At 42.2% G+C, this 131,426-nt stretch overlaps 23 protein-coding genes and 1 long non-coding RNA gene across 43 annotated transcripts in view; 3 read left to right on the top strand and 21 right to left on the bottom strand.

Annotated features, from left to right (window-relative positions):
* The first annotated feature begins 14,576 nt into the window (after positions 1 to 14,576).
* LOC121721531 lies at positions 14,577 to 15,875 on the top strand. The gene is made up of 2 exons (XR_006034861.1): positions 14,577 to 15,148; positions 15,433 to 15,875. It is a non-coding gene; the product is annotated as an uncharacterized LOC121721531 (long non-coding RNA).
* A 5,921-nt stretch (positions 15,876 to 21,796) lies between these two features.
* On the top strand, positions 21,797 to 24,684 carry LOC121720804. The gene is made up of 2 exons (XM_042107245.1): positions 21,797 to 21,800; positions 23,797 to 24,684. Exon 2 carries the CDS (start codon positions 23,831 to 23,833, stop codon positions 24,656 to 24,658), a length of 828 nt encoding a protein of 275 aa, XP_041963179.1. The 5' UTR covers positions 21,797 to 21,800; positions 23,797 to 23,830; the 3' UTR covers positions 24,659 to 24,684.
* A 1,744-nt stretch (positions 24,685 to 26,428) lies between these two features.
* On the bottom strand, positions 26,429 to 28,659 carry LOC121721527 (type-4 ice-structuring protein LS-12-like). 2 transcript variants are annotated; one of them, XM_042108535.1, is made up of 3 exons: positions 28,520 to 28,659; positions 26,970 to 27,120; positions 26,429 to 26,678 (listed from the first exon to the last, which is right to left on the bottom strand). In XM_042108535.1, exons 2-3 carry the CDS (start codon positions 27,101 to 27,103, stop codon positions 26,459 to 26,461), a joined length of 354 nt encoding a protein of 117 aa, XP_041964469.1. In that variant the 5' UTR covers positions 27,104 to 27,120; positions 28,520 to 28,659; the 3' UTR covers positions 26,429 to 26,458. The 2 variants fall into 2 exon arrangements, with proteins under 2 accessions (XP_041964469.1, XP_041964470.1); XM_042108536.1 differs by lacking the exon at positions 28,520 to 28,659 and adding an exon at positions 28,196 to 28,447.
* Positions 28,660 to 31,210: 2,551 nt separating this feature from the next.
* Positions 31,211 to 33,581, bottom strand: LOC121721519 (type-4 ice-structuring protein LS-12-like). Of its 2 annotated transcripts, none has more exons than XM_042108522.1 (3): positions 33,442 to 33,581; positions 31,896 to 32,046; positions 31,211 to 31,604 (listed from the first exon to the last, which is right to left on the bottom strand). In XM_042108522.1, the coding sequence occupies exons 2-3, from the start codon at positions 32,027 to 32,029 to the stop codon at positions 31,385 to 31,387; spliced, it is 354 nt and encodes a 117-aa protein (XP_041964456.1). In that variant the 5' UTR covers positions 32,030 to 32,046; positions 33,442 to 33,581; the 3' UTR covers positions 31,211 to 31,384. The 2 variants fall into 2 exon arrangements, with proteins under 2 accessions (XP_041964456.1, XP_041964457.1); XM_042108523.1 differs by having other exon boundaries at positions 33,118 to 33,461.
* Positions 33,582 to 36,132: 2,551 nt separating this feature from the next.
* On the bottom strand, positions 36,133 to 38,415 carry LOC121721539 (type-4 ice-structuring protein LS-12-like). 2 transcript variants are annotated; one of them, XM_042108565.1, is made up of 3 exons: positions 38,368 to 38,415; positions 36,818 to 36,968; positions 36,133 to 36,526 (listed from the first exon to the last, which is right to left on the bottom strand). In XM_042108565.1, exons 2-3 carry the CDS (start codon positions 36,949 to 36,951, stop codon positions 36,307 to 36,309), a joined length of 354 nt encoding a protein of 117 aa, XP_041964499.1. In that variant the 5' UTR covers positions 36,952 to 36,968; positions 38,368 to 38,415; the 3' UTR covers positions 36,133 to 36,306. The 2 variants fall into 2 exon arrangements, with proteins under 2 accessions (XP_041964499.1, XP_041964498.1); XM_042108564.1 differs by lacking the exon at positions 38,368 to 38,415 and adding an exon at positions 38,044 to 38,358.
* A 2,643-nt stretch (positions 38,416 to 41,058) lies between these two features.
* On the bottom strand, positions 41,059 to 43,372 carry LOC121721526 (type-4 ice-structuring protein LS-12-like). Of its 2 annotated transcripts, none has more exons than XM_042108533.1 (3): positions 43,294 to 43,372; positions 41,744 to 41,894; positions 41,059 to 41,452 (listed from the first exon to the last, which is right to left on the bottom strand). In XM_042108533.1, the coding sequence occupies exons 2-3, from the start codon at positions 41,875 to 41,877 to the stop codon at positions 41,233 to 41,235; spliced, it is 354 nt and encodes a 117-aa protein (XP_041964467.1). In that variant the 5' UTR covers positions 41,878 to 41,894; positions 43,294 to 43,372; the 3' UTR covers positions 41,059 to 41,232. The 2 variants fall into 2 exon arrangements, with proteins under 2 accessions (XP_041964467.1, XP_041964468.1); XM_042108534.1 differs by having other exon boundaries at positions 42,970 to 43,342.
* Positions 43,373 to 45,984: 2,612 nt separating this feature from the next.
* Positions 45,985 to 48,267, bottom strand: LOC121721533 (type-4 ice-structuring protein LS-12-like). 2 transcript variants are annotated; one of them, XM_042108552.1, is made up of 3 exons: positions 48,220 to 48,267; positions 46,670 to 46,820; positions 45,985 to 46,378 (listed from the first exon to the last, which is right to left on the bottom strand). In XM_042108552.1, the coding sequence occupies exons 2-3, from the start codon at positions 46,801 to 46,803 to the stop codon at positions 46,159 to 46,161; spliced, it is 354 nt and encodes a 117-aa protein (XP_041964486.1). In that variant the 5' UTR covers positions 46,804 to 46,820; positions 48,220 to 48,267; the 3' UTR covers positions 45,985 to 46,158. The 2 variants fall into 2 exon arrangements, with proteins under 2 accessions (XP_041964486.1, XP_041964485.1); XM_042108551.1 differs by lacking the exon at positions 48,220 to 48,267 and adding an exon at positions 47,896 to 48,210.
* A 2,643-nt stretch (positions 48,268 to 50,910) lies between these two features.
* LOC121721534 (type-4 ice-structuring protein LS-12-like) lies at positions 50,911 to 53,193 on the bottom strand. Of its 2 annotated transcripts, none has more exons than XM_042108554.1 (3): positions 53,146 to 53,193; positions 51,596 to 51,746; positions 50,911 to 51,304 (listed from the first exon to the last, which is right to left on the bottom strand). In XM_042108554.1, the coding sequence occupies exons 2-3, from the start codon at positions 51,727 to 51,729 to the stop codon at positions 51,085 to 51,087; spliced, it is 354 nt and encodes a 117-aa protein (XP_041964488.1). In that variant the 5' UTR covers positions 51,730 to 51,746; positions 53,146 to 53,193; the 3' UTR covers positions 50,911 to 51,084. The 2 variants fall into 2 exon arrangements, with proteins under 2 accessions (XP_041964488.1, XP_041964487.1); XM_042108553.1 differs by lacking the exon at positions 53,146 to 53,193 and adding an exon at positions 52,822 to 53,136.
* Positions 53,194 to 55,836: 2,643 nt separating this feature from the next.
* LOC121721541 (type-4 ice-structuring protein LS-12-like) lies at positions 55,837 to 58,119 on the bottom strand. 2 transcript variants are annotated; one of them, XM_042108569.1, is made up of 3 exons: positions 58,072 to 58,119; positions 56,522 to 56,672; positions 55,837 to 56,230 (listed from the first exon to the last, which is right to left on the bottom strand). In XM_042108569.1, exons 2-3 carry the CDS (start codon positions 56,653 to 56,655, stop codon positions 56,011 to 56,013), a joined length of 354 nt encoding a protein of 117 aa, XP_041964503.1. In that variant the 5' UTR covers positions 56,656 to 56,672; positions 58,072 to 58,119; the 3' UTR covers positions 55,837 to 56,010. The 2 variants fall into 2 exon arrangements, with proteins under 2 accessions (XP_041964503.1, XP_041964502.1); XM_042108568.1 differs by lacking the exon at positions 58,072 to 58,119 and adding an exon at positions 57,748 to 58,062.
* A 2,643-nt stretch (positions 58,120 to 60,762) lies between these two features.
* On the bottom strand, positions 60,763 to 63,076 carry LOC121721525 (type-4 ice-structuring protein LS-12-like). 2 transcript variants are annotated; one of them, XM_042108530.1, is made up of 3 exons: positions 62,998 to 63,076; positions 61,448 to 61,598; positions 60,763 to 61,156 (listed from the first exon to the last, which is right to left on the bottom strand). In XM_042108530.1, the coding sequence occupies exons 2-3, from the start codon at positions 61,579 to 61,581 to the stop codon at positions 60,937 to 60,939; spliced, it is 354 nt and encodes a 117-aa protein (XP_041964464.1). In that variant the 5' UTR covers positions 61,582 to 61,598; positions 62,998 to 63,076; the 3' UTR covers positions 60,763 to 60,936. The 2 variants fall into 2 exon arrangements, with proteins under 2 accessions (XP_041964464.1, XP_041964465.1); XM_042108531.1 differs by having other exon boundaries at positions 62,674 to 63,037.
* Positions 63,077 to 65,686: 2,610 nt separating this feature from the next.
* Positions 65,687 to 68,061, bottom strand: LOC121721251 (type-4 ice-structuring protein LS-12-like). 2 transcript variants are annotated; one of them, XM_042108002.1, is made up of 3 exons: positions 67,922 to 68,061; positions 66,372 to 66,522; positions 65,687 to 66,080 (listed from the first exon to the last, which is right to left on the bottom strand). In XM_042108002.1, the coding sequence occupies exons 2-3, from the start codon at positions 66,503 to 66,505 to the stop codon at positions 65,861 to 65,863; spliced, it is 354 nt and encodes a 117-aa protein (XP_041963936.1). In that variant the 5' UTR covers positions 66,506 to 66,522; positions 67,922 to 68,061; the 3' UTR covers positions 65,687 to 65,860. The 2 variants fall into 2 exon arrangements, with proteins under 2 accessions (XP_041963936.1, XP_041963937.1); XM_042108003.1 differs by having other exon boundaries at positions 67,598 to 67,941.
* A 2,549-nt stretch (positions 68,062 to 70,610) lies between these two features.
* Positions 70,611 to 72,981, bottom strand: LOC121721250 (type-4 ice-structuring protein LS-12-like). Of its 2 annotated transcripts, none has more exons than XM_042107999.1 (3): positions 72,842 to 72,981; positions 71,296 to 71,446; positions 70,611 to 71,004 (listed from the first exon to the last, which is right to left on the bottom strand). In XM_042107999.1, exons 2-3 carry the CDS (start codon positions 71,427 to 71,429, stop codon positions 70,785 to 70,787), a joined length of 354 nt encoding a protein of 117 aa, XP_041963933.1. In that variant the 5' UTR covers positions 71,430 to 71,446; positions 72,842 to 72,981; the 3' UTR covers positions 70,611 to 70,784. The 2 variants fall into 2 exon arrangements, with proteins under 2 accessions (XP_041963933.1, XP_041963935.1); XM_042108001.1 differs by having other exon boundaries at positions 72,518 to 72,861.
* Positions 72,982 to 75,530: 2,549 nt separating this feature from the next.
* Positions 75,531 to 77,901, bottom strand: LOC121721249 (type-4 ice-structuring protein LS-12-like). 2 transcript variants are annotated; one of them, XM_042107997.1, is made up of 3 exons: positions 77,762 to 77,901; positions 76,216 to 76,366; positions 75,531 to 75,924 (listed from the first exon to the last, which is right to left on the bottom strand). In XM_042107997.1, the coding sequence occupies exons 2-3, from the start codon at positions 76,347 to 76,349 to the stop codon at positions 75,705 to 75,707; spliced, it is 354 nt and encodes a 117-aa protein (XP_041963931.1). In that variant the 5' UTR covers positions 76,350 to 76,366; positions 77,762 to 77,901; the 3' UTR covers positions 75,531 to 75,704. The 2 variants fall into 2 exon arrangements, with proteins under 2 accessions (XP_041963931.1, XP_041963932.1); XM_042107998.1 differs by having other exon boundaries at positions 77,438 to 77,781.
* Positions 77,902 to 80,452: 2,551 nt separating this feature from the next.
* LOC121721522 (type-4 ice-structuring protein LS-12-like) lies at positions 80,453 to 82,823 on the bottom strand. 2 transcript variants are annotated; one of them, XM_042108528.1, is made up of 3 exons: positions 82,684 to 82,823; positions 81,138 to 81,288; positions 80,453 to 80,846 (listed from the first exon to the last, which is right to left on the bottom strand). In XM_042108528.1, exons 2-3 carry the CDS (start codon positions 81,269 to 81,271, stop codon positions 80,627 to 80,629), a joined length of 354 nt encoding a protein of 117 aa, XP_041964462.1. In that variant the 5' UTR covers positions 81,272 to 81,288; positions 82,684 to 82,823; the 3' UTR covers positions 80,453 to 80,626. The 2 variants fall into 2 exon arrangements, with proteins under 2 accessions (XP_041964462.1, XP_041964463.1); XM_042108529.1 differs by having other exon boundaries at positions 82,360 to 82,703.
* Positions 82,824 to 85,374: 2,551 nt separating this feature from the next.
* On the bottom strand, positions 85,375 to 87,745 carry LOC121721521 (type-4 ice-structuring protein LS-12-like). 2 transcript variants are annotated; one of them, XM_042108526.1, is made up of 3 exons: positions 87,606 to 87,745; positions 86,060 to 86,210; positions 85,375 to 85,768 (listed from the first exon to the last, which is right to left on the bottom strand). In XM_042108526.1, exons 2-3 carry the CDS (start codon positions 86,191 to 86,193, stop codon positions 85,549 to 85,551), a joined length of 354 nt encoding a protein of 117 aa, XP_041964460.1. In that variant the 5' UTR covers positions 86,194 to 86,210; positions 87,606 to 87,745; the 3' UTR covers positions 85,375 to 85,548. The 2 variants fall into 2 exon arrangements, with proteins under 2 accessions (XP_041964460.1, XP_041964461.1); XM_042108527.1 differs by having other exon boundaries at positions 87,282 to 87,625.
* Positions 87,746 to 90,296: 2,551 nt separating this feature from the next.
* LOC121721520 (type-4 ice-structuring protein LS-12-like) lies at positions 90,297 to 92,668 on the bottom strand. Of its 2 annotated transcripts, none has more exons than XM_042108524.1 (3): positions 92,528 to 92,668; positions 90,982 to 91,132; positions 90,297 to 90,690 (listed from the first exon to the last, which is right to left on the bottom strand). In XM_042108524.1, the coding sequence occupies exons 2-3, from the start codon at positions 91,113 to 91,115 to the stop codon at positions 90,471 to 90,473; spliced, it is 354 nt and encodes a 117-aa protein (XP_041964458.1). In that variant the 5' UTR covers positions 91,116 to 91,132; positions 92,528 to 92,668; the 3' UTR covers positions 90,297 to 90,470. The 2 variants fall into 2 exon arrangements, with proteins under 2 accessions (XP_041964458.1, XP_041964459.1); XM_042108525.1 differs by having other exon boundaries at positions 92,204 to 92,547.
* Positions 92,669 to 95,218: 2,550 nt separating this feature from the next.
* On the bottom strand, positions 95,219 to 97,529 carry LOC121721535 (type-4 ice-structuring protein LS-12-like). 2 transcript variants are annotated; one of them, XM_042108555.1, is made up of 3 exons: positions 97,450 to 97,529; positions 95,904 to 96,054; positions 95,219 to 95,612 (listed from the first exon to the last, which is right to left on the bottom strand). In XM_042108555.1, the coding sequence occupies exons 2-3, from the start codon at positions 96,035 to 96,037 to the stop codon at positions 95,393 to 95,395; spliced, it is 354 nt and encodes a 117-aa protein (XP_041964489.1). In that variant the 5' UTR covers positions 96,038 to 96,054; positions 97,450 to 97,529; the 3' UTR covers positions 95,219 to 95,392. The 2 variants fall into 2 exon arrangements, with proteins under 2 accessions (XP_041964489.1, XP_041964490.1); XM_042108556.1 differs by lacking the exon at positions 97,450 to 97,529 and adding an exon at positions 97,126 to 97,381.
* A 2,611-nt stretch (positions 97,530 to 100,140) lies between these two features.
* Positions 100,141 to 102,509, bottom strand: LOC121721532 (type-4 ice-structuring protein LS-12-like). 2 transcript variants are annotated; one of them, XM_042108548.1, is made up of 3 exons: positions 102,370 to 102,509; positions 100,826 to 100,976; positions 100,141 to 100,534 (listed from the first exon to the last, which is right to left on the bottom strand). In XM_042108548.1, exons 2-3 carry the CDS (start codon positions 100,957 to 100,959, stop codon positions 100,315 to 100,317), a joined length of 354 nt encoding a protein of 117 aa, XP_041964482.1. In that variant the 5' UTR covers positions 100,960 to 100,976; positions 102,370 to 102,509; the 3' UTR covers positions 100,141 to 100,314. The 2 variants fall into 2 exon arrangements, with proteins under 2 accessions (XP_041964482.1, XP_041964484.1); XM_042108550.1 differs by lacking the exon at positions 102,370 to 102,509 and adding an exon at positions 102,048 to 102,296.
* Positions 102,510 to 105,061: 2,552 nt separating this feature from the next.
* LOC121721540 (type-4 ice-structuring protein LS-12-like) lies at positions 105,062 to 107,433 on the bottom strand. Of its 2 annotated transcripts, none has more exons than XM_042108566.1 (3): positions 107,293 to 107,433; positions 105,747 to 105,897; positions 105,062 to 105,455 (listed from the first exon to the last, which is right to left on the bottom strand). In XM_042108566.1, exons 2-3 carry the CDS (start codon positions 105,878 to 105,880, stop codon positions 105,236 to 105,238), a joined length of 354 nt encoding a protein of 117 aa, XP_041964500.1. In that variant the 5' UTR covers positions 105,881 to 105,897; positions 107,293 to 107,433; the 3' UTR covers positions 105,062 to 105,235. The 2 variants fall into 2 exon arrangements, with proteins under 2 accessions (XP_041964500.1, XP_041964501.1); XM_042108567.1 differs by lacking the exon at positions 107,293 to 107,433 and adding an exon at positions 106,969 to 107,209.
* Positions 107,434 to 109,641: 2,208 nt separating this feature from the next.
* LOC121720422 (type-4 ice-structuring protein LS-12-like) lies at positions 109,642 to 111,379 on the bottom strand. Its single transcript, XM_042106501.1, has 4 exons — positions 111,201 to 111,379; positions 110,962 to 111,039; positions 110,685 to 110,835; positions 109,642 to 110,377 (listed from the first exon to the last, which is right to left on the bottom strand). The coding sequence occupies exons 2-4, from the start codon at positions 111,008 to 111,010 to the stop codon at positions 110,158 to 110,160; spliced, it is 420 nt and encodes a 139-aa protein (XP_041962435.1). The 5' UTR covers positions 111,011 to 111,039; positions 111,201 to 111,379; the 3' UTR covers positions 109,642 to 110,157.
* Positions 111,380 to 115,227: 3,848 nt separating this feature from the next.
* LOC121720424 (type-4 ice-structuring protein LS-12-like) lies at positions 115,228 to 117,594 on the bottom strand. Of its 2 annotated transcripts, none has more exons than XM_042106503.1 (3): positions 117,456 to 117,594; positions 115,906 to 116,056; positions 115,228 to 115,618 (listed from the first exon to the last, which is right to left on the bottom strand). In XM_042106503.1, the coding sequence occupies exons 2-3, from the start codon at positions 116,037 to 116,039 to the stop codon at positions 115,399 to 115,401; spliced, it is 354 nt and encodes a 117-aa protein (XP_041962437.1). In that variant the 5' UTR covers positions 116,040 to 116,056; positions 117,456 to 117,594; the 3' UTR covers positions 115,228 to 115,398. The 2 variants fall into 2 exon arrangements, with proteins under 2 accessions (XP_041962437.1, XP_041962438.1); XM_042106504.1 differs by having other exon boundaries at positions 117,132 to 117,476.
* A 2,552-nt stretch (positions 117,595 to 120,146) lies between these two features.
* On the bottom strand, positions 120,147 to 121,538 carry LOC121720423 (type-4 ice-structuring protein LS-12-like). Its single transcript, XM_042106502.1, has 4 exons — positions 121,364 to 121,538; positions 121,125 to 121,202; positions 120,848 to 120,998; positions 120,147 to 120,540 (listed from the first exon to the last, which is right to left on the bottom strand). The coding sequence occupies exons 2-4, from the start codon at positions 121,171 to 121,173 to the stop codon at positions 120,321 to 120,323; spliced, it is 420 nt and encodes a 139-aa protein (XP_041962436.1). The 5' UTR covers positions 121,174 to 121,202; positions 121,364 to 121,538; the 3' UTR covers positions 120,147 to 120,320.
* A 3,849-nt stretch (positions 121,539 to 125,387) lies between these two features.
* LOC121720421 (type-4 ice-structuring protein LS-12-like) lies at positions 125,388 to 126,785 on the bottom strand. Its single transcript, XM_042106500.1, has 4 exons — positions 126,598 to 126,785; positions 126,359 to 126,448; positions 126,082 to 126,232; positions 125,388 to 125,778 (listed from the first exon to the last, which is right to left on the bottom strand). The coding sequence occupies exons 2-4, from the start codon at positions 126,417 to 126,419 to the stop codon at positions 125,559 to 125,561; spliced, it is 432 nt and encodes a 143-aa protein (XP_041962434.1). The 5' UTR covers positions 126,420 to 126,448; positions 126,598 to 126,785; the 3' UTR covers positions 125,388 to 125,558.
* Positions 126,786 to 131,418: 4,633 nt separating this feature from the next.
* The window catches only part of rbm8a (RNA binding motif protein 8A), a 5,577-nt gene continuing 5,569 nt past the window's right edge, over positions 131,419 to 131,426 (top strand). The window contains exon 1 of one of the 2 annotated variants that reach the window (XM_042106499.1): positions 131,419 to 131,426. This exon is cut by the window's right edge and continues 108 nt beyond it. The gene's annotated coding sequence lies outside the window, so the exon portion shown is untranslated. The other variant, XM_042106498.1, reaches the window with a different exon arrangement.

The raw sequence follows: 131,426 nt of genomic DNA, 5'->3' as shown, positions 1-131,426 counted from the left end.
GAGTGAGAGTGAGGATGGGCCCAGGGGACCGCTGGGCTGCTGCCTCCCAGTCAGGGATTGAGGGAGGGGCAAGCCGGTCCATTAGTTGACTCTGTGCGTGTGCATGTGTGTGTGTCTGTGCGTGAGTGTGTGTCTGTGTGTGTGTGTATGTGTGTGTGTGTGAAGTAGAGTAGTGGTCACCAGACACCTTTAGGAGGCAGAGAGGGGAGGAGAGAAAGAGTGGAGGATGAGATTGAAAGAGAGGAGGAGAGCTGGGTGACACAAGTAGTTGGGACAGGGGAAGACGGGGGAGGGGTGGAGGGAGGGTGGGGGGTCCATACCAGAGTGGAACTTGTCCCAGCAATGGGACTGATAGCTTTCTGGACACTAGAGCATAGAAGGAGGGGTTAACAGTCAACAGCCGAGTGGAGAGGAGAGAAGAGGAGAGGAGGAGAGGAGAGGAGGAAGTTTGTTGTGTAGCAGAGCAAAGGTTCATTGGCACCGAGGCCATTAGATCGGAAGTACAGTATGTCTCTCTTTCCAATAAACACAATGAAGTGGCTCAAAGACATGGGAGGATTTAGAACTAGCTACAGGCCTTTTGATCCGTAGCAATGAAATGGATTTCATATTGCATTCAGTATTTTTTGTTTCATATTTTCAGGCACAGAAAGACTCACACACTCACAGAAAAGGATTAATTCAATCAGGTTAAATAACCTAGCGTCAATGTATCAGTTGCAAGGCTGGGGCAACTATACCATGTTCTGATGAAATTTGAAAGGCCTAGAATTCCATGAAGGTGTTTTGCAGCTTTTCGTACCTTCCTGCCACAACAATGCAAAAGCAATGGAACGTGGTCTCACTGCTACAGAGCCATGGGTCACTTCGGAAGAGAGCAAAAGCCCAGTTGTTCAGAGCACCATGCCTGTGGAATCAGCCATTCCTCCGAGGATAAATATTGTACCCCCACCACCACCACCCCCACCACCACCCCCACCACCACTTCCCACTCTCAAGCCTCTTAGTCACTACAGACAGGAGTAAGGTCATATTGCCCTGACCACAATTACTGGGAGAAGCTGAATTGCCTTTTTCGAAGCAGGAGCCAGGACATAGTGATGGCTCAGGACATCCTCTCACTGCATCCTGCCTCTTCAGGCCCATCTATGGAAGTGCTCCAAGCTGTCTATAGCAAGTGCAGATGCATTTCTCCTCACTGTTCTGGGGCAGGGGCTTGGGAAAGTACCTTTCACAACTGGCTTGCATCAATGTAATTTTTTTTTTTTTTCATCGCTGTTGGTTGCAATTGGACAGTGCAACGTGCATCACCCTCTGACAAACAGGCTTTCAGCAACAACTTCTATTTCACTCTGTCTATATACACTTACCCCTTTTGATTTATTTATTTATTTCCTTTGAATTTGAATCATTAGAACATTTTTCAGAATGTACATGACTGGAAGTCTAGAGATGGGTAAACAGGTTAATTGACCTGGTACCTTAAATGCCTCATTTGAGTTGTATTTGAACAATATCCTCTGAGCATCATGACATGAGTAATAGAAACATTTTGAAAGGGTAGACTGAAGACAAGTGAATGGATGAGTAATAACGGCCCCTGTCCACCTCCCACTCACTCTAATTCAGTGATGGCCACAGTTAGCTGCCATGGGAAGTTACTTTCATAATAGCGGGGGGATGGGGGGGGGGGACAGGATACGCTGACTAAAATAGCCAATTGGTGCGGAGCATAATTGAATTACGCATTTGCCACTCCCACTCAAAGTCCTCTCCTACCTTCATTATCAACCTCCAATGAACGTGTTGCCCCGAAAAAGCATTGCGCTCCTATTCGTGTGTTTCTGTATACTGACGGAGACAGAGATGGACAGATAATACAACTCCATTACTCACGTCATAAAATGATGGATTGTGAAACGGTACAGTGGCACAGAGGGGTCTTTTGAAAGTGGCCGCCACTGCCCCGGGACCACCAAGCACAGCAGTGGCTCTAAGCATTCCCCAGAGCCGTCAGCTCAGGCTCAGTCCAGAGTGAGAAGTGAGAGAGGGGTCAAGGGACGCACTCTCCCGCAGGTTTTCAGCGGGTGCCGCTGTGTGGCTCCATTCAGTGTTCCCTGTTACGCGTGACATGACTGATGGCTGGTAAGACATGGTTAATCACTTTTGCTTCCATCCCACACATTCATCTATCGTTCATGAGGCCGTTATTAATGACTCTTGACCACATCCGCCCAGTCAGAGTGGCTTTGATCGCTTTGATGTCAGACACTGTCCAGGAGAAATACTCTCCATGCTATTTATTATTATTATTATTATTATTATTATTATTATTATTATTATTAGTAGTAGTAGTAGTAGTAGTAGTAGTAGTTGTAGTAGTAGTAGTAGTAGTATTAATGGTATTGTTGTTATTATTATTAATTATTACTATTATTATTATTAATGTTGTTATTATTGCATGCTCTCAACCCTTCTGAATCTGATAGATGACAGGATGATAGATGGTAGGCTGATGCATGCTGCTGACTTACTAGTTTTTATTTATTTTTAAGATACAGAGCCCATGAACCCAAAGACATAGTCTGGAAAGAGACAAAGAGAGGAAGAGACAGTGAAGACTTGTCAAAAGTACTCTAAGTGGCCAGTAAATTAATTGTGCAGCTCTAATGACTGTGTGATGGCTAATTCCACATGTCTTGCTGAGCTTATTTTAAGGCCTGGGGATTAATAAAAGCCTTTTTCTCTAAAGCAGAGAAGATGTCAGAACAGGCTAGGCGAGCACGGAACTGGGGGACCTGTCAGACATGGAAACAATACTCAATACATTTCAATTTAATGTCCTCTGCTAGAGAGCCTTCAGAGAGGCGAGTGAAACTGAGTAAAAGCTCTTTTGGAACAGGTACAAGGAAAGGCTTTTACACGGAGAGTGGTTATGTGTGGCACCACTGCCCAGGTTGCCGAGCTGTCCACTGCCCTCTGCACTGATTATGGGATTGGGGGGGGAAGGGCAGCATGTGCAGCATCTGCCCCAGAAATGCTAATGTTAAAATGCTGTCAAGCTGTAGAGGCGATCGTAGACAAAAAAAGTACCTCTGCTGGTGGTTTTTGCTGATCTGGCCGTGACAGGATTTAAATGCATGGAAAGGATTTAAATGCATCGTTTGCATGCCCATGCATGCGAATATGTGGTCTGATTTTTTAACATTGCAGATCCGGTCTTGGGTAAATGTTTCAAATGCAATCAAAAACATTTAAGGTTAATTATTAATTCCAAGTTTGATCAAAACTAGCGAGAGCTGCTGTCAAACAGTAATATATTTTATGAACAGCAGGCACAGTTGGGCCATTATAGCAAACACCCAATTGCTCTCTCTCTTCCTTGTCTTTCTTCTCACTCTCAGGTTCCTGTTTGCTATTAAAATATAAAGCACATTGTCATAAATATATTTTTTTACAACATTTTCACAAGCATGCTTCATTTATTCATTCCATTTCATATTCATCTTAGCAGACAGTCACATACCATGTATGCAAGAAGCAATAGTCTCTCTTATCGAAAAACAGAGAACAGCATCTCTGCCGTGATGCTACAGTACAAAGTCTTACTCGGGTCGATATACTACAAAGACAAACAGGGGTGTTGGATGTTGCCGTCTCAGATTGACCCCCCCCCCCACCTTGCCCCACCTCCACCCACAGCCCCATCCTTTTTTTCCATGAGGCTCTATTTTCCATTTGCATCTTCCCCCTTTACCAGGAACAAAAGCCTATCAACACCCAAATTGTAATATTCAGAGCAGCTCGCCTGTGTCTGTGTCAGTGAAACTCACTGGGGTAAACCCGGGATCGATGGGCTGGTGCTTTGGCGGGGTTTGGGTGAGGTAACCGGACCCAGGCCCTCTCATTAGCAGCGTTCTCTCTGTCGGCTGGCCGGGCCAGAAGGGCCGTCTTCATGCAGATGAACTGAAACTTGAGGAGCTGGAGAGAGGCGCAGTTAGCCCCCAAGACTAATGAACACCCAGCCAGCCATGGCCGTGCCTTCTCATCCTCATCCTTTCTTCCTTTCTTTCTTTCTTTTTCTTTCTTTCTTTCTTTCTTTCTTTCTTTCTTTCTTTCTTTCTTTCTTTCTTTCTTTCTTTCTGTCTGTCTGTCAGTCAGTCTGTCTATCTTTCTTTTGCTCCTTGCCTGTGTGTTGGTCACTCTGTCTCAGTCCCTCCTACTCTGACTGAGACTGGATCTCTCTTTTTCTTTTTCTCACTCTTTCCTTTTCCATCTTAGTCACACTCTCTCTCTCTCTCTCTCTCTCTCTCTCTCTCTCTCACACATGAGGGGGATTTCTTTCCCGGGCTTGTGCTCTCACCCAATTTGGAGGAGAGTGCTTATTTGTTTTCTGCATCCAAGGAGCCGTTATCACTTTATTTTAATGTTGTTACTGGGAAGCAGTTATACCATGCATGTGTGAAAGTGTTTAACAAAAAATTTTTAACGAATAGGGTGGACACACCGTGGCGCACTGTTCTTGGTTTGAGCCCAGATAGAACACCGGAATGGAGAGCATTTTACAAACCACCTTTGGCCAAAAGAGTGGCCGACTTACAGTGGAGAATACTTCATGGGGCTGTGGCTGTCAATTCTTTTGTCTCAATTTTAAATCCAAATGTTGGTCAGGAATGTCCTTTTTGTTTTCAGAGAGAAACTATTTTTCATGCATTCTCACAGTGTATTAGACTGAGGCCTTTGTTCCTTATTCTGCAGCACTTGTTTAGTGGATTTGGTGCAGATTTCTCCACTGAGGTTTTTATTCTTGGTTTTAAGTACACAAGACACAGGCAGAATGAATGCAAATTACTGAATTTCATTAAGGTGGATCAAATGCCTGGCGATGATGTTACAGTCTTGTTTCCAGTTCTAGTCAAAGCTAGAGTATTGGTTGATTTCCGTTTTTATGAAATGATGCAGGACCTTGAGACTTTTGTAGAGTTGTGGTGTTGTAAACAAGTGTTCAGTCATTAACAACAAGTTGCACTTTGAACATCTGTAGATGTTCTTGTTTTTATTTATTTATTTATTTATTTATTTATTTATTTATTTTTTGTGTGGTGCGCTTTTTAAATATTTTGGTCATCACTGATTGATCGAAGTTTTGTGCTGTTGTGCAACGCAATAAAGTACAATTCAAAATCAAATCTCACACACACTCATTTCCTCTATCTACTCGTCATCCTCAGAGTATTTTTTTCCACTCTCGTCTCTTCGCCTTGTATATGCCACTGCTCCTCCTACTCAGATTGACTGTAAACAGTTTCTCTGGGATCAATGTATGTAGAGCAGTTTAGGACAAACATCCCTAAGGTCATCTCAAGGCACTCCAATAATGAATTCACAAATGGTATCATATCTCTAATGAGTAGATCATTATTGAATATTGATGTATTGTTGTTTAAGTTATGATTTAGAGGAAAGGGGGCTTTAGGGGTGGTGGGAGTAGTTCACACAGCAACTCTGGCATGATTAGTTTAGCTCCATATAACAATAGCCTATACAATATATCAATTAGTATCCCTGAAGTGTATTTGGGTCCAACCCACAGAAAAATTTACCATAAAAAGATCCTGGTGCTCTCTGCACAAAACACACTGAAAAAGTGGTGGAGCTGTGTTCTAGTCCATTCATAAAGCAGAAAAATGGGGAGGTTCATGACATGTAAACTCATGGACAGAGGGTCCAGGGTCGATTGCTATTCACTGGTTAACCCGACGGTGGATGATCCTTGATGGAATTGATGTAGACTCCATTTTATCCCTCCATCTATTCATTCCAGTTCATGCTTTCATTGTGCTCAATTATAGACCTTGTCATCTAAACATATTTTTCCTATTTAAACCCATGCTTTTGAGCGAGGTTGGTGAAGCAGTATTTCATGCGCATGTTCTGCAGTCGTGATCACATTTTAAATATGTATGGTTTTAATGAGGGTCTTGGAGTATTCGATAAATTAACAGGCTTGGTTCCTCCATGAGCTCATACCCCTTGGGAAGCCTTTTAGCTGTTGTCATTTCGCTCTGTCGCTAGGTCATGGGTTAGACATCATGCTTCCAGAATGCTTCCAGAATAATCCACATTGCTAATAAATGTTCTTTAAGTTCTCTGATCTCAGGTAAACACAAGACAAAATGTTGTCTGTTATTACCTTATAATGAAATAGAAAATGACTTGCAAGGGCATCAAAATTTAACTGACACAAGTCAAATTAAATTATTCAGCTACCTGAACGTTTTCATTAACTAATGCCATGATTAATCAGCGGCGATTTGTGTTGCGTCTTGGGAATGAATAATGACTACTTTATTCATTACATCCGGTGTAATCTAATTCAAGTATTCAATTTACATTTTCATCAAGGACTCCTTTTCTTTATCCGATCCATGAGACAGGAAGGATTTTTTAGTTGAAGAGCGAGGGAAGGGGTGTGGGGTGTAGTGGGACTAAATGAGGCGCCACACACAGAGTAGGGGAACAGGACCGGTCCAGTTGTGATTGGTGTGGTCAGAATGTGTAATTTAGCGTCAGGGGATATCTGAAGGGGACTCTTTCAGCGGCATGAGCGCCACTTTCTCTCCTCCCTCAGCCACAGCTGCAGGCAACAGGTAGCGGGGGAACTGGTAGCCACGGAGTCTGCTGGGAGTAGTTCACAGGTGGAGCCGTGTTGGAGGTAACATTTTGCTTTCTTCCTTCAGACGTGTGTGTGTGTGTGTGTGTGTGTGTGTGTGTGGTGTGTGTGTATGCGTGCTTGTGTGTGTTTGTGTGTGTGTGTGTGTGTGTGTGTGTGTGTGTGTGTGTGTGTGTGTGTGTGTGCCGGCCATTCTGACAGAACTATAGCTACCTAGTTGAATTTTATACCCCGCCGACAACCACTGCATTTCACCGCTGGCTCATGCTCTATTTACGGAAGGTCATTGTTTCCTTCCCTATTTCCAAACTCCCAAGCCAGAGGAACAGACAGCACAGTTCATGTTTGGCAGGACACTGCTGCCAAACCCCTTCTGTCTTAGTCCTCCACCCTGCTGGTGGTGAAGCATGAAGTGTGGACCCTTTCCAGCTGCTGGACAGAGGTGAGAGAAGAGGAGGCATGGAGGTAATTACCACAGTGTGATGCGCCTCCTTGTAAACAGCGGGTTGCTTGAACATGAGAAAGCAACATGGCACATACATAGCCCCCACATGTAGTAGACTCAAAGAGTGGAAATAATGGCAAGCGGTATAAAGTGGCTTTGAACACACACACACACACACACACACACACACACACACACACACACACACACACACACACACACACACACACACACACACACACAAAAAAACACAAAAACATTTAACACTAAATGTAACAGTATCACAAGAGTAGATTTCCAATCCAGAAATATTTATAAGGTCAGTAAATATGTTTGTAAATAACCTTCAATAATATTTTAATGCTGGCAGCTGGATAATAATTAGGAATAGGAATAGGAAAATAATTATTACAAGCTTGCTTGACATATTCATCACAATAAATGACTGATCCAGTTGTGGAATAGAAATCTAAATCTAAATGAAAGACAGAAGGGACGCAGACCTGGCATAGCAAAGGAATAATAATGAGAACTCCTGTTCCCTCTAACAATCTGCCTCTTACAGCACTCTGCTGTGGTCGCGAGTACATTCAGAACACGATGCTCACGAACCCTGACCAGTAGGAACGGCTGAAGTGCCCTTGAGCAAGGCACCTAACCTTTCACTGCTCCCCGAGCGCCGCTGTAGCAGGCAGCTCACTGCTCCGGGTTAGTGTGTGCTTCACCTCACTGTGTGTTCTCTATGTGCTGTGTGTGTTTCACTAATTCACGGATTGGGATAAATGCAGAGACCAAATTTCCCTCACAGGATCAAAAGAGTATATACTTATATACTTATACTGATTACTTCAGAACCCAATGCACACTTATAGCTCTTATATTTCTGCATGCAGTCCCTTGCAGGACATGACTGAGGTCTACGGTGGCCCTACTCGTGACAGCAGTCTCGGTGAGGAAACTGGAACCAAATACTCCTGCTCTTTGTTTGCCTGTTGTTGTTGACCTCTGTAAGTGCTCTGTCCAAACAGCACGGTTAGCCACGTGACCCGGTCAGGCCCGGCAGGTCAGAACCTGCCAGTGCCAGCACCGACAGATCAATACTGGCTGAGACCGTCATCGATCTTGACGGCAGATACCAAGTCCGCTGGTCGAGTGTGGCTTCTTCAACTTGTTTGTGTTGGATGTAAAAGAATGGTGAGATGGCGGATGGGAGTAAATGGATGGAGCCTATCTGCCCCCCTGCCCCATATCTCTGCTCCCCTGTTCATCATATCACTTAGCATATATACACATCCGAGGTCTGATGTCATATTTTTGTAGAAGACAGTGACAGTGTGTGTGTGTGTGTGTGTGAGTGTGAGTGTGTGTGTGTGTGTGTGTGTGTGTGTGTGTGTGTAAAAGAAAGAAAGAAAGAGAGAGGAAGTATGATTGTGTGCTTGTGCAAGAGAGAGAGAGAGAGAGAGTGAGAGATAGAATAAGATGAGAGAGGGACAGAGAGAGAGAGAGAGAGAGAGAGAGAGAGAGATGATTTGTGGGCTTCTCTCATGTGCTAGCGTTACAAGAATGGCCCTCCAGGGCAACATGAAAAGCCTCTTGATTGTAAGGAGTGGTAACATGATCTTGGAGCTCCTTGCCCTGATAGATTTATTTACATTTCAGCGCCTGGGTCTGGTCTGAGGCATGCACAAACACACACACAAAGAACAGAAGGACGACATCAATATTTGCAGATATGATCATACTTTCATGTCCTCCTTACTGCTTTGTTTGCATGCAGTGACTTAATGCCTGAATTGGTAAGACATTATCCTCCCAACTCATACATCTTACCTGTTGGCTGCTGTTCAGCTCTGACCAAGCAATATCAATAGAGACATGCCTGAGCTGAAGAAAGTTGAACATGATACTGTTCCAACGCAGATGCATGGATAGATAGATAGATAGATAGATAGATAGATAGATAGATAGATAGATAGATAGATAGATAGATAGATAGATAGATACTTTATTGATCCCCAAGGGGATACATAGACAGTGGTGCTTTCTTTGTTTATATGTATTGCTAAGCAACAGTTTAAGTGTTTTCATTCATCTACTGTATCTTGTGTGCATTTTATGTGCATACTTTGTGTGTATTCTTTTACAGCATTAATCCTAGGATGTGGACCGCAAAATGTGTAAGCAACAACAACAACAACAAAAACAATACCAATAACACTATTATCGGATACAATTTTCACCAGTATCTGTTCAGAACACTACCTACACCCATGCTCCAGCTCCTTCTGAAGTATCCAATTATAATGTGCGCAGATAGAGAAATCGAAAAACAGACAAGGTGAAGCTATTAAGGCTGACAAGCATCAGGCCTAAGTGGGGGAGTGGACGAGAGAAAGAGAGGGGGAGAGAGAAAGAGAGGGGGAGATAGAGAGGGTGGGGGAGTGAGTGAAAGAGAGCAGAGATGCAGCTCTCATTTAGGATAGTGGGCCTATTTAGCCTCGACGACCATTAAATATGAATTAAAAACCACACAGGCCTCTTTGCCTCCAAAATGACATTAGGAATCTTTATGGCAAGCGATTGTTGAATAAGCAGTTTGCAGGGCTCCCCTGGGCAGAGGCTGGAGGAGGCTGGGGAGGATAGAGTGTGGGGCGGCTAACAGCATGTATTACGAGCAGACAGGTCTGGAAGATAGGCCAGGATAATAGCTGGTGAAATGGAATTTACATTTAGAGCCCTAACAGAGTGGAACACTTCGGGGCCCGCTGCTCATGTGGGAAGATGAATATATAAGCATCTTTTCGGCAAGGCCAGGCATGCACCATGCTAGGAGGACAACATGATCGCTAGGGGATGATCTGCTTCATCTTTGATACCACATTTACAATGGGATGTGTCCCCATATATGTACGAATATTTGTTTTCAAATGGTCTGCCCACCCTGCTCCTAAATGTAAAATTTACAAAAGCCTACTTAGGCCTTGTGATTGTAGGTTTCAATTAATATAAGCCCTACAAAGGCATCTATGGATGATAAAAGCATAACATTAGGACCATGCCATTTTTAACCACAGTTTTAACCACAATATAATGTAAGCAGTTGTAATACAGTGTAGATACCCAAGGCACATATGCTTTTAGATATTATGCAGAAGCATGGTGTATCTCAAACAAGTTTTGCAGTTCTCAGCTTGCTCTCCACTGCAGCAATTATTTCTTTGCATATGTTTTAGTTGTTCTACAGGAACTGGACATTTGAGGGGGATTGAAAATAATTGCTAAAAATTAGCCAACATTGCTAATCAATTTTAAATCAATTTGCAACCTGATGGTTCACATTTAAACCCTAGTTAAAATCTGAAACAAACCTGAGCAAGACATCAGGAGTTAAATCCTATTATGAAAAGCCAACAAATAAACAAATTTGCAATGCACCTGCCATTTTACTTGGCACAAACATGATTACATCCTGTATTTTCTTAAATGAAAGAAAAAAATCTCCAAAATGCCTACAATTAAACCACTCTTTTTTCTTAAAATATTGTTCCCCACTGAGTCAACCTTTCAGTCTCTGAATGACTTGCAAAGTGCACCTGCCTCCACGGACCGAACAAAAAGAACAATCTTTTACAGTTGAGCACACTTGTTCGGTCTCTGGCACTCTGCTGTTTTCAAGACCACACTCTAATTCGTCTCCACTTTGTAGTTGAGCCCATCACTCAGACGCATAAAAGACCCACAGCCCCACTCATGCCCAGCACATGGTATTAGAGCAATTTAGTGCAATTTACATTGTGCTGCTGGTCCCATTGTCAAGACCTGTCTAAAAATCTGCGGGGTGTGCGTCCAACTTGCCTTCACAGGGCTTATTAATGGACTTGACCTCTACTTAATGAAAGAATGGCTTTATAATTGCCAAACATTTTGCCAGAGAAAATTATATTTCTTCTTTACCCAGTGAGTAAAATTATTTCATTAATTTCGATAATTTTGAGTGCACAGAGGTATATATGTGAGCAACTAAAAAAAAAATACCAGTGATAGACATGAAAAATGTGATTTCATAACAAGGGTATTTTTTATACTTTTACAGTGGTAATTGAACATATCTGCTTATAAACCCAGAAAGTTAGCACAACTTTTTTACTGTGAATTTATGATTTGCTACTTGTATGTGTGACTTATTTTTTGTGCTGTGAGCATCTGTGTGCCCTAACCACTGTTTGTCCTTTCTTTCCTACCTTCAGTAATCAAACATTTGCATGATATCTTGTTATGTGCCTAGTTTGTTAATAGAGGGGTAGATCTATAGCAGCCATCTCCACTAAGACTGATTTCTCTCAGCAAAAGGAATTCAAGACTGAGCTAAAATTTCAACAAGAGGTATTATTTGACAGATGTGGAGACACATGTTTTTTGTTAATACACGGGGGCAGTTATGATATTAATATGGTTTTGTTTCTTTTAACTTGCATGAAACACTGTCCTGCGGCTTATACACAATGCCGCTAATACACAGGAAATTACTGTACATTTTTGCAGCTGCAGCAATGCAGCAGTACCAGTGTGCCGCTGTACTAGTACGAATGTGGCATTGGCAGACTATGGTCAGGCAAGCACTCAGCCCAAACTAGAATACAGAGCTGCCAACATTTGATTGGCAACAAATATTGTGAAGTTGAGCATTTTTTGTGCAAAACATGAACTGATGCAGAATTTCTCCAGCCCATTGTTCATTTCTGAGCGTGCTGTGTAACTGACACAAGCAAGATCTCAACAAATTACATTTTTTCCCTTTGCATTTTCAACCTCACTAAATGCTCCTTCTGAAATATCTTTTTGCTTCATTGTGTGTCCCCATATGCACATAATTGCTTGGCCTCCTCTTGAGATACATCTACTTTACTTCACTCTGTTGTGTTCCCCTTCGTCCATTTAAGGGCCTTTGGTTTCTAAGGGGGCCATTGTATTTCCTCCATCGCCTAGCAACTATCACCAAGGCCGGCAGTCTATTGTTGCAGAGGCAGAGCACCTGCACTGATGCTCACAGCCTCCTCCTGTTTCTCTGGAAATGTGAAAACCTCTAAACTGACAATTTTATGGAAAATGTAAAATTGTGTGTGAAACTAAACTGTCATTAATTAGGTGTGGCGAGGCATTGCTGAGAGTAATGGAGAGTTGAAGTGTTCCAGTGTGAAGCGACTCACCATTGCATTCATTTGTCTAGATAAGTACTTGCTCCTGCAGTTTTTCCTACATGCCTTATCATGGAGAGGTGGCTTAGGAGGAGAGATGAGGGAAGGTAACTAAGGAATGAAGGGAAAGTCCATACAGTGGTAATGGCAGAGGAGGGCGGGACTTTTATGCTGAAGTGCTTTCCAACTAAATTTTCACTGACGTCACTTTTTACACAATATCCTTGAATAGCACCTGTGTGTATGGGGGTTGTCTGTCAGCTTTGAGTAAAAAGCATAACCCATACCTACAAAACATTTCCATCAGTGTCCAACATGGTCAGTCAGACAGCTAGCATCCTTGCAGCACTAAGGCCGCAGAGGGACCTGTCGCTTCCTCTCTGAAAACTCCAGATTCTGTAGATTGGTGCAAATTCCTTCTTTTTCAACCTCTGCAGCTGGACCACAGGTACTCTAGGAGCTCCAGGTATCTTTTACTCTTACTTTACTCTTTTAAGAGATTTTTTCCATCTCTCTCTTTCTCTCTCTTATTCTCTTTCTTGATTTTTTTGTCAGTGCTTTAGTCTTCTTATGTTTTTATTTTCAAGTATGGTTCAAACGCCTATGGTCCACCTTTTCCCCCCTCTCCTCTACCAAACAAATCCCCTTGTTGGAGAAATCCAAGAAAAAAAAATATCCTGGACGAATACAAAATCTGCATGGAAGTGGTGAGTAGAGATCATTTTATTCCTGCACTGGCTGTAGTAGTCCTGTCCATCTCACTGTGTGTGTATGTGTGTGTGTCTGTGCTTGCGTCCATCTGTGTGTGAATGCCAAGTGTGATAGCAGCAGTGAAATACTGCATCCTCGCTGGACTGGAGCTGCAACCAGGAAAGTGTCACCTCTCTATTTCCATCCTGATTCACCATACTGTCAGCCAAAAGCCTCACTCTTAAACCTTGTGACATTTGTTCCTTTTCCAGACTAAGGTTGACCATGGGTGAATGTTGAATGTGTGTTTTATTTTAGTTTGTTGCTTTTGTATTTGAACTAAAATGTGTCACAGTATTTTTTATTTTTTTTTACTCATACACCAACAGACATTTTGAATGTCACTCTGACTATCCAAACTAATATCTGTCATTATCCATCATAATGACTTGTGGGCAGCACTAATCATACCATAGTTCAATTCTGGCCAATGCAATGGCCAAGCATCTTATGAGTCCTTCTTTCATGTGAATGCAAACCATCAGTGATAGTGGAGTATGTCACAACCCAATGTAAAACACAATCCATGTGTTCTTGACCACATTGTCCACAGAATGTGAGGAGAATTGTCAAAAAAATTATAGGTTGAATGTAAAAATGAGGTAAGAATGTTTTATATATATTGTGGATATGACAATAAGCTATAGCTCATAACAGAATGATACAATTGCTCATTTATTTTTATGAGGGTAATCAAGCAGTCATACAAAATAACATTGTGTATCATCATATTGTTGGATTATGTTGTCCCTTTTTGGCAGACATTCTCATACCCTGTGCATGCATTCTGTGGCACAACACTTTAAAGAGAGAAATACGACTCAGAGAGAAGAAAACTTGACTTAAATGCCTTTGAACTAACAGATAGGGTCTGAGAAAGCAGGAATTTATTCTTCATATCCAGTGATACAAGGAGAAGGTCAGTACTTCCTGTTTCTCCTTCAAAAAACGCTGTAGCCTTCAGAGGAACGGGTGAAGGGAATGGCATTATGAGGAGATAAGTTCTATTTGATAGAGGTGCTGAAGTTCACCATCACCGTCCACACACAAATCATAACTGAACTGAACAAACACTGAAGTACAGGCCATCTTAAGCACACGTAGTAACCTGGCAACAGTGGGCCAAGGCTAAAGATGAGGGGAAATGGCAATCGCAACATAGGCTATTTAATAATAATCATCATTATTATTATTTGATAATAATAATGGACATTTTACTAATTTATATTATATATTATATATGGCAGGATAATAAAGTGTCATGAATACAAAGTATTCTTCAATTCAATAGCATGACAGATTATTCAGACCATTTATGATATAGTGAACAGATAATATCTCAGGCAGTTGTGCTTGGGACTCAGTGGTGATCAAGCTGAAAGCCAGAATAGGCTGTCTCTCTCTTCAAACTCATTAACGTTCATAGCAGAGTGGAAGACTAGTGATTTTGTTGTTCTGAATACACATGTCAACAACAAATCTTAGTCTGCCTCCCTGCTCTGTGGCGAAAGCATCAGGCATTTCTCATTCAAGTACATAGCCTACTCTGCCCTCTGTTGGAAAAAAACTGTACCCTACATAGTCTTACGAGGCATGGGCTAATTCTTTACGACTTGACTTGAATTTGGACGTGTTGTTTTGGGAAAAGTTGGATTCGATGTTACGCGATAAGCTTCACCCAAAGATCCTTAATATACAACCGGCTTTATCAACCGTCTCTGCTTCACCAATGTCATTGCAAAAAGAACGTTCAATTGTGATGTCATTTCCCTTTCCCACATTCTGTGTACATTCTGTGCAGATTTAGAACACCTGTACTGGCCCTGGACACGGTGTTTTTCGGCCAGGACAGCTAAATATTATGTGGAAATTAAGAATTGCAGCGCATTTTCATAGCCCACTTACGTCAAATTGTGATTTACAAACTAACTCGACAAGTTAATTTACTTTTAGATGCACATGTTCCATGCCCGATTTGAATATTACCCTTACCAGAATGAGGACAGCATTAGGAGATTGTTGGACAGCGATGATCACTCTGTTCACTTCCTGCCAGTGGTTGACACGACAAAATTCAAACGACAGGTGAATTTGCAATTAACGTTCGTTATATTACTAAATAATTATGGTCAGGGATATGACATAGCCTATGAAAGGGATATTACATTTTCTTCTGTTGAAATCTGATTAACAGATATATGCTATATCCCACTCATTTCATGAATGTTGGGTGTTTTCTCCCTAATACAAAGCATGTTAGACAGCTGATCTTGTTTGTAGCTCCGTGTCGTGCATACATACACTGCAGTGTTTGATTTCAGATAAGCTAGATTTGTTTTGTCTTTTTACATGATCTGTATGACGATTAGATTTGCCTCCAGCTCAGCTGTCTGCTGTCCTTCCTCGGACAATCTTGTGCCAAGCCCTCCACGCTGCACCACAACTTTGCGCGCCTGCCAGCGCTGTGGCCGAAAGCGCCACTTGAAACTATGGCGACACCCCTGCGGTCATTACTTCTGCCGCGTCTGCATGGACACAATCATAGATGCTGGCTTCCGGAACATTGAGGGCCTGGACTCAAGTCCGTGCCCTTTGTGCAGAGCACAGGCGATCACTGCTGTGTGATTCTCCAAAGCTATGCAGTTAGATAGTGGGAGAATAAGGACAATATTTTAGACAACGGTAGTATGAAGGGGGAATGAAATGGTTAGCAATAGATTAGGCTAAAAGTAAGATTTTTTTCTATGTAATGCTTCATCAAGAAACTGTTACATTATTATGGTGCTGGTGTGTAATAAAAAAAAAATGCTCATTTGTTTCCGCAGCAGTTTTATCTTCCTCTGTGCAGCCAGCACAGTCAGTATTTGTAAACATGCTTACATCAACAAGACTGCATAATGTCACATTTGAACCACATACTCCGTCACTTTTTTTTATTTATTTTTTTTTATTTTATTTTTTTTTTAAAAGAAGTTGACATTATGGTTCACAATGAGATGGTAATATGATGTCCTCAGTGTCCTTTTTAAATAGTGACAGAGATGTGGTTTGTGGCCGGTCCCTCACTGAAGCATAGCATTGGCTTGGTCCTTCACTTTCTGGACAATGGCCTCCAGCTCGACCTGGGCAGAATCCACCAGGGGTCTGACTTGGACCTCGACAGAGTCTATCAGAGGCCTGACCTTGGCTTCCACAGACTCGGCGAGTTTCTTGATCTCTGCCTCGGCAGACTCCGCCAGGGGTCTGATCTGAACCTCGGCCGATTCTGCGAGAGATCTGAGCTGGGATTTGGCGTTCTCGGCCAGGGCTTTGGTCCGGTCGACCAACTTCTGGAGGATGTCCTCCACAGAGCTGACCAGAGACTGGATCTGGTCCTGCATGTTGGTGGTGATGGGCGCCAGCTCCTCCTGGAAGGTCTGCAGTTGAGTCTTCGCCTCCTCAAAAGCAGCCCTTTGGGGAGAGGGACACACACACACACACACATTGCAAGGCACATTAGCAATCTTGCTTATCAACTGTCACAAAATGTCACATTGTCAGTGTCACAGGAATTGATTAAAAATAGATCTATTAGACCAAACAAAGTCATAACACATCCATATCAAATTTGAGTACTGTTGCAAAATATAACAAGAAATGAGTTATGTTTGAATCGTGAAGTATAAGTCTTGATTGGGTTACATACTCAGCCTTCTGAGTCAGTTCATGGGATTTCACTTTCTCCACAACATCATTGGCAGTGCTTGTTATGGTGGTGCTGAGGTCCTCAAAGAACTTGGTGATCTTCTCAAACTCTGCTTCACGCTTCACCAGAGACCTGGACTCAGTGCCTACAGAGCACACCAAATCCAACTCTCAGGTTCGATAAGCAGCAAAGACCCAGAGAAATATACCGTCGTCTTATCATGTGAATGTGAGCGCTCACTTCTTAAGAATTTAAAACTACACATTAACGATATAATAACTTTGATTATTTGAAATAAAACTTTGTGAAATCACAGAAAATATCATCAGTTGTAACACATGTTGAAAAACCATGTCATTACAAAGAATGGCAAAAAGAACCCTTACCCTGGGAAACTGTCAGCAAAACAAAGATGAGTGGCAGAGCGAGCTTCATGGTGACTACCTGAGTTTTATGAAAAAATCAATAATGCTTTATTACAGGTTTGTAAACTGACAGAAATAAATAAATGGCTCGTTGATTGTAGAATTCAGATCAGCATGTGAGACAATGAAATAAGGGTGTCCTTCCCTTTGATTATCCAAAGCTCTTGAAATGTCATGAATTAAATTCAAACAGTACAGTATGTATCGTTAAACCTCACAGTTTTACAAATCATTATACATTGTATCATTGTACATTACTGTAAATTACAATACTGGATGTCAAACTACTCCCAGCATATCTAAGGCCTAATTCAGTTGCGAGAATGAGATGACAGCTGAGACATACCTTCACTCTGAGGGTTCCAGGAACTGCTGGGGCTTTGGTCCTGATACTGGAGGGTTTTTATACCGCTTCAGAGAATTGAGGTCAAGAAAGCACTGACCGTGATTAGAAAGACTAACCTACACATGATGAAATCACCACAAGAGGTGATGAAAGCTGTTGAGTTGGCTGAACCTTGATTATCTACATGGAACATGGGTGAAGTCCAAATGATTCCATATGGATAGCCTATGTAAGGCGGTGATGGCGGTGGTGTGTGCATGTGTGTGTGTGTATGTGGTGTGTGGTTGTTGAACCTTCTTTGCATGGACTTAGAATAACGTCCAAAAGGTTTTGATGTGAGGGTGTGTGCTAATTGATTAACCACATGAATTCCAATACAAAGTTTTTGCCTGAAATTGCACAAAATCTAAGCAAATAGCCAAATACTGCTCTGTGTCAGCTATCATAGGCAGTCTGCATGTATGGAGAAGGCGGTGCAATCTCTACCCCTGATAATATGTATTTATCCTGATTTACCTGTAAAGCTGTAAGCACTTGCACAGTGTTGCTGTGTGAGACACAAATGGGCTCTTTATTAATATTTGGAATGCTGTGTTGTAATCAGTATTGGTCATCCCAAATAAATGAATTAAATGTGAGTATGTGGTGTGTGGTTGTTGATCCTTCTTTGCATGAAACTTAGAATAACATCCAAAAGGTTTTGATGTGAGGGTGTGTGCTAATTGATTAACCACATGAATTCCAATACAACGTTTTTGCCTGAAATTGCACTGTGCTTACTTACAAGGGCATTGTTCCCACTTCTTTTGGGCCCTACCATCAAATGTTTAACCTCTATAGAAAGCTAAGAACCTGCAGTTTTCGTAGGAAACAGTCAGAATCACTGTGTGATGTACTGACACAGAGTTACAGAGGCTAGAATATAGTTTTTTCTTTCTGCCAGATTACAACCATCTCTGAACTGACCACATTTCAGCCCTGTCACTTGATATCACTTAGAATCACAACTAAGCCCTAGCTCCAGGTTTTGTGAAGCTGTGTGCAAAAGTAGATCAATATAGAATGAAAATATGAGTGCTTTAGGCCATTATTTGCCAAGTTATGCTCATGCGTTTTGTAAAATGGATTCTCATAGGACTTTTGGTTGCAAAATGCATACTGACAATCAAATGCTTACTGCACATGAACCCCTTTGTGTAGAAGCATAATCCTGGTCTCAAATGAAAGGTTACACTTCGAGGTTTCTTGTGGACTATTTAGATTGTATGTCAGGTCTGCCCTACAAAGCCAAAGAGCAGTATCTGCAAAAATGCCAAACTGAGACAGCTTTTTGTGTTTTTCTTACACCAAGTATAAGCATCAAATTATATTCAACAACAAGGGGTATCATTAGATAGATCAAAGTGATGTAAATATTAAACATTTTGTGTTTTTGACATTTAGGCAAAATTTGGTAGTTTTATAGGCTATACTGTGCTTTGCCTTTGCATTACTGCTTATATGGCCATACAATAACATTTTGCAGTAAGTGTAGCAAGTGATCATAATCACTCAGTTTTTATATTAATTGAGGAGGTACTTACTACATTTTGAGTGAAGATGCTGCTTGATGCCTTAACAATGGCAACTCTGTAATTTATAAACATTTATGTAAAAATGGAACAAAATCAATCGGGTATTCTTGTAGACTTTCATGTCAAGCAATATTGCATTGCTGCACACCAAAACCCAACCTTTGACCTTTGCACACTGCTGCTTATATTTGTCAAAGTATATGTTAATTACTTTTTGTAAAATATGACTGAATACTTTCACTGGCATTTAATATTGTGAGACTGTATCATGATAGACACCTAATGTGTGTGTGAGTGTGAATGGCAGTGTGCCTTTTTAGAAGAAAGTCCAGGGCTTTTTTTTAGTCCCAGTCTGTCCCTGCGCGCGCACACACACACACACACACACACACACAAGAGTTTCCGCTAGAAAAAAATGGTGCCGGTCAAAGGTTTCGTTTTCCGGACATTTTGATGATATGCCGGTCAAATATCCTATTATCGCTTTGGGTACAGAACACAGTTGCATGTCCAGTGTACACCCAGAATGACAGTGTCTTGGAGCGGCCGCAACCCCGCAACTCCACTTCCAACGTCATGATTCCGACAGATACGCCCGACACTTCTGCTTTTTATCTGGTGGTGGTGGAGTTGACCTGACATCTGAGGCTTCAGACGTTACCAATGTATCATCATCCATCGCGTCTGGCCTCTGAAAAAACTTTTAAGGCTAGTCTTCCTGGGCCTAGCCATGTTTGAACCGTCTCATTCATTTGTTCGTTGTTTAACATGGACGTTTTAAGCGTGCGCTTCCTATTTAAAATGTTTCCTATTTGAAATGCAGCATAGGCTATGCGTGTTGTTTAATAGCTGTCAAATGGTAGAGCCTGTACATTTAAAAACATAGCCAAAGGACGTGTTGCTTTAATATAGGCTTACATTTTAAGGCTTTTACTCACATTCATATTGCGTTAGGGGGACGGGATTATTAGCCAATTTCAATCGGACAATTTGACCGGAGAGATTTAATTTTGTCGGACATTTCCTTTTTTTCCGGCCAATGTCCGGTAATTACCGGACAACGTAAACCCTGACACACACACACACACACACCCTATTAGAGTAAGGGCAAGTGAAACAAAGGCAGAATGCAGTAATGGCAAGTGAAATCAAGACAGTAAGGGCAGATACTGCACTCTGCCTTGGATTCACTCTACTTTTCTATACAAACTGCAAACTAAAAATGTAAATTTAGCTAAGAAATGTATTAGTTAGCCATATGAAATTTTAACAGATTGAAGAACAGACCATGTACTTCTTATTTGTTTTGAAAAAGTGCAGATACTGCTCTTAGCCTTTGTAGGGCAAAGGTGTTCTGATATAGACTGACACAAAATATGGAATAATTACAAAAAAAGTCTCTATTTTTGCATTTACTTCGTTGGTTTAATGAGTGTGTATAAGATAGACTATACATCTGTACAAGTAATATTGGATAATACAACATGGAGATTCAATTTATATGGATTCCTGTGAATATTTCAAGACCCAATATGCGGCATCTACTTATTGCTAAGGATAATTTAATTGAGACATAGTAAGACTAATCTGAGAATGTAAAGCACTGTACAGACTGTACTTATACAATATGGTGCATACAATTGATTTAGAATGTTGGAGGGAGGTGGGTGTTCTCATTACACAGATGGGAATAAGTGTCACTCAGTCTTTTTCAGTTGTGTCATATCCTGGCAAACCATGTTAGTAAGTGATGACAGATAAATGATATGCCAACACAATTAAGAAATGAAAAATGTTACCTTGAAAGATACCGCTCCACACCAGCTAGTGAAATCGCAACATGAGAAGAAGGGATTTTAAATAAAGTAATTTATTGTAAAAGCACTTACAGTCTAGGGGTAATGGATGGATGGATGGATGTGTGTTGGCAGCATGTTGTATAAAGTGTGTGTGTGTGTGTGTGTGTGTGTGTGTGTGTGTGTGTGTGTGTGTGTGTGTGTGTGTGTGTGTGTGTGTGTGTGTGTGTGTGTTCAGGCGTCTGTATGGCAAAAATGAGAAGAATGGAAGCTGGAGCAGGGAGATCCACAGGTGTTTTTATACCCACAGGTGTGCCAGGTGTGGATAATCAATCAATTAGCCTGCAGCCTCTGCATGACCACTTCATAGGTGGGGTGTCCAAACAACTGCCATGAGATAATGATGGAGATGAATGTGGGTGAGAGTATGAAGCACCTTTTACCTCAGCAGACTGAAGAAGGCAATATGCCAAAACGTGTCTGTTCACAAGATTCCAATGAAAGAATTACTTTAGGCAAGGCATGAGTGTGTGTGTGTGTGTATTTGTGTGTAGCATGCAACAGACCTCAAATGCTTACGAATGCTGTTTTGTTGGTGATGTTTCCTGCTGCTTAGATTCTTTGGTTGGGTTGTGTTTAACAGTTGTTGGATACTCAACACATGTTGTGCCATGCAGAAGGGCCTTTATGGATCCCAGGTGCAATATGCAGCACATGTTGTGGCTGCCGCCAGCCAGTTGTTGATGGTTGTATCCTGCGTACTGTTCTGAGAAATGTATTAAGCTAGGTTGTTGATTGGCTGCAGACAGTGTACTGTAGGTCTTTATGGATCCTGGGTACAGTCTGCTTTGTGTGTTACGGCTGTCTAGAGACATTCATCTAAAAAATGAATCTTAGGAATGTGTTCTCTTGTGATATACAGTATATGGTTTAACATTTTGAAAAAAATCCTTCTTCCATGTGATCCTGACTTTAGCCAGTGCTAAAAACCAAAACATTTTTAATATATAGCAAACATCTTAATTTGTTTGTAGAAGCAAGTCTTGAATCATCTGCTGATTAGGCACACTCTGACCTAACTCCTGAAAGTCTACATCACTGGCCCTGGTTTGCTCTTTTTGTCGACCTGCAGCGACAACTGAAATACGTGTACACAGTAAGTGTGTAAACACTTGTTTTTGTGACCGGCATCTCGCTTGCATTTTAGCACAGTAACCTACATTCTCTCACAGGATCTCTTGCATTTAGTCATAAGGTTAAACCATTGTAAAATGTCAGTTAATAAAAAACGTAATAAGACATATTTAGTTGTAAGGACATATATTCAAAATACGTTCATTAATACTGTGAGAAGTGATGTCATCATGATACATCATAAGCTGGCAAGTCATTTTGATGATCAAGAGAAAGTGAATAAGTGCAGCAGGGCGGATATCTCTGGCACTGTTAAATATATGGATGCCACTTTTTAATTTAAAACAAAAAAACAATTGCAATGCCATACATATCACCACCATCAACCTTCCTTAGAGGGTAATGTCACATAATGCCCAAATCAACATGGCATAAAGCCTTTGTCTCCTGTCCTGACCTAATCCCAGACCACTTTCCTATTAAAAAAAGAGACTCAGGTTTTATGCTTCTATTAGGCACTATGAAATTAGGTAAAGTTACAAAGGACATTATTTTAAAATTATTTTGTATCTTTCCACAATAACTAATGCAAACAAATTGGACACTTTAACTGGCATGACTTGTTGATGCTTTCTCCTCCCCAGTTTGAACATTCTCTACCTTGTCTTTTGCTTTAAGACTTAATTACTTCTTTCAATTGAGGACATAATCTCTTCTAACAATATCTGCAGCAACTGCATAAAGACATTTGGAAATTGTTCATGTGACAATGATGAATAGCAAGTCACTGGGTGTTAGCCCATGCTTTAATTGTCAGGTTTTCATGAGCTCTCAAAATGAGATCAGACATAAAGCATGCGGACTGACCTATTACATGTCATGCATATTCCACTCAGATGAACTGGGAGAGCTGGCCCACAGAGTCAGTCATAGGCAAATAAGTTTCGATGCAGCATAATGTTATCAGTGTTTGGTTTTTTGATGTGCTGGTGGTGATATAGTTCTATTCACGCTTCGGTTGGACTAAAACCAATAGGAAAGGGATTTTTAGGTTAACAAAAATGAAAAACCCTTTTTTAGACTTTCAAATGAATCAGAAATCTCAGACTCACATACACTTTGTATTTTCTTTGCATGTCTGAAGCAGCACCTCATTCTGGTGTCCAATGTTATTTAAAACATAACTCTAAACATGGCTTAATATTAGGCTAGTCTTCTAACTTTCTGATAGGCCTATAGGCTACTACACTTGAATCTATAGTCATTCCTTAAATCTCCATCGAACCTAACTGGTCCAAAAGCATATAGTCATGTTTATTTGCACATTACAAGTTACAATGTTACTCATTTCACGGATAGTCAAGTTTTAAAAGACGGCTCGACAGCGTGGGCTCCTTATGATGATGCAGCCAGATCAAAACAACAATGCGAGTCACACCGATGCTACACAGATTGGCAGTCTCGGCGGACATAATTGATCCGTTAATCGATACATATCGGCGAAATGTATCAGCCTAAGCTGGGAGAGGTTATTAGAATAATACAATAATACAATTCTATATGTTTTGTTACAAAGAAACGTAGGCCTACCCAGAGTTAGAGGTAGTGCTCTGGCTGGACCTACAGTATAGGCTATCTACTGCAATATGTAGTAGATAGCCTATATCCATAATTCGAAATTTTCTACGTAGCCTACTTCGATATAATTGCGTCACAATGGCGATGGGCTATAAATAGAGCTGTCCAACTTGTTGTTTGTCACTTCTTGTTAAGCTACTTTGCTATACGGACATTTTATTGGAGAAACATGATGGAACACATCGACAACGACAGCAGTGCTGGTGACAAGTCACCACTTCCCGCGGGCAAATCGCCCAGCCCCCGACTTTGTTGGGTCGAGACCCAGGAGCCCACCTCCCAGGTCCCCAGTCCCCTCCCTGAACCCAGGTCTGGTGAGGTGACCCCCGTTCTCCTCTTTATCAATGAGGACAACCTGATGCCAGAGGAGGTTGCCCAACAGGAGGCAGAACAGGTGGAGGATGAGCCCCCTGCCAAAAGCGCTCATGAGGCAACATCCCAGGAAGTCCTGCTGGATGACGACGATGACGACGACGTCTTGGTGGATGATGTCCATCTCGCTGAGGATCAGACATCAGACCACGCTGTGGAGCAGCGAGCATCTCCCCAGCAGTCATCCTCTGAGGCCTCTCTGATGTCTCTGAAGCAGGCTGTTGAGACCGCTGCCCTTACTCAAGCCACCCAGGATCTCCTGACCCCGGCAACTGATGTGGAGGACCCTGCCTGTGGCCTCACTGTGCAGCCGGATGTTACAACAGATGATCAGTCCCTGTTGTTAACCATAAGCTTTAAAAACAGCATCCAGATGGTGCATGAGGACACACTGTCCTTCACTTTTGATGCCCCTGACACCCCCACTGTGCCTGAGACCCCCACTTCTTTGGGAAGGACCGAGGGGACCTCCAAGCCATTCTGGAGAAGGGTCTGGAGCAGGTTCAGATGTACAAAGCGGACGGCCCCCACCACCACCCAGGACTGCCCAGTTGCTCAGGAGGAGTCCACCACCTGCATTCCCCTCAGACAGATGCTAAGGAGATTTCTTAAAAGAAACAAATAAAACTCAGCTCTTGCAGCTCAAACTCAGCTCTTGCAGCTCTTGCTTCATTTTAAAGTCTTTAAGATAGTCAGATCTGAAAAGTATATAAAAATAATATGAAAATGTGTTAATAATCAACTTATTGTGAGGTTGCATTTACAGTACATAGTGCTTGGGGTGCTTTGCACTATATGTAAATGCAAGTTGTTGTTTCTGATGTGCAAGTGATTATTAGAGAAGACTATTATACTGCAGGTCAGAGATCACAGTTAATTTTAATCTGATTGTATTGTGCTGTTTTAGAATGAAGTGAAGCTATTATCTATCAAACGTAACACCACATCTTTTACCACATCCATTTTATGCAGCCTACAAACTTAGATTGCTCTCACCATATCTACAACAATAACATGCTGGTCATGTCAGTTCATGTCATCAAAACAAGTGGCAGAAATAAATTCTGAATCACTGAGATTCCTCTTTTGGTTACTTCAGAGATTTGGAGACAGCAACATCTGCATCACAACACTATGGTTAGTGATGATGCATTAAGCACAGTGATAGCACAATCTACAGCACACAGTAAGGCTACATGTCGTTTAAAGGTGCTCTAAGCGATGTAACGTCACTTCTGTTGACTTTTCAAACAAAACAGAGAGCTAGTTCGCTACTTCCTCCTCCTCCCTCCCGTGTTGCTCCCGTGCGATTGAAACTCTCCTAAACGCGCATCTCGTCTGTGATTTGCTGGAACAGTTTGTTATGTTTTTATGGGCTAGGTTTGCCCAGGTTGTTTTTGTTGCTGTTTTTGGAGCCTGTGCTGTCCACAGAGATTGCGTTTTTTACAGTGTATTCAGGGCACAGACAGCTAGTGGTTGGTTAGGTGATGTTTGCAGTAAGTGACATAAAATGTTTTAGCCTAAAAAACGTGTGGCTTAGATGGCTTAGAGCACCTTAAATCAATGGATTGTAGAAAGACACCATTGACAACTTGGTTTGTCATAAAGCACTGAAATAATGTTTGATGTACAGTACCATTAATATTCCTTTTGTGTCAATTTCAAACATGCATTAGGTCTTAGATTGGGCATATTTTTGCCCAAAGTGAAGTAAAAAATATTTCTTCCTTGTTACTTCTACCAGAGACCTTTGTAAAGCTGCACTGACTATACAGCACAGATACAGGAAGACAGTCATAAATTCTGAACACATTAAAGAAATCACTGTTTTCATAGCATTTGTCGACCAAGTTTATCTTTACCTTTTCTGTATGTCTCACAGCATGTGATACTGATTGCATGAGTGACATATAATCTTAGGGGTAGAGGTACTGATTTTATATAGAATAACACACTATTTGCACTGGCTGGCTGCTTGTATATCAGAAATATCAGGTCAACACTTTTCTGTATGTTTACTTAAGTTCGCTACCTGATATTGTTGGCCTAAATCCACATCTAAACTCTACTGATCCATCAGATGCATTAATGCACATGATCCATTGATCATGGTTTTAGTGATTAAACCATCACAGTGGATATTTGTAACCACAAACCACTTTTGAGTTTTTGTTTTTCAACATTTTCATCACAGAACATACAGTACACACCATTCTAGAGAAGCCATTCTTCCACAAACACATCACACGCATTAGATGGTCACCTCTGAAGCGTTTTAAGGATTCAGATAAATAATCAGTAAACTCATTCCAAGGCTGAGAGGGGCTCAGCAGAGCAGCATAGCAGTGATACATGACATGATGCAACAACAAAAGGTTTTGTCTTCAAGATAATGCACATTTGGAGTCAGCAGGGGCCTGTTGATTTACTGAGGAGGGAGCAGGGCCTTGGTGTGGTCCATCACCTTCCTGAGGAGATCCTCCACCTGGGCCTCGACGGAGGCAGCGAGAGGCTGGATCTGGGACAGGATGGGTCCGGACAGGGGCTTGAGCTTCTCATCAATGTTGGCTGTCAGGGGCTTCAGCTGTGCTTGGACCTTCTCCAGCAGTGGCTGCACCTGAGCCTTGCCCTCCTGAAGGTAAGCCCTAAAGCAGAGAAGAGGGAAGCGTTAGCCACATTTAGCACATCATCATTTGACATTTGTGGCATAATCAAGAAAGTTTTTGCAATTAAATAAATTGCTTTCCATTTATTTATTGGTGTCTGCTCATTTGCTGAAAATCTTTTAAACTTTTGTACACAAATAAACAAACAAACAAACACAAGCATACATACAAAATAACAAACAAATAAACACACACAAACAAACAAACACAAACGTGGTTAAGCTCTACACATCAGAGTCTCTGTAATGCTGCTCTGTTGTGGATACTCACTCAGCCTGGCTGGTCAGGTCAGCGGCCTTAATCTTCTCCACCAGTTCAGCGGTGGTGGTGGTGAGCATGCTGCTCAGCTCCTGGAGGTACTTGGTGATCTTCTCAATCTCCGCGGGCACATCACGCTTCACCATAGATGCAGACTCAGTGCCTGGGGAAAAACAAAATGTAGCAGTCAGTTTCAAATTAATAAGAAACCTCAGACTCACATACACTTTGTATTTTCTTTGTATGTTTTTGATGGAGGGAGATTTGGGAGCTGGCAGTGGCAACAATTATGAACTCAGGCAAGCATGGGTACACCTCAATGTATACCTAGCGCAAAGCAGAGCACAGCTCTCACACAAGTAGCTGGTTGGTTGATTAGTAGTGATTGTCTGTGTTTAGTGCTTGAGTCCTATGAGAATGAGAAACCTTAAGTTTTGTGCTGAGATGGCATGAGCAATACATGCAGTAACTTCCGGGGAATCCCAGGCTGCCAAGCCTTGTACTGTACCTTTGTAAATTTGACATGTTCCTCCCACTAATTTGTGATTATGTTCTTGTTGTGCACTCTCGACTCAATTTTGGATTGCTTTGTATCCTGTGTCATATTGTATTATGCTAGTTCGTCTTGGTTGTTAATCAGCTACCAAGGGAGAAGTCCCCAGCCAATTGCACAGAGAAATGTAACATCTTCCCTCTGTGTAACTGAAATGACCCCTTTAATTTCTGTTCTGAAGCAGCACCTCATTCTGGTGTCCAATGTTGACAGCCCATGTTACAAAAGCTTCCAACTCCTAGAGTTAAAATTTCATGAAAGTTTTATTTCACAACCTTGAGCTTACCATCAGCAACTAGGCCTACTATATTTCCAAAGAAGAAAATGGTGAAATGAAAATTGTAAGGATCTCGTATCAAACAACAACAGGATCTTGTAGGCTATATTATTGAGAACCAACTGTTTTTGGTTGAAATCCTCAAGGTTCTGACAGTAACACATCTTCCATAAAATGTTAAGTAGGCCCTACTGCAATAGTTAAATTAATAAGGGTGCACCTAGAATTATTTATCACATGTATTACTTGATACAGTGTTTTTGTATGAGAGGATACATTTCCTTTATTTATTTATTTAGCCAGTTTATTTAAAACATAACTCTAAACATGGCTTAATATTAGGCTAGTCTTCTAACTTTCTGATAGGCCTATAGGCTAAGTACACTTGAATCTATAGTCATTCCTTACATCTCCGTCGAACCTAACTGGTCCAAAAGCATATAGTCATGTTTATTTGCACATTACAGGTTACAATGTTACTCATTTCGCGGATAGTCAAGTTTTAAAAGACGGCGCGACAGCGTGGGCTCCTTATGATGATGCAGCCAGATCAAAACAACAGTGCGAGTCACACCAATGCTACACAGATTGGCAGTCTCGGCGGACATAATTGATCCGTTAATCGATACATATCGGCGAAACGTATAACAGCCTAAGGTGGGAGAGGTTATTAGAATAATACATTCGTTGTATGAATTCTATATGTTTTGTTATAAAGAAACGTAGGCCTACCCAGAGTTAGAGGTAGTGCTCTGGCTGGGCCTATAGGCTACCTACTGCAATATGTAGACGCAACAATACATCCATAATTCGAAATTTTCTACGTAGCCTACTTCGATATAATTTCGTCACAATGGCGATGGGCTATAAATAGAGCTGTCCAACTTGTTGTTTGTCACTTCTTGTTAAGCTACTTTGCTATACGGACATTTTATTGGAGAAACATGATGGAACACATCGACAACGACAGCAGTGCTGGTGACAAGTCACCACTTCCCGCGGGCAAATCGCCCAGCCCCCGACTTTGTTGGGTCGAGACCCAGGAGCCCACCTCCCAGGTCCCCAGTCCCCTCCCTGAACCCAGGTCTGGTGAGGTGACCCCCGTTCTCCTCTTTATCAATGAGGACAACCTGATGCCAGAGGAGGTTGCCCAACAGGAGGCAGAACAGGTGGAGGATGAGCCCCCTGCCAAAAGCGCTCATGAGGCAACATCCCAGGAAGTCCTGCTGGATGACGACGATGACGACGACGTCTTGGTGGATGATGTCCATCTCGCTGAGGATCAGACATCAGACCACGCTGTGGAGCAGCGAGCATCTCCCCAGCAGTCATCCTCTGAGGCCTCTCTGATGTCTCTGAAGCAGGCTGTTGAGACCGCTGCCCTTACTCAAGCCACCCAGGATCTCCTGACCCCGGCAACTGATGTGGAGGACCCTGCCTGTGGCCTCACTGTGCAGCCGGATGTTACAACAGATGATCAGTCCCTGTTGTTAACCATAAGCTTTAAAAACAGCATCCAGATGGTGCATGAGGAGACACTGTCCTTCACTTTTGATGCCCCTGACACCCCCACTGTGCCTGAGACCCCCACTTCTTTGGGAAGGACCGAGGGGACCTCCAAGCCATTCTGGAGAAGGGTCTGGAGCAGGTTCAGATGTACAAAGCGGACGGCCCCCACCACCACCCAGGACTGCCCAGTTGCTCAGGAGGAGTCCACCACCTGCATTCCCCTCAGACAGATGCTAAGGAGATTTCTTAAAAGAAACAAATAAAACTCAGCTCTTGCAGCTCAAACTCAGCTCTTGCAGCTCTTGCTTCATTTTAAAGTCTTTAAGATAGTCAGATCTGAAAAGTATATAAAAATAATATGAAAATGTGTTAATAATCAACTTATTGTGAGGTTGCATTTACAGTACATAGTGCTTGGGGTGCTTTGCACTATATGTAAATGCAAGTTGTTGTTTCTGATGTGCAAGTGATTATTAGAGAAGACTATTATACTGTAGGTCAGAGATCACAGTTAATTTTAATCTGATTGTATTGTGCTTTTTTTGGAATGAAGTGAAACACAGGCAGATATATTCGGAGAAGCTATTATCTATCAAACGTAACACCACATCTTTTACCACATCCATTTTATGCAGCGTACAAACTTAGATTGCTCTCACCATATCTACAACAATAACATGCTGGTCATGTCAGTTCATGTCATCAAAACAAGTGGCAGAAATAAATTCTGAATCACTGAGATTCCTCTTTTGGTTACTTCAGAGATTTGGAGACAGCAACATCTGCATCACAACACTATGGTTAGTGATGATGCATTAAGCACAGTGATAGCACAATCTACAGCACACAGTAAGGCTACATGTCGTTTAAAGGTGCTCTAAGCGATGTAACGTCACTTCTGTTGACTTTTCAAACAAAACAGAGAGCTAGTTCGCTACTTCCTCCTCCTCCTTCCCGTGTTGCTCCCGTACGATTGAAACTCTCCTAAACGCGCATCTCGTCTGTGATTTGCTGGAACAGTTTGTTATGTTTTTATGGGCTAGGTTTGCCCAGGTTGTTTTTGTTGCTGTTTTTGGAGCCTGTGCTGTCCACAGAGATTGCGTTTTTTACAGTGTATTCAGGGCACAGACAGCTAGTGGTTGGTTAGGTGATGTTTGCAGTAAGTGACATAAAATGTTTTAGCCTAAAAAACGCGTGGCTTAGATGGCTTAGAGCACCTTAAATCAATGGATTGTAGAAAGACACCATTGACAACTTGGTTTGTCATAAAGCACTGAAATAATGTTTGATGTACAGTACCATTAATATTCCTTTTGTGTCAATTTCAAACATGCATTAGGTCTTAGATTGGGCATATTTTTGCCCAAAGTGAAGTAAAAAATATTTCTTCCTTGTTACTTCTACCAGAGACCTTTGTAAAGCTGCACTGACTATACAGCACAGATACAGGAAGACAGTCATAAATTCTGAACACATTAAAGAAATCACTGTTTTCATAGCATTTGTCGGCCAAGTTTATCTTTACCTTTTCTGTATGTCTCACAGCATGTGATACTGATTGCATGAGTGACATATAATCTTAGGGGTAGAGGTACTGATTTTATATAGAATAACACACTATTTGCACTGGCTGGCTGCTTGTATATCAGAAATATCAGGTCAACACTTTTCTGTATGTTTACTTAAGTTCGCTACCTGATATTGTTGGCCTAAATCCACATCTAAACTCTACTGATCCATCAGATGCATTAATGCACATGATCCATTGATCATGGTTTTAGTGATTAAACCATCACAGTGGATATTTGTAACCACAAACCACTTTTGAGTTTTTGTTTTTCAACATTTTCATCACAGAACATACAGTACACACCATTCTAGAGAAGCCATTCTTCCACAAACACATCACACGCATTAGATGGTCACCTCTGAAGCGTTTTAAGGATTCAGATAAATAATCAGTAAACTCATTCCAAGGCTGAGAGGGGCTCAGCAGAGCAGCATAGCAGTGATACATGACATGATGCAACAACAAAAGTTTTTGTCTTCAAGATAATGCACATTTGGAGTCAGCAGGGGCCTGTTGATTTACTGAGGAGGGAGCAGGGCCTTGGTGTGGTCCATCACCTTCCTGAGGAGATCCTCCACCTGGGCCTCGACGGAGGCAGCGAGAGGCTGGATCTGGGACAGGATGGGTCCGGACAGGGGCTTGAGCTTCTCATCAATGTTGGCTGTCAGGGGCTTCAGCTGTGCTTGGACCTTCTCCAGCAGTGGCTGCACCTGAGCCTTGCCCTCCTGAAGGTAAGCCCTAAAGCAGAGAAGAGGGAAGCGTTAGCCACATTTAGCACATCATCATTTGACATTTGTGGCATAATCAAGAAAGTTTTTGCAATTAAATAAATTGCTTTCCATTTATTTATTGGTGTCTGCTCATTTGCTGAAAATCTTTTAAACTTTTGTACACAAATAAACAAACAAACAAACACAAGCATACATACAAAATAACAAACAAATAAACACACACAAACAAACAAACACAAACGTGGTTAAGCTCTACACATCAGAGTCTCTGTAATGCTGCTCTGTTGTGGATACTCACTCAGCCTGGCTGGTCAGGTCAGCGGCCTTAATCTTCTCCACCAGTTCAGCGGTGGTGGTGGTGAGCATGCTGCTCAGCTCCTGGAGGTACTTGGTGATCTTCTCAATCTCCGCGGGCACATCACGCTTCACCATAGATGCAGACTCAGTGCCTGGGGAAAAACAAAATGTAGCAGTCAGTTTCAAATGAATAAGAAACCTCAGACTCACATACACTTTGTATTTTCTTTGTATGTTTTTGATGGAGGGAGATTTGGGAGCTGGCAGTGGCAACAATTATGAACTCAGGCAAGCATGGGTACACCTCAATGTATACCTAGCGCAAAGCAGAGCACAGCTCTCACACAAGTAGCTGGTTGGTTGATTAGTAGTGATTGTCTGTGTTTAGTGCTTGAGTCCTATGAGAATGAGAAACCTTAAGTTTTGTGCTGAGATGGCATGAGCAATACATGCAGTAACTTCCGGGGAATCCCAGGCTGCCAAGCCTTGTACTGTACCTTTGTAAATTTGACATGTTCCTCCCACTAATTTGTGATTATGTTCTTGTTGTGCACTCTCGACTCAATTTTGGATTGCTTTGTATCCTGTGTCATATTGTATTATGCTAGTTCGTCCTGGTTGTTAATCAGCTACCAAGGGAGAAGTCCCCAGCCAATTGCACAGAGAAATGTAACATCTTCCCTCTGTGTAACTGAAATGACCCCTTTAATTTCTGTTCTGAAGCAGCACCTCATTCTGGTGTCCAATGTTGACAGCCCATGTTACAAAAGCTTCCAACTCCTAGAGTTAAAATTTCATGAAAGTTTTATTTCACAACCTTGAGCTTACCATCAGCAACTAGGCCTACTATATTTCCAAAGAAGAAAATGGTGAAATGAAAATTGTAAGGATCTCGTATCAAACAACAACAGGATCTTGTAGGCTATATTATTGAGAACCAACTGTTTTTGGTTGAAATCCTCAAGGTTCTGACAGTAACACATCTTCCATAAAATGTTAAGTAGGCCCTACTGCAATAGTTAAATTAATAAGGGTGCACCTAGAATTATTTATCACATGTATTACTTGATACAGTGTTTTTGTATGAGAGGATACATTTCCTTTATTTATTTAGCCAGTTTATTTAAAACATAACTCTAAACATGGCTTAATATTAGGCTAGTCTTCTAACTTTCTGATAGGCCTATAGGCTAAGTACACTTGAATCTATAGTCATTCCTTACATCTCCGTCGAACCTAACTGGTCCAAAAGCATATAGTCATGTTTATTTGCACATTACAGGTTACAATGTTACTCATTTCGCGGATAGTCAAGTTTTAAAAGACGGCGCGACAGCGTGGGCTCCTTATGATGATGCAGCCAGATCAAAACAACAATGCGAGTCACACCAATGCTACACAGATTGGCAGTCTCGGCGGACATAATTGATCCGTTAATCGATACATATCGGCGAAACGTATAACAGCCTAAGCTGGGAGAGGTTATTAGAATAATACATTCGTTGTATGAATTCTATATGTTTTGTTATAAAGAAACGTAGGCCTACCCAGAGTTAGAGGTAGTGCTCTGGCTGGGCCTATAGGCTACCTACTGCAATATGTAGACGCAACAATACATCCATAATTCGAAATTTTCTACGTAGCCTACTTCGATATAATTTCGTCACAATGGCGATGGGCTATAAATAGAGCTGTCCAACTTGTTGTTTGTCACTTCTTGTTAAGCTACTTTGCTATACGGACATTTTATTGGAGAAACATGATGGAACACATCGACAACGACAGCAGTGCTGGTGACAAGTCACCACTTCCCGCGGGCAAATCGCCCAGCCCCCGACTTTGTTGGGTCGAGACCCAGGAGCCCACCTCCCAGGTCCCCAGTCCCCTCCCTGAACCCAGGTCTGGTGAGGTGACCCCCGTTCTCCTCTTTATCAATGAGGACAACCTGATGCCAGAGGAGGTTGCCCAACAGGAGGCAGAACAGGTGGAGGATGAGCCCCCTGCCAAAAGCGCTCATGAGGCAACATCCCAGGAAGTCCTGCTGGATGACGACGATGACGACGACGTCTTGGTGGATGACGTCCATCTCGCTGAGGATCAGACATCAGACCACGCTGTGGAGCAGCGAGCATCTCCCCAGCAGTCATCCTCTGAGGCCTCTCTGATGTCTCTGAAGCAGGCTGTTGAGACCGCTGCCCTTACTCAAGCCACCCAGGATCTCCTGACCCCGGCAACTGATGTGGAGGACCCTGCCTGTGGCCTCACTGTGCAGCCGGATGTTACAACAGATGATCAGTCCCTGTTGTTAACCATAAGCTTTAAAAACAGCATCCAGATGGTGCATGAGGAGACACTGTCCTTCACTTTTGATGCCCCTGACACCCCCACTGTGCCTGAGACCCCCACTTCTTTGGGAAGGACCGAGGGGACCTCCAAGCCATTCTGGAGAAGGGTCTGGAGCAGGTTCAGATGTACAAAGCGGACGGCCCCCACCACCACCCAGGACTGCCCAGTTGCTCAGGAGGAGTCCACCACCTGCATTCCCCTCAGACAGATGCTAAGGAGATTTCTTAAAAGAAACAAATAAAACTCAGCTCTTGCAGCTCAAACTCAGCTCTTGCAGCTCTTGCTTCATTTTAAAGTCTTTAAGATAGTCAGATCTGAAAAGTATATAAAAATAATATGAAAATGTGTTAATAATCAACTTATTGTGAGGTTGCATTTACAGTACATAGTGCTTGGGGTGCTTTGCACTATATGTAAATGCAAGTTGTTGTTTCTGATGTGCAAGTGATTATTAGAGAAGACTATTATACTGCAGGTCAGAGATCACAGTTAATTTTAATCTGATTGTATTGTGCTTTTTTTGGAATGAAGTGAAACACAGGGAGATATATTCGGAGAAGCTATTATCTATCAAACGTAACACCACATCTTTTACCACATCCATTTTATGCAGCCTACAAACTTAGATTGCTCTCACCATATCTACAACAATAACATGCTGGTCATGTCAGTTCATGTCATCAAAACAAGTGGCAGAAATAAATTCTGAATCACTGAGATTCCTCTTTTGGTTACTTCAGAGATTTGGAGACAGCAACATCTGCATCACAACACTATGGTTAGTGATGATGCATTAAGCACAGTGATAGCACAATCTACAGCACACAGTAAGGCTACATGTCGTTTAAAGGTGCTCTAAGCGATGTAACGTCACTTCTGTTGACTTTTCAAACAAAACAGAGAGCTAGTTCGCTACTTCCTCCTCCTCCTTCCCGTGTTGCTCCCGTGCGATTGAAACTCTCCTAAACGCGCATCTCGTCTGTGATTTGCTGGAACAGTTTGTTATGTTTTTATGGGCTAGGTTTGCCCAGGTTGTTTTTGTTGCTGTTTTTGGAGCCTGTGCTGTCCACAGAGATTGCGTTTTTTACAGTGTATTCAGGGCACAGACAGCTAGTGGTTGGTTAGGTGATGTTTGCAGTAAGTGACATAAAATGTTTTAGCCTAAAAAACGCGTGGCTTAGATGGCTTAGAGCACCTTAAATCAATGGATTGTAGAAAGACACCATTGACAACTTGGTTTGTCATAAAGCACTGAAATAATGTTTGATGTACAGTACCATTAATATTCCTTTTGTGTCAATTTCAAACATGCATTAGGTCTTAGATTGGGCATATTTTTGCCCAAAGTGAAGTAAAAAATATTTCTTCCTTGTTACTTCTACCAGAGACCTTTGTAAAGCTGCACTGACTATACAGCACAGATACAGGAAGACAGTCATAAATTCTGAACACATTAAAGAAATCACTGTTTTCATAGCATTTGTCGGCCAAGTTTATCTTTACCTTTTCTGTATGTCTCACAGCATGTGATACTGATTGCATGAGTGACATATAATCTTAGGGGTAGAGGTACTGATTTTATATAGAATAACACACTATTTGCACTGGCTGGCTGCTTGTATATCAGAAATATCAGGTCAACACTTTTCTGTATGTTTACTTAAGTTCGCTACCTGATATTGTTGGCCTAAATCCACATCTAAACTCTACTGATCCATCAGATGCATTAATGCACATGATCCATTGATCATGGTTTTAGTGATTAAACCATCACAGTGGATATTTGTAACCACAAACCACTTTTGAGTTTTTGTTTTTCAACATTTTCATCACAGAACATACAGTACACACCATTCTAGAGAAGCCATTCTTCCACAAACACATCACACGCATTAGATGGTCACCTCTGAAGCGTTTTAAGGATTCAGATAAATAATCAGTAAACTCATTCCAAGGCTGAGAGGGGCTCAGCAGAGCAGCATAGCAGTGATACATGACATGATGCAACAACAAAAGTTTTTGTCTTCAAGATAATGCACATTTGGAGTCAACAGGGGCCTGTTGATTTACTGAGGAGGGAGCAGGGCCTTGGTGTGGTCCATCACCTTCCTGAGGAGATCCTCCACCTGGGCCTCGACGGAGGCAGCGAGAGGCTGGATCTGGGACAGGATGGGTCCGGACAGGGGCTTGAGCTTCTCATCAATGTTGGCTGTCAGGGGCTTCAGCTGTGCTTGGACCTTCTCCAGCAGTGGCTGCACCTGAGCCTTGCCCTCCTGAAGGTAAGCCCTAAAGCAGAGAAGAGGGAAGCGTTAGCCACATTTAGCACATCATCATTTGACATTTGTGGCATAATCAAGAAAGTTTTTGCAATTAAATAAATTGCTTTCCATTTATTTATTGGTGTCTGCTCATTTGCTGAAAATCTTTTAAACTTTTGTACACAAATAAACAAACAAACAAACACAAGCATACATACAAAATAACAAACAAATAAACACACACAAACAAACAAACACAAACGTGGTTAAGCTCTACACATCAGAGTCTCTGTAATGCTGCTCTGTTGTGGATACTCACTCAGCCTGGCTGGTCAGGTCAGCGGCCTTAATCTTCTCCACCAGTTCAGCGGTGGTGGTGGTGAGCATGCTGCTCAGCTCCTGGAGGTACTTGGTGATCTTCTCAATCTCCGCGGGCACATCACGCTTCACCATAGATGCAGACTCAGTGCCTGGGGAAAAACAAAATGTAGCAGTCAGTTTCAAATGAATAAGAAACCTCAGACTCACATACACTTTGTATTTTCTTTGTATGTTTTTGATGGAGGGAGATTTGGGAGCTGGCAGTGGCAACAATTATGAACTCAGGCAAGCATGGGTACACCTCAATGTATACCTAGCGCAAAGCAGAGCACAGCTCTCACACAAGTAGCTGGTTGGTTGATTAGTAGTGATTGTCTGTGTTTAGTGCTTGAGTCCTATGAGAATGAGAAACCTTAAGTTTTGTGCTGAGATGGCATGAGCAATACATGCAGTAACTTCCGGGGAATCCCAGGCTGCCAAGCCTTGTACTGTACCTTTGTAAATTTGACATGTTCCTCCCACTAATTTGTGATTATGTTCTTGTTGTGCACTCTCGACTCAATTTTGGATTGCTTTGTATCCTGTGTCATATTGTATTATGCTAGTTCGTCTTGGTTGTTAATCAGCTACCAAGGGAGAAGTCCCCAGCCAATTGCACAGAGAAATGTAACATCTTCCCTCTGTGTAACTGAAATGACCCCTTTAATTTCTGTTCTGAAGCAGCACCTCATTCTGGTGTCCAATGTTGACAGCCCATGTTACAAAAGCTTCCAACTCCTAGAGTTAAAATTTCATGAAAGTTTTATTTCACAACCTTGAGCTTACCATCAGCAACTAGGCCTACTATATTTCCAAAGAAGAAAATGGTGAAATGAAAATTGTAAGGATCTCGTATCAAACAACAACAGGATCTTGTAGGCTATATTATTGAGAACCAACTGTTTTTGGTTGAAATCCTCAAGGTTCTGACAGTAACACATCTTCCATAAAATGTTAAGTAGGCCCTACTGCAATAGTTAAATTAATAAGGGTGCACCTAGAATTATTTATCACATGTATTACTTGATACAGTGTTTTTGTATGAGAGGATACATTTCCTTTATTTATTTATTTAGCCAGTTTATTTAAAACATAACTCTAAACATGGCTTAATATTAGGCTAGTCTTCTAACTTTCTGATAGGCCTATAGGCTAAGTACACTTGAATCTATAGTCATTCCTTACATCTCCGTCGAACCTAACTGGTCCAAAAGCATATAGTCATGTTTATTTGCACATTACAGGTTACAATGTTACTCATTTCGCGGATAGTCAAGTTTTAAAAGACGGCGCGACAGCGTGGGCTCCTTATGATGATGCAGCCAGATCAAAACAACAGTGCGAGTCACACCAATGCTACACAGATTGGCAGTCTCGGCGGACATAATTGATCCGTTAATCGATACATATCGGCGAAACGTATAACAGCCTAAGCTGGGAGAGGTTATTAGAATAATACATTCGTTGTATGAATTCTATATGTTTTGTTATAAAGAAACGTAGGCCTACCCAGAGTTAGAGGTAGTGCCCTGGCTGGGCCTATAGGCTACCTACTGCAATATGTAGACGCAACAATACATCCATAATTCGAAATTTTCTACGTAGCCTACTTCGATATAATTTCGTCACAATGGCGATGGGCTATAAATAGAGCTGTCCAACTTGTTGTTTGTCACTTCTTGTTAAGCTACTTTGCTATACGGACATTTTATTGGAGAAACATGATGGAACACATCGACAACGACAGCAGTGCTGGTGACAAGTCACCACTTCCCGCGGGCAAATCGCCCAGCCCCCGACTTTGTTGGGTCGAGACCCAGGAGCCCACCTCCCAGGTCCCCAGTCCCCTCCCTGAACCCAGGTCTGGTGAGGTGACCCCCGTTCTCCTCTTTATCAATGAGGACAACCTGATGCCAGAGGAGGTTGCCCAACAGGAGGCAGAACAGGTGGAGGATGAGCCCCCTGCCAAAAGCGCTCATGAGGCAACATCCCAGGAAGTCCTGCTGGATGACGACGATGACGACGACGTCTTGGTGGATGATGTCCATCTCGCTGAGGATCAGACATCAGACCACGCTGTGGAGCAGCGAGCATCTCCCCAGCAGTCATCCTCTGAGGCCTCTCTGATGTCTCTGAAGCAGGCTGTTGAGACCGCTGCCCTTACTCAAGCCACCCAGGATCTCCTGACCCCGGCAACTGATGTGGAGGACCCTGCCTGTGGCCTCACTGTGCAGCCGGATGTTACAACAGATGATCAGTCCCTGTTGTTAACCATAAGCTTTAAAAACAGCATCCAGATGGTGCATGAGGACACACTGTCCTTCACTTTTGATGCCCCTGACACCCCCACTGTGCCTGAGACCCCCACTTCTTTGGGAAGGACCGAGGGGACCTCCAAGCCATTCTGGAGAAGGGTCTGGAGCAGGTTCAGATGTACAAAGCGGACGGCCCCCACCACCACCCAGGACTGCCCAGTTGCTCAGGAGGAGTCCACCACCTGCATTCCCCTCAGACAGATGCTAAGGAGATTTCTTAAAAGAAACAAATAAAACTCAGCTCTTGCAGCTCAAACTCAGCTCTTGCAGCTCTTGCTTCATTTTAAAGTCTTTAAGATAGTCAGATCTGAAAAGTATATAAAAATAATATGAAAATGTGTTAATAATCAACTTATTGTGAGGTTGCATTTACAGTACATAGTGCTTGGGGTGCTTTGCACTATATGTAAATGCAAGTTGTTGTTTCTGATGTGCAAGTGATTATTAGAGAAGACTATTATACTGTAGGTCAGAGATCACAGTTAATTTTAATCTGATTGTATTGTGCTTTTTTTGGAATGAAGTGAAACACAGGCAGATATATTCGGAGAAGCTATTATCTATCAAACGTAACACCACATCTTTTACCACATCCATTTTATGCAGCGTACAAACTTAGATTGCTCTCACCATATCTACAACAATAACATGCTGGTCATGTCAGTTCATGTCATCAAAACAAGTGGCAGAAATAAATTCTGAATCACTGAGATTCCTCTTTTGGTTACTTCAGAGATTTGGAGACAGCAACATCTGCATCACAACACTATGGTTAGTGATGATGCATTAAGCACAGTGATAGCACAATCTACAGCACACAGTAAGGCTACATGTCGTTTAAAGGTGCTCTAAGCGATGTAACGTCACTTCTGTTGACTTTTCAAACAAAACAGAGAGCTAGTTCGCTACTTCCTCCTCCTCCTTCCCGTGTTGCTCCCGTGCGATTGAAACTCTCCTAAACGCGCATCTCGTCTGTGATTTGCTGGAACAGTTTGTTATGTTTTTATGGGCTAGGTTTGCCCAGGTTGTTTTTGTTGCTGTTTTTGGAGCCTGTGCTGTCCACAGAGATTGCGTTTTTTACAGTGTATTCAGGGCACAGACAGCTAGTGGTTGGTTAGGTGATGTTTGCAGTAAGTGACATAAAATGTTTTAGCCTAAAAAACGCGTGGCTTAGATGGCTTAGAGCACCTTAAATCAATGGATTGTAGAAAGACACCATTGACAACTTGGTTTGTCATAAAGCACTGAAATAATGTTTGATGTACAGTACCATTAATATTCCTTTTGTGTCAATTTCAAACATGCATTAGGTCTTAGATCGGGCATATTTTTGCCCAAAGTGAAGTAAAAAATATTTCTTCCTTGTTACTTCTACCAGAGACCTTTGTAAAGCTGCACTGACTATACAGCACAGATACAGGAAGACAGTCATAAATTCTGAACACATTAAAGAAATCACTGTTTTCATAGCATTTGTCGGCCAAGTTTATCTTTACCTTTTCTGTATGTCTCACAGCATGTGATACTGATTGCATGAGTGACATATAATCTTAGGGGTAGAGGTACTGATTTTATATAGAATAACACACTATTTGCACTGGCTGGCTGCTTGTATATCAGAAATATCAGGTCAACACTTTTCTGTATGTTTACTTAAGTTCGCTACCTGATATTGTTGGCCTAAATCCACATCTAAACTCTACTGATCCATCAGATGCATTAATGCACATGATCCATTGATCATGGTTTTAGTGATTAAACCATCACAGTGGATATTTGTAACCACAAACCACTTTTGAGTTTTTGTTTTTCAACATTTTCATCACAGAACATACAGTACACACCATTCTAGAGAAGCCATTCTTCCACAAACACATCACACGCATTAGATGGTCACCTCTGAAGCGTTTTAAGGATTCAGATAAATAATCAGTAAACTCATTCCAAGGCTGAGAGGGGCTCAGCAGAGCAGCATAGCAGTGATACATGACATGATGCAACAACAAAAGTTTTTGTCTTCAAGATAATGCACATTTGGAGTCAGCAGGGGCCTGTTGATTTACTGAGGAGGGAGCAGGGCCTTGGTGTGGTCCATCACCTTCCTGAGGAGATCCTCCACCTGGGCCTCGACGGAGGCAGCGAGAGGCTGGATCTGGGACAGGATGGGTCCGGACAGGGGCTTGAGCTTCTCATCAATGTTGGCTGTCAGGGGCTTCAGCTGTGCTTGGACCTTCTCCAGCAGTGGCTGCACCTGAGCCTTGCCCTCCTGAAGGTAAGCCCTAAAGCAGAGAAGAGGGAAGCGTTAGCCACATTTAGCACATCATCATTTGACATTTGTGGCATAATCAAGAAAGTTTTTGCAATTAAATAAATTGCTTTCCATTTATTTATTGGTGTCTGCTCATTTGCTGAAAATCTTTTAAACTTTTGTACACAAATAAACAAACAAACAAACACAAGCATACATACAAAATAACAAACAAATAAACACACACAAACAAACAAACACAAACGTGGTTAAGCTCTACACATCAGAGTCTCTGTAATGCTGCTCTGTTGTGGATACTCACTCAGCCTGGCTGGTCAGGTCAGCGGCCTTAATCTTCTCCACCAGTTCAGCGGTGGTGGTGGTGAGCATGCTGCTCAGCTCCTGGAGGTACTTGGTGATCTTCTCAATCTCCGCGGGCACATCACGCTTCACCATAGATGCAGACTCAGTGCCTGGGGAAAAACAAAATGTAGCAGTCAGTTTCAAATGAATAAGAAACCTCAGACTCACATACACTTTGTATTTTCTTTGTATGTTTTTGATGGAGGGAGATTTGGGAGCTGGCAGTGGCAACAATTATGAACTCAGGCAAGCATGGGTACTCCTCAATGTATACCTAGCGCAAAGCAGAGCACAGCTCTCACACAAGTAGCTGGTTGGTTGATTAGTAGTGATTGTCTGTGTTTAGTGCTTGAGTCCTATGAGAATGAGAAACCTTAAGTTTTGTGCTGAGATGGCATGAGCAATACATGCAGTAACTTCCGGGGAATCCCAGGCTGCCAAGCCTTGTACTGTACCTTTGTAAATTTGACATGTTCCTCCCACTAATTTGTGATTATGTTCTTGTTGTGCACTCTCGACTCAATTTTGGATTGCTTTGTATCCTGTGTCATATTGTATTATGCTAGTTCGTCTTGGTTGTTAATCAGCTACCAAGGGAGAAGTCCCCAGCCAATTGCACAGAGAAATGTAACATCTTCCCTCTGTGTAACTGAAATGACCCCTTTAATTTCTGTTCTGAAGCAGCACCTCATTCTGGTGTCCAATGTTGACAGCCCATGTTACAAAAGCTTCCAACTCCTAGAGTTAAAATTTCATGAAAGTTTTATTTCACAACCTTGAGCTTACCATCAGCAACTAGGCCTACTATATTTCCAAAGAAGAAAATGGTGAAATGAAAATTGTAAGGATCTCGTATCAAACAACAACAGGATCTTGTAGGCTATATTATTGAGAACCAACTGTTTTTGGTTGAAATCCTCAAGGTTCTGACAGTAACACATCTTCCATAAAATGTTAAGTAGGCCCTACTGCAATAGTTAAATTAATAAGGGTGCACCTAGAATTATTTATCACATGTATTACTTGATACAGTGTTTTTGTATGAGAGGATACATTTCCTTTATTTATTTATTTAGCCAGTTTATTTAAAACATAACTCTAAACATGGCTTAATATTAGGCTAGTCTTCTAACTTTCTGATAGGCCTATAGGCTAAGTACACTTGAATCTATAGTCATTCCTTACATCTCCGTCGAACCTAACTGGTCCAAAAGCATATAGTCATGTTTATTTGCACATTACAGGTTACAATGTTACTCATTTCGCGGATAGTCAAGTTTTAAAAGACGGCGCGACAGCGTGGGCTCCTTATGATGATGCAGCCAGATCAAAACAACAATGCGAGTCACACCAATGCTACACAGATTGGCAGTCTCGGCGGACATAATTGATCCGTTAATCGATACATATCGGCGAAACGTATAACAGCCTAAGCTGGGAGAGGTTATTAGAATAATACATTCGTTGTATGAATTCTATATGTTTTGTTATAAAGAAACGTAGGCCTACCCAGAGTTAGAGGTAGTGCTCTGGCTGGGCCTATAGGCTACCTACTGCAATATGTAGACGCAACAATACATCCATAATTTGAAATTTTCTACGTAGCCTACTTCGATATAATTTCGTCACAATGGCGATGGGCTATAAATAGAGCTGTCCAACTTGTTGTTTGTCACTTCTTGTTAAGCTACTTTGCTATACGGACATTTTATTGGAGAAACATGATGGAACACATCGACAACGACAGCAGTGCTGGTGACAAGTCACCACTTCCCGCGGGCAAATCGCCCAGCCCCCGACTTTGTTGGGTCGAGACCCAGGAGCCCACCTCCCAGGTCCCCAGTCCCCTCCCTGAACCCAGGTCTGGTGAGGTGACCCCCGTTCTCCTCTTTATCAATGAGGACAACCTGATGCCAGAGGAGGTTGCCCAACAGGAGGCAGAACAGGTGGAGGATGAGCCCCCTGCCAAAAGCGCTCATGAGGCAACATCCCAGGAAGTCCTGCTGGATGACGACGATGACGACGACGTCTTGGTGGATGATGTCCATCTCGCTGAGGATCAGACATCAGACCACGCTGTGGAGCAGCGAGCATCTCCCCAGCAGTCATCCTCTGAGGCCTCTCTGATGTCTCTGAAGCAGGCTGTTGAGACCGCTGCCCTTACTCAAGCCACCCAGGATCTCCTGACCCCGGCAACTGATGTGGAGGACCCTGCCTGTGGCCTCACTGTGCAGCCGGATGTTACAACAGATGATCAGTCCCTGTTGTTAACCATAAGCTTTAAAAACAGCATCCAGATGGTGCATGAGGACACACTGTCCTTCACTTTTGATGCCCCTGACACCCCCACTGTGCCTGAGACCCCCACTTCTTTGGGAAGGACCGAGGGGACCTCCAAGCCATTCTGGAGAAGGGTCTGGAGCAGGTTCAGATGTACAAAGCGGACGGCCCCCACCACCACCCAGGACTGCCCAGTTGCTCAGGAGGAGTCCACCACCTGCATTCCCCTCAGACAGATGCTAAGGAGATTTCTTAAAAGAAACAAATAAAACTCAGCTCTTGCAGCTCAAACTCAGCTCTTGCAGCTCTTGCTTCATTTTAAAGTCTTTAAGATAGTCAGATCTGAAAAGTATATAAAAATAATATGAAAATGTGTTAATAATCAACTTATTGTGAGGTTGCATTTACAGTACATAGTGCTTGGGGTGCTTTGCACTATATGTAAATGCAAGTTGTTGTTTCTGATGTGCAAGTGATTATTAGAGAAGACTATTATACTGCAGGTCAGAGATCACAGTTAATTTTAATCTGATTGTATTGTGCTTTTTTTGGAATGAAGTGAAACACAGGCAGATATATTCGGAGAAGCTATTATCTATCAAACGTAACACCACATCTTTTACCACATCCATTTTATGCAGCGTACAAACTTAGATTGCTCTCACCATATCTACAACAATAACATGCTGGTCATGTCAGTTCATGTCATCAAAACAAGTGGCAGAAATAAATTCTGAATCACTGAGATTCCTCTTTTGGTTACTTCAGAGATTTGGAGACAGCAACATCTGCATCACAACACTATGGTTAGTGATGATGCATTAAGCACAGTGATAGCACAATCTACAGCACACAGTAAGGCTACATGTCGTTTAAAGGTGCTCTAAGCGATGTAACGTCACTTCTGTTGACTTTTCAAACAAAACAGAGAGCTAGTTCGCTACTTCCTCCTCCTCCTTCCCGTGTTGCTCCCGTGCGATTGAAACTCTCCTAAACGCGCATCTCGTCTGTGATTTGCTGGAACAGTTTGTTATGTTTTTATGGGCTAGGTTTGCCCAGGTTGTTTTTGTTGCTGTTTTTGGAGCCTGTGCTGTCCACAGAGATTGCGTTTTTTACAGTGTATTCAGGGCACAGACAGCTAGTGGTTGGTTAGGTGATGTTTGCAGTAAGTGACATAAAATGTTTTAGCCTAAAAAACGCGTGGCTTAGATGGCTTAGAGCACCTTAAATCAATGGATTGTAGAAAGACACCATTGACAACTTGGTTTGTCATAAAGCACTGAAATAATGTTTGATGTACAGTACCATTAATATTCCTTTTGTGTCAATTTCAAACATGCATTAGGTCTTAGATTGGGCATATTTTTGCCCAAAGTGAAGTAAAAAATATTTCTTCCTTGTTACTTCTACCAGAGACCTTTGTAAAGCTGCACTGACTATACAGCACAGATACAGGAAGACAGTCATAAATTCTGAACACATTAAAGAAATCACTGTTTTCATAGCATTTGTCGGCCAAGTTTATCTTTACCTTTTCTGTATGTCTCACAGCATGTGATACTGATTGCATGAGTGACATATAATCTTAGGGGTAGAGGTACTGATTTTATATAGAATAACACACTATTTGCACTGGCTGGCTGCTTGTATATCAGAAATATCAGGTCAACACTTTTCTGTATGTTTACTTAAGTTCGCTACCTGATATTGTTGGCCTAAATCCACATCTAAACTCTACTGATCCATCAGATGCATTAATGCACATGATCCATTGATCATGGTTTTAGTGATTAAACCATCACAGTGGATATTTGTAACCACAAACCACTTTTGAGTTTTTGTTTTTCAACATTTTCATCACAGAACATACAGTACACACCATTCTAGAGAAGCCATTCTTCCACAAACACATCACACGCATTAGATGGTCACCTCTGAAGCGTTTTAAGGATTCAGATAAATAATCAGTAAACTCATTCCAAGGCTGAGAGGGGCTCAGCAGAGCAGCATAGCAGTGATACATGACATGATGCAACAACAAAAGTTTTTGTCTTCAAGATAATGCACATTTGGAGTCAGCAGGGGCCTGTTGATTTACTGAGGAGGGAGCAGGGCCTTGGTGTGGTCCATCACCTTCCTGAGGAGATCCTCCACCTGGGCCTCGACGGAGGCAGCGAGAGGCTGGATCTGGGACAGGATGGGTCCGGACAGGGGCTTGAGCTTCTCATCAATGTTGGCTGTCAGGGGCTTCAGCTGTGCTTGGACCTTCTCCAGCAGTGGCTGCACCTGAGCCTTGCCCTCCTGAAGGTAAGCCCTAAAGCAGAGAAGAGGGAAGCGTTAGCCACATTTAGCACATCATCATTTGACATTTGTGGCATAATCAAGAAAGTTTTTGCAATTAAATAAATTGCTTTCCATTTATTTATTGGTGTCTGCTCATTTGCTGAAAATCTTTTAAACTTTTGTACACAAATAAACAAACAAACAAACACAAGCATACATACAAAATAACAAACAAATAAACACACACAAACAAACAAACACAAACGTGGTTAAGCTCTACACATCAGAGTCTCTGTAATGCTGCTCTGTTGTGGATACTCACTCAGCCTGGCTGGTCAGGTCAGCGGCCTTAATCTTCTCCACCAGTTCAGCGGTGGTGGTGGTGAGCATGCTGCTCAGCTCCTGGAGGTACTTGGTGATCTTCTCAATCTCCGCGGGCACATCACGCTTCACCATAGATGCAGACTCAGTGCCTGGGGAAAAACAAAATGTAGCAGTCAGTTTCAAATGAATAAGAAACCTCAGACTCACATACACTTTGTATTTTCTTTGTATGTTTTTGATGGAGGGAGATTTGGGAGCTGGCAGTGGCAACAATTATGAACTCAGGCAAGCATGGGTACACCTCAATGTATACCTAGCGCAAAGCAGAGCACAGCTCTCACACAAGTAGCTGGTTGGTTGATTAGTAGTGATTGTCTGTGTTTAGTGCTTGAGTCCTATGAGAATGAGAAACCTTAAGTTTTGTGCTGAGATGGCATGAGCAATACATGCAGTAACTTCCGGGGAATCCCAGGCTGCCAAGCCTTGTACTGTACCTTTGTAAATTTGACATGTTCCTCCCACTAATTTGTGATTATGTTCTTGTTGTGCACTCTCGACTCAATTTTGGATTGCTTTGTATCCTGTGTCATATTGTATTATGCTAGTTCGTCTTGGTTGTTAATCAGCTACCAAGGGAGAAGTCCCCAGCCAATTGCACAGAGAAATGTAACATCTTCCCTCTGTGTAACTGAAATGACCCCTTTAATTTCTGTTCTGAAGCAGCACCTCATTCTGGTGTCCAATGTTGACAGCCCATGTTACAAAAGCTTCCAACTCCTAGAGTTAAAATTTCATGAAAGTTTTATTTCACAACCTTGAGCTTACCATCAGCAACTAGGCCTACTATATTTCCAAAGAAGAAAATGGTGAAATGAAAATTGTAAGGATCTCGTATCAAACAACAACAGGATCTTGTAGGCTATATTATTGAGAACCAACTGTTTTTGGTTGAAATCCTCAAGGTTCTGACAGTAACACATCTTCCATAAAATGTTAAGTAGGCCCTACTGCAATAGTTAAATTAATAAGGGTGCACCTAGAATTATTTATCACATGTATTACTTGATACAGTGTTTTTGTATGAGAGGATACATTTCCTTTATTTATTTATTTAGCCAGTTTATTTAAAACATAACTCTAAACATGGCTTAATATTAGGCTAGTCTTCTAACTTTCTGATAGGCCTATAGGCTAAGTACACTTGAATCTATAGTCATTCCTTACATCTCCGTCGAACCTAACTGGTCCAAAAGCATATAGTCATGTTTATTTGCACATTACAGGTTACAATGTTACTCATTTCGCGGATAGTCAAGTTTTAAAAGACGGCGCGACAGCGTGGGCTCCTTATGATGATGCAGCCAGATCAAAACAACAGTGCGAGTCACACCAATGCTACACAGATTGGCAGTCTCGGCGGACATAATTGATCCGTTAATCGATACATATCGGCGAAACGTATAACAGCCTAAGCTGGGAGAGGTTATTAGAATAATACATTCGTTGTATGAATTCTATATGTTTTGTTATAAAGAAACGTAGGCCTACCCAGAGTTAGAGGTAGTGCCCTGGCTGGGCCTATAGGCTACCTACTGCAATATGTAGACGCAACAATACATCCATAATTCGAAATTTTCTACGTAGCCTACTTCGATATAATTTCGTCACAATGGCGATGGGCTATAAATAGAGCTGTCCAACTTGTTGTTTGTCACTTCTTGTTAAGCTACTTTGCTATACGGACATTTTATTGGAGAAACATGATGGAACACATCGACAACGACAGCAGTGCTGGTGACAAGTCACCACTTCCCGCGGGCAAATCGCCCAGCCCCCGACTTTGTTGGGTCGAGACCCAGGAGCCCACCTCCCAGGTCCCCAGTCCCCTCCCTGAACCCAGGTCTGGTGAGGTGACCCCCGTTCTCCTCTTTATCAATGAGGACAACCTGATGCCAGAGGAGGTTGCCCAACAGGAGGCAGAACAGGTGGAGGATGAGCCCCCTGCCAAAAGCGCTCATGAGGCAACATCCCAGGAAGTCCTGCTGGATGACGACGATGACGACGACGTCTTGGTGGATGATGTCCATCTCGCTGAGGATCAGACATCAGACCACGCTGTGGAGCAGCGAGCATCTCCCCAGCAGTCATCCTCTGAGGCCTCTCTGATGTCTCTGAAGCAGGCTGTTGAGACCGCTGCCCTTACTCAAGCCACCCAGGATCTCCTGACCCCGGCAACTGATGTGGAGGACCCTGCCTGTGGCCTCACTGTGCAGCCGGATGTTACAACAGATGATCAGTCCCTGTTGTTAACCATAAGCTTTAAAAACAGCATCCAGATGGTGCATGAGGACACACTGTCCTTCACTTTTGATGCCCCTGACACCCCCACTGTGCCTGAGACCCCCACTTCTTTGGGAAGGACCGAGGGGACCTCCAAGCCATTCTGGAGAAGGGTCTGGAGCAGGTTCAGATGTACAAAGCGGACGGCCCCCACCACCACCCAGGACTGCCCAGTTGCTCAGGAGGAGTCCACCACCTGCATTCCCCTCAGACAGATGCTAAGGAGATTTCTTAAAAGAAACAAATAAAACTCAGCTCTTGCAGCTCAAACTCAGCTCTTGCAGCTCTTGCTTCATTTTAAAGTCTTTAAGATAGTCAGATCTGAAAAGTATATAAAAATAATATGAAAATGTGTTAATAATCAACTTATTGTGAGGTTGCATTTACAGTACATAGTGCTTGGGGTGCTTTGCACTATATGTAAATGCAAGTTGTTGTTTCTGATGTGCAAGTGATTATTAGAGAAGACTATTATACTGCAGGTCAGAGATCACAGTTAATTTTAATCTGATTGTATTGTGCTTTTTTTGGAATGAAGTGAAACACAGGCAGATATATTCGGAGAAGCTATTATCTATCAAACGTAACACCACATCTTTTACCACATCCATTTTATGCAGCCTACAAACTTAGATTGCTCTCACCATATCTACAACAATAACATGCTGGTCATGTCAGTTCATGTCATCAAAACAAGTGGCAGAAATAAATTCTGAATCACTGAGATTCCTCTTTTGGTTACTTCAGAGATTTGGAGACAGCAACATCTGCATCACAACACTATGGTTAGTGATGATGCATTAAGCACAGTGATAGCACAATCTACAGCACACAGTAAGGCTACATGTCGTTTAAAGGTGCTCTAAGCGATGTAACGTCACTTCTGTTGACTTTTCAAACAAAACAGAGAGCTAGTTCGCTACTTCCTCCTCCTCCTTCCCGTGTTGCTCCCGTGCGATTGAAACTCTCCTAAACGCGCATCTCGTCTGTGATTTGCTGGAACAGTTTGTTATGTTTTTATGGGCTAGGTTTGCCCAGGTTGTTTTTGTTGCTGTTTTTGGAGCCTGTGCTGTCCACAGAGATTGCGTTTTTTACAGTGTATTCAGGGCACAGACAGCTAGTGGTTGGTTAGGTGATGTTTGCAGTAAGTGACATAAAATGTTTTAGCCTAAAAAACGCGTGGATTAGATGGCTTAGAGCACCTTAAATCAATGGATTGTAGAAAGACACCATTGACAACTTGGTTTGTCATAAAGCACTGAAATAATGTTTGATGTACAGTACCATTAATATTCCTTTTGTGTCAATTTCAAACATGCATTAGGTCTTAGATTGGGCATATTTTTGCCCAAAGTGAAGTAAAAAATATTTCTTCCTTGTTACTTCTACCAGAGACCTTTGTAAAGCTGCACTGACTATACAGCACAGATACAGGAAGACAGTCATAAATTCTGAACACATTAAAGAAATCACTGTTTTCATAGCATTTGTCGGCCAAGTTTATCTTTACCTTTTCTGTATGTCTCACAGCATGTGATACTGATTGCATGAGTGACATATAATCTTAGGGGTAGAGGTACTGATTTTATATAGAATAACACACTATTTGCACTGGCTGGCTGCTTGTATATCAGAAATATCAGGTCAACACTTTTCTGTATGTTTACTTAAGTTCGCTACCTGATATTGTTGGCCTAAATCCACATCTAAACTCTACTGATCCATCAGATGCATTAATGCACATGATCCATTGATCATGGTTTTAGTGATTAAACCATCACAGTGGATATTTGTAACCACAAACCACTTTTGAGTTTTTGTTTTTCAACATTTTCATCACAGAACATACAGTACACACCATTCTAGAGAAGCCATTCTTCCACAAACACATCACACGCATTAGATGGTCACCTCTGAAGCGTTTTAAGGATTCAGATAAATAATCAGTAAACTCATTCCAAGGCTGAGAGGGGCTCAGCAGAGCAGCATAGCAGTGATACATGACATGATGCAACAACAAAAGTTTTTGTCTTCAAGATAATGCACATTTGGAGTCAGCAGGGGCCTGTTGATTTACTGAGGAGGGAGCAGGGCCTTGGTGTGGTCCATCACCTTCCTGAGGAGATCCTCCACCTGGGCCTCGACGGAGGCAGCGAGAGGCTGGATCTGGGACAGGATGGGTCCGGACAGGGGCTTGAGCTTCTCATCAATGTTGGCTGTCAGGGGCTTCAGCTGTGCTTGGACCTTCTCCAGCAGTGGCTGCACCTGAGCCTTGCCCTCCTGAAGGTAAGCCCTAAAGCAGAGAAGAGGGAAGCGTTAGCCACATTTAGCACATCATCATTTGACATTTGTGGCATAATCAAGAAAGTTTTTGCAATTAAATAAATTGCTTTCCATTTATTTATTGGTGTCTGCTCATTTGCTGAAAATCTTTTAAACTTTTGTACACAAATAAACAAACAAACAAACACAAGCATACATACAAAATAACAAACAAATAAACACACACAAACAAACAAACACAAACGTGGTTAAGCTCTACACATCAGAGTCTCTGTAATGCTGCTCTGTTGTGGATACTCACTCAGCCTGGCTGGTCAGGTCAGCGGCCTTAATCTTCTCCACCAGTTCAGCGGTGGTGGTGGTGAGCATGCTGCTCAGCTCCTGGAGGTACTTGGTGATCTTCTCAATCTCCGCGGGCACATCACGCTTCACCATAGATGCAGACTCAGTGCCTGGGGAAAAACAAAATGTAGCAGTCAGTTTCAAATGAATAAGAAACCTCAGACTCACATACACTTTGTATTTTCTTTGTATGTTTTTGATGGAGGGAGATTTGGGAGCTGGCAGTGGCAACAATTATGAACTCAGGCAAGCATGGGTACACCTCAATGTATACCTAGCGCAAAGCAGAGCACAGCTCTCACACAAGTAGCTGGTTGGTTGATTAGTAGTGATTGTCTGTGTTTAGTGCTTGAGTCCTATGAGAATGAGAAACCTTAAGTTTTGTGCTGAGATGGCATGAGCAATACATGCAGTAACTTCCGGGGAATCCCAGGCTGCCAAGCCTTGTACTGTACCTTTGTAAATTTGACATGTTCCTCCCACTAATTTGTGATTATGTTCTTGTTGTGCACTCTCGACTCAATTTTGGATTGCTTTGTATCCTGTGTCATATTGTATTATGCTAGTTCGTCTTGGTTGTTAATCAGCTACCAAGGGAGAAGTCCCCAGCCAATTGCACAGAGAAATGTAACATCTTCCCTCTGTGTAACTGAAATGACCCCTTTAATTTCTGTTCTGAAGCAGCACCTCATTCTGGTGTCCAATGTTGACAGCCCATGTTACAAAAGCTTCCAACTCCTAGAGTTAAAATTTCATGAAAGTTTTATTTCACAACCTTGAGCTTACCATCAGCAACTAGGCCTACTATATTTCCAAAGAAGAAAATGGTGAAATGAAAATTGTAAGGATCTCGTATCAAACAACAACAGGATCTTGTAGGCTATATTATTGAGAACCAACTGTTTTTGGTTGAAATCCTCAAGGTTCTGACAGTAACACATCTTCCATAAAATGTTAAGTAGGCCCTACTGCAATAGTTAAATTAATAAGGGTGCACCTAGAATTATTTATCACATGTATTACTTGATACAGTGTTTTTGTATGAGAGGATACATTTCCTTTATTTATTTATTTAGCCAGTTTATTTAAAACATAACTCTAAACATGGCTTAATATTAGGCTAGTCTTCTAACTTTCTGATAGGCCTATAGGCTAAGTACACTTGAATCTATAGTCATTCCTTACATCTCCGTCGAACCTAACTGGTCCAAAAGCATATAGTCATGTTTATTTGCACATTACAGGTTACAATGTTACTCATTTCGCGGATAGTCAAGTTTTAAAAGACGGCGCGACAGCGTGGGCTCCTTATGATGATGCAGCCAGATCAAAACAACAGTGCGAGTCACACCAATGCTACACAGATTGGCAGTCTCGGCGGACATAATTGATCCGTTAATCGATACATATCGGCGAAACGTATAACAGCCTAAGCTGGGAGAGGTTATTAGAATAATACATTCGTTGTATGAATTCTATATGTTTTGTTATAAAGAAACGTAGGCCTACCCAGAGTTAGAGGTAGTGCCCTGGCTGGGCCTATAGGCTACCTACTGCAATATGTAGACGCAACAATACATCCATAATTCGAAATTTTCTACGTAGCCTACTTCGATATAATTTCGTCACAATGGCGATGGGCTATAAATAGAGCTGTCCAACTTGTTGTTTGTCACTTCTTGTTAAGCTACTTTGCTATACGGACATTTTATTGGAGAAACATGATGGAACACATCGACAACGACAGCAGTGCTGGTGACAAGTCACCACTTCCCGCGGGCAAATCGCCCAGCCCCCGACTTTGTTGGGTCGAGACCCAGGAGCCCACCTCCCAGGTCCCCAGTCCCCTCCCTGAACCCAGGTCTGGTGAGGTGACCCCCGTTCTCCTCTTTATCAATGAGGACAACCTGATGCCAGAGGAGGTTGCCCAACAGGAGGCAGAACAGGTGGAGGATGAGCCCCCTGCCAAAAGCGCTCATGAGGCAACATCCCAGGAAGTCCTGCTGGATGACGACGATGACGACGACGTCTTGGTGGATGACGTCCATCTCGCTGAGGATCAGACATCAGACCACGCTGTGGAGCAGCGAGCATCTCCCCAGCAGTCATCCTCTGAGGCCTCTCTGATGTCTCTGAAGCAGGCTGTTGAGACCGCTGCCCTTACTCAAGCCACCCAGGATCTCCTGACCCCGGCAACTGATGTGGAGGACCCTGCCTGTGGCCTCACTGTGCAGCCGGATGTTACAACAGATGATCAGTCCCTGTTGTTAACCATAAGCTTTAAAAACAGCATCCAGATGGTGCATGAGGACACACTGTCCTTCACTTTTGATGCCCCTGACACCCCCACTGTGCCTGAGACCCCCACTTCTTTGGGAAGGACCGAGGGGACCTCCAAGCCATTCTGGAGAAGGGTCTGGAGCAGGTTCAGATGTACAAAGCGGACGGCCCCCACCACCACCCAGGACTGCCCAGTTGCTCAGGAGGAGTCCACCACCTGCATTCCCCTCAGACAGATGCTAAGGAGATTTCTTAAAAGAAACAAATAAAACTCAGCTCTTGCAGCTCAAACTCAGCTCTTGCAGCTCTTGCTTCATTTTAAAGTCTTTAAGATAGTCAGATCTGAAAAGTATATAAAAATAATATGAAAATGTGTTAATAATCAACTTATTGTGAGGTTGCATTTACAGTACATAGTGCTTGGGGTGCTTTGCACTATATGTAAATGCAAGTTGTTGTTTCTGATGTGCAAGTGATTATTAGAGAAGACTATTATACTGCAGGTCAGAGATCACAGTTAATTTTAATCTGATTGTATTGTGCTTTTTTTGGAATGAAGTGAAACACAGGCAGATATATTCGGAGAAGCTATTATCTATCAAACGTAACACCACATCTTTTACCACATCCATTTTATGCAGCCTACAAACTTAGATTGCTCTCACCATATCTACAACAATAACATGCTGGTCATGTCAGTTCATGTCATCAAAACAAGTGGCAGAAATAAATTCTGAATCACTGAGATTCCTCTTTTGGTTACTTCAGAGATTTGGAGACAGCAACATCTGCATCACAACACTATGGTTAGTGATGATGCATTAAGCACAGTGATAGCACAATCTACAGCACACAGTAAGGCTACATGTCGTTTAAAGGTGCTCTAAGCGATGTAACGTCACTTCTGTTGACTTTTCAAACAAAACAGAGAGCTAGTTCGCTACTTCCTCCTCCTCCTTCCCGTGTTGCTCCCGTGCGATTGAAACTCTCCTAAACGCGCATCTCGTCTGTGATTTGCTGGAACAGTTTGTTATGTTTTTATGGGCTAGGTTTGCCCAGGTTGTTTTTGTTGCTGTTTTTGGAGCCTGTGCTGTCCACAGAGATTGCGTTTTTTACAGTGTATTCAGGGCACAGACAGCTAGTGGTTGGTTAGGTGATGTTTGCAGTAAGTGACATAAAATGTTTTAGCCTAAAAAACGCGTGGATTAGATGGCTTAGAGCACCTTAAATCAATGGATTGTAGAAAGACACCATTGACAACTTGGTTTGTCATAAAGCACTGAAATAATGTTTGATGTACAGTACCATTAATATTCCTTTTGTGTCAATTTCAAACATGCATTAGGTCTTAGATTGGGCATATTTTTGCCCAAAGTGAAGTAAAAAATATTTCTTCCTTGTTACTTCTACCAGAGACCTTTGTAAAGCTGCACTGACTATACAGCACAGATACAGGAAGACAGTCATAAATTCTGAACACATTAAAGAAATCACTGTTTTCATAGCATTTGTCGGCCAAGTTTATCTTTACCTTTTCTGTATGTCTCACAGCATGTGATACTGATTGCATGAGTGACATATAATCTTAGGGGTAGAGGTACTGATTTTATATAGAATAACACACTATTTGCACTGGCTGGCTGCTTGTATATCAGAAATATCAGGTCAACACTTTTCTGTATGTTTACTTAAGTTCGCTACCTGATATTGTTGGCCTAAATCCACATCTAAACTCTACTGATCCATCAGATGCATTAATGCACATGATCCATTGATCATGGTTTTAGTGATTAAACCATCACAGTGGATATTTGTAACCACAAACCACTTTTGAGTTTTTGTTTTTCAACATTTTCATCACAGAACATACAGTACACACCATTCTAGAGAAGCCATTCTTCCACAAACACATCACACGCATTAGATGGTCACCTCTGAAGCGTTTTAAGGATTCAGATAAATAATCAGTAAACTCATTCCAAGGCTGAGAGGGGCTCAGCAGAGCAGCATAGCAGTGATACATGACATGATGCAACAACAAAAGTTTTTGTCTTCAAGATAATGCACATTTGGAGTCAGCAGGGGCCTGTTGATTTACTGAGGAGGGAGCAGGGCCTTGGTGTGGTCCATCACCTTCCTGAGGAGATCCTCCACCTGGGCCTCGACGGAGGCAGCGAGAGGCTGGATCTGGGACAGGATGGGTCCGGACAGGGGCTTGAGCTTCTCATCAATGTTGGCTGTCAGGGGCTTCAGCTGTGCTTGGACCTTCTCCAGCAGTGGCTGCACCTGAGCCTTGCCCTCCTGAAGGTAAGCCCTAAAGCAGAGAAGAGGGAAGCGTTAGCCACATTTAGCACATCATCATTTGACATTTGTGGCATAATCAAGAAAGTTTTTGCAATTAAATAAATTGCTTTCCATTTATTTATTGGTGTCTGCTCATTTGCTGAAAATCTTTTAAACTTTTGTACACAAATAAACAAACAAACAAACACAAGCATACATACAAAATAACAAACAAATAAACACACACAAACAAACAAACACAAACGTGGTTAAGCTCTACACATCAGAGTCTCTGTAATGCTGCTCTGTTGTGGATACTCACTCAGCCTGGCTGGTCAGGTCAGCGGCCTTAATCTTCTCCACCAGTTCAGCGGTGGTGGTGGTGAGCATGCTGCTCAGCTCCTGGAGGTACTTGGTGATCTTCTCAATCTCCGCGGGCACATCACGCTTCACCATAGATGCAGACTCAGTGCCTGGGGAAAAACAAAATGTAGCAGTCAGTTTCAAATGAATAAGAAACCTCAGACTCACATACACTTTGTATTTTCTTTGTATGTTTTTGATGGAGGGAGATTTGGGAGCTGGCAGTGGCAACAATTATGAACTCAGGCAAGCATGGGTACACCTCAATGTATACCTAGCGCAAAGCAGAGCACAGCTCTCACACAAGTAGCTGGTTGGTTGATTAGTAGTGATTGTCTGTGTTTAGTGCTTGAGTCCTATGAGAATGAGAAACCTTAAGTTTTGTGCTGAGATGGCATGAGCAATACATGCAGTAACTTCCGGGGAATCCCAGGCTGCCAAGCCTTGTACTGTACCTTTGTAAATTTGACATGTTCCTCCCACTAATTTGTGATTATGTTCTTGTTGTGCACTCTCGACTCAATTTTGGATTGCTTTGTATCCTGTGTCATATTGTATTATGCTAGTTCGTCTTGGTTGTTAATCAGCTACCAAGGGAGAAGTCCCCAGCCAATTGCACAGAGAAATGTAACATCTTCCCTCTGTGTAACTGAAATGACCCCTTTAATTTCTGTTCTGAAGCAGCACCTCATTCTGGTGTCCAATGTTGACAGCCCATGTTACAAAAGCTTCCAACTCCTAGAGTTAAAATTTCATGAAAGTTTTATTTCACAACCTTGAGCTTACCATCAGCAACTAGGCCTACTATATTTCCAAAGAAGAAAATGGTGAAATGAAAATTGTAAGGATCTCGTATCAAACAACAACAGGATCTTGTAGGCTATATTATTGAGAACCAACTGTTTTTGGTTGAAATCCTCAAGGTTCTGACAGTAACACATCTTCCATAAAATGTTAAGTAGGCCCTACTGCAATAGTTAAATTAATAAGGGTGCACCTAGAATTATTTATCACATGTATTACTTGATACAGTGTTTTTGTATGAGAGGATACATTTCCTTTATTTATTTATTTAGCCAGTTTATTTAAAACATAACTCTAAACATGGCTTAATATTAGGCTAGTCTTCTAACTTTCTGATAGGCCTATAGGCTAAGTACACTTGAATCTATAGTCATTCCTTACATCTCCGTCGAACCTAACTGGTCCAAAAGCATATAGTCATGTTTATTTGCACATTACAGGTTACAATGTTACTCATTTCGCGGATAGTCAAGTTTTAAAAGACGGCGCGACAGCGTGGGCTCCTTATGATGATGCAGCCAGATCAAAACAACAGTGCGAGTCACACCAATGCTACACAGATTGGCAGTCTCGGCGGACATAATTGATCCGTTAATCGATACATATCGGCGAAACGTATAACAGCCTAAGCTGGGAGAGGTTATTAGAATAATACATTCGTTGTATGAATTCTATATGTTTTGTTATAAAGAAACGTAGGCCTACCCAGAGTTAGAGGTAGTGCCCTGGCTGGGCCTATAGGCTACCTACTGCAATATGTAGACGCAACAATACATCCATAATTCGAAATTTTCTACGTAGCCTACTTCGATATAATTTCGTCACAATGGCGATGGGCTATAAATAGAGCTGTCCAACTTGTTGTTTGTCACTTCTTGTTAAGCTACTTTGCTATACGGACATTTTATTGGAGAAACATGATGGAACACATCGACAACGACAGCAGTGCTGGTGACAAGTCACCACTTCCCGCGGGCAAATCGCCCAGCCCCCGACTTTGTTGGGTCGAGACCCAGGAGCCCACCTCCCAGGTCCCCAGTCCCCTCCCTGAACCCAGGTCTGGTGAGGTGACCCCCGTTCTCCTCTTTATCAATGAGGACAACCTGATGCCAGAGGAGGTTGCCCAACAGGAGGCAGAACAAGTGGAGGATGAGCCCCCTGCCAAAAGCGCTCATGAGGCAACATCCCAGGAAGTCCTGCTGGATGACGACGATGACGACGACGTCTTGGTGGATGACGTCCATCTCGCTGAGGATCAGACATCAGACCACGCTGTGGAGCAGCGAGCATCTCCCCAGCAGTCATCCTCTGAGGCCTCTCTGATGTCTCTGAAGCAGGCTGTTGAGACCGCTGCCCTTACTCAAGCCACCCAGGATCTCCTGACCCCGGCAACTGATGTGGAGGACCCTGCCTGTGGCCTCACTGTGCAGCCGGATGTTACAACAGATGATCAGTCCCTGTTGTTAACCATAAGCTTTAAAAACAGCATCCAGATGGTGCATGAGGACACACTGTCCTTCACTTTTGATGCCCCTGACACCCCCACTGTGCCTGAGACCCCCACTTCTTTGGGAAGGACCGAGGGGACCTCCAAGCCATTCTGGAGAAGGGTCTGGAGCAGGTTCAGATGTACAAAGCGGACGGCCCCCACCACCACCCAGGACTGCCCAGTTGCTCAGGAGGAGTCCACCACCTGCATTCCCCTCAGACAGATGCTAAGGAGATTTCTTAAAAGAAACAAATAAAACTCAGCTCTTGCAGCTCAAACTCAGCTCTTGCAGCTCTTGCTTCATTTTAAAGTCTTTAAGATAGTCAGATCTGAAAAGTATATAAAAATAATATGAAAATGTGTTAATAATCAACTTATTGTGAGGTTGCATTTACAGTACATAGTGCTTGGGGTGCTTTGCACTATATGTAAATGCAAGTTGTTGTTTCTGATGTGCAAGTGATTATTAGAGAAGACTATTATACTGCAGGTCAGAGATCACAGTTAATTTTAATCTGATTGTATTGTGCTTTTTTTGGAATGAAGTGAAACACAGGCAGATATATTCGGAGAAGCTATTATCTATCAAACGTAACACCACATCTTTTACCACATCCATTTTATGCAGCCTACAAACTTAGATTGCTCTCACCATATCTACAACAATAACATGCTGGTCATGTCAGTTCATGTCATCAAAACAAGTGGCAGAAATAAATTCTGAATCACTGAGATTCCTCTTTTGGTTACTTCAGAGATTTGGAGACAGCAACATCTGCATCACAACACTATGGTTAGTGATGATGCATTAAGCACAGTGATAGCACAATCTACAGCACACAGTAAGGCTACATGTCGTTTAAAGGTGCTCTAAGCGATGTAACGTCACTTCTGTTGACTTTTCAAACAAAACAGAGAGCTAGTTCGCTACTTCCTCCTCCTCCTTCCCGTGTTGCTCCCGTGCGATTGAAACTCTCCTAAACGCGCATCTCGTCTGTGATTTGCTGGAACAGTTTGTTATGTTTTTATGGGCTAGGTTTGCCCAGGTTGTTTTTGTTGCTGTTTTTGGAGCCTGTGCTGTCCACAGAGATTGCGTTTTTTACAGTGTATTCAGGGCACAGACAGCTAGTGGTTGGTTAGGTGATGTTTGCAGTAAGTGACATAAAATGTTTTAGCCTAAAAAACGCGTGGCTTAGATGGCTTAGAGCACCTTAAATCAATGGATTGTAGAAAGACACCATTGACAACTTGGTTTGTCATAAAGCACTGAAATAATGTTTGATGTACAGTACCATTAATATTCCTTTTGTGTCAATTTCAAACATGCATTAGGTCTTAGATTGGGCATATTTTTGCCCAAAGTGAAGTAAAAAATATTTCTTCCTTGTTACTTCTACCAGAGACCTTTGTAAAGCTGCACTGACTATACAGCACAGATACAGGAAGACAGTCATAAATTCTGAACACATTAAAGAAATCACTGTTTTCATAGCATTTGTCGGCCAAGTTTATCTTTACCTTTTCTGTATGTCTCACAGCATGTGATACTGATTGCATGAGTGACATATAATCTTAGGGGTAGAGGTACTGATTTTATATAGAATAACACACTATTTGCACTGGCTGGCTGCTTGTATATCAGAAATATCAGGTCAACACTTTTCTGTATGTTTACTTAAGTTCGCTACCTGATATTGTTGGCCTAAATCCACATCTAAACTCTACTGATCCATCAGATGCATTAATGCACATGATCCATTGATCATGGTTTTAGTGATTAAACCATCACAGTGGATATTTGTAACCACAAACCACTTTTGAGTTTTTGTTTTTCAACATTTTCATCACAGAACATACAGTACACACCATTCTAGAGAAGCCATTCTTCCACAAACACATCACACGCATTAGATGGTCACCTCTGAAGCGTTTTAAGGATTCAGATAAATAATCAGTAAACTCATTCCAAGGCTGAGAGGGGCTCAGCAGAGCAGCATAGCAGTGATACATGACATGATGCAACAACAAAAGTTTTTGTCTTCAAGATAATGCACATTTGGAGTCAGCAGGGGCCTGTTGATTTACTGAGGAGGGAGCAGGGCCTTGGTGTGGTCCATCACCTTCCTGAGGAGATCCTCCACCTGGGCCTCGACGGAGGCAGCGAGAGGCTGGATCTGGGACAGGATGGGTCCGGACAGGGGCTTGAGCTTCTCATCAATGTTGGCTGTCAGGGGCTTCAGCTGTGCTTGGACCTTCTCCAGCAGTGGCTGCACCTGAGCCTTGCCCTCCTGAAGGTAAGCCCTAAAGCAGAGAAGAGGGAAGCGTTAGCCACATTTAGCACATCATCATTTGACATTTGTGGCATAATCAAGAAAGTTTTTGCAATTAAATAAATTGCTTTCCATTTATTTATTGGTGTCTGCTCATTTGCTGAAAATCTTTTAAACTTTTGTACACAAATAAACAAACAAACAAACACAAGCATACATACAAAATAACAAACAAATAAACACACACAAACAAACAAACACAAACGTGGTTAAGCTCTACACATCAGAGTCTCTGTAATGCTGCTCTGTTGTGGATACTCACTCAGCCTGGCTGGTCAGGTCAGCGGCCTTAATCTTCTCCACCAGTTCAGCGGTGGTGGTGGTGAGCATGCTGCTCAGCTCCTGGAGGTACTTGGTGATCTTCTCAATCTCCGCGGGCACATCACGCTTCACCATAGATGCAGACTCAGTGCCTGGGGAAAAACAAAATGTAGCAGTCAGTTTCAAATGAATAAGAAACCTCAGACTCACATACACTTTGTATTTTCTTTGTATGTTTTTGATGGAGGGAGATTTGGGAGCTGGCAGTGGCAACAATTATGAACTCAGGCAAGCATGGGTACACCTCAATGTATACCTAGCGCAAAGCAGAGCACAGCTCTCACACAAGTAGCTGGTTGGTTGATTAGTAGTGATTGTCTGTGTTTAGTGCTTGAGTCCTATGAGAATGAGAAACCTTAAGTTTTGTGCTGAGATGGCATGAGCAATACATGCAGTAACTTCCGGGGAATCCCAGGCTGCCAAGCCTTGTACTGTACCTTTGTAAATTTGACATGTTCCTCCCACTAATTTGTGATTATGTTCTTGTTGTGCACTCTCGACTCAATTTTGGATTGCTTTGTATCCTGTGTCATATTGTATTATGCTAGTTCGTCTTGGTTGTTAATCAGCTACCAAGGGAGAAGTCCCCAGCCAATTGCACAGAGAAATGTAACATCTTCCCTCTGTGTAACTGAAATGACCCCTTTAATTTCTGTTCTGAAGCAGCACCTCATTCTGGTGTCCAATGTTGACAGCCCATGTTACAAAAGCTTCCAACTCCTAGAGTTAAAATTTCATGAAAGTTTTATTTCACAACCTTGAGCTTACCATCAGCAACTAGGCCTACTATATTTCCAAAGAAGAAAATGGTGAAATGAAAATTGTAAGGATCTCGTATCAAACAACAACAGGATCTTGTAGGCTATATTATTGAGAACCAACTGTTTTTGGTTGAAATCCTCAAGGTTCTGACAGTAACACATCTTCCATAAAATGTTAAGTAGGCCCTACTGCAATAGTTAAATTAATAAGGGTGCACCTAGAATTATTTATCACATGTATTACTTGATACAGTGTTTTTGTATGAGAGGATACATTTCCTTTATTTATTTATTTAGCCAGTTTATTTAAAACATAACTCTAAACATGGCTTAATATTAGGCTAGTCTTCTAACTTTCTGATAGGCCTATAGGCTAAGTACACTTGAATCTATAGTCATTCCTTACATCTCCGTCGAACCTAACTGGTCCAAAAGCATATAGTCATGTTTATTTGCACATTACAGGTTACAATGTTACTCATTTCGCGGATAGTCAAGTTTTAAAAGACGGCGCGACAGCGTGGGCTCCTTATGATGATGCAGCCAGATCAAAACAACAATGCGAGTCACACCAATGCTACACAGATTGGCAGTCTCGGCGGACATAATTGATCCGTTAATCGATACATATCGGCGAAACGTATAACAGCCTAAGCTGGGAGAGGTTATTAGAATAATACATTCGTTGTATGAATTCTATATGTTTTGTTATAAAGAAACGTAGGCCTACCCAGAGTTAGAGGTAGTGCTCTGGCTGGGCCTATAGGCTACCTACTGCAATATGTAGACGCAACAATACATCCATAATTCGACATTTTCTACGTAGCCTACTTCGATATAATTTCGTCACAATGGCGATGGGCTATAAATAGAGCTGTCCAACTTGTTGTTTGTCACTTCTTGTTAAGCTACTTTGCTATACGGACATTTTATTGGAGAAACATGATGGAACACATCGACAACGACAGCAGTGCTGGTGACAAGTCACCACTTCCCGCGGGCAAATCGCCCAGCCCCCGACTGTTGGGTCGAGACCCAGGAGCCCACCTCCCAGGTCCCCAGTCCCCTCCCTGAACCCAGGTCTGGTGAGGTGACCCCCGTTCTCCTCTTTATCAATGAGGACAACCTGATGCCAGAGGAGGTTGCCCAACAGGAGGCAGAACAGGTGGAGGATGAGCCCCCTGCCAAAAGCGCTCATGAGGCAACATCCCAGGAAGTCCTGCTGGATGACGACGATGACGACGACGTCTTGGTGGATGACGTCCATCTCGCTGAGGATCAGACATCAGACCACGCTGTGGAGCAGCGAGCATCTCCCCAGCAGTCATCCTCTGAGGCCTCTCTGATGTCTCTGAAGCAGGCTGTTGAGACCGCTGCCCTTACTCAAGCCACCCAGGATCTCCTGACCCCGGCAACTGATGTGGAGGACCCTGCCTGTGGCCTCACTGTGCAGCCGGATGTTACAACAGATGATCAGTCCCTGTTGTTAACCATAAGCTTTAAAAACAGCATCCAGATGGTGCATGAGGAGACACTGTCCTTCACTTTTGATGCCCCTGACACCCCCACTGTGCCTGAGACCCCCACTTCTTTGGGAAGGACCGAGGGGACCTCCAAGCCATTCTGGAGAAGGGTCTGGAGCAGGTTCAGATGTACAAAGCGGACGGCCCCCACCACCACCCAGGACTGCCCAGTTGCTCAGGAGGAGTCCACCACCTGCATTCCCCTCAGACAGATGCTAAGGAGATTTCTTAAAAGAAACAAATAAAACTCAGCTCTTGCAGCTCAAACTCAGCTCTCGCAGCTCTTGCTTCATTTTAAAGTCTTTAAGATAGTCAGATCTGAAAAGTATATAAAAATAATATGAAAATGTGTTAATAATCAACTTATTGTGAGGTTGCATTTACAGTACATAGTGCTTGGGGTGCTTTGCACTATATGTAAATGCAAGTTGTTGTTTCTGATGTGCAAGTGATTATTAGAGAAGACTATTATACTGCAGGTCAGAGATCACAGTTAATTTTAATCTGATTGTATTGTGCTTTTTTTGGAATGAAGTGAAACACAGGCAGATATATTCGGAGAAGCTATTATCTATCAAACGTAACACCACATCTTTTACCACATCCATTTTATGCAGCCTACAAACTTAGATTGCTCTCACCATATCTACAACAATAACATGCTGGTCATGTCAGTTCATGTCATCAAAACAAGTGGCAGAAATAAATTCTGAATCACTGAGATTCCTCTTTTGGTTACTTCAGAGATTTGGAGACAGCAACATCTGCATCACAACACTATGGTTAGTGATGATGCATTAAGCACAGTGATAGCACAATCTACAGCACACAGTAAGGCTACATGTCGTTTAAAGGTGCTCTAAGCGATGTAACGTCACTTCTGTTGACTTTTCAAACAAAACAGAGAGCTAGTTCGCTACTTCCTCCTCCTCCTTCCCGTGTTGCTCCCGTGCGATTGAAACTCTCCTAAACGCGCATCTCGTCTGTGATTTGCTGGAACAGTTTGTTATGTTTTTATGGGCTAGGTTTGCCCAGGTTGTTTTTGTTGCTGTTTTTGGAGCCTGTGCTGTCCACAGAGATTGCGTTTTTTACAGTGTATTCAGGGCACAGACAGCTAGTGGTTGGTTAGGTGATGTTTGCAGTAAGTGACATAAAATGTTTTAGCCTAAAAAACGCGTGGCTTAGATGGCTTAGAGCACCTTAAATCAATGGATTGTAGAAAGACACCATTGACAACTTGGTTTGTCATAAAGCACTGAAATAATGTTTGATGTACAGTACCATTAATATTCCTTTTGTGTCAATTTCAAACATGCATTAGGTCTTAGATTGGGCATATTTTTGCCCAAAGTGAAGTAAAAAATATTTCTTCCTTGTTACTTCTACCAGAGACCTTTGTAAAGCTGCACTGACTATACAGCACAGATACAGGAAGACAGTCATAAATTCTGAACACATTAAAGAAATCACTGTTTTCATAGCATTTGTCGGCCAAGTTTATCTTTACCTTTTCTGTATGTCTCACAGCATGTGATACTGATTGCATGAGTGACATATAATCTTAGGGGTAGAGGTACTGATTTTATATAGAATAACACACTATTTGCACTGGCTGGCTGCTTGTATATCAGAAATATCAGGTCAACACTTTTCTGTATGTTTACTTAAGTTCGCTACCTGATATTGTTGGCCTAAATCCACATCTAAACTCTACTGATCCATCAGATGCATTAATGCACATGATCCATTGATCATGGTTTTAGTGATTAAACCATCACAGTGGATATTTGTAACCACAAACCACTTTTGAGTTTTTGTTTTTCAACATTTTCATCACAGAACATACAGTACACACCATTCTAGAGAAGCCATTCTTCCACAAACACATCACACGCATTAGATGGTCACCTCTGAAGCGTTTTAAGGATTCAGATAAATAATCAGTAAACTCATTCCAAGGCTGAGAGGGGCTCAGCAGAGCAGCATAGCAGTGATACATGACATGATGCAACAACAAAAGTTTTTGTCTTCAAGATAATGCACATTTGGAGTCAGCAGGGGCCTGTTGATTTACTGAGGAGGGAGCAGGGCCTTGGTGTGGTCCATCACCTTCCTGAGGAGATCCTCCACCTGGGCCTCGACGGAGGCAGCGAGAGGCTGGATCTGGGACAGGATGGGTCCGGACAGGGGCTTGAGCTTCTCATCAATGTTGGCTGTCAGGGGCTTCAGCTGTGCTTGGACCTTCTCCAGCAGTGGCTGCACCTGAGCCTTGCCCTCCTGAAGGTAAGCCCTAAAGCAGAGAAGAGGGAAGCGTTAGCCACATTTAGCACATCATCATTTGACATTTGTGGCATAATCAAGAAAGTTTTTGCAATTAAATAAATTGCTTTCCATTTATTTATTGGTGTCTGCTCATTTGCTGAAAATCTTTTAAACTTTTGTACACAAATAAACAAACAAACAAACACAAGCATACATACAAAATAACAAACAAATAAACACACACAAACAAACAAACACAAACGTGGTTAAGCTCTACACATCAGAGTCTCTGTAATGCTGCTCTGTTGTGGATACTCACTCAGCCTGGCTGGTCAGGTCAGCGGCCTTAATCTTCTCCACCAGTTCAGCGGTGGTGGTGGTGAGCATGCTGCTCAGCTCCTGGAGGTACTTGGTGATCTTCTCAATCTCCGCGGGCACATCACGCTTCACCATAGATGCAGACTCAGTGCCTGGGGAAAAACAAAATGTAGCAGTCAGTTTCAAATGAATAAGAAACCTCAGACTCACATACACTTTGTATTTTCTTTGTATGTTTTTGATGGAGGGAGATTTGGGAGCTGGCAGTGGCAACAATTATGAACTCAGGCAAGCATGGGTACACCTCAATGTATACCTAGCGCAAAGCAGAGCACAGCTCTCACACAAGTAGCTGGTTGGTTGATTAGTAGTGATTGTCTGTGTTTAGTGCTTGAGTCCTATGAGAATGAGAAACCTTAAGTTTTGTGCTGAGATGGCATGAGCAATACATGCAGTAACTTCCGGGGAATCCCAGGCTGCCAAGCCTTGTACTGTACCTTTGTAAATTTGACATGTTCCTCCCACTAATTTGTGATTATGTTCTTGTTGTGCACTCTCGACTCAATTTTGGATTGCTTTGTATCCTGTGTCATATTGTATTATGCTAGTTCGTCTTGGTTGTTAATCAGCTACCAAGGGAGAAGTCCCCAGCCAATTGCACAGAGAAATGTAACATCTTCCCTCTGTGTAACTGAAATGACCCCTTTAATTTCTGTTCTGAAGCAGCACCTCATTCTGGTGTCCAATGTTGACAGCCCATGTTACAAAAGCTTCCAACTCCTAGAGTTAAAATTTCATGAAAGTTTTATTTCACAACCTTGAGCTTACCATCAGCAACTAGGCCTACTATATTTCCAAAGAAGAAAATGGTGAAATGAAAATTGTAAGGATCTCGTATCAAACAACAACAGGATCTTGTAGGCTATATTATTGAGAACCAACTGTTTTTGGTTGAAATCCTCAAGGTTCTGACAGTAACACATCTTCCATAAAATGTTAAGTAGGCCCTACTGCAATAGTTAAATTAATAAGGGTGCACCTAGAATTATTTATCACATGTATTACTTGATACAGTGTTTTTGTATGAGAGGATACATTTCCTTTATTTATTTATTTAGCCAGTTTATTTAAAACATAACTCTAAACATGGCTTAATATTAGGCTAGTCTTCTAACTTTCTGATAGGCCTATAGGCTAAGTACACTTGAATCTATAGTCATTCCTTACATCTCCGTCGAACCTAACTGGTCCAAAAGCATATAGTCATGTTTATTTGCACATTACAGGTTACAATGTTACTCATTTCGCGGATAGTCAAGTTTTAAAAGACGGCGCGACAGCGTGGGCTCCTTATGATGATGCAGCCAGATCAAAACAACAATGCGAGTCACACCAATGCTACACAGATTGGCAGTCTCGGCGGACATAATTGATCCGTTAATCGATACATATCGGCGAAACGTATAACAGCCTAAGCTGGGAGAGGTTATTAGAATAATACATTCGTTGTATGAATTCTATATGTTTTGTTATAAAGAAACGTAGGCCTACCCAGAGTTAGAGGTAGTGCTCTGGCTGGGCCTATAGGCTACCTACTGCAATATGTAGACGCAACAATACATCCATAATTCGAAATTTTCTACGTAGCCTACTTCGATATAATTTCGTCACAATGGCGATGGGCTATAAATAGAGCTGTCCAACTTGTTGTTTGTCACTTCTTGTTAAGCTACTTTGCTATACGGACATTTTATTGGAGAAACATGATGGAACACATCGACAACGACAGCAGTGCTGGTGACAAGTCACCACTTCCCGCGGGCAAATCGCCCAGCCCCCGACTGTTGGGTCGAGACCCAGGAGCCCACCTCCCAGGTCCCCAGTCCCCTCCCTGAACCCAGGTCTGGTGAGGTGACCCCCGTTCTCCTCTTTATCAATGAGGACAACCTGATGCCAGAGGAGGTTGCCCAACAGGAGGCAGAACAGGTGGAGGATGAGCCCCCTGCCAAAAGCGCTCATGAGGCAACATCCCAGGAAGTCCTGCTGGATGACGACGATGACGACGACGTCTTGGTGGATGACGTCCATCTCGCTGAGGATCAGACATCAGACCACGCTGTGGAGCAGCGAGCATCTCCCCAGCAGTCATCCTCTGAGGCCTCTCTGATGTCTCTGAAGCAGGCTGTTGAGACCGCTGCCCTTACTCAAGCCACCCAGGATCTCCTGACCCCGGCAACTGATGTGGAGGACCCTGCCTGTGGCCTCACTGTGCAGCCGGATGTTACAACAGATGATCAGTCCCTGTTGTTAACCATAAGCTTTAAAAACAGCATCCAGATGGTGCATGAGGAGACACTGTCCTTCACTTTTGATGCCCCTGACACCCCCACTGTGCCTGAGACCCCCACTTCTTTGGGAAGGACCGAGGGGACCTCCAAGCCATTCTGGAGAAGGGTCTGGAGCAGGTTCAGATGTACAAAGCGGACGGCCCCCACCACCACCCAGGACTGCCCAGTTGCTCAGGAGGAGTCCACCACCTGCATTCCCCTCAGACAGATGCTAAGGAGATTTCTTAAAAGAAACAAATAAAACTCAGCTCTTGCAGCTCAAACTCAGCTCTCGCAGCTCTTGCTTCATTTTAAAGTCTTTAAGATAGTCAGATCTGAAAAGTATATAAAAATAATATGAAAATGTGTTAATAATCAACTTATTGTGAGGTTGCATTTACAGTACATAGTGCTTGGGGTGCTTTGCACTATATGTAAATGCAAGTTGTTGTTTCTGATGTGCAAGTGATTATTAGAGAAGACTATTATACTGCAGGTCAGAGATCACAGTTAATTTTAATCTGATTGTATTGTGCTTTTTTTGGAATGAAGTGAAACACAGGCAGATATATTCGGAGAAGCTATTATCTATCAAACGTAACACCACATCTTTTACCACATCCATTTTATGCAGCCTACAAACTTAGATTGCTCTCACCATATCTACAACAATAACATGCTGGTCATGTCAGTTCATGTCATCAAAACAAGTGGCAGAAATAAATTCTGAATCACTGAGATTCCTCTTTTGGTTACTTCAGAGATTTGGAGACAGCAACATCTGCATCACAACACTATGGTTAGTGATGATGCATTAAGCACAGTGATAGCACAATCTACAGCACACAGTAAGGCTACATGTCGTTTAAAGGTGCTCTAAGCGATGTAACGTCACTTCTGTTGACTTTTCAAACAAAACAGAGAGCTAGTTCGCTACTTCCTCCTCCTCCTTCCCGTGTTGCTCCCGTGCGATTGAAACTCTCCTAAACGCGCATCTCGTCTGTGATTTGCTGGAACAGTTTGTTATGTTTTTATGGGCTAGGTTTGCCCAGGTTGTTTTTGTTGCTGTTTTTGGAGCCTGTGCTGTCCACAGAGATTGCGTTTTTTACAGTGTATTCAGGGCACAGACAGCTAGTGGTTGGTTAGGTGATGTTTGCAGTAAGTGACATAAAATGTTTTAGCCTAAAAAACGCGTGGCTTAGATGGCTTAGAGCACCTTAAATCAATGGATTGTAGAAAGACACCATTGACAACTTGGTTTGTCATAAAGCACTGAAATAATGTTTGATGTACAGTACCATTAATATTCCTTTTGTGTCAATTTCAAACATGCATTAGGTCTTAGATTGGGCATATTTTTGCCCAAAGTGAAGTAAAAAATATTTCTTCCTTGTTACTTCTACCAGAGACCTTTGTAAAGCTGCACTGACTATACAGCACAGATACAGGAAGACAGTCATAAATTCTGAACACATTAAAGAAATCACTGTTTTCATAGCATTTGTCGGCCAAGTTTATCTTTACCTTTTCTGTATGTCTCACAGCATGTGATACTGATTGCATGAGTGACATATAATCTTAGGGGTAGAGGTACTGATTTTATATAGAATAACACACTATTTGCACTGGCTGGCTGCTTGTATATCAGAAATATCAGGTCAACACTTTTCTGTATGTTTACTTAAGTTCGCTACCTGATATTGTTGGCCTAAATCCACATCTAAACTCTACTGATCCATCAGATGCATTAATGCACATGATCCATTGATCATGGTTTTAGTGATTAAACCATCACAGTGGATATTTGTAACCACAAACCACTTTTGAGTTTTTGTTTTTCAACATTTTCATCACAGAACATACAGTACACACCATTCTAGAGAAGCCATTCTTCCACAAACACATCACACGCATTAGATGGTCACCTCTGAAGCGTTTTAAGGATTCAGATAAATAATCAGTAAACTCATTCCAAGGCTGAGAGGGGCTCAGCAGAGCAGCATAGCAGTGATACATGACATGATGCAACAACAAAAGTTTTTGTCTTCAAGATAATGCACATTTGGAGTCAGCAGGGGCCTGTTGATTTACTGAGGAGGGAGCAGGGCCTTGGTGTGGTCCATCACCTTCCTGAGGAGATCCTCCACCTGGGCCTCGACGGAGGCAGCGAGAGGCTGGATCTGGGACAGGATGGGTCCGGACAGGGGCTTGAGCTTCTCATCAATGTTGGCTGTCAGGGGCTTCAGCTGTGCTTGGACCTTCTCCAGCAGTGGCTGCACCTGAGCCTTGCCCTCCTGAAGGTAAGCCCTAAAGCAGAGAAGAGGGAAGCGTTAGCCACATTTAGCACATCATCATTTGACATTTGTGGCATAATCAAGAAAGTTTTTGCAATTAAATAAATTGCTTTCCATTTATTTATTGGTGTCTGCTCATTTGCTGAAAATCTTTTAAACTTTTGTACACAAATAAACAAACAAACAAACACAAGCATACATACAAAATAACAAACAAATAAACACACACAAACAAACAAACACAAACGTGGTTAAGCTCTACACATCAGAGTCTCTGTAATGCTGCTCTGTTGTGGATACTCACTCAGCCTGGCTGGTCAGGTCAGCGGCCTTAATCTTCTCCACCAGTTCAGCGGTGGTGGTGGTGAGCATGCTGCTCAGCTCCTGGAGGTACTTGGTGATCTTCTCAATCTCCGCGGGCACATCACGCTTCACCATAGATGCAGACTCAGTGCCTGGGGAAAAACAAAATGTAGCAGTCAGTTTCAAATGAATAAGAAACCTCAGACTCACATACACTTTGTATTTTCTTTGTATGTTTTTGATGGAGGGAGATTTGGGAGCTGGCAGTGGCAACAATTATGAACTCAGGCAAGCATGGGTACACCTCAATGTATACCTAGCGCAAAGCAGAGCACAGCTCTCACACAAGTAGCTGGTTGGTTGATTAGTAGTGATTGTCTGTGTTTAGTGCTTGAGTCCTATGAGAATGAGAAACCTTAAGTTTTGTGCTGAGATGGCATGAGCAATACATGCAGTAACTTCCGGGGAATCCCAGGCTGCCAAGCCTTGTACTGTACCTTTGTAAATTTGACATGTTCCTCCCACTAATTTGTGATTATGTTCTTGTTGTGCACTCTCGACTCAATTTTGGATTGCTTTGTATCCTGTGTCATATTGTATTATGCTAGTTCGTCCTGGTTGTTAATCAGCTACCAAGGGAGAAGTCCCCAGCCAATTGCACAGAGAAATGTAACATCTTCCCTCTGTGTAACTGAAATGACCCCTTTAATTTCTGTTCTGAAGCAGCACCTCATTCTGGTGTCCAATGTTGACAGCCCATGTTACAAAAGCTTCCAACTCCTAGAGTTAAAATTTCATGAAAGTTTTATTTCACAACCTTGAGCTTACCATCAGCAACTAGGCCTACTATATTTCCAAAGAAGAAAATGGTGAAATGAAAATTGTAAGGATCTCGTATCAAACAACAACAGGATCTTGTAGGCTATATTATTGAGAACCAACTGTTTTTGGTTGAAATCCTCAAGGTTCTGACAGTAACACATCTTCCATAAAATGTTAAGTAGGCCCTACTGCAATAGTTAAATTAATAAGGGTGCACCTAGAATTATTTATCACATGTATTACTTGATACAGTGTTTTTGTATGAGAGGATACATTTCCTTTATTTATTTAGCCAGTTTATTTAAAACATAACTCTAAACATGGCTTAATATTAGGCTAGTCTTCTAACTTTCTGATAGGCCTATAGGCTAAGTACACTTGAATCTATAGTCATTCCTTACATCTCCGTCGAACCTAACTGGTCCAAAAGCATATAGTCATGTTTATTTGCACATTACAGGTTACAATGTTACTCATTTCGCGGATAGTCAAGTTTTAAAAGACGGCGCGACAGCGTGGGCTCCTTATGATGATGCAGCCAGATCAAAACAACAATGCGAGTCACACCAATGCTACACAGATTGGCAGTCTCGGCGGACATAATTGATCCGTTAATCGATACATATCGGCGAAACGTATAACAGCCTAAGCTGGGAGAGGTTATTAGAATAATACATTCGTTGTATGAATTCTATATGTTTTGTTATAAAGAAACGTAGGCCTACCCAGAGTTAGAGGTAGTGCTCTGGCTGGGCCTATAGGCTACCTACTGCAATATGTAGACGCAACAATACATCCATAATTCGAAATTTTCTACGTAGCCTACTTCGATATAATTTCGTCACAATGGCGATGGGCTATAAATAGAGCTGTCCAACTTGTTGTTTGTCACTTCTTGTTAAGCTACTTTGCTATACGGACATTTTATTGGAGAAACATGATGGAACACATCGACAACGACAGCAGTGCTGGTGACAAGTCACCACTTCCCGCGGGCAAATCGCCCAGCCCCCGACTGTTGGGTCGAGACCCAGGAGCCCACCTCCCAGGTCCCCAGTCCCCTCCCTGAACCCAGGTCTGGTGAGGTGACCCCCGTTCTCCTCTTTATCAATGAGGACAACCTGATGCCAGAGGAGGTTGCCCAACAGGAGGCAGAACAGGTGGAGGATGAGCCCCCTGCCAAAAGCGCTCATGAGGCAACATCCCAGGAAGTCCTGCTGGATGACGACGATGACGACGACGTCTTGGTGGATGACGTCCATCTCGCTGAGGATCAGACATCAGACCACGCTGTGGAGCAGCGAGCATCTCCCCAGCAGTCATCCTCTGAGGCCTCTCTGATGTCTCTGAAGCAGGCTGTTGAGACCGCTGCCCTTACTCAAGCCACCCAGGATCTCCTGACCCCGGCAACTGATGTGGAGGACCCTGCCTGTGGCCTCACTGTGCAGCCGGATGTTACAACAGATGATCAGTCCCTGTTGTTAACCATAAGCTTTAAAAACAGCATCCAGATGGTGCATGAGGAGACACTGTCCTTCACTTTTGATGCCCCTGACACCCCCACTGTGCCTGAGACCCCCACTTCTTTGGGAAGGACCGAGGGGACCTCCAAGCCATTCTGGAGAAGGGTCTGGAGCAGGTTCAGATGTACAAAGCGGACGGCCCCCACCACCACCCAGGACTGCCCAGTTGCTCAGGAGGAGTCCACCACCTGCATTCCCCTCAGACAGATGCTAAGGAGATTTCTTAAAAGAAACAAATAAAACTCAGCTCTTGCAGCTCAAACTCAGCTCTCGCAGCTCTTGCTTCATTTTAAAGTCTTTAAGATAGTCAGATCTGAAAAGTATATAAAAATAATATGAAAATGTGTTAATAATCAACTTATTGTGAGGTTGCATTTACAGTACATAGTGCTTGGGGTGCTTTGCACTATATGTAAATGCAAGTTGTTGTTTCTGATGTGCAAGTGATTATTAGAGAAGACTATTATACTGCAGGTCAGAGATCACAGTTAATTTTAATCTGATTGTATTGTGCTTTTTTTGGAATGAAGTGAAACACAGGCAGATATATTCGGAGAAGCTATTATCTATCAAACGTAACACCACATCTTTTACCACATCCATTTTATGCAGCCTACAAACTTAGATTGCTCTCACCATATCTACAACAATAACATGCTGGTCATGTCAGTTCATGTCATCAAAACAAGTGGCAGAAATAAATTCTGAATCACTGAGATTCCTCTTTTGGTTACTTCAGAGATTTGGAGACAGCAACATCTGCATCACAACACTATGGTTAGTGATGATGCATTAAGCACAGTGATAGCACAATCTACAGCACACAGTAAGGCTACATGTCGTTTAAAGGTGCTCTAAGCGATGTAACGTCACTTCTGTTGACTTTTCAAACAAAACAGAGAGCTAGTTCGCTACTTCCTCCTCCTCCTTCCCGTGTTGCTCCCGTGCGATTGAAACTCTCCTAAACGCGCATCTCGTCTGTGATTTGCTGGAACAGTTTGTTATGTTTTTATGGGCTAGGTTTGCCCAGGTTGTTTTTGTTGCTGTTTTTGGAGCCTGTGCTGTCCACAGAGATTGCGTTTTTTACAGTGTATTCAGGGCACAGACAGCTAGTGGTTGGTTAGGTGATGTTTGCAGTAAGTGACATAAAATGTTTTAGCCTAAAAAACGCGTGGCTTAGATGGCTTAGAGCACCTTAAATCAATGGATTGTAGAAAGACACCATTGACAACTTGGTTTGTCATAAAGCACTGAAATAATGTTTGATGTACAGTACCATTAATATTCCTTTTGTGTCAATTTCAAACATGCATTAGGTCTTAGATTGGGCATATTTTTGCCCAAAGTGAAGTAAAAAATATTTCTTCCTTGTTACTTCTACCAGAGACCTTTGTAAAGCTGCACTGACTATACAGCACAGATACAGGAAGACAGTCATAAATTCTGAACACATTAAAGAAATCACTGTTTTCATAGCATTTGTCGGCCAAGTTTATCTTTACCTTTTCTGTATGTCTCACAGCATGTGATACTGATTGCATGAGTGACATATAATCTTAGGGGTAGAGGTACTGATTTTATATAGAATAACACACTATTTGCACTGGCTGGCTGCTTGTATATCAGAAATATCAGGTCAACACTTTTCTGTATGTTTACTTAAGTTCGCTACCTGATATTGTTGGCCTAAATCCACATCTAAACTCTACTGATCCATCAGATGCATTAATGCACATGATCCATTGATCATGGTTTTAGTGATTAAACCATCACAGTGGATATTTGTAACCACAAACCACTTTTGAGTTTTTGTTTTTCAACATTTTCATCACAGAACATACAGTACACACCATTCTAGAGAAGCCATTCTTCCACAAACACATCACACGCATTAGATGGTCACCTCTGAAGCGTTTTAAGGATTCAGATAAATAATCAGTAAACTCATTCCAAGGCTGAGAGGGGCTCAGCAGAGCAGCATAGCAGTGATACATGACATGATGCAACAACAAAAGTTTTTGTCTTCAAGATAATGCACATTTGGAGTCAGCAGGGGCCTGTTGATTTACTGAGGAGGGAGCAGGGCCTTGGTGTGGTCCATCACCTTCCTGAGGAGATCCTCCACCTGGGCCTCGACGGAGGCAGCGAGAGGCTGGATCTGGGACAGGATGGGTCCGGACAGGGGCTTGAGCTTCTCATCAATGTTGGCTGTCAGGGGCTTCAGCTGTGCTTGGACCTTCTCCAGCAGTGGCTGCACCTGAGCCTTGCCCTCCTGAAGGTAAGCCCTAAAGCAGAGAAGAGGGAAGCGTTAGCCACATTTAGCACATCATCATTTGACATTTGTGGCATAATCAAGAAAGTTTTTGCAATTAAATAAATTGCTTTCCATTTATTTATTGGTGTCTGCTCATTTGCTGAAAATCTTTTAAACTTTTGTACACAAATAAACAAACAAACAAACACAAGCATACATACAAAATAACAAACAAATAAACACACACAAACAAACAAACACAAACGTGGTTAAGCTCTACACATCAGAGTCTCTGTAATGCTGCTCTGTTGTGGATACTCACTCAGCCTGGCTGGTCAGGTCAGCGGCCTTAATCTTCTCCACCAGTTCAGCGGTGGTGGTGGTGAGCATGCTGCTCAGCTCCTGGAGGTACTTGGTGATCTTCTCAATCTCCGCGGGCACATCACGCTTCACCATAGATGCAGACTCAGTGCCTGGGGAAAAACAAAATGTAGCAGTCAGTTTCAAATGAATAAGAAACCTCAGACTCACATACACTTTGTATTTTCTTTGTATGTTTTTGATGGAGGGAGATTTGGGAGCTGGCAGTGGCAACAATTATGAACTCAGGCAAGCATGGGTACACCTCAATGTATACCTAGCGCAAAGCAGAGCACAGCTCTCACACAAGTAGCTGGTTGGTTGATTAGTAGTGATTGTCTGTGTTTAGTGCTTGAGTCCTATGAGAATGAGAAACCTTAAGTTTTGTGCTGAGATGGCATGAGCAATACATGCAGTAACTTCCGGGGAATCCCAGGCTGCCAAGCCTTGTACTGTACCTTTGTAAATTTGACATGTTCCTCCCACTAATTTGTGATTATGTTCTTGTTGTGCACTCTCGACTCAATTTTGGATTGCTTTGTATCCTGTGTCATATTGTATTATGCTAGTTCGTCCTGGTTGTTAATCAGCTACCAAGGGAGAAGTCCCCAGCCAATTGCACAGAGAAATGTAACATCTTCCCTCTGTGTAACTGAAATGACCCCTTTAATTTCTGTTCTGAAGCAGCACCTCATTCTGGTGTCCAATGTTGACAGCCCATGTTACAAAAGCTTCCAACTCCTAGAGTTAAAATTTCATGAAAGTTTTATTTCACAACCTTGAGCTTACCATCAGCAACTAGGCCTACTATATTTCCAAAGAAGAAAATGGTGAAATGAAAATTGTAAGGATCTCGTATCAAACAACAACAGGATCTTGTAGGCTATATTATTGAGAACCAACTGTTTTTGGTTGAAATCCTCAAGGTTCTGACAGTAACACATCTTCCATAAAATGTTAAGTAGGCCCTACTGCAATAGTTAAATTAATAAGGGTGCACCTAGAATTATTTATCACATGTATTACTTGATACAGTGTTTTTGTATGAGAGGATACATTTCCTTTATTTATTTAGCCAGTTTATTTAAAACATAACTCTAAACATGGCTTAATATTAGGCTAGTCTTCTAACTTTCTGATAGGCCTATAGGCTAAGTACACTTGAATCTATAGTCATTCCTTACATCTCCGTCGAACCTAACTGGTCCAAAAGCATATAGTCATGTTTATTTGCACATTACAGGTTACAATGTTACTCATTTCGCGGATAGTCAAGTTTTAAAAGACGGCGCGACAGCGTGGGCTCCTTATGATGATGCAGCCAGATCAAAACAACAATGCGAGTCACACCAATGCTACACAGATTGGCAGTCTCGGCGGACATAATTGATCCGTTAATCGATACATATCGGCGAAACGTATAACAGCCTAAGCTGGGAGAGGTTATTAGAATAATACATTCGTTGTATGAATTCTATATGTTTTGTTATAAAGAAACGTAGGCCTACCCAGAGTTAGAGGTAGTGCTCTGGCTGGGCCTATAGGCTACCTACTGCAATATGTAGACGCAACAATACATCCATAATTCGAAATTTTCTACGTAGCCTACTTCGATATAATTTCGTCACAATGGCGATGGGCTATAAATAGAGCTGTCCAACTTGTTGTTTGTCACTTCTTGTTAAGCTACTTTGCTATACGGACATTTTATTGGAGAAACATGATGGAACACATCGACAACGACAGCAGTGCTGGTGACAAGTCACCACTTCCCGCGGGCAAATCGCCCAGCCCCCGACTTTGTTGGGTCGAGACCCAGGAGCCCACCTCCCAGGTCCCCAGTCCCCTCCCTGAACCCAGGTCTGGTGAGGTGACCCCCGTTCTCCTCTTTATCAATGAGGACAACCTGATGCCAGAGGAGGTTGCCCAACAGGAGGCAGAACAGGTGGAGGATGAGCCCCCTGCCAAAAGCGCTCATGAGGCAACATCCCAGGAAGTCCTGCTGGATGACGACGATGACGACGACGTCTTGGTGGATGACGTCCATCTCGCTGAGGATCAGACATCAGACCACGCTGTGGAGCAGCGAGCATCTCCCCAGCAGTCATCCTCTGAGGCCTCTCTGATGTCTCTGAAGCAGGCTGTTGAGACCGCTGCCCTTACTCAAGCCACCCAGGATCTCCTGACCCCGGCAACTGATGTGGAGGACCCTGCCTGTGGCCTCACTGTGCAGCCGGATGTTACAACAGATGATCAGTCCCTGTTGTTAACCATAAGCTTTAAAAACAGCATCCAGATGGTGCATGAGGAGACACTGTCCTTCACTTTTGATGCCCCTGACACCCCCACTGTGCCTGAGACCCCCACTTCTTTGGGAAGGACCGAGGGGACCTCCAAGCCATTCTGGAGAAGGGTCTGGAGCAGGTTCAGATGTACAAAGCGGACGGCCCCCACCACCACCCAGGACTGCCCAGTTGCTCAGGAGGAGTCCACCACCTGCATTCCCCTCAGACAGATGCTAAGGAGATTTCTTAAAAGAAACAAATAAAACTCAGCTCTTGCAGCTCAAACTCAGCTCTCGCAGCTCTTGCTTCATTTTAAAGTCTTTAAGATAGTCAGATCTGAAAAGTATATAAAAATAATATGAAAATGTGTTAATAATCAACTTATTGTGAGGTTGCATTTACAGTACATAGTGCTTGGGGTGCTTTGCACTATATGTAAATGCAAGTTGTTGTTTCTGATGTGCAAGTGATTATTAGAGAAGACTATTATACTGCAGGTCAGAGATCACAGTTAATTTTTATCTGATTGTATTGTGCTTTTTTTGGAATGAAGTGAAACACAGGCAGATATATTCGGAGAAGCTATTATCTATCAAACGTAACACCACATCTTTTACCACATCCATTTTATGCAGCCTACAAACTTAGATTGCTCTCACCATATCTACAACAATAACATGCTGGTCATGTCAGTTCATGTCATCAAAACAAGTGGCAGAAATAAATTCTGAATCACTGAGATTCCTCTTTTGGTTACTTCAGAGATTTGGAGACAGCAACATCTGCATCACAACACTATGGTTAGTGATGATGCATTAAGCACAGTGATAGCACAATCTACAGCACACAGTAAGGCTACATGTCGTTTAAAGGTGCTCTAAGCGATGTAACGTCACTTCTGTTGACTTTTCAAACAAAACAGAGAGCTAGTTCGCTACTTCCTCCTCCTCCTTCCCGTGTTGCTCCCGTGCGATTGAAACTCTCCTAAACGCGCATCTCGTCTGTGATTTGCTGGAACAGTTTGTTATGTTTTTATGGGCTAGGTTTGCCCAGGTTGTTTTTGTTGCTGTTTTTGGAGCCTGTGCTGTCCACAGAGATTGCGTTTTTTACAGTGTATTCAGGGCACAGACAGCTAGTGGTTGGTTAGGTGATGTTTGCAGTAAGTGACATAAAATGTTTTAGCCTAAAAAACGCGTGGCTTAGATGGCTTAGAGCACCTTAAATCAATGGATTGTAGAAAGACACCATTGACAACTTGGTTTGTCATAAAGCACTGAAATAATGTTTGATGTACAGTACCATTAATATTCCTTTTGTGTCAATTTCAAACATGCATTAGGTCTTAGATTGGGCATATTTTTGCCCAAAGTGAAGTAAAAAATATTTCTTTCTTGTTACTTCTACCAGAGACCTTTGTAAAGCTGCACTGACTATACAGCACAGATACAGGAAGACAGTCATAAATTCTGAACACATTAAAGAAATCACTGTTTTCATAGCATTTGTCGGCCAAGTTTATCTTTACCTTTTCTGTATGTCTCACAGCATGTGATACTGATTGCATGAGTGACATATAATCTTAGGGGTAGAGGTACTGATTTTATATAGAATAACACACTATTTGCACTGGCTGGCTGCTTGTATATCAGAAATATCAGGTCAACACTTTTCTGTATGTTTACTTAAGTTCGCTACCTGATATTGTTGGCCTAAATCCACATCTAAACTCTACTGATCCATCAGATGCATTAATGCACATGATCCATTGATCATGGTTTTAGTGATTAAACCATCACAGTGGATATTTGTAACCACAAACCACTTTTGAGTTTTTGTTTTTCAACATTTTCATCACAGAACATACAGTACACACCATTCTAGAGAAGCCATTCTTCCACAAACACATCACACGCATTAGATGGTCACCTCTGAAGCGTTTTAAGGATTCAGATAAATAATCAGTAAACTCATTCCAAGGCTGAGAGGGGCTCAGCAGAGCAGCATAGCAGTGATACATGACATGATGCAACAACAAAAGTTTTTGTCTTCAAGATAATGCACATTTGGAGTCAGCAGGGGCCTGTTGATTTACTGAGGAGGGAGCAGGGCCTTGGTGTGGTCCATCACCTTCCTGAGGAGATCCTCCACCTGGGCCTCGACGGAGGCAGCGAGAGGCTGGATCTGGGACAGGATGGGTCCGGACAGGGGCTTGAGCTTCTCATCAATGTTGGCTGTCAGGGGCTTCAGCTGTGCTTGGACCTTCTCCAGCAGTGGCTGCACCTGAGCCTTGCCCTCCTGAAGGTAAGCCCTAAAGCAGAGAAGAGGGAAGCGTTAGCCACATTTAGCACATCATCATTTGACATTTGTGGCATAATCAAGAAAGTTTTTGCAATTAAATAAATTGCTTTCCATTTATTTATTGGTGTCTGCTCATTTGCTGAAAATCTTTTAAACTTTTGTACACAAATAAACAAACAAACAAACACAAGCATACATACAAAATAACAAACAAATAAACACACACAAACAAACAAACACAAACGTGGTTAAGCTCTACACATCAGAGTCTCTGTAATGCTGCTCTGTTGTGGATACTCACTCAGCCTGGCTGGTCAGGTCAGCGGCCTTAATCTTCTCCACCAGTTCAGCGGTGGTGGTGGTGAGCATGCTGCTCAGCTCCTGGAGGTACTTGGTGATCTTCTCAATCTCCGCGGGCACATCACGCTTCACCATAGATGCAGACTCAGTGCCTGGGGAAAAACAAAATGTAGCAGTCAGTTTCAAATGAATAAGAAACCTCAGACTCACATACACTTTGTATTTTCTTTGTATGTTTTTGATGGAGGGAGATTTGGGAGCTGGCAGTGGCAACAATTATGAACTCAGGCAAGCATGGGTACACCTCAATGTATACCTAGCGCAAAGCAGAGCACAGCTCTCACACAAGTAGCTGGTTGGTTGATTAGTAGTGATTGTCTGTGTTTAGTGCTTGAGTCCTATGAGAATGAGAAACCTTAAGTTTTGTGCTGAGATGGCATGAGCAATACATGCAGTAACTTCCGGGGAATCCCAGGCTGCCAAGCCTTGTACTGTACCTTTGTAAATTTGACATGTTCCTCCCACTAATTTGTGATTATGTTCTTGTTGTGCACTCTCGACTCAATTTTGGATTGCTTTGTATCCTGTGTCATATTGTATTATGCTAGTTCGTCCTGGTTGTTAATCAGCTACCAAGGGAGAAGTCCCCAGCCAATTGCACAGAGAAATGTAACATCTTCCCTCTGTGTAACTGAAATGACCCCTTTAATTTCTGTTCTGAAGCAGCACCTCATTCTGGTGTCCAATGTTGACAGCCCATGTTACAAAAGCTTCCAACTCCTAGAGTTAAAATTTCATGAAAGTTTTATTTCACAACCTTGAGCTTACCATCAGCAACTAGGCCTACTATATTTCCAAAGAAGAAAATGGTGAAATGAAAATTGTAAGGATCTCGTATCAAACAACAACAGGATCTTGTAGGCTATATTATTGAGAACCAACTGTTTTTGGTTGAAATCCTCAAGGTTCTGACAGTAACACATCTTCCATAAAATGTTAAGTAGGCCCTACTGCAATAGTTAAATTAATAAGGGTGCACCTAGAATTATTTATCACATGTATTACTTGATACAGTGTTTTTGTATGAGAGGATACATTTCCTTTATTTATTTAGCCAGTTTATTTAAAACATAACTCTAAACATGGCTTAATATTAGGCTAGTCTTCTAACTTTCTGATAGGCCTATAGGCTAAGTACACTTGAATCTATAGTCATTCCTTACATCTCCGTCGAACCTAACTGGTCCAAAAGCATATAGTCATGTTTATTTGCACATTACAGGTTACAATGTTACTCATTTCGCGGATAGTCAAGTTTTAAAAGACGGCGCGACAGCGTGGGCTCCTTATGATGATGCAGCCAGATCAAAACAACAATGCGAGTCACACCAATGCTACACAGATTGGCAGTCTCGGCGGACATAATTGATCCGTTAATCGATACATATCGGCGAAACGTATAACAGCCTAAGCTGGGAGAGGTTATTAGAATAATACATTCGTTGTATGAATTCTATATGTTTTGTTATAAAGAAACGTAGGCCTACCCAGAGTTAGAGGTAGTGCTCTGGCTGGGCCTATAGGCTACCTACTGCAATATGTAGACGCAACAATACATCCATAATTCGAAATTTTCTACGTAGCCTACTTCGATATAATTTCGTCACAATGGCGATGGGCTATAAATAGAGCTGTCCAACTTGTTGTTTGTCACTTCTTGTTAAGCTACTTTGCTATACGGACATTTTATTGGAGAAACATGATGGAACACATCGACAACGACAGCAGTGCTGGTGACAAGTCACCACTTCCCGCGGGCAAATCGCCCAGCCCCCGACTTTGTTGGGTCGAGACCCAGGAGCCCACCTCCCAGGTCCCCAGTCCCCTCCCTGAACCCAGGTCTGGTGAGGTGACCCCCGTTCTCCTCTTTATCAATGAGGACAACCTGATGCCAGAGGAGGTTGCCCAACAGGAGGCAGAACAGGTGGAGGATGAGCCCCCTGCCAAAAGCGCTCATGAGGCAACATCCCAGGAAGTCCTGCTGGATGACGACGATGACGACGACGTCTTGGTGGATGACGTCCATCTCGCTGAGGATCAGACATCAGACCACGCTGTGGAGCAGCGAGCATCTCCCCAGCAGTCATCCTCTGAGGCCTCTCTGATGTCTCTGAAGCAGGCTGTTGAGACCGCTGCCCTTACTCAAGCCACCCAGGATCTCCTGACCCCGGCAACTGATGTGGAGGACCCTGCCTGTGGCCTCACTGTGCAGCCGGATGTTACAACAGATGATCAGTCCCTGTTGTTAACCATAAGCTTTAAAAACAGCATCCAGATGGTGCATGAGGAGACACTGTCCTTCACTTTTGATGCCCCTGACACCCCCACTGTGCCTGAGACCCCCACTTCTTTGGGAAGGACCGAGGGGACCTCCAAGCCATTCTGGAGAAGGGTCTGGAGCAGGTTCAGATGTACAAAGCGGACGGCCCCCACCACCACCCAGGACTGCCCAGTTGCTCAGGAGGAGTCCACCACCTGCATTCCCCTCAGACAGATGCTAAGGAGATTTCTTAAAAGAAACAAATAAAACTCAGCTCTTGCAGCTCAAACTCAGCTCTTGCAGCTCTTGCTTCATTTTAAAGTCTTTAAGATAGTCAGATCTGAAAAGTATATAAAAATAATATGAAAATGTGTTAATAATCAACTTATTGTGAGGTTGCATTTACAGTACATAGTGCTTGGGGTGCTTTGCACTATATGTAAATGCAAGTTGTTGTTTCTGATGTGCAAGTGATTATTAGAGAAGACTATTATACTGCAGGTCAGAGATCACAGTTAATTTTAATCTGATTGTATTGTGCTTTTTTTGGAATGAAGTGAAACACAGGCAGATATATTCGGAGAAGCTATTATCTATCAAACGTAACACCACATCTTTTACCACATCCATTTTATGCAGCCTACAAACTTAGATTGCTCTCACCATATCTACAACAATAACATGCTGGTCATGTCAGTTCATGTCATCAAAACAAGTGGCAGAAATAAATTCTGAATCACTGAGATTCCTCTTTTGGTTACTTCAGAGATTTGGAGACAGCAACATCTGCATCACAACACTATGGTTAGTGATGATGCATTAAGCACAGTGATAGCACAATCTACAGCACACAGTAAGGCTACATGTCGTTTAAAGGTGCTCTAAGCGATGTAACGTCACTTCTGTTGACTTTTCAAACAAAACAGAGAGCTAGTTCGCTACTTCCTCCTCCTCCTTCCCGTGTTGCTCCCGTGCGATTGAAACTCTCCTAAACGCGCATCTCGTCTGTGATTTGCTGGAACAGTTTGTTATGTTTTTATGGGCTAGGTTTGCCCAGGTTGTTTTTGTTGCTGTTTTTGGAGCCTGTGCTGTCCACAGAGATTGCGTTTTTTACAGTGTATTCAGGGCACAGACAGCTAGTGGTTGGTTAGGTGATGTTTGCAGTAAGTGACATAAAATGTTTTAGCCTAAAAAACGCGTGGCTTAGATGGCTTAGAGCACCTTAAATCAATGGATTGTAGAAAGACACCATTGACAACTTGGTTTGTCATAAAGCACTGAAATAATGTTTGATGTACAGTACCATTAATATTCCTTTTGTGTCAATTTCAAACATGCATTAGGTCTTAGATTGGGCATATTTTTGCCCAAAGTGAAGTAAAAAATATTTCTTTCTTGTTACTTCTACCAGAGACCTTTGTAAAGCTGCACTGACTATACAGCACAGATACAGGAAGACAGTCATAAATTCTGAACACATTAAAGAAATCACTGTTTTCATAGCATTTGTCGGCCAAGTTTATCTTTACCTTTTCTGTATGTCTCACAGCATGTGATACTGATTGCATGAGTGACATATAATCTTAGGGGTAGAGGTACTGATTTTATATAGAATAACACACTATTTGCACTGGCTGGCTGCTTGTATATCAGAAATATCAGGTCAACACTTTTCTGTATGTTTACTTAAGTTCGCTACCTGATATTGTTGGCCTAAATCCACATCTAAACTCTACTGATCCATCAGATGCATTAATGCACATGATCCATTGATCATGGTTTTAGTGATTAAACCATCACAGTGGATATTTGTAACCACAAACCACTTTTGAGTTTTTGTTTTTCAACATTTTCATCACAGAACATACAGTACACACCATTCTAGAGAAGCCATTCTTCCACAAACACATCACACGCATTAGATGGTCACCTCTGAAGCGTTTTAAGGATTCAGATAAATAATCAGTAAACTCATTCCAAGGCTGAGAGGGGCTCAGCAGAGCAGCATAGCAGTGATACATGACATGATGCAACAACAAAAGTTTTTGTCTTCAAGATAATGCACATTTGGAGTCAGCAGGGGCCTGTTGATTTACTGAGGAGGGAGCAGGGCCTTGGTGTGGTCCATCACCTTCCTGAGGAGATCCTCCACCTGGGCCTCGACGGAGGCAGCGAGAGGCTGGATCTGGGACAGGATGGGTCCGGACAGGGGCTTGAGCTTCTCATCAATGTTGGCTGTCAGGGGCTTCAGCTGTGCTTGGACCTTCTCCAGCAGTGGCTGCACCTGAGCCTTGCCCTCCTGAAGGTAAGCCCTAAAGCAGAGAAGAGGGAAGCGTTAGCCACATTTAGCACATCATCATTTGACATTTGTGGCATAATCAAGAAAGTTTTTGCAATTAAATAAATTGCTTTCCATTTATTTATTGGTGTCTGCTCATTTGCTGAAAATCTTTTAAACTTTTGTACACAAATAAACAAACAAACAAACACAAGCATACATACAAAATAACAAACAAATAAACACACACAAACAAACAAACACAAACGTGGTTAAGCTCTACACATCAGAGTCTCTGTAATGCTGCTCTGTTGTGGATACTCACTCAGCCTGGCTGGTCAGGTCAGCGGCCTTAATCTTCTCCACCAGTTCAGCGGTGGTGGTGGTGAGCATGCTGCTCAGCTCCTGGAGGTACTTGGTGATCTTCTCAATCTCCGCGGGCACATCACGCTTCACCATAGATGCAGACTCAGTGCCTGGGGAAAAACAAAATGTAGCAGTCAGTTTCAAATGAATAAGAAACCTCAGACTCACATACACTTTGTATTTTCTTTGTATGTTTTTGATGGAGGGAGATTTGGGAGCTGGCAGTGGCAACAATTATGAACTCAGGCAAGCATGGGTACACCTCAATGTATACCTAGCGCAAAGCAGAGCACAGCTCTCACACAAGTAGCTGGTTGGTTGATTAGTAGTGATTGTCTGTGTTTAGTGCTTGAGTCCTATGAGAATGAGAAACCTTAAGTTTTGTGCTGAGATGGCATGAGCAATACATGCAGTAACTTCCGGGGAATCCCAGGCTGCCAAGCCTTGTACTGTACCTTTGTAAATTTGACATGTTCCTCCCACTAATTTGTGATTATGTTCTTGTTGTGCACTCTCGACTCAATTTTGGATTGCTTTGTATCCTGTGTCATATTGTATTATGCTAGTTCGTCCTGGTTGTTAATCAGCTACCAAGGGAGAAGTCCCCAGCCAATTGCACAGAGAAATGTAACATCTTCCCTCTGTGTAACTGAAATGACCCCTTTAATTTCTGTTCTGAAGCAGCACCTCATTCTGGTGTCCAATGTTGACAGCCCATGTTACAAAAGCTTCCAACTCCTAGAGTTAAAATTTCATGAAAGTTTTATTTCACAACCTTGAGCTTACCATCAGCAACTAGGCCTACTATATTTCCAAAGAAGAAAATGGTGAAATGAAAATTGTAAGGATCTCGTATCAAACAACAACAGGATCTTGTAGGCTATATTATTGAGAACCAACTGTTTTTGGTTGAAATCCTCAAGGTTCTGACAGTAACACATCTTCCATAAAATGTTAAGTAGGCCCTACTGCAATAGTTAAATTAATAAGGGTGCACCTAGAATTATTTATCACATGTATTACTTGATACAGTGTTTTTGTATGAGAGGATACATTTCCTTTATTTATTTAGCCAGTTTATTTAAAACATAACTCTAAACATGGCTTAATATTAGGCTAGTCTTCTAACTTTCTGATAGGCCTATAGGCTAAGTACACTTGAATCTATAGTCATTCCTTACATCTCCGTCGAACCTAACTGGTCCAAAAGCATATAGTCATGTTTATTTGCACATTACAGGTTACAATGTTACTCATTTCGCGGATAGTCAAGTTTTAAAAGACGGCGCGACAGCGTGGGCTCCTTATGATGATGCAGCCAGATCAAAACAACAATGCGAGTCACACCAATGCTACACAGATTGGCAGTCTCGGCGGACATAATTGATCCGTTAATCGATACATATCGGCGAAACGTATAACAGCCTAAGCTGGGAGAGGTTATTAGAATAATACATTCGTTGTATGAATTCTATATGTTTTGTTATAAAGAAACGTAGGCCTACCCAGAGTTAGAGGTAGTGCTCTGGCTGGGCCTATAGGCTACCTACTGCAATATGTAGACGCAACAATACATCCATAATTCGAAATTTTCTACGTAGCCTACTTCGATATAATTTCGTCACAATGGCGATGGGCTATAAATAGAGCTGTCCAACTTGTTGTTTGTCACTTCTTGTTAAGCTACTTTGCTATACGGACATTTTATTGGAGAAACATGATGGAACACATCGACAACGACAGCAGTGCTGGTGACAAGTCACCACTTCCCGCGGGCAAATCGCCCAGCCCCCGACTTTGTTGGGTCGAGACCCAGGAGCCCACCTCCCAGGTCCCCAGTCCCCTCCCTGAACCCAGGTCTGGTGAGGTGACCCCCGTTCTCCTCTTTATCAATGAGGACAACCTGATGCCAGAGGAGGTTGCCCAACAGGAGGCAGAACAGGTGGAGGATGAGCCCCCTGCCAAAAGCGCTCATGAGGCAACATCCCAGGAAGTCCTGCTGGATGACGACGATGACGACGACGTCTTGGTGGATGACGTCCATCTCGCTGAGGATCAGACATCAGACCACGCTGTGGAGCAGCGAGCATCTCCCCAGCAGTCATCCTCTGAGGCCTCTCTGATGTCTCTGAAGCAGGCTGTTGAGACCGCTGCCCTTACTCAAGCCACCCAGGATCTCCTGACCCCGGCAACTGATGTGGAGGACCCTGCCTGTGGCCTCACTGTGCAGCCGGATGTTACAACAGATGATCAGTCCCTGTTGTTAACCATAAGCTTTAAAAACAGCATCCAGATGGTGCATGAGGAGACACTGTCCTTCACTTTTGATGCCCCTGACACCCCCACTGTGCCTGAGACCCCCACTTCTTTGGGAAGGACCGAGGGGACCTCCAAGCCATTCTGGAGAAGGGTCTGGAGCAGGTTCAGATGTACAAAGCGGACGGCCCCCACCACCACCCAGGACTGCCCAGTTGCTCAGGAGGAGTCCACCACCTGCATTCCCCTCAGACAGATGCTAAGGAGATTTCTTAAAAGAAACAAATAAAACTCAGCTCTTGCAGCTCAAACTCAGCTCTTGCAGCTCTTGCTTCATTTTAAAGTCTTTAAGATAGTCAGATCTGAAAAGTATATAAAAATAATATGAAAATGTGTTAATAATCAACTTATTGTGAGGTTGCATTTACAGTACATAGTGCTTGGGGTGCTTTGCACTATATGTAAATGCAAGTTGTTGTTTCTGATGTGCAAGTGATTATTAGAGAAGACTATTATACTGCAGGTCAGAGATCACAGTTAATTTTAATCTGATTGTATTGTGCTTTTTTTGGAATGAAGTGAAACACAGGGAGATATATTCGGAGAAGCTATTATCTATCAAACGTAACACCACATCTTTTACCACATCCATTTTATGCAGCCTACAAACTTAGATTGCTCTCACCATATCTACAACAATAACATGCTGGTCATGTCAGTTCATGTCATCAAAACAAGTGGCAGAAATAAATTCTGAATCACTGAGATTCCTCTTTTGGTTACTTCAGAGATTTGGAGACAGCAACATCTGCATCACAACACTATGGTTAGTGATGATGCATTAAGCACAGTGATAGCACAATCTACAGCACACAGTAAGGCTACATGTCGTTTAAAGGTGCTCTAAGCGATGTAACGTCACTTCTGTTGACTTTTCAAACAAAACAGAGAGCTAGTTCGCTACTTCCTCCTCCTCCTTCCCGTGTTGCTCCCGTGCGATTGAAACTCTCCTAAACGCGCATCTCGTCTGTGATTTGCTGGAACAGTTTGTTATGTTTTTATGGGCTAGGTTTGCCCAGGTTGTTTTTGTTGCTGTTTTTGGAGCCTGTGCTGTCCACAGAGATTGCGTTTTTTACAGTGTATTCAGGGCACAGACAGCTAGTGGTTGGTTAGGTGATGTTTGCAGTAAGTGACATAAAATGTTTTAGCCTAAAAAACGCGTGGCTTAGATGGCTTAGAGCACCTTAAATCAATGGATTGTAGAAAGACACCATTGACAACTTGGTTTGTCATAAAGCACTGAAATAATGTTTGATGTACAGTACCATTAATATTCCTTTTGTGTCAATTTCAAACATGCATTAGGTCTTAGATTGGGCATATTTTTGCCCAAAGTGAAGTAAAAAATATTTCTTCCTTGTTACTTCTACCAGAGACCTTTGTAAAGCTGCACTGACTATACAGCACAGATACAGGAAGACAGTCATAAATTCTGAACACATTAAAGAAATCACTGTTTTCATAGCATTTGTCGGCCAAGTTTATCTTTACCTTTTCTGTATGTCTCACAGCATGTGATACTGATTGCATGAGTGACATATAATCTTAGGGGTAGAGGTACTGATTTTATATAGAATAACACACTATTTGCACTGGCTGGCTGCTTGTATATCAGAAATATCAGGTCAACACTTTTCTGTATGTTTACTTAAGTTCGCTACCTGATATTGTTGGCCTAAATCCACATCTAAACTCTACTGATCCATCAGATGCATTAATGCACATGATCCATTGATCATGGTTTTAGTGATTAAACCATCACAGTGGATATTTGTAACCACAAACCACTTTTGAGTTTTTGTTTTTCAACATTTTCATCACAGAACATACAGTACACACCATTCTAGAGAAGCCATTCTTCCACAAACACATCACACGCATTAGATGGTCACCTCTGAAGCGTTTTAAGGATTCAGATAAATAATCAGTAAACTCATTCCAAGGCTGAGAGGGGCTCAGCAGAGCAGCATAGCAGTGATACATGACATGATGCAACAACAAAAGTTTTTGTCTTCAAGATAATGCACATTTGGAGTCAACAGGGGCCTGTTGATTTACTGAGGAGGGAGCAGGGCCTTGGTGTGGTCCATCACCTTCCTGAGGAGATCCTCCACCTGGGCCTCGACGGAGGCAGCGAGAGGCTGGATCTGGGACAGGATGGGTCCGGACAGGGGCTTGAGCTTCTCATCAATGTTGGCTGTCAGGGGCTTCAGCTGTGCTTGGACCTTCTCCAGCAGTGGCTGCACCTGAGCCTTGCCCTCCTGAAGGTAAGCCCTAAAGCAGAGAAGAGGGAAGCGTTAGCCACATTTAGCACATCATCATTTGACATTTGTGGCATAATCAAGAAAGTTTTTGCAATGAAATAAATTGCTTTCCATTTATTTATTGGTGTCTGCTCATTTGCTGACAATCTTTTAAACTTTTGTACAAAAATAAACAAACAAACAAACACAAGCATACATACAAAATAACAAACAAATAAACACACACAAACAAACAAACACAAACGTGGTTAAGCTCTACACATCAGAGTCTCTGTAATGCTGCTCTGTTGTGGATACTCACTCAGCCTGGCTGGTCAGGTCAGCGGCCTTAATCTTCTCCACCAGTTCAGCGGTGGTGGTGGTGAGCATGCTGCTCAGCTCCTGGAGGTACTTGGTGATCTTCTCAATCTCCGCGGGCACATCACGCTTCACCATAGATGCAGACTCAGTGCCTGGGGAAAAACAAAATGTAGCAGTCAGTTTCAAATGAATAAGAAACCTCAGACTCACATACACTTTGTATTTTCTTTGTATGTTTTTGATGGAGGGAGATTTGGGAGCTGGCAGTGGCAACAATTATGAACTCAGGCAAGCATGGGTACACCTCAATGTATACCTAGCGCAAAGCAGAGCACAGCTCTCACACAAGTAGCTGGTTGGTTGATTAGTAGTGATTGTCTGTGTTTAGTGCTTGAGTCCTATGAGAATGAGAAACCTTAAGTTTTGTGCTGAGATGGCATGAGCAATACATGCAGTAACTTCCGGGGAATCCCAGGCTGCCAAGCCTTGTACTGTACCTTTGTAAATTTGACATGTTCCTCCCACTAATTTGTGATTATGTTCTTGTTGTGCACTCTCGACTCAATTTTGGATTGCTTTGTATCCTGTGTCATATTGTATTATGCTAGTTCGTCTTGGTTGTTAATCAGCTACCAAGGGAGAAGTCCCCAGCCAATTGCACAGAGAAATGTAACATCTTCCCTCTGTGTAACTGAAATGACCCCTTTAATTTCTGTTCTGAAGCAGCACCTCATTCTGGTGTCCAATGTTGACAGCCCATGTTACAAAAGCTTCCAACTCCTAGAGTTAAAATTTCATGAAAGTTTTATTTCACAACCTTGAGCTTACCATCAGCAACTAGGCCTACTATATTTCCAAAGAAGAAAATGGTGAAATGAAAATTGTAAGGATCTCGTATCAAACAACAACAGGATCTTGTAGGCTATATTATTGAGAACCAACTGTTTTTGGTTGAAATCCTCAAGGTTCTGACAGTAACACATCTTCCATAAAATGTTAAGTAGGCCCTACTGCAATAGTTAAATTAATAAGGGTGCACCTAGAATTATTTATCACATGTATTACTTGATACAGTGTTTTTGTATGAGAGGATACATTTCCTTTATTTATTTAGCCAGTTTATTTAAAACATAACTCTAAACATGGCTTAATATTAGGCTAGTCTTCTAACTTTCTGATAGGCCTATAGGCTAAGTACACTTGAATCTATAGTCATTCCTTACATCTCCGTCGAACCTAACTGGTCCAAAAGCATATAGTCATGTTTATTTGCACATTACAGGTTACAATGTTACTCATTTCGCGGATAGTCAAGTTTTAAAAGACGGCGCGACAGCGTGGGCTCCTTATGATGATGCAGCCAGATCAAAACAACAATGCGAGTCACACCAATGCTACACAGATTGGCAGTCTCGGCGGACATAATTGATCCGTTAATCGATACATATCGGCGAAACGTATAACAGCCTAAGCTGGGAGAGGTTATTAGAATAATACATTCGTTGTATGAATTCTATATGTTTTGTTATAAAGAAACGTAGGCCTACCCAGAGTTAGAGGTAGTGCTCTGGCTGGGCCTATAGGCTACCTACTGCAATATGTAGACGCAACAATACATCCATAATTCGAAATTTTCTACGTAGCCTACTTCGATATAATTTCGTCACAATGGCGATGGGCTATAAATAGAGCTGTCCAACTTGTTGTTTGTCACTTCTTGTTAAGCTACTTTGCTATACGGACATTTTATTGGAGAAACATGATGGAACACATCGACAACGACAGCAGTGCTGGTGACAAGTCACCACTTCCCGCGGGCAAATCGCCCAGCCCCCGACTTTGTTGGGTCGAGACCCAGGAGCCCACCTCCCAGGTCCCCAGTCCCCTCCCTGAACCCAGGTCTGGTGAGGTGACCCCCGTTCTCCTCTTTATCAATGAGGACAACCTGATGCCAGAGGAGGTTGCCCAACAGGAGGCAGAACAGGTGGAGGATGAGCCCCCTGCCAAAAGCGCTCATGAGGCAACATCCCAGGAAGTCCTGCTGGATGACGACGATGACGACGACGTCTTGGTGGATGACGTCCATCTCGCTGAGGATCAGACATCAGACCACGCTGTGGAGCAGCGAGCATCTCCCCAGCAGTCATCCTCTGAGGCCTCTCTGATGTCTCTGAAGCAGGCTGTTGAGACCGCTGCCCTTACTCAAGCCACCCAGGATCTCCTGACCCCGGCAACTGATGTGGAGGACCCTGCCTGTGGCCTCACTGTGCAGCCGGATGTTACAACAGATGATCAGTCCCTGTTGTTAACCATAAGCTTTAAAAACAGCATCCAGATGGTGCATGAGGAGACACTGTCCTTCACTTTTGATGCCCCTGACACCCCCACTGTGCCTGAGACCCCCACTTCTTTGGGAAGGACCGAGGGGACCTCCAAGCCATTCTGGAGAAGGGTCTGGAGCAGGTTCAGATGTACAAAGCGGACGGCCCCCACCACCACCCAGGACTGCCCAGTTGCTCAGGAGGAGTCCACCACCTGCATTCCCCTCAGACAGATGCTAAGGAGATTTCTTAAAAGAAACAAATAAAACTCAGCTCTTGCAGCTCAAACTCAGCTCTTGCAGCTCTTGCTTCATTTTAAAGTCTTTAAGATAGTCAGATCTGAAAAGTATATAAAAATAATATGAAAATGTGTTAATAATCAACTTATTGTGAGGTTGCATTTACAGTACATAGTGCTTGGGGTGCTTTGCACTATATGTAAATGCAAGTTGTTGTTTCTGATGTGCAAGTGATTATTAGAGAAGACTATTATACTGCAGGTCAGAGATCACAGTTAATTTTAATCTGATTGTATTGTGCTTTTTTTGGAATGAAGTGAAACACAGGCAGATATATTCGGAGAAGCTATTATCTATCAAACGTAACACCACATCTTTTACCACATCCATTTTATGCAGCCTACAAACTTAGATTGCTCTCACCATATCTACAACAATAACATGCTGGTCATGTCAGTTCATGTCATCAAAACAAGTGGCAGAAATAAATTCTGAATCACTGAGATTCCTCTTTTGGTTACTTCAGAGATTTGGAGACAGCAACATCTGCATCACAACACTATGGTTAGTGATGATGCATTAAGCACAGTGATAGCACAATCTACAGCACACAGTAAGGCTACATGTCGTTTAAAGGTGCTCTAAGCGATGTAACGTCACTTCTGTTGACTTTTCAAACAAAACAGAGAGCTAGTTCGCTACTTCCTCCTCCTCCTTCCCGTGTTGCTCCCGTGCGATTGAAACTCTCCTAAACGCGCATCTCGTCTGTGATTTGCTGGAACAGTTTGTTATGTTTTTATGGGCTAGGTTTGCCCAGGTTGTTTTTGTTGCTGTTTTTGGAGCCTGTGCTGTCCACAGAGATTGCGTTTTTTACAGTGTATTCAGGGCACAGACAGCTAGTGGTTGGTTAGGTGATGTTTGCAGTAAGTGACATAAAATGTTTTAGCCTAAAAAACGCGTGGCTTAGATGGCTTAGAGCACCTTAAATCAATGGATTGTAGAAAGACACCATTGACAACTTGGTTTGTCATAAAGCACTGAAATAATGTTTGATGTACAGTACCATTAATATTCCTTTTGTGTCAATTTCAAACATGCATTAGGTCTTAGATTGGGCATATTTTTGCCCAAAGTGAAGTAAAAAATATTTCTTCCTTGTTACTTCTACCAGAGACCTTTGTAAAGCTGCACTGACTATACAGCACAGATACAGGAAGACAGTCATAAATTCTGAACACATTAAAGAAATCACTGTTTTCATAGCATTTGTCGGCCAAGTTTATCTTTACCTTTTCTGTATGTCTCACAGCATGTGATACTGATTGCATGAGTGACATATAATCTTAGGGGTAGAGGTACTGATTTTATATAGAATAACACACTATTTGCACTGGCTGGCTGCTTGTATATCAGAAATATCAGGTCAACACTTTTCTGTATGTTTACTTAAGTTCGCTACCTGATATTGTTGGCCTAAATCCACATCTAAACTCTACTGATCCATCAGATGCATTAATGCACATGATCCATTGATCATGGTTTTAGTGATTAAACCATCACAGTGGATATTTGTAACCACAAACCACTTTTGAGTTTTTGTTTTTCAACATTTTCATCACAGAACATACAGTACACACCATTCTAGAGAAGCCATTCTTCCACAAACACATCACACGCATTAGATGGTCACCTCTGAAGCGTTTTAAGGATTCAGATAAATAATCAGTAAACTCATTCCAAGGCTGAGAGGGGCTCAGCAGAGCAGCATAGCAGTGATACATGACATGATGCAACAACAAAAGTTTTTGTCTTCAAGATAATGCACATTTGGAGTCAACAGGGGCCTGTTGATTTACTGAGGAGGGAGCAGGGCCTTGGTGTGGTCCATCACCTTCCTGAGGAGATCCTCCACCTGGGCCTCGACGGAGGCAGCGAGAGGCTGGATCTGGGACAGGATGGGTCCGGACAGGGGCTTGAGCTTCTCATCAATGTTGGCTGTCAGGGGCTTCAGCTGTGCTTGGACCTTCTCCAGCAGTGGCTGCACCTGAGCCTTGCCCTCCTGAAGGTAAGCCCTAAAGCAGAGAAGAGGGAAGCGTTAGCCACATTTAGCACATCATCATTTGACATTTGTGGCATAATCAAGAAAGTTTTTGCAATTAAATAAATTGCTTTCCATTTATTTATTGGTGTCTGCTCATTTGCTGACAATCTTTTAAACTTTTGTACAAAAATAAACAAACAAACAAACACAAGCATACATACAAAATAACAAACAAATAAACACACACAAACAAACAAACACAAACGTGGTTAAGCTCTACACATCAGAGTCTCTGTAATGCTGCTCTGTTGTGGATACTCACTCAGCCTGGCTGGTCAGGTCAGCGGCCTTAATCTTCTCCACCAGTTCAGCGGTGGTGGTGGTGAGCATGCTGCTCAGCTCCTGGAGGTACTTGGTGATCTTCTCAATCTCCGCGGGCACATCACGCTTCACCATAGATGCAGACTCAGTGCCTGGGGAAAAACAAAATGTAGCAGTCAGTTTCAAATGAATAAGAAACCTCAGACTCACATACACTTTGTATTTTCTTTGTATGTTTTTGATGGAGGGAGATTTGGGAGCTGGCAGTGGCAACAATTATGAACTCAGGCAAGCATGGGTACACCTCAATGTATACCTAGCGCAAAGCAGAGCACAGCTCTCACACAAGTAGCTGGTTGGTTGATTAGTAGTGATTGTCTGTGTTTAGTGCTTGAGTCCTATGAGAATGAGAAACCTTAAGTTTTGTGCTGAGATGGCATGAGCAATACATGCAGTAACTTCCGGGGAATCCCAGGCTGCCAAGCCTTGTACTGTACCTTTGTAAATTTGACATGTTCCTCCCACTAATTTGTGATTATGTTCTTGTTGTGCACTCTCGACTCAATTTTGGATTGCTTTGTATCCTGTGTCATATTGTATTATGCTAGTTCGTCTTGGTTGTTAATCAGCTACCAAGGGAGAAGTCCCCAGCCAATTGCACAGAGAAATGTAACATCTTCCCTCTGTGTAACTGAAATGACCCCTTTAATTTCTGTTCTGAAGCAGCACCTCATTCTGGTGTCCAATGTTGACAGCCCATGTTACAAAAGCTTCCAACTCCTAGAGTTAAAATTTCATGAAAGTTTTATTTCACAACCTTGAGCTTACCATCAGCAACTAGGCCTACTATATTTCCAAAGAAGAAAATGGTGAAATGAAAATTGTAAGGATCTCGTATCAAACAACAACAGGATCTTGTAGGCTATATTATTGAGAACCAACTGTTTTTGGTTGAAATCCTCAAGGTTCTGACAGTAACACATCTTCCATAAAATGTTAAGTAGGCCCTACTGCAATAGTTAAATTAATAAGGGTGCACCTAGAATTATTTATCACATGTATTACTTGATACAGTGTTTTTGTATGAGAGGATACATTTCCTTTATTTATTTAGCCAGTTTATTTAAAACATAACTCTAAACATGGCTTAATATTAGGCTAGTCTTCTAACTTTCTGATAGGCCTATAGGCTAAGTACACTTGAATCTATAGTCATTCCTTACATCTCCGTCGAACCTAACTGGTCCAAAAGCATATAGTCATGTTTATTTGCACATTACAGGTTACAATGTTACTCATTTCGCGGATAGTCAAGTTTTAAAAGACGGCGCGACAGCGTGGGCTCCTTATGATGATGCAGCCAGATCAAAACAACAATGCGAGTCACACCAATGCTACACAGATTGGCAGTCTCGGCGGACATAATTGATCCGTTAATCGATACATATCGGCGAAACGTATAACAGCCTAAGATGGGAGAGGTTATTAGAATAATACATTCGTTGTATGAATTCTATATGTTTTGTTATAAAGAAACGTAGGCCTACCCAGAGTTAGAGGTAGTGCTCTGGCTGGGCCTATAGGCTACCTACTGCAATATGTAGACGCAACAATACATCCATAATTCGAAATTTTCTACGTAGACTACTTCGATATAATTTCGTCACAATGGCGATGGGCTATAAATAGAGCTGTCCAACTTGTTGTTTGTCACTTCTTGTTAAGCTACTTTGCTATACGGACATTTTATTGGAGAAACATGATGGAACACATCGACAACGACAGCAGTGCTGGTGACAAGTCACCACTTCCCGCGGGCAAATCGCCCAGCCCCCGACTTTGTTGGGTCGAGACCCAGGAGCCCACCTCCCAGGTCCCCAGTCCCCTCCCTGAACCCAGGTCTGGTGAGGTGACCCCCGTTCTTCTCTTTATCAATGAGGACAACCTGATGCCAGAGGAGGTTGCCCAACAGGAGGCAGAACAGGTGGAGGATGAGCCCCCTGCCAAAAGCGCTCATGAGGCAACATCCCAGGAAGTCCTGCTGGATGACGACGATGACGACGACGTCTTGGTGGATGACGTCCATCTCGCTGAGGATCAGACATCAGACCACGCTGTGGAGCAGCGAGCATCTCCCCAGCAGTCATCCTCTGAGGCCTCTCTGATGTCTCTGAAGCAGGCTGTTGAGACCGCTGCCCTTACTCAAGCCACCCAGGATCTCCTGACCCCGGCAACTGATGTGGAGGACCCTGCCTGTGGCCTCACTGTGCAGCCGGATGTTACAACAGATGATCAGTCCCTGTTGTTAACCATAAGCTTTAAAAACAGCATCCAGATGGTGCATGAGGAGACACTGTCCTTCACTTTTGATGCCCCTGACACCCCCACTGTGCCTGAGACCCCCACTTCTTTGGGAAGGACCGAGGGGACCTCCAAGCCATTCTGGAGAAGGGTCTGGAGCAGGTTCAGATGTACAAAGCGGACGGCCCCCACCACCACCCAGGACTGCCCAGTTGCTCAGGAGGAGTCCACCACCTGCATTCCCCTCAGACAGATGCTAAGGAGATTTCTTAAAAGAAACAAATAAAACTCAGCTCTTGCAGCTCAAACTCAGCTCTTGCAGCTCTTGCTTCATTTTAAAGTCTTTAAGATAGTCAGATCTGAAAAGTATATAAAAATAATATGAAAATGTGTTAATAATCAACTTATTGTGAGGTTGCATTTACAGTACATAGTGCTTGGGGTGCTTTGCACTATATGTAAATGCAAGTTGTTGTTTCTGATGTGCAAGTGATTATTAGAGAAGACTATTATACTGCAGGTCAGAGATCACAGTTAATTTTAATCTGATTGTATTGTGCTTTTTTTGGAATGAAGTGAAACACAGGCAGATATATTCGGAGAAGCTATTATCTATCAAACGTAACACCACATCTTTTACCACATCCATTTTATGCAGCCTACAAACTTAGATTGCTCTCACCATATCTACAACAATAACATGCTGGTCATGTCAGTTCATGTCATCAAAACAAGTGGCAGAAATAAATTCTGAATCACTGAGATTCCTCTTTTGGTTACTTCAGAGATTTGGAGACAGCAACATCTGCATCACAACACTATGGTTAGTGATGATGCATTAAGCACAGTGATAGCACAATCTACAGCACACAGTAAGGCTACATGTCGTTTAAAGGTGCTCTAAGCGATGTAACGTCACTTCTGTTGACTTTTCAAACAAAACAGAGAGCTAGTTCGCTACTTCCTCCTCCTCCTTCCCGTGTTGCTCCCGTGCGATTGAAACTCTCCTAAACGCGCATCTCGTCTGTGATTTGCTGGAACAGTTTGTTATGTTTTTATGGGCTAGGTTTGCCCAGGTTGTTTTTGTTGCTGTTTTTGGAGCCTGTGCTGTCCACAGAGATTGCGTTTTTTACAGTGTATTCAGGGCACAGACAGCTAGTGGTTGGTTAGGTGATGTTTGCAGTAAGTGACATAAAATGTTTTAGCCTAAAAAACGCGTGGCTTAGATGGCTTAGAGCACCTTAAATCAATGGATTGTAGAAAGACACCATTGACAACTTGGTTTGTCATAAAGCACTGAAATAATGTTTGATGTACAGTACCATTAATATTCCTTTTGTGTCAATTTCAAACATGCATTAGGTCTTAGATTGGGCATATTTTTGCCCAAAGTGAAGTAAAAAATATTTCTTCCTTGTTACTTCTACCAGAGACCTTTGTAAAGCTGCACTGACTATACAGCACAGATACAGGAAGACAGTCATAAATTCTGAACACATTAAAGAAATCACTGTTTTCATAGCATTTGTCGGCCAAGTTTATCTTTACCTTTTCTGTATGTCTCACAGCATGTGATACTGATTGCATGAGTGACATATAATCTTAGGGGTAGAGGTACTGATTTTATATAGAATAACACACTATTTGCACTGGCTGGCTGCTTGTATATCAGAAATATCAGGTCAACACTTTTCTGTATGTTTACTTAAGTTCGCTACCTGATATTGTTGGCCTAAATCCACATCTAAACTCTACTGATCCATCAGATGCATTAATGCACATGATCCATTGATCATGGTTTTAGTGATTAAACCATCACAGTGGATATTTGTAACCACAAACCACTTTTGAGTTTTTGTTTTTCAACATTTTCATCACAGAACATACAGTACACACCATTCTAGAGAAGCCATTCTTCCACAAACACATCACACGCATTAGATGGTCACCTCTGAAGCGTTTTAAGGATTCAGATAAATAATCAGTAAACTCATTCCAAGGCTGAGAGGGGCTCAGCAGAGCAGCATAGCAGTGATACATGACATGATGCAACAACAAAAGTTTTTGTCTTCAAGATAATGCACATTTGGAGTCAACAGGGGCCTGTTGATTTACTGAGGAGGGAGCAGGGCCTTGGTGTGGTCCATCACCTTCCTGAGGAGATCCTCCACCTGGGCCTCGACGGAGGCAGCGAGAGGCTGGATCTGGGACAGGATGGGTCCGGACAGGGGCTTGAGCTTCTCATCAATGTTGGCTGTCAGGGGCTTCAGCTGTGCTTGGACCTTCTCCAGCAGTGGCTGCACCTGAGCCTTGCCCTCCTGAAGGTAAGCCCTAAAGCAGAGAAGAGGGAAGCGTTAGCCACATTTAGCACATCATCATTTGACATTTGTGGCATAATCAAGAAAGTTTTTGCAATGAAATAAATTGCTTTCCATTTATTTATTGGTGTCTGCTCATTTGCTGACAATCTTTTAAACTTTTGTACACAAATAAACAAACAAACAAACACAAGCATACATACAAAATAACAAACAAATAAACACACACAAACAAACAAACACAAACGTGGTTAAGCTCTACACATCAGAGTCTCTGTAATGCTGCTCTGTTGTGGATACTCACTCAGCCTGGCTGGTCAGGTCAGCGGCCTTAATCTTCTCCACCAGTTCAGCGGTGGTGGTGGTGAGCATGCTGCTCAGCTCCTGGAGGTACTTGGTGATCTTCTCAATCTCCGCGGGCACATCACGCTTCACCATAGATGCAGACTCAGTGCCTGGGGAAAAACAAAATGTAGCAGTCAGTTTCAAATGAATAAGAAACCTCAGACTCACATACACTTTGTATTTTCTTTGTATGTTTTTGATGGAGGGAGATTTGGGAGCTGGCAGTGGCAACAATTATGAACTCAGGCAAGCATGGGTACACCTCAATGTATACCTAGCGCAAAGCAGAGCACAGCTCTCACACAAGTAGCTGGTTGGTTGATTAGTAGTGATTGTCTGTGTTTAGTGCTTGAGTCCTATGAGAATGAGAAACCTTAAGTTTTGTGCTGAGATGGCATGAGCAATACATGCAGTAACTTCCGGGGAATCCCAGGCTGCCAAGCCTTGTACTGTACCTTTGTAAATTTGACATGTTCCTCCCACTAATTTGTGATTATGTTCTTGTTGTGCACTCTCGACTCAATTTTGGATTGCTTTGTATCCTGTGTCATATTGTATTATGCTAGTTCGTCTTGGTTGTTAATCAGCTACCAAGGGAGAAGTCCCCAGCCAATTGCACAGAGAAATGTAACATCTTCCCTCTGTGTAACTGAAATGACCCCTTTAATTTCTGTTCTGAAGCAGCACCTCATTCTGGTGTCCAATGTTGACAGCCCATGTTACAAAAGCTTCCAACTCCTAGAGTTAAAATTTCATGAAAGTTTTATTTCACAACCTTGAGCTTACCATCAGCAACTAGGCCTACTATATTTCCAAAGAAGAAAATGGTGAAATGAAAATTGTAAGGATCTCGTATCAAACAACAACAGGATCTTGTAGGCTATATTATTGAGAACCAACTGTTTTTGGTTGAAATCCTCAAGGTTCTGACAGTAACACATCTTCCATAAAATGTTAAGTAGGCCCTACTGCAATAGTTAAATTAATAAGGGTGCACCTAGAATTATTTATCACATGTATTACTTGATACAGTGTTTTTGTATGAGAGGATACATTTCCTTTATTTATTTAGCCAGTTTATTTAAAACATAACTCTAAACATGGCTTAATATTAGGCTAGTCTTCTAACTTTCTGATAGGCCTATAGGCTAAGTACACTTGAATCTATAGTCATTCCTTACATCTCCGTCGAACCTAACTGGTCCAAAAGCATATAGTCATGTTTATTTGCACATTACAGGTTACAATGTTACTCATTTCGCGGATAGTCAAGTTTTAAAAGACGGCGCGACAGCGTGGGCTCCTTATGATGATGCAGCCAGATCAAAACAACAATGCGAGTCACACCAATGCTACACAGATTGGCAGTCTCGGCGGACATAATTGATCCGTTAATCGATACATATCGGCGAAACGTCACAGCCTAAGCTGGGAGAGGTTATTAGAATAATACATTCGTTGTATGAATTCTATATGTTTTGTTATAAAGAAACGTAGGCCTACCCAGAGTTAGAGGTAGTGCTCTGGCTGGGCCTATAGGCTACCTACTGCAATATGTAGACGCAACAATACATCCATAATTCGAAATTTTCTACGTAGCCTACTTCGATATAATTTCGTCACAATGGCGATGGGCTATAAATAGAGCTGTCCAACTTGTTGTTTGTCACTTCTTGTTAAGCTACTTTGCTATACGGACATTTTATTGGAGAAACATGATGGAACACATCGACAACGACAGCAGTGCTGGTGACAAGTCACCACTTCCCGCGGGCAAATCGCCCAGCCCCCGACTTTGTTGGGTCGAGACCCAGGAGCCCACCTCCCAGGTCCCCAGTCCCCTCCCTGAACCCAGGTCTGGTGAGGTGACCCCCGTTCTCCTCTTTATCAATGAGGACAACCTGATGCCAGAGGAGGTTGCCCAACAGGAGGCAGAACAGGTGGAGGATGAGCCCCCTGCCAAAAGCGCTCATGAGGCAACATCCCAGGAAGTCCTGCTGGATGACGACGATGACGACGACGTCTTGGTGGATGACGTCCATCTCGCTGAGGATCAGACATCAGACCACGCTGTGGAGCAGCGAGCATCTCCCCAGCAGTCATCCTCTGAGGCCTCTCTGATGTCTCTGAAGCAGGCTGTTGAGACCGCTGCCCTTACTCAAGCCACCCAGGATCTCCTGACCCACGGCAACTGATGTGGAGGACCCTGCCTGTGGCCTCACTGTGCAGCCGGATGTTACAACAGATGATCAGTCCCTGTTGTTAACCATAAGCTTTAAAAACAGCATCCAGATGGTGCATGAGGAGACACTGTCCTTCACTTTTGATGCCCCTGACACCCCCACTGTGCCTGAGACCCCCACTTCTTTGGGAAGGACCGAGGGGACCTCCAAGCCATTCTGGAGAAGGGTCTGGAGCAGGTTCAGATGTACAAAGCGGACGGCCCCCACCACCACCCAGGACTGCCCAGTTGCTCAGGAGGAGTCCACCACCTGCATTCCCCTCAGACAGATGCTAAGGAGATTTCTTAAAAGAAACAAATAAAACTCAGCTCTTGCAGCTCAAACTCAGCTCTTGCAGCTCTTGCTTCATTTTAAAGTCTTTAAGATAGTCAGATCTGAAAAGTATATAAAAATAATATGAAAATGTGTTAATAATCAACTTATTGTGAGGTTGCATTTACAGTACATAGTGCTTGGGGTGCTTTGCACTATATGTAAATGCAAGTTGTTGTTTCTGATGTGCAAGTGATTATTAGAGAAGACTATTATACTGCAGGTCAGAGATCACAGTTAATTTTAATCTGATTGTATTGTGCTTTTTTTGGAATGAAGTGAAACACAGGCAGATATATTCGGAGAAGCTATTATCTATCAAACGTAACACCACATCTTTTACCACATCCATTTTATGCAGCCTACAAACTTAGATTGCTCTCACCATATCTACAACAATAACATGCTGGTCATGTCAGTTCATGTCATCAAAACAAGTGGCAGAAATAAATTCTGAATCACTGAGATTCCTCTTTTGGTTACTTCAGAGATTTGGAGACAGCAACATCTGCATCACAACACTATGGTTAGTGATGATGCATTAAGCACAGTGATAGCACAATCTACAGCACACAGTAAGGCTACATGTCGTTTAAAGGTGCTCTAAGCGATGTAACGTCACTTCTGTTGACTTTTCAAACAAAACAGAGAGCTAGTTCGCTACTTCCTCCTCCTCCTTCCCGTGTTGCTCCCGTGCGATTGAAACTCTCCTAAACGCGCATCTCGTCTGTGATTTGCTGGAACAGTTTGTTATGTTTTTATGGGCTAGGTTTGCCCAGGTTGTTTTTGTTGCTGTTTTTGGAGCCTGTGCTGTCCACAGAGATTGCGTTTTTTACAGTGTATTCAGGGCACAGACAGCTAGTGGTTGGTTAGGTGATGTTTGCAGTAAGTGACATAAAATGTTTTAGCCTAAAAAACGCGTGGCTTAGATGGCTTAGAGCACCTTAAATCAATGGATTGTAGAAAGACACCATTGACAACTTGGTTTGTCATAAAGCACTGAAATAATGTTTGATGTACAGTACCATTAATATTCCTTTTGTGTCAATTTCAAACATGCATTAGGTCTTAGATTGGGCATATTTTTGCCCAAAGTGAAGTAAAAAATATTTCTTCCTTGTTACTTCTACCAGAGACCTTTGTAAAGCTGCACTGACTATACAGCACAGATACAGGAAGACAGTCATAAATTCTGAACACATTAAAGAAATCACTGTTTTCATAGCATTTGTCGGCCAAGTTTATCTTTACCTTTTCTGTATGTCTCACAGCATGTGATACTGATTGCATGAGTGACATATAATCTTAGGGGTAGAGGTACTGATTTTATATAGAATAACACACTATTTGCACTGGCTGGCTGCTTGTATATCAGAAATATCAGGTCAACACTTTTCTGTATGTTTACTTAAGTTCGCTACCTGATATTGTTGGCCTAAATCCACATCTAAACTCTACTGATCCATCAGATGCATTAATGCACATGATCCATTGATCATGGTTTTAGTGATTAAACCATCACAGTGGATATTTGTAACCACAAACCACTTTTGAGTTTTTGTTTTTCAACATTTTCATCACAGAACATACAGTACACACCATTCTAGAGAAGCCATTCTTCCACAAACACATCACACGCATTAGATGGTCACCTCTGAAGCGTTTTAAGGATTCAGATAAATAATCAGTAAACTCATTCCAAGGCTGAGAGGGGCTCAGCAGAGCAGCATAGCAGTGATACATGACATGATGCAACAACAAAAGTTTTTGTCTTCAAGATAATGCACATTTGGAGTCAACAGGGGCCTGTTGATTTACTGAGGAGGGAGCAGGGCCTTGGTGTGGTCCATCACCTTCCTGAGGAGATCCTCCACCTGGGCCTCGACGGAGGCAGCGAGAGGCTGGATCTGGGACAGGATGGGTCCGGACAGGGGCTTGAGCTTCTCATCAATGTTGGCTGTCAGGGGCTTCAGCTGTGCTTGGACCTTCTCCAGCAGTGGCTGCACCTGAGCCTTGCCCTCCTGAAGGTAAGCCCTAAAGCAGAGAAGAGGGAAGCGTTAGCCACATTTAGCACATCATCATTTGACATTTGTGGCATAATCAAGAAAGTTTTTGCAATTAAATAAATTGCTTTCCATTTATTTATTGGTGTCTGCTCATTTGCTGACAATCTTTTAAACTTTTGTACAAAAATAAACAAACAAACAAACACAAGCATACATACAAAATAACAAACAAATAAACACACACAAACAAACAAACACAAACGTGGTTAAGCTCTACACATCAGAGTCTCTGTAATGCTGCTCTGTTGTGGATACTCACTCAGCCTGGCTGGTCAGGTCAGCGGCCTTAATCTTCTCCACCAGTTCAGCGGTGGTGGTGGTGAGCATGCTGCTCAGCTCCTGGAGGTACTTGGTGATCTTCTCAATCTCCGCGGGCACATCACGCTTCACCATAGATGCAGACTCAGTGCCTGGGGAAAAACAAAATGTAGCAGTCAGTTTCAAATGAATAAGAAACCTCAGACTCACATACACTTTGTATTTTCTTTGTATGTTTTTGATGGAGGGAGATTTGGGAGCTGGCAGTGGCAACAATTATGAACTCAGGCAAGCATGGGTACACCTCAATGTATACCTAGCGCAAAGCAGAGCACAGCTCTCACACAAGTAGCTGGTTGGTTGATTAGTAGTGATTGTCTGTGTTTAGTGCTTGAGTCCTATGAGAATGAGAAACCTTAAGTTTTGTGCTGAGATGGCATGAGCAATACATGCAGTAACTTCCGGGGAATCCCAGGCTGCCAAGCCTTGTACTGTACCTTTGTAAATTTGACATGTTCCTCCCACTAATTTGTGATTATGTTCTTGTTGTGCACTCTCGACTCAATTTTGGATTGCTTTGTATCCTGTGTCATATTGTATTATGCTAGTTCGTCTTGGTTGTTAATCAGCTACCAAGGGAGAAGTCCCCAGCCAATTGCACAGAGAAATGTAACATCTTCCCTCTGTGTAACTGAAATGACCCCTTTAATTTCTGTTCTGAAGCAGCACCTCATTCTGGTGTCCAATGTTGACAGCCCATGTTACAAAAGCTTCCAACTCCTAGAGTTAAAATTTCATGAAAGTTTTATTTCACAACCTTGAGCTTACCATCAGCAACTAGGCCTACTATATTTCCAAAGAAGAAAATGGTGAAATGAAAATTGTAAGGATCTCGTATCAAACAACAACAGGATCTTGTAGGCTATATTATTGAGAACCAACTGTTTTTGGTTGAAATCCTCAAGGTTCTGACAGTAACACATCTTCCATAAAATGTTAAGTAGGCCCTACTGCAATAGTTAAATTAATAAGGGTGCACCTAGAATTATTTATCACATGTATTACTTGATACAGTGTTTTTGTATGAGAGGATACATTTCCTTTATTTATTTAGCCAGTTTATTTAAAACATAACTCTAAACATGGCTTAATATTAGGCTAGTCTTCTAACTTTCTGATAGGCCTATAGGCTAAGTACACTTGAATCTATAGTCATTCCTTACATCTCCGTCGAACCTAACTGGTCCAAAAGCATATAGTCATGTTTATTTGCACATTACAGGTTACAATGTTACTCATTTCGCGGATAGTCAAGTTTTAAAAGACGGCGCGACAGCGTGGGCTCCTTATGATGATGCAGCCAGATCAAAACAACAATGCGAGTCACACCAATGCTACACAGATTGGCAGTCTCGGCGGACATAATTGATCCGTTAATCGATACATATCGGTGAAACGTATAACAGCCTAAGCTGGGAGAGGTTATTAGAATAATACATTCGTTGTATGAATTCTATATGTTTTGTTATAAAGAAACGTAGGCCTACCCAGAGTTAGAGGTAGTGCTCTGGCTGGGCCTATAGGCTACCTACTGCAATATGTAGACGCAACAATACATCCATAATTCGAAATTTTCTACGTAGCCTACTTCGATATAATTTCGTCACAATGGCGATGGGCTATAAATAGAGCTGTCCAACTTGTTGTTTGTCACTTCTTGTTAAGCTACTTTGCTATACGGACATTTTATTGGAGAAACATGATGGAACACATCGACAACGACAGCAGTGCTGGTGACAAGTCACCACTTCCCGCGGGCAAATCGCCCAGCCCCCGACTTTGTTGGGTCGAGACCCAGGAGCCCACCTCCCAGGTCCCCAGTCCCCTCCCTGAACCCAGGTCTGGTGAGGTGACCCCCGTTCTCCTCTTTATCAATGAGGACAACCTGATGCCAGAGGAGGTTGCCCAACAGGAGGCAGAACAGGTGGAGGATGAGCCCCCTGCCAAAAGCGCTCATGAGGCAACATCCCAGGAAGTCCTGCTGGATGACGACGATGACGACGACGTCTTGGTGGATGACGTCCATCTCGCTGAGGATCAGACATCAGACCACGCTGTGGAGCAGCCAGCATCTCCCCAGCAGTCATCCTCTGAGGCCTCTCTGATGTCTCTGAAGCAGGCTGTTGAGACCGCTGCCCTTACTCAAGCCACCCAGGATCTCCTGACCCCGGCAACTGATGTGGAGGACCCTGCCTGTGGCCTCACTGTGCAGCCGGATGTTACAACAGATGATCAGTCCCTGTTGTTAACCATAAGCTTTAAAAACAGCATCCAGATGGTGCATGAGGAGACACTGTCCTTCACTTTTGATGCCCCTGACACCCCCACTGTGCCTGAGACCCCTACTTCTTTGGGAAGGACCGAGGGGACCTCCAAGCCATTCTGGAGAAGGGTCTGGAGCAGGTTCAGATGTACAAAGCGGACGGCCCCCACCACCACCCAGGACTGCCCAGTTGCTCAGGAGGAGTCCACCACCTGCATTCCCCTCAGACAGATGCTAAGGAGATTTCTTAAAAGAAACAAATAAAACTCAGCTCTTGCGGCTCAAACTCAGCTCTTGCAGCTCTTGCTTCATTTTAAAGTCTTTAAGATAGTCAGATCTGAAAAGTATATAAAAATAATATGAAAATGTGTTAATAATCAACTTATTGTGAGGTTGCATTTACAGTACATAGTGCTTGGGGTGCTTTGCACTATATGTAAATGCAAGTTGTTGTTTCTGATGTGCAAGTGATTATTAGAGAAGACTATTATACTGCAGGTCAGAGATCACAGTTAATTTTAATCTGATTGTATTGTGCTTTTTTTGGAATGAAGTGAAACACAGGCAGATATATTCGGAGAAGCTATTATCTATCAAACGTAACACCACATCTTTTACCACATCCATTTTATGCAGCCTACAAACTTAGATTGCTCTCACCATATCTACAACAATAACATGCTGGTCATGTCAGTTCATGTCATCAAAACAAGTGGCAGAAATAAATTCTGAATCACTGAGATTCCTCTTTTGGTTACTTCAGAGATTTGGAGACAGCAACATCTGCATCACAACACTATGGTTAGTGATGATGCATTAAGCACAGTGATAGCACAATCTACAGCACACAGTAAGGCTACATGTCGTTTAAAGGTGCTCTAAGCGATGTAACGTCACTTCTGTTGACTTTTCAAACAAAACAGAGAGCTAGTTCGCTACTTCCTCCTCCTCCTTCCCGTGTTGCTCCCGTGCGATTGAAACTCTCCTAAACGCGCATCTCGTCTGTGATTTGCTGGAACAGTTTGTTATGTTTTTATGGGCTAGGTTTGCCCAGGTTGTTTTTGTTGCTGTTTTTGGAGCCTGTGCTGTCCACAGAGATTGCGTTTTTTACAGTGTATTCAGGGCACAGACAGCTAGTGGTTGGTTAGGTGATGTTTGCAGTAAGTGACATAAAATGTTTTAGCCTAAAAAACGCGTGGCTTAGATGGCTTAGAGCACCTTAAATCAATGGATTGTAGAAAGACACCATTGACAACTTGGTTTGTCATAAAGCACTGAAATAATGTTTGATGTACAGTACCATTAATATTCCTTTTGTGTCAATTTCAAACATGCATTAGGTCTTAGATTGGGCATATTTTTGCCCAAAGTGAAGTAAAAAATATTTCTTCCTTGTTACTTCTACCAGAGACCTTTGTAAAGCTGCACTGACTATACAGCACAGATACAGGAAGACAGTCATAAATTCTGAACACATTAAAGAAATCACTGTTTTCATAGCATTTGTCGGCCAAGTTTATCTTTACCTTTTCTGTATGTCTCACAGCATGTGATACTGATTGCATGAGTGACATATAATCTTAGGGGTAGAGGTACTGATTTTATATAGAATAACACACTATTTGCACTGGCTGGCTGCTTGTATATCAGAAATATCAGGTCAACACTTTTCTGTATGTTTACTTAAGTTCGCTACCTGATATTGTTGGCCTAAATCCACATCTAAACTCTACTGATCCATCAGATGCATTAATGCACATGATCCATTGATCATGGTTTTAGTGATTAAACCATCACAGTGGATATTTGTAACCACAAACCACTTTTGAGTTTTTGTTTTTCAACATTTTCATCACAGAACATACAGTACACACCATTCTAGAGAAGCCATTCTTCCACAAACACATCACACGCATTAGATGGTCACCTCTGAAGCGTTTTAAGGATTCAGATAAATAATCAGTAAACTCATTCCAAGGCTGAGAGGGGCTCAGCAGAGCAGCATAGCAGTGATACATGACATGATGCAGCAACAAAAGTTTTTGTCTTCAAGATAATGCACATTTGGAGTCAACAGGGGCCTGTTGATTTACTGAGGAGGGAGCAGGGCCTTGGTGTGGTCCATCACCTTCCTGAGGAGATCCTCCACCTGGGCCTCGACGGAGGCAGCGAGAGGCTGGATCTGGGACAGGATGGGTCCGGACAGGGGCTTGAGCTTCTCATCAATGTTGGCTGTCAGGGGCTTCAGCTGTGCTTGGACCTTCTCCAGCAGTGGCTGCACCTGAGCCTTGCCCTCCTGAAGGTAAGCCCTAAAGCAGAGAAGAGGGAAGCGTTAGCCACATTTAGCACATCATCATTTGACATTTGTGGCATAATCAAGAAAGTTTTTGCAATGAAATAAATTGCTTTCCATTTATTTATTGGTGTCTGCTCATTTGCTGACAATCTTTTAAACTTTTGTACAAAAATAAACAAACAAACAAACACAAGCATACATACAAAATAACAAACAAATAAACACACACAAACAAACAAACACACAAACAAACAAACACAAACGTGGTTAAGCTCTACACATCAGAGTCTCTGTAATGCTGCTCTGTTGTGGATACTCACTCAGCCTGGCTGGTCAGGTCAGCGGCCTTAATCTTCTCCACCAGTTCAGCGGTGGTGGTGGTGAGCATGCTGCTCAGCTCCTGGAGGTACTTGGTGATCTTCTCAATCTCCGCGGGCACATCACGCTTCACCATAGATGCAGACTCAGTGCCTGGGGAAAAACAAAATGCCACAGTCAGACACAAGGACACAATCAAAGAAATTAATTAAATAATTTCTCTCAGGCTTGCATTTAAATTGGTCACAGATTTAACTTGGAACAGAGGTAGATGTTTACCGTGAGAAATAACCAGCATCAGGAGGGCGATAGCTAGAGTGAACTTCATTGTTGCAGGATGATGAGGACAGCTGATCTCTAGAACAAATGTACATCTTATTATTCTTATTGCATTATTATTATTGCATTTTAGGCACAATTGCATCACCCTAGTTATGTCCTTTTGAGATGACAGTCATAGTCACTAACAATAAGGAACAAAACAGAGCATTAATGAAAAGCAAGTAACTTAGACATACCTTTACTCCAGAGGTTCTACCAGCTTGTTGTGTCCTCTTCTTGCAGCGGAGAGCTTTTTATATTGCCTCAAAGAATGGGGTTCAAACCAGATGTGACAAGATTAGGATTAGATTGTGCACTTGATGAAATCTGATTGATTAAGAAGAAATACACTGATTAGCATAACATTGTTACACAGGCCAGATTTACTGCAAGATTGCTAAATAGACTAAAGGGAGTTCTTTTCAGCCATCAAATGTAGATTGTTGGCTGGACAAGGTAGGAGGGCAGAAGACAGGGACAACCACAGATTGATTCTGTGCCATCTGCATGCCACGGCCTCTGTCTTATATTCGGAGACTCTCAGAAGACCCAGAGGTGCCCAGCATGACCTCTGACCCCCGCAATGGAGAATGTAGAATCATCTCTCTCTCTCTCTCTTTCTCTCTCTCTGACACACACTATGTGCAAAACAAATTTAAAGTCAGAAATATTCCTGGTGGGTCACAGTGACATTTAACTTGAAAACTGATTATTTCTGTCAAAAACATTCAGCATAGAGCTTCATCTAAATCAGTGTTTTTCAACCTTTTTTGTGCCACGGCACACTTTTGACACTTAAAATGTCACACGGCACACTAACATCCTGTGTGAAGAAAAAATAAACATACCATAGCCTAAAATTTCAAATAATACACAGATATGGCCTTATTATGGCTTCTATGCAAGACCTGCTCAATAAAACAAGCGCCCTCTGTTTCATTTGTAGGTGACTTTATCTAATTGAATTGTTGTTATGAACTGGATATGTGATGATTCTGTGAATACTGGATATGGGGCCCCCGTTGTACAATGCCTGCATACAACAAATAGTGCAATCATACAATCAATGAGGGCATGTGGTTATAAATTATTTAATGCAACAGTTGCTTTTCTGGACCAGTGAGTGACATTTGGGTAATTTTCTGCGGCACACCTGATGATCTCTCACGGCACACTAGTGTGCCCCGGTACAGTGGTTGAAAAACACTGATCTAAATTACAGTTGTTATTACAATTACATGCAGAACATCTTACCTTCATTAACCAAAATCCTTCACATCTAACACTTTAACATTCAGGTGGTTGATTCAATCGTCTACAATCTTTTTTTTGTGGTCAGTTAGTTGTCTGAAGAGTCTTATCATTCAAACAGAAGACTTCTCTGTCCCTTATCTGTAGCCCTTTATCGTATTATTAGAGAAGACTATTATACTGCAGGTCAGAGATCACAGTTAATTTCAATCTGATTGTATTGTGCTGTTTTAGAATGAAGTGAAACACAGGCAGATATTCGGAGAAGCTATTATCTATCAAACGTTAACACTACATCTTTTACCACATCCATTTTATGCAGCGTACAAACTTAGATTGCTCTCACCATATCTAAAACAACTAGATGTACCGCAGAGCGGTACAAAATATGACCGCCGCCCAGTCCAGCACATTTTTTCCACAAAAATAAATCACGCTGAAAGGCCTATATGATTCTAACTGTCTCACTAAATTGCATTATCCACACTCAATTATCACTGGTATCTGCTAGACAACAAGTACCAAAGCATGATTAGTTCATAGATTTTACATGTAAAATTCATTTTATACAACCCCACCTCCATCTTGCCTGTTCATAATTCTGAGAAATTCTTGAATTGTGTGCATGTGTGCATGTACATGTTTATGTTATGTGTGTGGGTGTGTGTGTGTGTGTGTGTGTGTGTTTGTGTGTGTGTGTGTGTGTGTGTGTGTGTGTGCGTATGTGCCTGTGCATGCAAGCGTACATATGTCTACTGTGTGAGTATGTGTCATACGTATGATTATTGTGAATGTATGTGTGTGTGTGTGTATCTGTTTGTGCACATGTGTGCACATGAAATGGGTTAACATGACCCCTGGAGGCAAACATACGGAAAAAATTGGTCATCCTAGGCCCTACGGTTCTCAAGATATTCACAGAAAACTGTGTCTGCCCTACCCTCCTTTCGGGGGGTCCAGTACAGCGGGGGGGCTACAGATCAAAACGAAAACCGATGGTTCCATGCTATCCATGTGGGGTTACATGCCTACCAAGTTTCGTGTACCCCGGTCTTTCAGTGTCCCGGGAATCCTTGACGGAAATTTGGACATGCGAAAAAGAAAAAGAAAAAAAAAAGAAAAAAAAAAATCTGACTAAACCTATATGACCGCCGCTTCGCTGCGCGGCGGTCATAATAACACACTATTTGCACTGGCTGGCTGTTTGTATATGCATATTTTAAGCCCTGCTTTGACAGAAATATCAGGTCAACACTCTTCTGTATGTTTACTTAAGTTCACTACCTGATATTGTTGGCCTAAATCCACATCTAAACTCTGCTGATCCATCAGATGCATTAATGCACATGATCCATTGATCATGGTTGCAGTGATTAAACCATCACAGTGGATATTTGTAACCACAGACCACTTTTGAGTTTTGTTTTTCAACATTTTCATCACAGAACATACACCATTCTAAAGAAGCCATTCTTCCACAAACACATCACACGCATTAGATCAGGGCTGTACAGTGCGACACATGCTACAAAAAAATAGTTTGTGCGATGGATGATTTACGAACGTAGCACTGGTGCGATACAGTTTTGCTGATGGCAATACAATGCATGCGTGTGAGACTGACAGGGAGGCTACAGCAATTACCTTCTACTGTGATCAGTGCAGTTGGCTACACCAGATGTGGTAGCAGGTAGCACGTAGGTAGGCTACGTTAAAAAACACAGACCCGTCTTCTTTTTTTGCGCGTTGCGAACGGAGCGCTTCAGTTAGGCTACGCGCCCGGTGTAGGCTCCCTGTGAAACACTTGTTTGTTTGTTTGAAGTGCGTATGTATAGGCTGCTTCTGTGAGAGGGGAATCGATGTACAGTAGGCTACTTTGATTTCAACTTGGTAGTTGCAGTCTACGCGATTAAAAAACATGTCTACTTGTTTGTAGGCCTAGTATCCAAACAATCCAACTCCAAATCAAACAATACCTTGCAAATTGTCCTCGCGAAACGGAGAAGCCTAAAGCGAAATTAACATTCCGACCGGGCTGAGGTGAATTCAGATTAGGCAAGCAGAAGTAGAAGTTTGTGGCAATCGCCTTGTTGCTTTGCACTTTTAGTTCAGTTTAAAACGAACAACTTAGTATCCAAACAATACTATTCAGATCTAAAACTTAGAAGAAAAAAGTCCACCGGGATGTTCGCTTATATCTGTCAATATGAGCCCACTTCATGCTTTATGCGTAACATAGTCTCGCTTAGTAGTGCTTAATAACATATACACGAACATGATCGGTTCGGAAAAAAACCTTCACGACACTTTAATTACGACTGCGTTAGCCACAGACCTTCAGCTATATTCAATAGGCTACCTACTGTAGCCTATCTGTATGGAACAGTCTAGGGATGCATTTCATGGGTGCACTGTTTGACATGTCAGTTAGCCTACTCATTTGCACCACTGGTTAGATGTAAAACGATATTTCACTCGTGCAATGACAATAAGGTTGAATGTAGGCCTAATCTAATCTAAAAACTTAGACATATGAACTAATCGTGAATTAAATTTTAGTGGAATAAAATCTTCAGCATATCTTCTACTTACAGTATTCAAAAATAAATGAACTGACTTCCAATGCATATGTATAAAAAAATAACAAAAAATCCATGCATGGAACTGTCAGGGATTGTTTTTTTTGTTTTTACAAAATCACAACAACCAAATAACACATCATGCTGATAGCTTTTGTTAATCTCAAACACAATGTAAGCAGGTGAGATGTTTGCAACTACATGACCTTTTATCAATCCAGTTGCAGTAGGCCTAGATCCCAACCACAATTGATGAACTGCCCTACTTGTGATTGTTTTTAGAGATTTTAGAGGTTTTATATCGATGCTACAGAATTTGTGGCTGGTGCTACAAAACTTTTAACCTCTGTAGCACCAGTGCTACTTGCAAAAAAAGTTAACGTACAGCCCTGCAGATGGTCACCTCTGAAGCGTTTTAATGATTCAGATAAATAATCAGTAAACTCATTCCAAGGCTGAGAGGGGCTCAGCAGAGCAGCATAGCAGTGATACATGACATGATGCCACAACAAAAGTTTTTGTCTTCAAGATAATGCACATTTGGAGTCAGCAGGGGCCTGTTGATTTACTGAGGAGGGAGCAGGGCCTTGGTGTGGTCCATCACCTTCCTGAGGAGATCCTCCACCTGGGCCTCGACGGAGGCAGCGAGAGGCTGGATCTGGGACAGGATGGGTCCGAACAGGGGCTTGAGCTTCTCATCAATGTTGGCTGTCAGGGGCTTCAGCTGTGCTTGGACCTTCTCCAGCAGTGGCTGCACCTGAGCCTTGCCCTCCTGAAGGTAAGCCCTAAAGCAGAGAAGAGGGAAGCGTTAGCCACATTTAGCACATCATCATTTGACATTTGTGGCATAATCAAGAAAGTTTTTGCAATGAAATAAATTGCTTTCCATTTATTTATTGGTGTCTGCTCATTTGCTGAAAATCTTTTAAACTTTTGTACACAAATAAACAAACAAACAAACACAAGCATACATACAAAATAACAAACAAATAAACACACACAAACAAACACAAACGTGGTTAAGCTCTACACATCAGAGTCTCTGTAATGCTGCTCTGTTGTGGATACTCACTCAGCCTGGCTGGTCAGGTCAGCGGCCTTAATCTTCTCCACCAGTTCAGCGGTGGTGGTGGTGAGCATGCTGCTCAGCTCCTGGAGGTACTTGGTGATCTTCTCAATCTCCGCGGGCACATCACGCTTCACCATAGATGCAGACTCAGTGCCTGGGGAAAAACAAAATGTAGCAGTCAGTTTCAAATGAATAAGAAACCTCAGACTCACATACACTTTGTATTTTCTTTGTATGTTTTTGATGGAGGGAGATTTGGGAGCTGGCAGTGGCAACAATTATGAACTCAGGCAAGCATGGGTACACCTCAATGTATACCTAGCGCAAAGCAGAGCACAGCTCTCACACAAGTAGCTGGTTGGTTGATTAGTAGTGATTGTCTGTGTTTAGTGCTTGAGTCCTATGAGAATGAGAAACCTTAAGTTTTGTGCTGAGATGGCATGAGCAATACATGCAGTAACTTCCGGGGAATCCCAGGCTGCCAAGCCTTGTACTGTACCTTTGTAAATTTGACATGTTCCTCCCACTAATTTGTGATTATGTTCTTGTTGTGCACTCTCGACTCAATTTTGGATTGCTTTGTATCCTGTGTCATATTGTATTATGCTAGTTCGTCTTGGTTGTTAATCAGCTACCAAGGGAGAAGTCCCCAGCCAATTGCACAGAGAAATGTAACATCTTCCCTCTGTGTAACTGAAATGACCCCTTTAATTTCTGTTCTGAAGCAGCACCTCATTCTGGTGTCCAATGTTGACAGCCCATGTTACAAAAGCTTCCAACTCCTAGAGTTAAAATTTCATGAAAGTTTTATTTCACAACCTTGAGCTTACCATCAGCAACTAGGCCTACTATATTTCCAAAGAAGAAAATGGTGAAATGAAAATTGTAAGGATCTCGTATCAAACAACAACAGGATCTTGTAGGCTATATTATTGAGAACCAACTGTTTTTGGTTGAAATCCTCAAGGTTCTGACAGTAACACATCTTCCATAAAATGTTAAGTAGGCCCTACTGCAATAGTTAAATTAATAAGGGTGCACCTAGAATTATTTATCACATGTATTACTTGATACAGTGTTTTTGTATGAGAGGATACATTTCCTTTATTTATTTATTTAGCCAGTTTATTTAAAACATAACTCTAAACATGGCTTAATATTAGGCTAGTCTTCTAACTTTCTGATAGGCCTATAGGCTAAGTACACTTGAATCTATAGTCATTCCTTACATCTCCGTCGAACCTAACTGGTCCAAAAGCATATAGTCATGTTTATTTGCACATTACAGGTTACAATGTTACTCATTTCGCGGATAGTCAAGTTTTAAAAGACGGCGCGACAGCGTGGGCTCCTTATGATGATGCAGCCAGATCAAAACAACAATGCGAGTCACACCAATGCTACACAGATTGGCAGTCTCGGCGGACATAATTGATCCGTTAATCGATACATATCGGCGAAACGTATAACAGCCTAAGCTGGGAGAGGTTATTAGAATAATACATTCGTTGTATGAATTCTATATGTTTTGTTATAAAGAAACGTAGGCCTACCCAGAGTTAGAGGTAGTGCTCTGGCTGGGCCTATAGGCTACCTACTGCAATATGTAGACGCAACAATACATCCATAATTCGAAATTTTCTACGTAGCCTACTTCGATATAATTTCGTCACAATGGCGATGGGCTATAAATAGAGCTGTCCAACTTGTTGTTTGTCACTTCTTGTTAAGCTACTTTGCTATACGGACATTTTATTGGAGAAACATGATGGAACACATCGACAACGACAGCAGTGCTGGTGACAAGTCACCACTTCCCGCGGGCAAATCGCCCAGCCCCCGACTTTGTTGGGTCGAGACCCAGGAGCCCACCTCCCAGGTCCCCAGTCCCCTCCCTGAACCCAGGTCTGGTGAGGTGACCCCCGTTCTCCTCTTTATCAATGAGGACAACCTGATGCCAGAGGAGGTTGCCCAACAGGAGGCAGAACAGGTGGAGGATGAGCCCCCTGCCAAAAGCGCTCATGAGGCAACATCCCAGGAAGTCCTGCTGGATGACGACGATGACGACGACGTCTTGGTGGATGACGTCCATCTCGCTGAGGATCAGACATCAGACCACGCTGTGGAGCAGCGAGCATCTCCCCAGCAGTCATCCTCTGAGGCCTCTCTGATGTCTCTGAAGCAGGCTGTTGAGACCGCTGCCCTTACTCAAGCCACCCAGGATCTCCTGACCCCGGCAACTGATGTGGAGGACCCTGCCTGTGGCCTCACTGTGCAGCCGGATGTTACAACAGATGATCAGTCCCTGTTGTTAACCATAAGCTTTAAAAACAGCATCCAGATGGTGCATGAGGAGACACTGTCCTTCACTTTTGATGCCCCTGACACCCCCACTGTGCCTGAGACCCCCACTTCTTTGGGAAGGACCGAGGGGACCTCCAAGCCATTCTGGAGAAGGGTCTGGAGCAGGTTCAGATGTACAAAGCGGACGGCCCCCACCACCACCCAGGACTGCCCAGTTGCTCAGGAGGAGTCCACCACCTGCATTCCCCTCAGACAGATGCTAAGGAGATTTCTTAAAAGAAACAAATAAAACTCAGCTCTTGCAGCTCAAACTCAGCTCTTGCAGCTCTTGCTTCATTTTAAAGTCTTTAAGATAGTCAGATCTGAAAAGTATATAAAAATAATATGAAAATGTGTTAATAACCAACTTATTGTGAGGTTGCATTTACAGTACATAGTGCTTGGGGTGCTTTGCACTATATGTAAATGCAAGTTGTTGTTTCTGATGTGCAAGTGATTATTAGAGAAGACTATTATACTGCAGGTCAGAGATCACAGTTAATTTTAATCTGATTGTATTGTGCTTTTTTTGGAATGAAGTGAAACACAGGCAGATATATTCGGAGAAGCTATTATCTATCAAACGTAACACCACATCTTTTACCACATCCATTTTATGCAGCCTACAAACTTAGATTGCTCTCACCATATCTACAACAATAACATGCTGGTCATGTCAGTTCATGTCATCAAAACAAGTGGCAGAAATAAATTCTGAATCACTGAGATTCCTCTTTTGGTTACTTCAGAGATTTGGAGACAGCAACATCTGCATCACAACACTATGGTTAGTGATGATGCATTAAGCACAGTGATAGCACAATCTACAGCACACAGTAAGGCTACATGTCGTTTAAAGGTGCTCTAAGCGATGCAACGTCACTTCTGTTGACTTTTCAAACAAAACAGAGAGCTAGTTCGCTACTTCCTCCTCCTCCTTCCCGTGTTGCTCCCGTGCGATTGAAACTCTCCTAAACGCGCATCTCGTCTGTGATTTGCTGGAACAGTTTGTTATGTTTTTATGGGCTAGGTTTGCCCAGGTTGTTTTTGTTGCTGTTTTTGGAGCCTGTGCTGTCCACAGAGATTGCGTTTTTTACAGTGTATTCAGGGCACAGACAGCTAGTGGTTGGTTAGGTGATGTTTGCAGTAAGTGACATAAAATGTTTTAGCCTAAAAAACGCGTGGCTTAGATGGCTTAGAGCACCTTAAATCAATGGATTGTAGAAAGACACCATTGACAACTTGGTTTGTCATAAAGCACTGAAATAATGTTTGATGTACAGTACCATTAATATTCCTTTTGTGTCAATTTCAAACATGCATTAGGTCTTAGATTGGGCATATTTTTGCCCAAAGTGAAGTAAAAAATATTTCTTCCTTGTTACTTCTACCAGAGACCTTTGTAAAGCTGCACTGACTATACAGCACAGATACAGGAAGACAGTCATAAATTCTGAACACATTAAAGAAATCACTGTTTTCATAGCATTTGTCGGCCAAGTTTATCTTTACCTTTTCTGTATGTCTCACAGCATGTGATACTGATTGCATGAGTGACATATAATCTTAGGGGTAGAGGTACTGATTTTATATAGAATAACACACTATTTGCACTGGCTGGCTGCTTGTATATCAGAAATATCAGGTCAACACTTTTCTGTATGTTTACTTAAGTTCGCTACCTGATATTGTTGGCCTAAATCCACATCTAAACTCTACTGATCCATCAGATGCATTAATGCACATGATCCATTGATCATGGTTTTAGTGATTAAACCATCACAGTGGATATTTGTAACCACAAACCACTTTTGAGTTTTTGTTTTTCAACATTTTCATCACAGAACATACAGTACACACCATTCTAGAGAAGCCATTCTTCCACAAACACATCACACGCATTAGATGGTCACCTCTGAAGCGTTTTAAGGATTCAGATAAATAATCAGTAAACTCATTCCAAGGCTGAGAGGGGCTCAGCAGAGCAGCATAGCAGTGATACATGACATGATGCAACAACAAAAGTTTTTGTCTTCAAGATAATGCACATTTGGAGTCAGCAGGGGCCTGTTGATTTACTGAGGAGGGAGCAGGGCCTTGGTGTGGTCCATCACCTTCCTGAGGAGATCCTCCACCTGGGCCTCGACGGAGGCAGCGAGAGGCTGGATCTGGGACAGGATGGGTCCGAACAGGGGCTTGAGCTTCTCATCAATGTTGGCTGTCAGGGGCTTCAGCTGTGCTTGGACCTTCTCCAGCAGTGGCTGCACCTGAGCCTTGCCCTCCTGAAGGTAAGCCCTAAAGCAGAGAAGAGGGAAGCGTTAGCCACATTTAGCACATCATCATTTGACATTTGTGGCATAATCAAGAAAGTTTTTGCAATGAAATAAATTGCTTTCCATTTATTTATTGGTGTCTGCTCATTTGCTGAAAATCTTTTAAACTTTTGTACACAAATAAACAAACAAACAAACACAAGCATACATACAAAATAACAAACAAATAAACACACACAAACAAACAAACACACAAACAAACAAACACAAACGTGGTTAAGCTCTACACATCAGAGTCTCTGTAATGCTGCTCTGTTGTGGATACTCACTCAGCCTGGCTGGTCAGGTCAGCGGCCTTAATCTTCTCCACCAGTTCAGCGGTGGTGGTGGTGAGCATGCTGCTCAGCTCCTGGAGGTACTTGGTGATCTTCTCAATCTCCGCGGGCACATCACGCTTCACCATAGATGCAGACTCAGTGCCTGGGGAAAAACAAAATGCCACAGTCAGACACAAGGACACAATCAAAGAAATTAATTAAATAATTTCTCTCAGGCTTGCATTTAAATTGGTCACAGATTTAACTTGGAACAGAGGTAGATGTTTACCGTGAGAAATAACCAGCATCAGGAGGGCGATAGCTAGAGTGAACTTCATTGTTGCAGGATGATGAGGACAGCTGATCTCTAGAACAAATGTACATCTTATTATTCTTATTGCATTATTATTATTGCATTTTAGGCACAATTGCATCACCCTAGTTATGTCCTTTTGAGATGACAGTCATAGTCACTAACAATAAGGAACAAAACAGAGCATTAATGAAAAGCAAGTAACTTAGACATACCTTTACTCCAGAGGTTCTACCAGCTTGTTGTGTCCTCTTCTTGCAGCGGAGAGCTTTTTATATTGCCTCAAAGAATGGGGTTCAAACCAGATGTGACAAGATTAGGATTAGATTGTGCACTTGATGAAATCTGATTGATTAAGAAGAAATACACTGATTAGCATAACATTGTTACACAGGCCAGATTTACTGCAAGATTGCTAAATAGACTAAAGGGAGTTCTTTTCAGCCATCAAATGTAGATTGTTGGCTGGACAAGGTAGGAGGGCAGAAGACAGGGACAACCACAGATTGATTCTGTGCCATCTGCATGCCACGGCCTCTGTCTTATATTCGGAGACTCTCAGAAGACCCAGAGGTGCCCAGCATGACCTCTGACCCCCGCAATGGAGAATGTAGAATCATCTCTCTCTCTCTCTCTTTCTCTCTCTCTGACACACACTATGTGCAAAACAAATTTAAAGTCAGAAATATTCCTGGTGGGTCACAGTGACATTTAACTTGAAAACTGATTATTTCTGTCAAAAACATTCAGCATAGAGCTTCATCTAAATCAGTGTTTTTCAACCTTTTTTGTGCCACGGCACACTTTTGACACTTAAAATGTCACACGGCACACTAACATCCTGTGTGAAGAAAAAATAAACATACCATAGCCTAAAATTTCAAATAATACACAGATATGGCCTTATTATGGCTTCTATGCAAGACCTGCTCAATAAAACAAGCGCCCTCTGTTTCATTTGTAGGTGACTTTATCTAATTGAATTGTTGTTATGAACTGGATATGTGATGATTCTGTGAATACTGGATATGGGGCCCCCGTTGTACAATGCCTGCATACAACAAATAGTGCAATCATACAATCAATGAGGGCATGTGGTTATAAATTATTTAATGCAACAGTTGCTTTTCTGGACCAGTGAGTGACATTTGGGTAATTTTCTGCGGCACACCTGATGATCTCTCACGGCACACTAGTGTGCCCCGGTACAGTGGTTGAAAAACACTGATCTAAATTACAGTTGTTATTACAATTACATGCAGAACATCTTACCTTCATTAACCAAAATCCTTCACATCTAACACTTTAACATTCAGGTGGTTGATTCAATCGTCTACAATCTTTTTTTTGTGGTCAGTTAGTTGTCTGAAGAGTCTTATCATTCAAACAGAAGACTTCTCTGTCCCTTATCTGTAGCCCTTTATCGTATTATTAGAGAAGACTATTATACTGCAGGTCAGAGATCACAGTTAATTTCAATCTGATTGTATTGTGCTGTTTTAGAATGAAGTGAAACACAGGCAGATATTCGGAGAAGCTATTATCTATCAAACGTTAACACTACATCTTTTACCACATCCATTTTATGCAGCGTACAAACTTAGATTGCTCTCACCATATCTAAAACAACTAGATGTACCGCAGAGCGGTACAAAATATGACCGCTGCCCAGTCCAGCACATTTTTTCCACAAAAATAAATCACGCTGAAAGGCCTATATGATTCTAACTGTCTCACTAAATTGCATTATCCACACTCAATTATCACTGGTATCTGCTAGACAACAAGTACCAAAGCATGATTAGTTCATAGATTTTACATGTAAAATTCATTTTATACAACCCCACCTCCATCTTGCCTGTTCATAATTCTGAGAAATTCTTGAATTGTGTGCATGTGTGCATGTACATGTTTATGTTATGTGTGTGGGTGTGTGTGTGTGTGTGTGTGTGTGTGTTTGTGTGTGTGTGTGTGTGTGTGTGTGTGTGTGCGTATGTGCCTGTGCATGCAAGCGTACATATGTCTACTGTGTGAGTATGTGTCATACGTATGATTATTGTGAATGTATGTGTGTGTATCTGTTTGTGCACATGTGTGCACATGAAATGGGTTAACATGACCCCTGGAGGCAAACATACGGAAAAAATTGGTCATCCTAGGCCCTACGGTTCTCAAGATATTCACAGAAAACTGTGTCTGCCCTACCCTCCTTTCGGGGGGTCCAGTACAGCGGGGGGGCTACAGATCAAAACGAAAACCGATGGTTCCATGCTATCCATGTGGGGTTACATGCCTACCAAGTTTCGTGTACCCCGGTCTTTCAGTGTCCCGGGAATCCTTGACGGAAATTTGGACATGCGAAAAAGAAAAAAAAAAAAAAAAGAAAAAAAAAAAATCTGACTAAACCTATATGACCGCCGCTTCGCTGCGCGGCGGTCATAATAACACACTATTTGCACTGGCTGGCTGTTTGTATATGCATATTTTAAGCCCTGCTTTGACAGAAATATCAGGTCAACACTCTTCTGTATGTTTACTTAAGTTCACTACCTGATATTGTTGGCCTAAATCCACATCTAAACTCTGCTGATCCATCAGATGCATTAATGCACATGATCCATTGATCATGGTTGCAGTGATTAAACCATCACAGTGGATATTTGTAACCACAGACCACTTTTGAGTTTTGTTTTTCAACATTTTCATCACAGAACATACACCATTCTAAAGAAGCCATTCTTCCACAAACACATCACACGCATTAGATCAGGGCTGTACAGTGCGACACATGCTACAAAAAAATAGTTTGTGCGATGGATGATTTACGAACGTAGCACTGGTGCGATACAGTTTTGCTGATGGCAATACAATGCATGCGTGTGAGACTGACAGGGAGGCTACAGCAATTACCTTCTACTGTGATCAGTGCAGTTGGCTACACCAGATGTGGTAGCAGGTAGCACGTAGGTAGGCTACGTTAAAAAACACAGACCCGTCTTCTTTTTTTGCGCGTTGCGAACGGAGCGCTTCAGTTAGGCTACGCGCCCGGTGTAGGCTCCCTGTGAAACACTTGTTTGTTTGTTTGAAGTGCGTATGTATAGGCTGCTTCTGTGAGAGGGGAATCGATGTACAGTAGGCTACTTTGATTTCAACTTGGTAGTTGCAGTCTACGCGATTAAAAAACATGTCTACTTGTTTGTAGGCCTAGTATCCAAACAATCCAACTCCAAATCAAACAATACCTTGCAAATTGTCCTCGCGAAACGGAGAAGCCTAAAGCGAAATTAACATTCCGACCGGGCTGAGGTGAATTCAGATTAGGCAAGCAGAAGTAGAAGTTTGTGGCAATCGCCTTGTTGCTTTGCACTTTTAGTTCAGTTTAAAACGAACAACTTAGTATCCAAACAATACTATTCAGATCTAAAACTTAGAAGAAAAAAGTCCACCGGGATGTTCGCTTATATCTGTCAATATGAGCCCACTTCATGCTTTATGCGTAACATAGTCTCGCTTAGTAGTGCTTAATAACATATACACGAACATGATCGGTTCGGAAAAAAACCTTCACGACACTTTAATTACGACTGCGTTAGCCACAGACCTTCAGCTATATTCAATAGGCTACCTACTGTAGCCTATCTGTATGGAACAGTCTAGGGATGCATTTCATGGGTGCACTGTTTGACATGTCAGTTAGCCTACTCATTTGCACCACTGGTTAGATGTAAAACGATATTTCACTCGTGCAATGACAATAAGGTTGAATGTAGGCCTAATCTAATCTAAAAACTTAGACATATGAACTAATCGTGAATTAAATTTTAGTGGAATAAAATCTTCAGCATATCTTCTACTTACAGTATTCAAAAATAAATGAACTGACTTCCAATGCATATGTATAAAAAAATAACAAAAAATCCATGCATGGAACTGTCAGGGATTGTTTTTTTTGTTTTTACAAAATCACAACAACCAAATAACACATCATGCTGATAGCTTTTGTTAATCTCAAACACAATGTAAGCAGGTGAGATGTTTGCAACTACATGACCTTTTATCAATCCAGTTGCAGTAGGCCTAGATCCCAACCACAATTGATGAACTGCCCTACTTGTGATTGTTTTTAGAGATTTTAGAGGTTTTATATTGATGCTACAGAATTTGTGGCTGGTGCTACAAAACTTTTAACCTCTGTAGCACCAGTGCTACTTGCAAAAAAAGTTAACGTACAGCCCTGCAGATGGTCACCTCTGAAGCGTTTTAATGATTCAGATAAATAATCAGTAAACTCATTCCAAGGCTGAGAGGGGCTCAGCAGAGCAGCATAGCAGTGATACATGACATGATGCCACAACAAAAGTTTTTGTCTTCAAGATCATGCACATTTGGAGTCAACAGGGGCCTGTTGATTTACTGAGGAGGGAGCAAGGCCTTGGTGTGGTCCATCACCTTCCTGAGGAGATCCTCCACCTGGGCCTCGACGGAGGCAGCGAGAGGCTGGATCTGGGACAGGATGGGTCCGGACAGGGGCTTGAGCTTCTCATCAATGTTGGCTGTCAGGGGCTTCAGCTGTGCTTGGACCTTCTCCAGCAGTGGCTGCACCTGAGCCTTGCCCTCCTGAAGGTAAGCCCTAAAGCAGAGAAGAGGGAAGCGTTAGCCACATTTAGCACATCATCATTTGACATTTGTGGCATAATCAAGAAAGTTTTTGCAATTAAATAAATTGCTTTCCATTTATTTATTGGTGTCTGCTCATTTACTGACAATCTTTTAAACTTTTGTACAAAAATAAACAAACACAAGCATACATATAAAATAACAAACAAATAAACACACACACAAACAAACAAACGCACAAACAAACAAACACACAAACGTGGTTAAGCTCTACATATCAGAGTCTCTGTAATGCTGCTCTATTGTGGATACTCACTCAGCCTGGCTGGTCAGGTCAGCGGCCTTAATCTTCTCCACCAGTTCAGCGGTGGTGGTGGTGAGCATGCTGCTCAGATCTTGGAGGTACTTGGTGATCTTCTCAATCTCCGCGGGCACATCACGCTTCACCATAGATGCAGACTCGGTGCCTGGGGAAAAACAAAATGCCACAGTCAGACACAAGGACACAATCAAAGAAATTAATTAAATAATTTCTCTCAGGCTTGCATTTAAATTGGTCACAGATTTAACTTGGAACAGAGGTAGATGTTTACCGTGAGAAATAACCAGCATCAGAAGGGCTAGAGTGCTAGGGCTAGCTAGAGTGAACTTCATTGTTGCAGGATGATGAGGCCAGCTGATCTCTAGAACAAATGTACATCTTATTATTATTATTGCATTTTAGGCACAAATGCATCACCCTAGTTACATCCTTTTAAGATGACAGTCATAGTCACTGTAACAATAAGGAACAAAACAGAGGATTAATGAAAAGCAAGTAACTTAGACATACCTTTACTCCAGAGGTTCTACCAGCTTGTGTCCTCCTCTTCTTGCAGTGGAGAGCTTTTATATTGCCTCAAAGAATGGGGTTCAAACCAGACGGACAAGATTAGGATTAGATTGTGCACTTGATGAAATCACCAGACTGAGAGCAGTAAAGAGAGTCAGACTGGTGAGTTGGCCGAACTTTGATATGTTAGGCTAAAATGAGCCTGAGTGTCTTCTCAAAGTCCAAGACTCTCTGAAGACAGTCATGTGGGTATGTTTAAGCTATTGCTAATATGATGAAGTGTTTTTTCACTATCAGTTATTTTCAGGTTCTCTAAAGTACATGTATCGCAGTACAGTCATCGCTTTAAGTAAATTATTTTCTCTGAACACAACATGGAGCGATCATTCCTTTAGTTGATCGCCAGTCTTTGACTCCATCCAACAACAGACGAAGAGCATATAATTTGTATTTGACACATTAAATACGTAACAACTGTGTCACTATACTGTATATCAATATTATACAATAACATACAAAGAATATTTATTTATATATAATATTTATGGACAAGAAGTTATGTTTACTTTAACTTTTGGAGATGTCTTTGCAAAATTTGTTACATAATAGAGAAGTTTGAGAAGCTACAGTACCCTCCAGAATTGTTGGCACCTCTGCTAAGGTTTTGATTTGCATTGAGCCCAATGAGCATACAAATTAAACCATGCCAACAGGGTTCTAAATTAACACCCGCCAACCAGCCAAATGCAGGTTAAAATTCATTTTGGCGGGTGTTAATAAAAACTTACTAGCCAGTTTGGCCGGTAATGCATGAGACATTACATGCATGATAAGGCTCTGTTCTTGGTCATATATCACCCTGGCAGTACGTCCTACATTTCCCATGACCACTGTGCCGTAATGCTATGTGATGACGTTTCATATGCCCATTGGCGGTGCGCAGTTTGCAATGAAACCAGCGCGAGAGACGATGGAAACCATAATACCTCCATGATGGAAACGAACGAGGAGGGAGCTAGCCAGAAAAGTAAAGTAAAAGTAGGATAACACATGTCATAACACAAATACATAATGTTTTACGAAATATTAACCAATTAACGCATTGTGTTTACCTATTTCCTTTGTGGGGGGCTAATGTCATGTAACGGGTAACGGAGACTGCAAAACCTGAAGCAGCAAGATTGTTTATTTTATTGTCTATGGAGTTAGCTGAAGATGGAACGTAGGCCCTATGCTACTCCATTTAAATGAGAACGATTTATGGGGGTGAGAAGAGGAATGATAGCCTAGAAATCTAGACGCGCCCCTAGCGGCAGCAAATTACATGAAATTACATCTGCTGCCAGGGCTAGTCTAGCAACTCTCCATTGGCTCCAGAAATCGAAACTCAATCAGGCCAATGAAATCGTGTATAGAGTCGTTAGGTGGGCTTAACATAATGATTGATGGCAGAGTTGCAACGGTTTGGCTTGAATTCCCTGCTACTTGAAAACAAATAAGATGGATGTTGCTGTTGGCGAACAGTGTGACACGAGTTAAGCTTTTATTAAATTGGCAAACGTTTGAACTAGCCAACTAGCTCCGCTGGTTGGAAACGCATGGGACTCATAGCGCTGCGGCTGTCCTATTGCGTGCAGAGGGAATTTGAAAGAAACTGATTATCCCGCCCCTCGGACTGACTAACGGTGAGTGGCCAGACACTACATTTTAATGTGGGTCTGGCTCGTCAGGCTAGAGCAGTGTTTCTCAAAGTGTGGTCCGGGGACCACTGGTGGTCCGCAAGCTATACCAAGTGGTCCGCGGGCAGACGTGGTAAAATATAATATGGATGAGTTGTTTGCAATATTGAACCAACTTGTATGTAAATCCAAACAGTTCTGCAACACTGTGTAATCTAATTTCAACAGCCACATGAAAGCGACAACTAAATCAGCTTTTTACCACCTCAAAAATATTGCCAGACTCAGAGGGCTGATGTCAAAATATGACTTAGAAAAACTCATTCATGCATTTATCTCCAGCAGGGTTGATTACTGCAATGGACTGTTCACAGGCCTTCCTAAAAAGACTATTAAACAGCTTCAGATGATACAAAATGCAGCAGCTAGGATTCTAACAAAAACTAAAAGAACTGACCACAATTCTTAAGTCCTTGCACTGGCTTCCAGTAAGTCACAGAATTGACTTTAAAGCTCTATTGCTTGTTTATAAATCAGTAAATGGAGCAGGACCTAAATACCTGTCAGACATGCTTCAGCAGTAGGCCTACACACCTTCGCGTCCTCTCAGGTCCCAGGTGAAAAACCTGCTAGTAAAACCTACTGTTAGAACTAAACATGGTGAAGCAGCTTTTAGCTGCTATGCAGCTCAGCTGTGGAATCAACTTTCGGATGACATCAAAAAGGCCCCAACTGTAGCCAGTTTTAAATCTAGACTTAAGACCAAACTGTTCTCAGATGCTTTCTGCTAACTGTGCCGAGTTACAAATTCTGAATCTGCCTTGATAATTATTCTACTTTATCTTTTATTACTTTTTTTTTTACTACTTTTGCCTTTGTTTTTTGCTTACTAATTATCCTTTATTTTTAAATTATTTTACCTTGTGTTTTATGTTTTCTTTTTATTATGATCTTTACCTTTTAACTATTCTTTGACTATATTGCCTTTCTATGCTTTTTATTTGTTATTATTGTTTGGTTTTGTTTATGTAAAGCACATTGAATGTCCTCTGTGTATGAAATGCGCTATATAAATAAACTTGACTTAACTTGACTTGACTTGACTTGACTGTGTAAGCTACGCCAGTTTAAATCATATGAGTCCTCTGACACAATAAGCAAGGTGCCAAGATAATAAGCAAGGTTGTTCAGTGAGTATGTCTATTGTGTAATATACTGTTGAAGTAGGTCTACTGTTTTTTTTATTTTTTAGCTAGGTGGTCCGTGAAGTTTCTATTTATTGGTTAAGTGGTCCTTGGTCTGAAAAAGTTTGAGAAACACTGGGCTAGAGGAATGAAGCAGGGGATAAGGATATCGACAGAGAAATAGATAGATAGATAGATAGATATCCCAAATATGAAATGAAGTGTTTGCACTTTCTGTGCATTTTTTGTGGTATGTTCATATTAATAAAATGATCAAATGCATTCAGTAACACTCATCTCATAAAGCAATGTTCACGTCATGTGAGCCAGAGCCGATATGGCCAGAGCTGCTTGCTCTGTAAAGGTATTAGGTATTTCTGTCCCACCCAAATTGCGTTAAAATGGTGTGTTTAGCAGCCAGAATCTAAAAAAATTCCCGGGGTTGAAATCTCCCTCATCCCATAACTTTTAAAAAGCTTGAAAGGGTAGCCACCGTTCTTTCTTTTTTTTTTGGGGGGGGGGGGGGGGGATTAGAGCCCTGGGCCATATGGTGCGTACTATGGAATACAACCCTAGCGGCGCCCCTGCTAGCCAATCAGAATTTCTACTAGCCATTTTTTCCCCGGTGAAAATAGGAGAATTATGAGGTTATGGCCTATTTAATTACATTTTTATTTGATTAGACCAGTGGTCCTCAAACTTTTTCTGTCATTCCCTACTTTGAAGGTGGAGAATTTTCCAGCCCCACCTGACCCCATCAACCTGCCAAAATGCAACATAAAAATACTTTTTTCACATCTTGGTTCCATATAGCAAATACATTTTCTACATTTTCTGTCTCAGTCCGCTGGATCAGATGATATTTTAAATCATATGTCGGTCTGTTTATGCCATTAAATGTTTGTTTGTGGCTATTTTGTTTTGAATCTATGATCCTCCTGTTCCTTACCTATCATGTCTTTTTCCCCACTAGTGATAGATATAGATATCTATCTATCTAGTGAGGCCCCACACCTTGAGAACCACTGGATTAGACTAACGTGACTTTCAAACACCCTTTCGACTCATTCATTTAATATTTGTATTATTTATCACAAGTTTGTTCGTTTACCATTGAATTGGCTTCATAGAAGTTCACATAAAATGGACTTTTTGTCACATCCATAACGCCAGTGAAATGGCATTTGTATGATGTGAATGATAACATTCATTGTTTGTGCATTTTTTCTCATGTACATTCTTAAGCCAAAAATAGCAAATGCTCAAATTTCATGTAATCATTCACATCATACCATACCATCACATTTTACTGGCGTTATGGGTGTTACAAAAAACTTAATTGTCCATGGAATTGCCCTATACTAAGGTAAAAATCGTGCAGTCAGCACCAGTCAGAGGCTACATTATTTTGCACTTTAAAGATGTCATCACAGAAGTAGGCTATTGGTTTTACCAACAATATTTGGCAGTATTTTTAAACTACAAAAAGAAACACCTACAAAGTACAGTATGTTCTGATACAAAATAAGAAGCCATTTTCTTCAACAAAATAACATTTTGATCCAATGTGACCGCTTTGCTATGTTGCCCACCCAGGATATTTTCAGTAAGCCTACTATAGCCTATTATTACAACAAACGGTCTGCGGGCGGCTTACATTGCCAGTATAAAATAAGACTACCCGTTAAAAACAATTAAGTAGGCTACAGTGCAGTACAATAATATTTTCATGTCCAAAATATTGCATTTCTGCATTAGGCTAAAGTAGCCTACAGTAGCCTGCTGTGTAGGCCTAGTATAATGCATTTTTTTTCTATGTCCAAAATATTGCATTTCCTGCATAACAAACTGTAATACTGATAGGCCTACTCAGAAAACTGCAGTTTTGACACTTGACTTGAATGCTTTACATTTGAAAGGCGGAGCTTTCTAAAATATTTGCGCCTTCCTCCTTCTTCCAACCTAT

The sequence above is a fragment of the Alosa sapidissima genome, chromosome 10, assembly GCF_018492685.1.
Source record: "Alosa sapidissima isolate fAloSap1 chromosome 10, fAloSap1.pri, whole genome shotgun sequence".
NCBI lineage: Eukaryota > Metazoa > Chordata > Actinopteri > Clupeiformes > Clupeidae > Alosa > Alosa sapidissima.
The sequence above is the reverse complement of the archived record's forward strand: the minus strand, read 5'-3'. Positions and strand labels throughout refer to the sequence as shown.

What these genes read in the sequence shown, in the direction of transcription:
- LOC121720804 (XM_042107245.1), top strand. Translation starts at nt 23,831, where the DNA reads ATGATGGAACACATCGACAACGACAGCAGTGCTGGTGACAAGTCACCA.
- LOC121721527 (XM_042108535.1), bottom strand. Translation starts at nt 27,103, where the DNA reads ATGGTGAAGCGTGATGTGCCCGCGGAGATTGAGAAGATCACCAAGTAC. An exon ending in GACCTGACCAGCCAGGCTGA is followed by an intron (nt 26,679 to 26,969) that starts GTGAGTATCCAC and finishes TCTCTGCTTTAG; the next exon opens with GGCTTACCTTCAGGAGGGCA.
- LOC121721519 (XM_042108522.1), bottom strand. Translation starts at nt 32,029, where the DNA reads ATGGTGAAGCGTGATGTGCCCGCGGAGATTGAGAAGATCACCAAGTAC. An exon ending in GACCTGACCAGCCAGGCTGA is followed by an intron (nt 31,605 to 31,895) that starts GTGAGTATCCAC and finishes TCTCTGCTTTAG; the next exon opens with GGCTTACCTTCAGGAGGGCA.
- LOC121721539 (XM_042108565.1), bottom strand. Translation starts at nt 36,951, where the DNA reads ATGGTGAAGCGTGATGTGCCCGCGGAGATTGAGAAGATCACCAAGTAC. An exon ending in GACCTGACCAGCCAGGCTGA is followed by an intron (nt 36,527 to 36,817) that starts GTGAGTATCCAC and finishes TCTCTGCTTTAG; the next exon opens with GGCTTACCTTCAGGAGGGCA.
- LOC121721526 (XM_042108533.1), bottom strand. Translation starts at nt 41,877, where the DNA reads ATGGTGAAGCGTGATGTGCCCGCGGAGATTGAGAAGATCACCAAGTAC. An exon ending in GACCTGACCAGCCAGGCTGA is followed by an intron (nt 41,453 to 41,743) that starts GTGAGTATCCAC and finishes TCTCTGCTTTAG; the next exon opens with GGCTTACCTTCAGGAGGGCA.
- LOC121721533 (XM_042108552.1), bottom strand. Translation starts at nt 46,803, where the DNA reads ATGGTGAAGCGTGATGTGCCCGCGGAGATTGAGAAGATCACCAAGTAC. An exon ending in GACCTGACCAGCCAGGCTGA is followed by an intron (nt 46,379 to 46,669) that starts GTGAGTATCCAC and finishes TCTCTGCTTTAG; the next exon opens with GGCTTACCTTCAGGAGGGCA.
- LOC121721534 (XM_042108554.1), bottom strand. Translation starts at nt 51,729, where the DNA reads ATGGTGAAGCGTGATGTGCCCGCGGAGATTGAGAAGATCACCAAGTAC. An exon ending in GACCTGACCAGCCAGGCTGA is followed by an intron (nt 51,305 to 51,595) that starts GTGAGTATCCAC and finishes TCTCTGCTTTAG; the next exon opens with GGCTTACCTTCAGGAGGGCA.
- LOC121721541 (XM_042108569.1), bottom strand. Translation starts at nt 56,655, where the DNA reads ATGGTGAAGCGTGATGTGCCCGCGGAGATTGAGAAGATCACCAAGTAC. An exon ending in GACCTGACCAGCCAGGCTGA is followed by an intron (nt 56,231 to 56,521) that starts GTGAGTATCCAC and finishes TCTCTGCTTTAG; the next exon opens with GGCTTACCTTCAGGAGGGCA.
- LOC121721525 (XM_042108530.1), bottom strand. Translation starts at nt 61,581, where the DNA reads ATGGTGAAGCGTGATGTGCCCGCGGAGATTGAGAAGATCACCAAGTAC. An exon ending in GACCTGACCAGCCAGGCTGA is followed by an intron (nt 61,157 to 61,447) that starts GTGAGTATCCAC and finishes TCTCTGCTTTAG; the next exon opens with GGCTTACCTTCAGGAGGGCA.
- LOC121721251 (XM_042108002.1), bottom strand. Translation starts at nt 66,505, where the DNA reads ATGGTGAAGCGTGATGTGCCCGCGGAGATTGAGAAGATCACCAAGTAC. An exon ending in GACCTGACCAGCCAGGCTGA is followed by an intron (nt 66,081 to 66,371) that starts GTGAGTATCCAC and finishes TCTCTGCTTTAG; the next exon opens with GGCTTACCTTCAGGAGGGCA.
- LOC121721250 (XM_042107999.1), bottom strand. Translation starts at nt 71,429, where the DNA reads ATGGTGAAGCGTGATGTGCCCGCGGAGATTGAGAAGATCACCAAGTAC. An exon ending in GACCTGACCAGCCAGGCTGA is followed by an intron (nt 71,005 to 71,295) that starts GTGAGTATCCAC and finishes TCTCTGCTTTAG; the next exon opens with GGCTTACCTTCAGGAGGGCA.
- LOC121721249 (XM_042107997.1), bottom strand. Translation starts at nt 76,349, where the DNA reads ATGGTGAAGCGTGATGTGCCCGCGGAGATTGAGAAGATCACCAAGTAC. An exon ending in GACCTGACCAGCCAGGCTGA is followed by an intron (nt 75,925 to 76,215) that starts GTGAGTATCCAC and finishes TCTCTGCTTTAG; the next exon opens with GGCTTACCTTCAGGAGGGCA.
- LOC121721522 (XM_042108528.1), bottom strand. Translation starts at nt 81,271, where the DNA reads ATGGTGAAGCGTGATGTGCCCGCGGAGATTGAGAAGATCACCAAGTAC. An exon ending in GACCTGACCAGCCAGGCTGA is followed by an intron (nt 80,847 to 81,137) that starts GTGAGTATCCAC and finishes TCTCTGCTTTAG; the next exon opens with GGCTTACCTTCAGGAGGGCA.
- LOC121721521 (XM_042108526.1), bottom strand. Translation starts at nt 86,193, where the DNA reads ATGGTGAAGCGTGATGTGCCCGCGGAGATTGAGAAGATCACCAAGTAC. An exon ending in GACCTGACCAGCCAGGCTGA is followed by an intron (nt 85,769 to 86,059) that starts GTGAGTATCCAC and finishes TCTCTGCTTTAG; the next exon opens with GGCTTACCTTCAGGAGGGCA.
- LOC121721520 (XM_042108524.1), bottom strand. Translation starts at nt 91,115, where the DNA reads ATGGTGAAGCGTGATGTGCCCGCGGAGATTGAGAAGATCACCAAGTAC. An exon ending in GACCTGACCAGCCAGGCTGA is followed by an intron (nt 90,691 to 90,981) that starts GTGAGTATCCAC and finishes TCTCTGCTTTAG; the next exon opens with GGCTTACCTTCAGGAGGGCA.
- LOC121721535 (XM_042108555.1), bottom strand. Translation starts at nt 96,037, where the DNA reads ATGGTGAAGCGTGATGTGCCCGCGGAGATTGAGAAGATCACCAAGTAC. An exon ending in GACCTGACCAGCCAGGCTGA is followed by an intron (nt 95,613 to 95,903) that starts GTGAGTATCCAC and finishes TCTCTGCTTTAG; the next exon opens with GGCTTACCTTCAGGAGGGCA.
- LOC121721532 (XM_042108548.1), bottom strand. Translation starts at nt 100,959, where the DNA reads ATGGTGAAGCGTGATGTGCCCGCGGAGATTGAGAAGATCACCAAGTAC. An exon ending in GACCTGACCAGCCAGGCTGA is followed by an intron (nt 100,535 to 100,825) that starts GTGAGTATCCAC and finishes TCTCTGCTTTAG; the next exon opens with GGCTTACCTTCAGGAGGGCA.
- LOC121721540 (XM_042108566.1), bottom strand. Translation starts at nt 105,880, where the DNA reads ATGGTGAAGCGTGATGTGCCCGCGGAGATTGAGAAGATCACCAAGTAC. An exon ending in GACCTGACCAGCCAGGCTGA is followed by an intron (nt 105,456 to 105,746) that starts GTGAGTATCCAC and finishes TCTCTGCTTTAG; the next exon opens with GGCTTACCTTCAGGAGGGCA.
- LOC121720422 (XM_042106501.1), bottom strand. Translation starts at nt 111,010, where the DNA reads ATGAAGTTCACTCTAGCTATCGCCCTCCTGATGCTGGTTATTTCTCAC. An exon ending in GATGCTGGTTATTTCTCACG is followed by an intron (nt 110,836 to 110,961) that starts GTAAACATCTAC and finishes GTTTTTCCCCAG; the next exon opens with GCACTGAGTCTGCATCTATG. An exon ending in GACCTGACCAGCCAGGCTGA is followed by an intron (nt 110,378 to 110,684) that starts GTGAGTATCCAC and finishes TCTCTGCTTTAG; the next exon opens with GGCTTACCTTCAGGAGGGCA.
- LOC121720424 (XM_042106503.1), bottom strand. Translation starts at nt 116,039, where the DNA reads ATGGTGAAGCGTGATGTGCCCGCGGAGATTGAGAAGATCACCAAGTAC. An exon ending in GACCTGACCAGCCAGGCTGA is followed by an intron (nt 115,619 to 115,905) that starts GTGAGTATCCAC and finishes TCTCTGCTTTAG; the next exon opens with GGCTTACCTTCAGGAGGGCA.
- LOC121720423 (XM_042106502.1), bottom strand. Translation starts at nt 121,173, where the DNA reads ATGAAGTTCACTCTAGCTATCGCCCTCCTGATGCTGGTTATTTCTCAC. An exon ending in GATGCTGGTTATTTCTCACG is followed by an intron (nt 120,999 to 121,124) that starts GTAAACATCTAC and finishes GTTTTTCCCCAG; the next exon opens with GCACTGAGTCTGCATCTATG. An exon ending in GACCTGACCAGCCAGGCTGA is followed by an intron (nt 120,541 to 120,847) that starts GTGAGTATCCAC and finishes TCTCTGCTTTAG; the next exon opens with GGCTTACCTTCAGGAGGGCA.
- LOC121720421 (XM_042106500.1), bottom strand. Translation starts at nt 126,419, where the DNA reads ATGAAGTTCACTCTAGCTAGCCCTAGCACTCTAGCCCTTCTGATGCTG. An exon ending in GATGCTGGTTATTTCTCACG is followed by an intron (nt 126,233 to 126,358) that starts GTAAACATCTAC and finishes GTTTTTCCCCAG; the next exon opens with GCACCGAGTCTGCATCTATG. An exon ending in GACCTGACCAGCCAGGCTGA is followed by an intron (nt 125,779 to 126,081) that starts GTGAGTATCCAC and finishes TCTCTGCTTTAG; the next exon opens with GGCTTACCTTCAGGAGGGCA.